Source organism: Sminthopsis crassicaudata, chromosome 4, assembly GCF_048593235.1.
Source record: "Sminthopsis crassicaudata isolate SCR6 chromosome 4, ASM4859323v1, whole genome shotgun sequence".
Lineage (NCBI taxonomy): Eukaryota > Metazoa > Chordata > Mammalia > Dasyuromorphia > Dasyuridae > Sminthopsis > Sminthopsis crassicaudata.
Window position 1 is genome coordinate 233426735 of NC_133620.1, and position 144179 is coordinate 233570913.

The following is a 144179-nucleotide window of genomic DNA, read 5'->3' on the forward strand; positions in this document are numbered from 1 at the left end:
AGAAGGAAAGAAAGAAAGAAAGAAAGAAAGAAAGAAAGAAAGAAAGAAAGAAAGAAAGAAAGAAAGAAAGAAAGAAAAGAAAAGAAAGAAAAGAAAAGAAAAGAAAGAAAGAAAGAAGGAAAGAAAGAAAGAAGGAAAGAAAGAAAGAAAGAAAGAAAGAAAAGAAAAAAAAAGAGAAAGACGAGAGAAAGATAATTTGCTAGTATTAAGAAGGCTTATCTTTCAGATACCTTGTTCTTTCAGGTTTAAGACAAGCATATTTAACTCAGAGAAAGAAAGATCAGACAATTGTTTATAACCCAAGCTCATAGCTTACATCTTTGTTCAGGACTGGTGATAGATGCATCAGAAGCCAACTAAGATAAACATATATGTCTTTTCCTTCTGTCAAACTAGTTTCCTTATTGTCCTAAAGTTATATCATGTTCATACTTATCTCAATGTCTTTTCTTGTTATTTCCTTGCCTATAAAGTTCCTTTTTTCTATCTCTCCAAAAGTTTTCTATTCTTCAAGATCCAGTTCAAGGCTTACCTTCTCTATAAATTCAAAGGTCACCTTCTTTTTTTGATCCTAAAAACATTTAAATAATATTCTTGTATTATCAACTTTTGTCTTTTCTTTCCAACTGGATCTATGTTCTTTGAAAGCAAATGGTCTCTTACATTTCTTTTTCTACTAGATGTATCTGGTACAGTATATGCTTACTAAGGCCTTCTTGGTTGACAGATTTTATATATATATATACACACATATATGTATATATATATACACACATATATACACATACATACACACATACATATATATAATTTTTTATATATCTGTATATGCTGATTCTGTCTTCTCTGTTAGAATATAAGTTCCTTAAGAATGGGGACAATTTCACTTTTGTCTATATAACTTTCTACAATAGTACCTGGCACATAGAAGTTGATCAGCGAATATTTATTGACTGATACATATACATACACACAAATAACTATAAATATATTAAAAAAAAAAACATGGTTTGGCTTTGCAAATGCAAAGATCACCTAAAATGGGACACTTATGTGGAAAATGCCAGGGACCTGCTTTTAGGAGATACCACATACCATGTAGATAGGAATACACTCCATGTTAGGTGATCTGAGCAGATTTCGTGAAGCAAACATAATCTGTATAATAAAGAGAAAGCACAGAGCAGGGTTTAAGCTGACAAGTTAGCGAGTAGTTATTTAAAGTTTCCTAGAGGAGGTAGGCCTCTGTTTAAGGCTGCCTATAATACTGAGAATCAGCAGGAAACATTTACGTACAGAAATGCACCTATACCTGAATTGCACTTAGAGAAACATGCTGTGGGGACATTATGGCATGCATTAATAATGTCCTCTGATCTATCTTGAAACTGGGCATCTCTCTTGGATTTGCCGATTCCTCTTCACTGCTCTGCTAATAATCTTCCCATTCTGCTTCTACTTTGGTCAAGTTAAGTGACAAAGGTTTTTGCACACTGTGCAGATTCCCCTGGATTTGAAGTCCTTTGAGAATGCAGAGATAAGGGTTTCCAACCCTTTATAGCTACTTTCATAGAACACTAATTTGCTTTCTACTCCCACCATTTAAATGAGCATAGGATCATGGAGCTCTTCCTATTCTTCTAAGGAGGATAGTCCACTAGAATGAAAAGAGGGGAAAGAGCAACTAGAATTTTTCTATTTCCAGTTCTGCTGATTGATTACAGTTTAATATTGAGTAAACCACTTGCTCTCCTTCGTTTGGGTCTATTGCATCTATAAAGTGCAACAAATATATTTCAGTTTGCTCCACCTGGAAAATATACCTCTGATGTAAGACAAAGTGAATTTTTATAAAACTGTTTAACATGAAAAGTATTCTAGAATATAAAGTATTTTTGTAAGATGGATGGTTCTGAGGGTGTCATGTCCTCATTCTGGAATCCTACCACTTTGCCTTTGTCCTTGAAATTGTCTTCACCTTTCTAATATAGGAAATATTCTCTTATTTTTTAATTATGTCTCTCATGATCTTGGCTATAAATTCTAATCTGAAGTAGCAAGAAGTCTTTGTAGTGTGTGATAACTCCATTAAAGGCATGGATTCAGTTGATTGGTAAAGGTATTTCTGGGAATAGTCCCTAGGAGATTTCTGTACAAAAATTTTACTTAGATATCCAGAGCTTAAATCTATACACCCCAATAGCCTCTCTTGGACTTCAGTTTTCTCATCTGTAAAATAGGAAAATTGGACTAGATAATTTCTAAAGACTCTTCTGATGTAACACTCTGGTTCTATGCAATACCATATCTCATGTTGAACAATTCTGTTTTATGTAACAATTCATACCCACTCCGATAATAGTACAACTGGAAAGTACCAAAAGAAAGTGTAGGGTTTCTTTTCACAGATGAGGAAACTAAGATTGAGAGAGATTGATTTAGGCAAATGGAAAAAAGCTATCCTTTCTCTGAAGGTTGTTCATTAGACCTTTCTTTGTGACCAGGATGTTTGTTGTAAATTTTCTCTCTTTGGACTGGAAATTTGATCTTATTAAGTGCAGAGTCCACCTGGTGATGAATGTTCTTTACCAATTCAGATAGGCATTTCTCTGCAATTTAGAATATTAAAATGATACTTGAGGGTACTGAAATATTAGGTAGACTAGCTCATGTGAAAGATTGGACTTGAACCTGGGGTTTCCTGATTCTGAGGCTACTCTAAATGGAATTAAAGTTAGGAATATGGTTTAGGTTTATGATAGTTGGCTCTACCACAGATTGGCAAAGATGAAAAAAATAGAAAATGACATTTGTACCAAGAGGCTTTGGAAGACAGGTATACTGATGCACTGTTGGTGGAGCTATGAATTGGACCACCCAGTTTAGAAAACAGTTAGGAACTATATTTAAAAAGTCACTAAATTGTCTATGTCTTTCAGTCTAGCAATACCACTTATTTCAAATATCAAATAAAGAGGGAAAGATTCTCTTTGTACAAAAGTATTTATAACAGCATTTTTATTGTTGTAAAGAACTGGAAACAATGAGAGAAACCATTAATTGGGAAATATCTGAAGAAATTGTAGTATATGAATATAGTAGAATATTGTTACCATCTAAGAACTGATGAAAGAAATGGCTTCCGAGAAACCTGAGAATACATATGAATTGATATAGAATGATTAAGCAAAAATAGAAGAATAATGTACAGAATAGAGAGAAGGGTAAGGAAGAGAATAAGCATTGATAGAGCATCTGCCATGTGCCAGACACTGTTAAAGTTCTCTACAAATATTATTTAATTTGATTAGAATGATGATGACATTGTGAAGAAAAATATCTCTAAACAACTTTAAGAACTTTGATCAATACAATAATCAGTGGTCACTGCAAAAGAATGATAATGAAACATAATTTAGCAGCAAGATAATGTACTAGAAGTGAGAACACATTTTTAGACATAATCAAATATGTATTTGTTTTGCTTATTATAAATATTTATTAAAAGAGAGGTCTATTCGGTGGGTGGGAAACTATAGGGGAATGAGAGAATAATGATAGTGGTTAAAAAAAAAAACAAATAGAAGAAGGGGGTATCAGTGAAACTTTGTAAAAATACACAGGAGAGAGAAGAAAAAGACCATATAGACAAATAAGGCAATGTGGATATTGTTGTCAGTTGTTTTCAGTTGTGTCTGACTCTTTGTGATCCCATTTAGGGTTTTCCTAGTAAAGTTACTAGAATATTTTTTTTTTGGCCATTTCCTTCTACAGCACATTTTTACAGATGAAGAAACAGTGCTAAATCACACAGATTATACGTGTTTAAGACCTCATTTGAATCCAGGAAACAGTTTCTCTAACTCTAGTCCTAGAACTCTGTCCACTGTGCCATCTAATTGCCCCTATTCAAGTACTATTGTATTAAATTTAATATGTAGTATGAACCGGCAGTCTAAAAGACTGAATGATAGACTTGGAGTTAGGAAGACTAGTACTATAATTAGTGCTCAGACATTTACCAGTTGTGTGACTCTGAGTAAGTCACTTAACTGCATTGTCTCAATTTTTCCATCTGCAAAATAGAGATAATACTAGCACCTACTTCCCAAAGTTCTTGTGAGAGCACATTGAGATAATATCTGTAAAATGTTTTGCAAATCTTAAAAGTGCTACAAAATATTAGTTATTATTATTACTGAGGGACTGGACAATGAATACCTAATCTTTGTAAGCCTGCACAATGAGGACTGACTTATACAATCTAGCATGTGGACTCTGTATAATTTCCTCTCTCCTTTCTGTGTAATGAAGAAAAGGATTGTTCATTGGCTGCTAAGATGGCATTGAGTGTACATCCAAAAGACACTAACCCACCAAAGCAAACTCTACATCTCTTTTGTATGTTTTTGATAAACAGTGACTAAGTGCCTACATATTCTTTGAAGTGTATGGTGGGAGGGAGGAATTGCCCACTGAACATCTGGATTCTGATTGGCCAGTCCCCTGTTTGTTAGACTTAAAAAAAAAACAAAAAAAAAAAAAAAACCCCAAAACCCAAAACTATAAATAATAGATTTATGCTTTCTCATACCAAGAAATAAGTAAACAAACAAATGGATGAATGAATAGATACATTGATAGGTGAATGAATAAATGAATGAATTAGAAAATAAATGAATGAAAGAATAAATATATAATTATATAAATATGTAAAAATTAGCCACTATGTGTTTAAGGATTTAAATATAATTTCTTTTCAAAAGAAATTCCTGCCTTGACCCTGTTTTTGGCAATTTGGAAAAGACTCTCATGATTATATGTGTGTGTGTGTGTGTATATATATATATATATATATATATATATATATATATATATATATATATATATATATATATATATATATATATATATATATATATATATATATGTTGTGTATAATGGAAACTCCTTGAATTAAATGACTGTCTTTCCATATCAAACTAGATATAGGACATAAACCTCTATAAAAGTCCCATTCTGTTTTATTATCATAGTATGGAGATAGCTCTGTGTTCTCTAAAGTTATTTAAGTAAATGATATATCTTAATAGAGAAAGACTTCTAGTTTGGTTCTTGATGATGGACTGTGTGTGGTACAAAAATTAAGCTATCTCATAATATTTGTATTATCTACATAATAAAATAGTTGGGAACAAAGCATTTTGTTTAACCTTAAAGAACTATATAAACATGAGGTAATTTAATTTGTTAATAGACTGTAGTATGAAATAATGGCATGTCATTATTAATTATATAATTATATATAATTATACACTTCCATAATTTAAGGATCTGTAATTTTGTTGATGTAGGTACTCCTCTCCGTTAAAGCACATCACAATCTTACACTTCCTCCACCCCTTATAATTTAGTAGATGATCTTTGATCATTTCTCTACCTAAAAATAATTCAGCACCCAGTTAAGCCTCCCTGAGTTTAGCTAGGCTAGTCTTTGGAAACTAGGCAAATCTATTTTTAAATGGGCTTATACTCTGACTTTCCAGGTGGAACCCACCTACACTGTACTTATATAGTTCTTTCAATATGAATAAACAAGATCAGCTCCACCCGAATTGAAGTCCTGGAGATAATTATATGTAATTGGGAAGGACCCATCCCCTTCCCTGTCATCTGCTCCCACTAGAAAATTCCTCAAGGATTATTTCTGGTGGTCTGCCCTTTCCAGGGATCCCTGCTCACAATAATAGCTACCATTTATATAGCTCTTTAAGGTTTGAAAAGTACTTTACAATTATCTCATTTTATCTTCATTATGGGAAATAAAGCATTATTGTAATTCCCATTTTACATTTGAGCAAACTGAGGTGAACAGAATTTAAATGATTTGCCCAGGGTCACATAGCTAAAAAAATATCTGAGATTACATTTGAACTCTGGTGTTATTGATTCAATTTTAACTTAAAAAAGACATGCACAATTAGAGACTTTTAGCCGGTCCTTATATATCTCCAAACCTCCTCCAAACCTATGAAGAACAACCCAATCAGTAAACTTTGAAAAAGTGATTCAATTCTCTTTAAATTTTTCTTTCCCCATCTGCCAGTTGTGTTGGAACTCTATGAGCTTCTGCCTTGGATTTCATGTTGGAATTTGAGGTTTTCTTTCTCTTCACACTTGTCTCCCCCATGCCGGTGATGTAACTGTATTGGATGTTTACACCTAGTACTGAACACGTGTTGGCTAGGTGAGCTTAAAAGTAGGTATCAAAGCCCCAACTGCCCCTCTTGCTTTATGTTTCTTTCCTGGAGCGCAGATCCCTCAACAGAACTCCTGAGGTGTGCTGTTCTAGCCTTGGCAGTTGCCTCACAGACTTGAAAAGTCTGGAGTAATTGACAAATCTGTGTGACTGGAAGCATGAGGTGCTTCCTTGGACTATTACAATGCTTCTCAGAGAAGAAGATAAATTACTGTCAGGACCATGCAAAGTACTCCAGTATCTTTAAAAAGAAAACCTCAAATGGGGTCAGAAATAGTTGGACATGACTAAAAACGATTGAACAGCAAAATACGACTGGGCTAAATTTTGCTAATATAAAGAATGTCAAAAGCATGATCTCCATGGCACTCACATTCTAGTGGGTAAAACAACATGAAAATAACTAATTAAATACGTGTGTCATATTTTCAGGAGACCACACTTTTCTACTTTCCAAGGACTAGGACATGCATGTGTAATCTTTTTCAATAATGCTTTAAAATTTTCTTTTGTGTAGTAGCAATAAATAGCTGTCCTATAACTTTTTTCATTAAAACTTTTTAATTTCAAAACATATGCATGGATAATTTTCAACATTCACCCTTGCAAAATCTTATGTTATGAATTTTTCCCTTTTCCTTCCACCACTTCCCCTAAGTAATCCAACGGCAAGTAATACAATATATGTTAAACATGCTGAAATTTTTCTACACATAATTCCACAATTATTGTGCTGCACAAGAAGAATCAGATCAAAAAGGAAAAATAATGAGAAAGAAAACAAAATGCAAGCAAACAACAACAACAAAAAAAGAGTGAAAATATTATGTTGTTATCCACACTCAGTTCCCACAGTGTCCTATAACTTTTTAAAAGAAATCCTGCTAAAACTTTTTGGAGAGACTGTAAACACGGCCACACCTGAACTTCAAGGAACTTTACCTGGGGAGAAGGGGGGTGTCAAGTGGCAGTGGCACAAGGGCAGGGAGGTGCTATAAAGAGCCAAATACAAGGAGTCAAAAAAAGTCATGCTTCCTCAGGACTTAATCTAGATCTTGAGTCCTTTAGTGGGAGAGGGAACCCCTTATAATTTGAGTCAATGTGTCTTGTTTACACATATGAGTTTAGTGTTTGTGCTTAGGTATCCCCTAACAGAACTTCATTCTATTTTTACTAAATCCTTAAATTGTAAACCCTCCATGACAAATTTAATTTTTTTATAAGGAAAGAAAATTCCACTTTCTGAAAAGAAAGAAATCTTCCTCAGTCCTCTTAAATCTTATTGTTTTCCCTCTGTGGGTTATCTCTAATGTAACTTGGGTATATCTTGTTGCTTCCATTAATTATTCTGTAAGCCCCTTAAGACCAAGATCTTTTTAAAAATTTTCTTTGGATTTCTAGTATTTAGTTTAGTGCCTAGCACAAAGTTGGTACTTAATGTTTTCCGACTTGAAATTTCTATTGTTATGAGCCTTTGTTGCCTCACTGAAAATTTTGTGTTGGCACTGACAATGTCCCCTTGACCAGACTTAAATGTGATTTAGCCTTTGCATATATTACTCTTTCTGCTTAGGTGGAATGCAAAGTATTGTGTTTAATTATGGGTACCAATGGTTATAAATAAGTTAACAAGCATTTATATGCCAGTCATGACCTACCACATTTTAGTAAAGACATTGATCAGCTAGAGAATGGGGGAACACCTAAAGAGAAACTCGGAAGACGTCTCTTGGATTATAAAATGTCCCTTGATGTCCTTTCCAATTCAGATTCTGTAACACTACAGTCATTGATTGATAATTTACTAAGAATTCATGTGTGCCTAAGTTTGATCTTTAAAAGGAGGCTTTTAATTACAGAGAATGGAAAGTTGGGAACATTGAGGAATTTCCCACTTTTTCAAAAAGTTAATATTGTCAATGTCCTTCACTCTTCTAAGCCAGCTCCCACCCCCAACCTGTTCCTTATTCTGCTTCTAAGTATGGATCTCTTTTATTCTCACGTGGGATCCTAAAGCTGGAAGGGACCTGAGAGATTATTATCTAGTCATTCCCTTCAGGGGATAGACAATTGTGAAGATACAGCCTGGCTCTATGGTAAAATGGAAAGAGATTTGGATTCGGAGTCAGAGGAAATGCGAATACATCTCAGTTCTTTACACTTAGTTAAGTTACTTAATTACTGCAAAGTCCCATTTTAAAGAAGGCCCTGGTGTTATTCACTATGTCGGAGAAGCACCGCACTACTTCTCAGCCATCTTTGGGCATTGCCGAATCACGACAATGAAGTTGTGTCTATTTCTCTGCCCTCCTCCCACTCCCAATTCTCTTCCTAACTGACAGTAACCAAATTAATACCACCCAATATAACCTCCCTGGCCACCCATCCTCTTGGACATGTAGCTTTCACCAATTATAATGGAAAGTTTAAGAGAGCAGAGCGTTTACTTATATTTGCATCCCCAGCGTTTAGCACAGTGCTCGGCACATAATAAACTCTTTAATTATTTTGTTTGTTTGTTTCGTTTATTTGCAAATTAAGGAGATCAGTTTCTAAACTCTCTCTCAGGCCCCCTTCCAGAGCACTTTTCCAGGAGACTTCTTCAAGGTCACAGACCTTGTCGGTAGCAGAGTGAAAATTGGAACGAAGGTTTCCATCACACATCTTGCAAAGATCTTGCAAAGTAGCAGGATCTTAATAATTGTTTCCGAATTGCCCACAGGGGATGCGGGTTGTAAAGACTTGTTGCCTGCCCCATAGATGTTTACATTCTAAAATCTGCTCCACACTCGCTCTCTACTCCTCCCCATCATGGCCACAGTCTCTTCAGGCAGTTGAAACCCAGGGAAGCTGGCATCCGCATAGTGAAACTCCACGCTCCGTACGGGGCTACAAGTTGAACCGGGCATGCTCTGTAGCCAGGGCAGGCGTTGGGTAGCAAGTAGACCGCCCCAGCCTTAGCCTAGAGAGTACAACAGCTCGGAGCTCTCCGCGGAGGTGGGCGTTCCCCGTCCTGGAATTTAGAACGCGGCAGTAGCCAATGGGAGCGAGTGGCTGGCGGGCTTGTAGCGTTATTGGAGGTGTTGCGAGTGTGAGGGTGTGCTAGTGACTGGGTGGGAGCTGCGGTCGGTCGGTCGGTGTGGGTCACCCGAGAGTCCCCGTTGCTGCTTGCCGCCGCCTGTGAGTGCCCTACTCTCGTGCAGCCTACGCCGCCGCAGCAGCAGCACTTCCAGCTCCATTGCTTTACTTTTTTGCAGCCCATATAGGGGACATTATGCCGAAGAGAAAGGTAAGCCTTGTAGCCCCGAGATGATTTCCAAAGGCTCTTTTTTAGAGCTTGGCGATGGGCTCCCGAATTCCGGCGCTGAAATAAATGGTTGTGTGTCTACACATTACTCTGTCGCCAATGCGCTTGACTACAACAGCTCGGGATTGTGGGGTCCACGTTTGTGCCTCCGCCTGTTGCAGATCTCCATCCTTCTGCTCTCTCCTCCCTCTTTCTCCTCAGTCTCTTCTCCTCCCATCTTCTCGGCGGGATCGACACTTTCTCTGCACGGTGGGGGAGGAGATGTTTTTTTTTTGTTTTTGTTTTTTTTTGTTTTTTCCTACCCAGACAACCCTAAACTATGGGGAGATCTCTTACCATCTTCTCCCCGCTTCCCAACTCTCCTCCTTTGCAAACTACCAGCTTGTGGTTGGTATGGATGGGGTGGGGGAAGGCGGAGAGAAGGCTGAGAAACAAATGCAAACAAAAAAAGCAAGACCCAGATGTGGGGGGCGGGAGGGAGGGGAGGATTAAGTCCCTCCAGATGTGCGGTCCCTTCCTCCCTGCGCCCCCAGCCGCCCGCTCTGTGTGCAAGGTTGGCTCCCAGGTTCGAGCAGGGGAAAAGCCATGTTTAAAAATCAGCTGCGCCCTCCTCTACCTTCTCCTCCTCCTCCTCCTTTTTCTCCTCCTCCTCCTTCTCCTTTTTCTCCTCCTCCTCCTCCTCCTCGTCTCTTGTGTGACAGACCCGTATGTACCCACTTTGGTGCGTGTCAGGCTGGGCCCGAGCCCTTGGGGAGAAGCTTTGCCAAGGCTCGCTGCAGAAGAGGCAGAGTTAACATGGAAGGCTGGACCGTGCTGTTCTTGCAATCCAGCATCTGAGGCTGGAGCCGAGACTTAGAGTAGGGAAAGGACGGTGCCTGCAAGCTCTCTTTCCCGCCCTCAATTTCGCGCTCTCCCTCTCACGTTGAAATCGAAGCTTTTTTTCTTTCCCTCCCCCTTCCCACTTGGTTCATCAATTCTTCTCTCCCCTGCTGAGGTACTTTGCTCTCCGGCTCCCTTTTCGCCCTCCCTTCCTCTCTCCCTTCCAGACACCACCATACTTTACTTTTCTCTGTTAAGCATTTCCCCCTGTGGGGCCCAGGCTGCTGCTGCAGTCCCATGTGAGGGCAGGGATGCTGCCTTGGGAAACGTGTGTGCAAGTGTGAGAGAGACAGCTGGATCAGAACAGTGCCACTGCTTGTCACACCACGGGCAAATTTGGATCTAAAACTGGAAACAAAGTTAACAATTAGAGCCTGCTTTTTTTTAACTGAATAATTTTTGTGTCCATATACGTGTCTATATTATAAATACACAATTATTCCTGAACTTTCTTTGTATATGCATGTGTGTATATGTGTGTGTGCACAATGAAATCTCAAGTCCATCCCTAACACATTTTTTGTCGATTCTGGGTAAGTCATTTAACCTCTTCTTGTAGGTAGCTCTTAAGAAGAATATAAGTTGTAGGAAAGATGCTGATCTGAACTGACAGAGAGTTTCATCTAGCAGTTTCCAAATAGAATTAAATCACAAATTTAATCCATATCTATCTGTCTGTCTGTCTATCTATCTATCTCATATCCATCCCTGATAGATTTTTTTGGTTGATAATGAATGTCAGTTAACCTTTTATTGTCCCAAGCAGTATAAGTTGTAGGGAAGGTGTTGTTCTGAATTGACAGAGTTTCTTCATCTGGCAGTTTCTAAATAGAATTAAATCACAAATTCAGTTCATATCTATCTATCTATCCATCCAAATCCATCCCTGATATATTTTTTGTTAATTAATGATAAGTCAGTTAAACTCTTCTTGTTCTAGGTAACTCTTAAGAACACAAGTTGTAGGGAAGGTGCTGATCTGAACTGGCAGAGGAAATTTCTTCATCTGGAAGTTTCCAAATAAAATTAAATCACAAAATCAGTCAGTCTCTGTCTGTCTGTCTGTCTCTCTCTCTCTCTCTCTCTCTCTCTCTCTCTCTCTCTCTCTCTCTCTCTCTTTCTGTCTCTGTCTCTCTCATCTATTTTGTTTATAAGTTTTAAGTCTATGAACTGAGAGGTATTGGAATTCATTATCAAATTAGGATCAAATTTTGATCAGAAAGGGACCTGTTGCCTTAGAAATGTCAGACTGGCCTATGTAATCCACAGTTGGGCTCCCAAATGAGGCTGGTATCAGATTAAAATACAATTGGTAAATATTTGACAAAACAAATAAAAATACAATAAAACATAGATAATGTTAATAAGTGGTTTTTTCTAACCCTTGCAGGAAATAATATGTACAGTTTGGTGGATCAATTTCTTTTTGAATTTGACAAAACCTTTAATAGATAAGAAAATTGAGGCCCAGGGAATTTGAACAAATTGTCCAAGCAGTCATAGGCAAAGCTGAGATTTGAACCCAGTTCATCAGATTACAGCATTTATTCCATTTCACCAGAGTCTTCTCAAATATATAATATTTTTAAATAATATAAAATTTCAAAATAAAAATAGAAAATTTCACTCATCAAAAAGTTTCAGTGGCTCTCTGCCTCTTAAAAAAAACCAAAAAAAAAACCTGCTCTGTTTTGCATTTAGAGTTCTCCTCAGTTTTGCTGCAGGCTTCCTTTCTAGGCTTGTCACACAGTTAGATTCTCTTAGATATTCCCTCCTCCAACCAACTGGCATTTTCCTCAACCATGACATTCTATCTCTGTAAAGCCACCTGGCCAACAAGGATTTATTGAGGCCTTCCAGATATGGGGTCAAGGAATGTACATTCTAATGTGGGAAACAACATTTTAACAGAGAAAAAAAATAGAGTAGATAACATATTGTGGTAGATTTCAGAGGGAAAAGCACAAGTGATTCAGTGGAATTGGTAAAGGTCTCCTGCATTAATAATTGAGGTGAATCTGGAAGGAATTTATCCAGGGAGCCTAAATGGTGGAGATAGAGCATTTTAAGTCTGAAGGACAAAAATATGAGGATTAGAGATAAATTTTGTTATATGAGGAACTTTACTGTTTATAGAATATGTACAAAGGAGTAAAGTGACTGGAAAGGTGAGAAGGAGTTTTAACTGCCAGAAAGGTGATTTTTATATTTGTTCCTGGAGTCACTGGAGTTCATTCAATCATCTCCTTTCTATAGCTTCTCCCCTCCCCACTCCCTTGCCAGCATGCACTCCCTCCTTCCTCCCCTCTACAACATAGAACTCCCAACTTACTTCAGAACTAAGCTCAAAGCACTATTTTAATCTACACTGTTTCATGATTATTCTGTTGGAGCAAGAACTTTCAGCCTCAATTCCAATAGACTGGTGATGGAGAGCCATCTGCATCCAGAAAGAGGACTGAATGGGGATCACAACATGGTATTTTCACTTTTTTTGCTTTTTTGGTGATTGCTTTTTTTTTTTCTTTCTCATTTTTTCCCCTTTTTGATCTGATTTTTTTCTTGTACAGCATGATGAATGTGGAAATATGTTTAGAAGAATTGTACATGTTTAACCTATATTGGATTAATTGCTGGCTAGGGCAAGAGGGTAGGAGGAAAGGGGGGAGAAAAATTTGGAACACAATGTTTTTTAACAATGAATGTTGAAAACTATCTTTGCATATATTTTGAAAAAAAATAAAAAAGTTATTAAAAATTAAAAATTTTAGAAAAAAGAACTTTTGGTATCACCTACTACTGAGGTATTTCCCTTAAGACTTAGAAAATCTACCTTACTGCTTTTCATTACCGTAAGCTTCTTTATTTATGTGCCCACTGTATGCTGAGCAATTTGCTAAACTCTGAGGCAGAAAAGACAAAAGTGAATATATAGTCCCTTCACAGAAGGAATTTAACATTTTAATAGAGGAGTATGAATAACAAGAGAAATTGAAAAGAGCAAAATTACTGTTGAATTTATCTGGATAGGCTGGTAGAGTTTCAATGGGAAAAAAAAAAAGGGATGCTGAGAGGCAAAGGGTAGTGTTTTCCAAGTAAAGAAGGGTAATATTTTCCAAGCATGAAGGATGACTTTTTTGAATGGATAGAGGAAGGAGGTGCAATATAGGGTTAAAAGAATGACATTAGAAAAAATTGACGGGGGTCCCAGCATTTCTGATGAGGAAATATTAAATAAAGCTAGAAAGGTAGGTGGGAAACAGATTGAGGTAGGCCTAAGATACCAAATTATGAAGTTTGTTTTCTAGGGCATAGGCCCTAGTGAACCAACTTTTGAATGAGTTAGTTATGTGCTAATTTAAGAATATTTACTTTGGCATCTTTGTGGAAGATGGAATAAGAGACACCATGTTTAACTTGCATAGCATAAGGGGAAAAGATTTGGGTTCCGTGATATAAATACTTACCAGACATGTGATCCTGGGCATATCATTTGGCTCCTCTCTCAGCTGCAGAAAGGTAGGGATGGGGTTGGGGGAGTAGTTTGGATGGGCTTTAAAGTCCCTTTCAATTGCAAATCTATGATCCTAAGTAATGGTGCTGTGTGAGTAAACAAAGTAGGATAAATGTATTGTGTAGATAGAATCAATAAAACTTGGAACTAGTTGGAAATGGAAGGGGGAAAGAGAGAGAGAGGGAAGGGGTAGGGAGAGAAGGAGAGAAAGAGGGAGGAAGGGAAAGAAGCAGAGCAGAGAGAGGGAGGGAGGAAAGGGGAGAGAGAGTGTGTGTGTGTCAAAGATGATTCTAAGATTACCAACCTGGAAGATGAGAGAGTGATGATTCCTCCAATAGAAGAGCACAGGCCTAAGGGATGTCAATTCCAAGTTTCATTTGATTATGCTTAGTTTTGAATTGACTATAACATATCCAGGAAGAAATGTCCAGCAGTGATAATACATGATTAGAGTTTGAGAATAAGGTCAGGTTTTATTACTTAGATTTGATCCCATGGGATCTAAAGATGTTCCCAGAAAATTTTTGTTTAGGAATAAGAGATAAGAGAATACAGAACAGAGTTCTGGGGAAGACCTGTCCTAAGAGTCAGAACAAGAACCGTGATAATTTACAGATGTAAAGTCAGATGGGTCAAAGGAAAAGCAGAAAGGGAATGGTGTTGAAGAAGAAGCAAGATAAAGCATCCAGAAGGAGAGGGTGGTGGGGAGGGTCAGAAGTTTCAAAAGTTGCCAAAAGAGCTCAAAGAGGACTAAAAGGATGTCTGACTTAGCAGCTAAGCTATTGTTGTTAGCTTCAGCTTGAACATTTTCAGTTGATTTGGGGAGCTGTTAAGCGAGATTGCAAGGGAGTGAGGAGTAGGGGTGATAGAGAAGAGAAAACAAATACAAGTATTGCTGTCTAAGAGAAGAGGGATATAGCATGATAATTTGAGGGGATGGTGGAATCAAAGAGTTTTTCTATGTTGTTGTTTTTTTAACAGATGGAACAGATCTGAGCATGTTTGTATTGTAGACATTTGATTAGAAGAATTCAAAGATTAGAATGCCAGCTCCCAGAGGAGATGAGCTCAAGATAGTAAGGCTGGCAATAATGAGAGAAATTCTTTTCCTTCCAGACAGTAAAGTAGCAATAGATGGGTGGTGCTAAGTAGAGGAATTATGATATATGGAGTGGGAAAAAGCTCAGACAGTGACCTCCATTTTCTCAGTAAAATAGAAGCCAAGAACAGCTACTGGGAAGAGGGAGTAAAAGAAGCAATAAGGGAAAGTTTGTCCAGGAGGAAATGAATTGATGGAAGATTAACTTTTGCCACAAATCATTTAGTGACCATTTATTTGCAATTAGATTATATGATCATAAAGAGCTGAAGTCAAACATGTAGTCCAACTTTCATTTTTTCCAGATGATGAACCTGAGACCCAGGGAGATTAGTCAAAGGTAGAAATTGAACCCAGGTTCTTAGATTTGGTTTTTTTGGTGGACCTAATTAACATGATGATAGACATCTAGAGCAATTTTTTGATAGTATGTTGAGGAAGGACAGACTGTGGATTCTTAATATTTAGGGCTACAAGATACCATAGAGATTACTTTGTTATAGGATCAGAGAGTAGTTATCTGAATCAAGTTCCTGCTGCCCTTCTTTTAATTTTAAATCAACAAAATTTTATGAAATACCAGAAGCTTGTTCTAGCTATTTGGGGAAAGTATGATGCCTACTTTGCTCCCCCCCCCCCTTTTAATTTTAAATCAACAGCATTTCATGAAATACTAGAAGCTTATGTTAGGTATTTGGGGGAGATTTGGGGGAGATGTGAAGTCTACTTAAGATGCATTAAACATCCAATCTTCGATTCTCTCATTTTATAAATAAGGAAACAGGGTCCTAGATTAAGTGACTTGCCCAAAGTAATATATGACAAAACTTACATTTGATTCCACATTCAGCTTTATTTTCTAGCTAATGAAACTGGGGCCCATATTAATCAAGTAACTTACTCAAATTTAAAAAGATAGTAAATAAGTAGCTAAACCAAGATTTTTTGACTGACTGAAGGACTCTTGGCTCTACAATTTAATCTTTCAGAAAAACAAGAAGTGGCACTAGGATACTAAATTCTACAAGCACTTATCAAATGTGATTCATGTGTCCATCCCGCAGGGCATCATGGAGAGAAAAGAAATAGAGAGGTCCCTAGTTTCAATCATTCAGGATTTAAGGCTAATAGTTAGCAGTATGGGAGTATGTATGGTTGAATTCAAATGGGTGTCATATTTTAAATATTTATGATAGAATAGGAAAAGAAGATGAGACTTAAGCCAATAGATGAAGGTTGGGTAGGATCTGAGTAAACCAAGAGAAACAAGAGCATTTTTCTTTGGTATGGCACTTAAAAAATATCTTTTCTTGAAAAAGGTGGATGGATCAAAGTATATGTGGTTTTAAATCTTGGCTCTGTTTTCTACTATCTATGTGGTTATAAAATAAGTCAGGAAATCTTCCTATGCCTTAGTTGCTTCAGACTTTTAAATGAAAAGTTTTATTTATTTTTGATAGATTTTTATTGATATGTTTGTTTTTATATTGCCTAATTTTCCTCTGTATCCTTTCTTTCTCATTTCCTAGAAAGCCGTCCTTGATAACAAAGAATATCATTTTTATTTTGTTAATATTTTAAACTTGATAAATAGCCCACAGATATGAGTGTTTCCCATATATAAAGAATAGAGAGAATTGCTTGTGAAACTATGGATATCTATTATATATAACTTATTTTTTAAAAGATTATTAATCATTTGTTAGTTTAAAAGTTGCCTTGCTTATATGTGACTCCCTCTGAACTTCTTTTATTTCATGTGCATTTTAAAAATACTTCAATGACTCTTTTCTTTTGTCATCACTGCCCCTTGTCCCCAAAATGTCCCAAATTCCTGTCCCTCAATCTCAAAAAAACAAATAAAAAAAAACAAAACAAAACTTTCCTTATAACAACCAGCATAGTCAAGCAAAAGAAGAAAATAATATCCACACATAGATATGTCTCTCAGTATATTTCCAGTTTATCTCCTTGAAGAAAAGGGATATTTGTTTGATCATTAGTCTTCTCTAATGATAGTCATTTCATTGATCATAGTTCCTTTCTTTCAAAGTTCCTTGTCTTTAAAATTTTTATGATCATTGAATAAATTGTCCTCACTCTTCACCAATTCATATAAGTCCTTAGCTTTCTCTGAATTTGTTCCTTTTATCATTTCTTACAACAAAATAATGCATTATATTCATATGTCATAATTTGTTCATCTGTTTCCCCAGTTGATGGACATTTCCTTAATTTCTAGTGGTTTGTTACAAGTACTGCTATACGTCATGGATCTTGTTTGTTTGATCTTGTTGGGATATGTGACTAGTGTTGGTATTGATAGTGAGTTTAGTGATTTTGCAGAATACAATTATAAATTACTTTTAGAATAGTTGTACCATTTCACAAAATAGTTCATTAGTGTACTTGCACTTATGACATTCCTCTCTTCAACAAATGTTCATATTTTTATCATTTATCTACTGGGGAATAGTCTTATTCTTATATATTTGAATTAATAACCTATACATCTTAGATATCAGACCTTTATAAAAGAAACTTGTTGCAAAGATTTTTTTCCATTTAACTTCCAAGTTTAATTTCATTGATTTTGTTTGTGCAGAAAGTTTTCAATTTTATGAAATCAAAATTATCCATTTTATTTCCTAGGATCTTCTCTTTGCCTTATTTTCTCAAAATTTCTTGACCAATTCATAGTTATAAAAGAGATCTCCTTCTCTGTTCCTTTTTTATGATATAACTTTATAATCTAGGTCATGTCATTTTGGAACATGTAGTATTTGGTATAAAATTTTGGCCTAATTCTAATTTGCCATTCTGCTTTTCTGTTTTCCTGATTGTTGCTGTTGAGTTGTGACCCCATTTAGGATTTTCTTGGCAAAAAATGCTAGAGTGGTTTGCCATTTTCTTCTCTAGCTCATTTTACAGATAAGAAAACTGAGGCAAATGAATTAAATGACATTTCCAGTATCTCATACAACTAGTGTCTGAGCACAAACTCAGGAAGATAAATTTTCCTTCCTCCAGGTATGGCAGGTATGCTGCCCCATTTTTTGTCAAATAGTGAGTCCTTATCCCAAGATCTATTATCTTTGGGTTTGTTGAACATTATACTATTACATTTGTTAATTTCTGCAATTCCCCTTTTTTTTTTTTTTTTTTTTTTTTGATGATTTCTGCTTTACAGTATAGTTTGATTTCTGGTGCTACTAAGCCCTCTTCCTTCCATATTTTTCCATTATTTCTCAATACTTTTGACCTGTGCCTCAATATTAATTTTGTTGATTTTTTTTAGCCTTCTAAAATAATCCTTTGGCAGCTTGATTGTCACAGCACTGAATAAATGAATTAACTTAGGTAGTTTCATCATGATTATATTGTCCTGGCTCAACCATGAGTGATTAATATATCTATGATTATTCATGTCTGCATTTGTTTCTGTAGAGAGTGTTATATATTCGGAGTTTTTGTTTGTTTCTTGCTAAGTGGACTCCTAAGTATTTGATACATTCTCTGTTTATTTTGAATAGCTTTGTGTTGGGTTTTGTTGGTAATATATAGAAGAGTCAATGATTTAACATATAGAAGTCAGTGACTTATCTAAGTTTATTTTCTATTCTGCTACTTTACTGAAGTTATTTATTTCAATTAAGTTTTAGCTAAGTTTCCAGTAGCCTATCATATCTTCTACAAAAAGAAATCATTTTATTTCTGTTTTGCCTATGCATATTCTTTTAATTTCTTTATCATTGTCATACTGCTGTAGCTGATATTTCTGTCACTACATCAAATGAAAATGTTGATAATGGACAGTCTTGTTTTACCTCTCATCTTACTGGAAAATCCTGTAATGTTTCTTCATAGAATACAATGATGACTCAGTTACAAATACAATTTACTGTATTAAAGGAAAATTTGTTATTTAAAACTTTGTTTATTTCTTTGTTTTCTATTTTTAATATAAATGGGGATTGTATTTTTAAAAATTTTGTTCAGCATCTATTGATATGATCATGTAATTTTTAGATTTGGTTATTAATATGAATGTTATATTTATAGTTGTCTGAATTTAGAGTTGTCTTAACAGTTAGCCAATCCTATCTTCCAGGCATAGGTATAATCTCATTATAATAAATAATCTTTTAAATATGTTACTGTGGCCTCTTTGCTAATATTTTGACTTTTGTAACAATATCCATCCATAAAACATTAGTTTTAATTTTCTTCTTCTGTTTTGTCTCCCCCTTGTTTAGTTATTAAAACTATATTTTTATCATTATGATTTGGTGCATTATTTTTATAGTTATTGAAAACTTGCATTTTTCCCCTTAAGAACTGCTTATTCATCCTTATCATTTATCTACTGGGGAATAACCTTATTCTTATATATTTGAATTAACCCCTTATACATCTTAGATATCAGAACTTTTTAAAAGAAACTTGGATTTTGGTAAGATCATTCCCTAATTTTCCAGTTTTTGCAAACAATTTAAATAATATTAAATTGTTTCTTTAATGTGATAGAATTCATTTGTCAGCTCATCTTGTACTCCCCCTACTTCCTTTGGGAATTTATTTGTTGTTTAGTCATTTTCCTTTTCTGAGAATGAGTTACTTAACTTCTCTATTTCTAATATTAATTTGAGTATTTTATATTTTTATAAATATACATTCACTTTAGATTTAGATTATGAATTCTGTTGTATATAGTTGGACAAAATATTTTCCATTTATTTCCTCTGTTGCTATTATATTTATTAATTCTTTCTAATTTTTTTTTAATATAGCAGTTCGATTTTGCTTTTCTTTTTTTAACCAGGTTAGCTCATAGGTTTTCTGTTTAAAAAACAGAGCTCCTAGCTCCTAGTTTTTATTTACCAATTTTTTTTTTGCTTTTGCTTTCAATTTTGTTTATCTTTATTTTCAAAATTTCAGTTTTGGTGTGTAATAGAAATTTCTTAATTTATTGCTTTTCTAACAAGTTGCATGCCAAATTCATTCTCTTTTGTTGATGAAAGTTTTTAGTGATACAGAATATGTCCTTGGAACTTATTTGGTTTCATCCCAAAAGTTTTAATATATTGACTTTGTTATTTTTGTTGATGAAATTATCTATTTTTTATGATTTGTTCTTTGACTAATTCTTTTGGATCAAATAATTTAGTTTCCATTTAAGGTTAAATTCTTTCTTCCAAAGATCTTCTATTAATGATCACTTTTATAGCATTTTAGCCAGCACAGAATATATTTAATAGTTCTTTTCTGTATTTATTTGTGAGGTTTTTATTTCCAAAATATTTGTCAGTTGTTGTAAAAGTGTCATCTACAGTATACATATTCACAGGCACTCATAGATAGATATAGGTAAATAAACATATATACTTACATACAAATGTATGCATACATATATATCCATATATATATATGTATAGGCATATATATGTGTATATATTTTTTTATTTCCATTCAATAACTGCCAGAAATATATCATATTTTTCTAAAATTTTACTTAAGTCCTGAAAGTCTTTATTTATCTAAATTAGATTTAGATAAATTGAAAAGAGGTATAATTGAAGCCCTTAATTACTATTGCAGTCCTCAATTACTATAGTTTTGATGTAATAAAATTAAATAATTAAATCAATGACATTAAAATTGATTCAGTGAATTAAATTACTTAAATTGTTAAATTAATAATTAAATTTATTTCTTTTATACAAATATATGTATTGTAATTATATTAAAGTATATTAATTCATTGTCCATATTATCTTTAAACTAATATATCTCTTTTAACCATCACTTTTTTATTTTTATTTTTTGTCTGAAATTATGACTGCAAAGTCTTGAATTTTTCAGTTCATTTGAAGCACCATAAATTCTATTTTAATTATGGATAAATCTCTTTTCAAGTGGGTTTTTTGCAATAGTATATTATTACATTCTATTTTCTAAAGCATCCTGCTATTCTTTTCCATTTTACAAGTGAGTTCATTCCATTCATGCTCTTGGTTATAGTCAGCAATCCATTATATCATTTTAAAATTGTTCCTTTCTTTGTTCTCTTCTCCTACTTTTTTACAAAGAGGTTGTCACAGAAGAGTTTGCTAAGAGCTAGTGATCTGTAATTACCTGTAATGAATAATCTGTTTTCACTCCACAACTCCTCTTCTCCTTCCTTTTCTCATATAATTTGCTTATACCTATTCCTTCTCTGATACTATTTTTCCTCTTAAATTGATCTTTCAGCATTCTTGTCTGCATCTGTTTTCCTGTTGAATTCAGTACATTTCTACATAAAACTCTGTGTGTGTGTGTATGTGTGTGTGTGTGTGTGTGTGTGTGTGTGTGTGTGTGTGTGTGTGTGTGTGTGTACTCAGCCTTCCTTTGTCTGGTTGAGATAAGAGTTGAATCAGAAAAGAATGAGATTCATGTAATATCCTTTTATTCCTCCTTTCTTCCTTAAAATATTTCTTGCCTCTTCTTTTTTTCCCTTTTTAAAAAAACACTTCCTATATTATCTCCTGGCCCTCTATGATCCTTGAAGGGACATTGATTTCTTTCTTCTTTTAGAATAGGAGCATTTAATCACCTAATTGCTCATTTTTATTTACCTTTCTAACTTTCTTGATTTTGGTGTTTTTATTTCAGAATTTCTAGTTAGGTCAGACATCAGGAATTCATTAAAAAATGTCTATTCCATTAAAATTAAATTTCCCCCCTATTAGATTATACTCAGCCTTGCAAGTTGACTTATTCTTTATTGCACAGCTAGCTTTGCCCTTTGGAATGTATTCCAAGATTTTCTCACCTTTATAGCACCTGCCAAGTCTTGTGTAACCCTGAATGTGATTCCTTGACTTTATTATTTTTTCTTTGACCTGGGAAGTTTTAGATTTTGGCTTATGTTTCTGGAAATTTTCATTTTAAGGTTTTCAGGAAGTAATCAGGGGATTCTTTGAATTTTCACTTTTCCTTCCAGTTTAAAAATAGATGTGTGCAATTTTCATTTGTAATTTCTACAAAAATGGTATCCAGTTATTCAGGCCAGTTCCAATGATCTTGTGATGAAGAGAGCCATTTACACCCAGAGAAAGAACTGTGGGAACTGAATGTGGATCACAACATAGCATTTTCACTCTTTTGGTCGTGGTTCATTTGCATTTTACTTTATTTCTCATTTTTTTTTCCTTTTTTGATCTGATTTTTCTTGTGCAGCAAGATAATTGTATAAATATATTTGCACATATTAGATTTAATATATAGTTTTACCATGTTTAACATATATTAGATTACTTGCTATCTGGAAAGGAGGTAGGGAGGAATGGGGGAAAAATTGGAAACAATGTTTTGCAAAACTGAAGGTTGAAAAATTATCCATCCATATGTTTTAAAAATAAAAAAAACTTATTAAAAAAAGAAAAGAAAATTAAATATATTAAATGTTAACTTCTTTATTAGTGATAACTACATTTCCTTATTAGACGTGACTGATCAGTAAACTCCCCACATTACCTTACACATAGAAGAAGTTCAGTAAATAATTGTTTAACTGATTTTTGTGCATAAAAATGGTATTCATGTTTAGTAAGGGTTTGGTCATAGTTTTCAGCAATTTTTTCAGACTTTTGATTTTATTAATATTGTTTGCATTATACAGTCATTGATTTCTTTTTTGAGTCACTAAAATTTTCAGAGGGTCTAAACTTAAGATTTTCCACCTTCTGTTTTGAGTTATTTATTTTTCTTCTAATCCTTTCCCCTAGTTAGACTTTTATGATTTATCTCTATCTGTAGTCCCTGTGGAGAAGCTTTTTTTTTTTTTTTTTTTTTCTCTGAGGCTCTACTTGCACTTTTGAAGTGACCTGCTTCTGTTCTGGGTTTTTCTCTTGATTGTTTCTGAGTCCATATTACTTTTTAGTAGTTTTCAGTATCTTCTATTTACTTATCTCCAACCTTAGTTACTGTTTTGGGATTTTGTGGAAAGGATCGGGCTTTGTCCCATCCTGGATTTTTAGATAGGGTGATAAGGTTCATAGGTCCCAACCTTGATTATCCTAATTTCTAGTTCCCCAGGTGGGCCTTCCCTCCTCACTAACATTCCCCCAGAAAGTCCTGTCTAGATTCAGAGCAATGCAGTATGTAGGGCACTTTGGGGCCTTTGAGGTCAAATGCTTGTAAACGTTAATCACCTCTGATAGCCTGGTCTAAATCAGTGGTCCTCAAACTTTTTAAATAGGGGGCCAGTTCACTGTCCCTCAGACTTTTGGAGGGTCCGATTATAGTAAAAACAAAACCTCACACTCTGTCTCTGCCCCCTCAGCCCATTTGCCATAACCTGGCAGGACCCCATAAAGGTCCTAAGCAGTTGCATCTGGCCCGCAGGCAATAGTTTGAGAACCCCTGGTCTAAATGCTCCCAGCCCAAGGCTTACTCAGAATATTGAGGGTCTTCAGCTTACTGGAGCTTTTTCATTGGAGCACTTTGGTCTTCCTGCCCATCTACCTCTTCTCTTTTACAGAAGTACTTTTGGTCCTTCCTTCTCTCTTATAGAAGTATTTCTGGTCCTTCCTGGTAGGCTTCAGGCAGGATTATTCCATTGCACGCAGACTTTCCCCTAATTTTTGTTTATTTTGTGAAGATTTGGACTGTATAAAAGCACTTACTGTAGTTTCTTTTATAGTTATTTCTTTTTATTCTGTCTGATGTTCCTTTTCAATATTTTATTAGATAATCTTTAGCCTGACCCTCCATTATTCAAGCTGTTATTGTTTTTTATTGTCTCTGACTCTTCAGGACCTCATTTGTTTTTTTTTTTTTTGTGTGTCAAAGATATTGAAATGATTTCCCACTTCCTTTTCCAGATCTTGTCAAAGATATTCGAGTGATTTTCCACTTCCTTTTCCAGGTTATTTTACAGATGAGAAACTGAGGCAAAAGTGTCTGGGGTCACCCAGTTAGTAAGTGTCTGAAGTCACATTTGAACTCAGGAAGAAGAATCTTTCTGCCTCCAGACCAGATTCCATTGTCTAAGCTAAAAGTCCTCATTCCATCCACATTAGCTCAGAACAACCTCACCTTGTTTTGTTTTATTTTTTCTTTAACATGCTCTTTGAAGATTTTTTTTTTCCCCCTTTTATACTGACACAGAGAGGTTCTATGATTCTGGCAAAGTCACATAATCTCTCAGTACTCCAGGCAATTCCAGAACGGTAACATCATAGATAAAGAGCTGGAAGGGTATTTGGAGGCCATTCAAGTGAACCCTCTCCAATTTAATTCCAATCAAGGCTACTACACAGGTAGTATCCAAGATAGTATTGGACTCATGACTGCAGGAGAATTATGTGTTTAGTTTGGTGTCCTGGGAGCTGTAGAACACATTGCAACTCTGTTGCAGAAAAGGTGCTGGCCTTCCTAAACAGATGAAACTTACAGGTCCCATTTCTGTCCTGAGCTGCCTTAATCTCCAGTTTTATAAGCCCATCAGGACTTTGCTGAGACCTACAGGAATTGCTACAATCCTTTTATAAATGACAGGAAATTTCGCATGTGATGACACAGCAATTATCAGCTATACAGAATTCGGGGAAATGCATCAGTTATTATTACTTTTTCATTTACAAAAAGTCATCAAAGATGCTGCTGCCCCATTGTCTATATCACCTTGTGCTTATTGACAATCTAATGTTTTGTGGTTTCAACTCTCATGTGAATCTGTCTCTTTCCCCATGAATATGCTATTATTAGTCATATTAATCGAAAGGATTATTGTTCTTGATGGAACATTTATGAAATCGTTATTTCAGCAGACAATGAGTAGTGACTAGCTTTTTATTCCCTCTGAATATCTTTTATTCTGAGTGTGTGAGGTTTAAGTATAGTTCAGCTCCAGTATTTATTTCCTAATACAGATAGGGATGTTAGGAAATGTGCATGTAGTCCTATGCTCTGATAGTGACTGAATTAGAAAGAGTCTGGGGAAATGTGTGCATTCAGATGGCAGCAGTTGAACAATGAGGAGTTGAGTTCTAGACTCTTCTAGGCAGATGTTTGTGAATGCCTGTTGTATTTTCTTCATTGTGTAGTCATGAGAGCACGTACAAAAATGTAATTGCTAGCATGGTCTAGGGACTACAGAGCTGATGGGATGAGCAACTGAAAGCTCACTTGTGTTTCTTGCTCCCCAGCCCAGCCCCACCCCACTTCATTTATAGAACAATCAGACTTTTCTAATGTAGCAGATCAGCAATGTGTGGATGAAGTCATATTCCTTTTAATATTCAATCAAAAATACTAGTAATGAAGCTTTCATGTTTGTTGTTAAATCATTCACAATCATAAAGAAAATTTTAAATTTTAATAAATGAGAAAACACTGGTAACTTTAAACCTAAAACCACAAATTGTTGTAAATCAATTCAACAAACATCTATTAAGTGTCCACTGCATACAAGATCTTGTGCTAAGTGCTGAAAATATAAAGACATAGTCCCTGACTGCAAGGAGAAGCAAAAAAGCTATGATGCTTAAATTTTGAAATTAGAATTTGACCTATATGGTTGAACTGAAATAACATGGACCCTTGAAGTTTTTGTAATAATTTCCCAGATTTAGTTATTAAACAGTCATTATCTATAAGGTACCCTGCACTGTTTAACTCTCTGTGTATATGTGTATAGTTGATGATGTTTTTACAAGAACTGAGAGTGTTTTTAGACATAAAAACCTTACAAATAAATACAGAAAAAAAGAACTATTAAACATATCCTGTGCTGGCTACAAAGCTATAAAAGTGATCACTAATAAAATATATTTGGAAGAAATAATTTAAATTTAAATGAAAACTAAATTATTTGATCCAAAAGAAATTAGTCAAAGAACCATATCATAAAAAAACAGATAATTTCATCAACAAAAATGACAGAATAACTAGACAATATATTAAAACTTTGGTGATGCAGCTAAAGCAGTTCCTGTCTTCCTGCCAGGAGCTTACAGTCTAACAGAAGCGCCCATATGTGTCCACAGTGTCATGTATTTATACGTATGTGTGTGTGTGTAAAGCAGATTAAGGTACATCACTTGTCCATTACCTGCTGGATAGTATCTTGTACTCCTGACTGGATTTCCAATCCTCCTCCATTTAGTCATATCTTATTTGTTCACCCTTGTCATTCTTTGCCCATACAAACTTTATCTGCTTCAGTCAGACCATTCCATTATTCTGAAAGATATACCTTTATTGTTCACAAGATTGTTGATAGAGGGGAAAAGGACATCAGAATCCATTGGGTCCTACCTTACTGTTTAAAACAGTGCTTCTTTTTTTTTTTTTTTTTTTTTTTTTTAGAAAAATTTTAAAAATTAATTTTATAATTATAACTTCTTTTTTGACAGTACATATGCATAGGTAATTTTTTTTACAACATTATCCCTTGTACTCCCTTCTGTTCCGAATTTTTCCCCTCTTTTCTTCCACCCCCTCTCCTAGATGTCAGGGATTCCCATACATATTAAATATGTTGTAGTATATCCTAGGTACAATATATATGTGCAGAACCGAATTTTTTTGTTGTTGCAAAGGAAGAATTGTATTCAAAAGGTAAAAATAATCTGGGAAGAAAAACAAAAATAAATGCTCACAGTTTACACTCATTTCCCAGTGTTCCTTTTCTGGGTGTAGCTGATTCTGTCCATCATTGATCAATTGGAATTGGATTAGCTCTTCTCTATAAAACAGTGCTTCTAAAACTTTTTCCATTCACGACCCTTTTTGCCCGATAAATTTTTACATCACTCTGTATATATAAATATGTAAAATAGGTATACAAATCAAACTTTTACTGATAAAAAATAATTTTGTGACTCCCACATTTAGTTATAAGATCCCCTATGGAGTTGGTCACTGATCTATTAACTGACTTGAGGTTAAATTTTAATTCAGGTATTAGGGATTTCATTGCCCAGCATTCTCTTCAATATGAAGTATAGTAAATTTATGACTTGCCTAAAATCACAGTGTCTTCCAGTGCCTTTCCATTACACCATATTACTTATCATCAATGCCTTTTATCACAAAGTTCCCCATTTCATTGATGGACTTTTCCTTCTCTGCCATTTCTGAATCCTACCAATGCATATATATCAAGGCCTAGTCCAAGCTTTACTATTTCCACAAAGCTTTTCTTGAGAAACCCAGCTTCTCTCTCCTGTGGAAAAGAGAACATCTATCTTCCATATGTGGCTTTCCAGTGCTGATTATTTGTATGCTTATATATTTTCTCTCCCCAAGAAGGGGAGGAACTACGATTTTGTGTCTTATACAGCACCCAACACAGTGTAAAATTGAACTTTCTAATACATTATTTTTACATAGAGAAGAGAAAACCAGAGAAATCCAATGATAATTTCATTATCACATACTAGATGACCTCAGAATCTTAATATAGTATTGAACTATTAAAACTGCTATGACTTTTGGGAATCCTTGTATTAGTAGTTGTTGATGATTTCGCACTTGTATCTCTCTGCTATTAACATAAAATATGTATATACTTTTGTCTTGCCTATGGTTTTATCAGTGTAGGGAATTTTAGGAAATTCTCCCCCTGATGCCGATCACCACTCATCAGTAAATTATAGTCTTGTAGCATTACTTAGGGCACTAATTAATTTGCTCATGTTCTGACAGATGGTATGTGTCTTATTAGGTTGGTGATTCCCTTCTCATTCAAGTGGTGAGAATACTCGTGTTAGTCTTTCTGACAAGCAGTCCTGATGGGATATAGGTAGTCTTGAGGTTTGAAAGGTGCAAAATGAAGGCAAGGAGGTGGTGGGTAATAAATTTTTCCTTCCCCTTGGAGTGTATGGGGGGGAGGGGCTGGAAGGAAGATACAGGAAGCAAAGAAGAGACAAAGGATTTGAAGAAGAAGAATAAGCCTTCCACTGCTGTTGGAATTCGGGGATCAGGACAAGGAAATAAGGAAGGCAAAGAGAATTCCCTAATTACAAAGTGGTATAAATACTCTTATCTCTTTCCTAAGGGTATTTATACCACTTTGTAAGTAGAGAATGAAAAGAATAATATTTTAAATACTTTAAAATATTTTTATTATTTTTATTTATTTTTTTAAAGGCAAAAAAAAGAAAAAGAAAAAGAAAAATCCCACTGGTGATAACGCAAATAAGAGCAAATTTTCAGCTTCTGTGATAAAATGAATAGGAGTCAGGCTAGTCAAATATTAGCTGATTGGCAACTTTAGTAAGAATTAACAGTACAAATAAATTTAGTTCTTTTGTCTAAAATTGTGTCTTTACAAAAATAATTATTTGGTGCTGGTTACAGTTATTTAAAATAGCAAGATATCTAAACACACATCTATTCACTGAAGTCATGCTTTAATTCTAATTTCAGGTCCAAGCTAAACTTTATAGGTGAGGCTATCTCACAGACAAGTCTTTTAGGTGCCTTAGTAACCACAGAGATTTGGATAGGAGCTAAGACAAACATTTTTTATATTGATTTTGTTATGTAGTGATATTACAATTCTTTTACATTAAAGGTTTTTTTAAAAGACTATTCATATTAAGAGCGGCTTCTGAATTTTTTGAGCCAAAGTGTATAATCAATCAATTTTAATTTGATTTGTCGATGATAATATTTGTATCTGTGCTCAATTCAGGCTGTATATCTAGACATGAACTAATTTCTGGCTTTTCCTATAAATATATAATTTTCATCTTAAAGAGTGAACATAATATCTAAGAAACATGCTTATAAGAGATCAAAAGCAGACATAAAAAGCTTTCACAAATTATCAGATTGATAGGAGTAGGTGGTGGTAGTGATGATGATGGTGGGATTGGGACTAGTATTTTTTGCTCTTGGATATCATGATGTAGATAGATCATAGTAAATAGAATCCAATCTCAGATAGTTACTAGCTTTGTGATTCTGGGAAGGCCATTTAACTTTTACTTCAATTTCTTCATCTGTAAAAAGGGGGATATTAGAACCAGTCTCCTAGGTTTATTTTGATAATGAAGAGATATAATACTTATAAAGGACTTTGCAAAGTTTGAAATGCTTTCTAAAACATTTTTAGCAACCTAATTACAAAGAAAATTTTTAAATTGCCCTCTGTCTTTGTCAACTGCTACAGCTTCTATGATGATGGTAGCAAATTGACAAGAGAAAAGGAGCAGTTTCATAAGCATCTCTTTAATTTAATTGTAGATACTTAATGTGAGATCTTTTGTCTTGTGACCTAGTGGATGTACTCCTGGAGGAGTTAAATCATACTAATTTATACATTCTTACTCTATAAAAAACTCAGAAGAAAAAAAAACAGAAGAAAAAAACTCAATAGGATGGGGTCATGGTTACCCATTGGAGTAGAAAAGAATGCAATTGGCTTTATATATATATATATATATATATATATATATATATATATATATATATACACACACACACACACAAACATATATATGTATATATGTGTGTATATATATGTATATTCACATATATACATATATGTGTGTGTGTGTATCCAAAGCCAACAAGGAACATTGTCTTAAAGAAAACAAATTATCTCATTATAGAACTGATCATAAATACTTGTAAAATGGCCACCAGGAAAATAATTGCAACTTATATACTAGCATCAGTCGCTGAGGATGAAGAGGTAAAAGCCAACACGTTGTACAACTCAATGGTAGCAATGCAAAGTTGGTAAAAGATGAAGATGGTAGGAAAGGAAAAAGAAGTTAGAGACTAAAGATGTATAAATTGCAAAGAAGCCTCATGCCTTCATATCATGAATACTTTTGTAGAGAAAAAAAATTAGGCGTTGGGTGTGGTGAACACTAAATAACACTACAAAAAAAAAAAAAAAGAAAGAAAGAAAATGGCTTATATATTGATGGGAAAATATTTGTTACTAATAACGGAGTTGTATCTGAATCAATTGCAAAATGAGACCCCTGACAACATAGCAAAGATCAAAATTAGTAAACGGCAAAAAAGGAAGAATAATGTGAAAAAAAATGTGAATAGTTAAAACAACTCAGTCCTAAACTACTTAAACAAAAAAATCAACTCCGGGGATATCAGAATTAATATTGACATGATCATGATAATTTTATATAGAAGTTTTAACTGTGCTGAGTAATATATTGCTATAATAAAGAGACCAAAATAATCCCAAAAGGACCCTTAGTTCAACAAACATTTGACTTATTTGCCAAATAAAAATGCTTGCCAAAGAGAACACTAGGTTAGAATATAGATATCAGTAAAATCTTAGGAACACTGATAGACAATTATGAGCTGTATTTCTCACAAAACAGGGAAGCAGTGGAGGATAAGCTTGTCAAGACATCCAACTAAGCAGTCGCTTCAAGGACACTGAAAGATAAAAATGGAAGTACTACAAAAAGAATAAAAATAGAAAAGTTGGGGGGTTGTTTGTTTTGTTTTTATCATCAAAGGCAGTGGGACTGCCACGCTTATACTCAACGTCACAATCAAAGATGTGCTTATAAGGGAAATTTTAAGAAAGGGACAGAAGAGAAGCCAGGAACTATAGGCATGTTGGGATGTGTGTTACATAGAGATTTGTACAGGAGGAGATTGCCTTCAGGATACCTGAAGGAAGTTAAGATACAAAGCTTGGAAAAAGTTTGAATCCTTATTAATACTCCCCAAAAAAGGAAGCTTAGAAAACAACAAAAACTATTACTTATTCTTTCACCTATATAAAATCTTTATGAGTTTTCTGTATGAATCAAGAACATATTTGATGAGACTATCAGTAAGACACAAGGAAGTTTGTCAGATTGCTTGCTATCTTGGGGAGTTAAGGGAGGAAGGGAGATAAATTTGGAACACGAAGTCTTAAAAAAATGAATGCTGAAAACTGTCTTTTCATATATTTGGAAAAATAAAGTACTTTTGAAAATTAAAAAAAAGGAACAAGGAAATTTTCTCTGGAAAAAAAAGGAGACATTTATAAAGTGCTTTGTAAATCTTATAGCACTGTTTAAATACTGGTTGTCATCAAGCAGTATTTAATAGTTTTATTTTATTACATGTAGCTGATATTTCTTTTTTAATGACTCTTAAGTAGCTCCTCCTTATGGAAGTACTAAGGCTGGCTTAGTGCTGGAGGGGATCTGCTCATTTCACTTTCTTGGCATTTATACTTCAGATACTTTGATACCAAGGGCATCAAGGTGCCAGGAGGCTCAAAACTCAAACAAATCTGTGTTCTCACAGATTATAGATATCTCCTCAGAGTCCCAGTTTTAAAAGCATCCCTGCTTGCCATTCTGTGTGATGCTTGTCCATCTTCTTCTATAATGTCATTCACATTTCCTCCAGTGTTCTAGAGACTGTCTTTAATTTTTTGAGTTCTTTAAGTTCTTGTTTCTCCAGTTCTTAGCACAGTTCCTGACATATAATGAACACTTATGAATTCTTATTTGATTGATTGATTTCAAAGAAACCAATGGTTATGTAGCCAGCCACATTATCTTTTTTTTTAATTGAAATTTTTTTGAATATATAAATACCACTCATGAAATGTTCAGTTGCATTTTTTATATACCCTTTGGATAGTTTTCTTACAGAGCTTCTAAATTCATATGAACCAGATTCATTCGTAGTGGTTCATCATGGAGAATTGATCAGTTTCTCTCTTGTGGGGTCTTTGCTACTGCCCAAAATTTTACTCCAAGAGAGCTCCTAAATAAAGCTTACAAATAGTTTATAATAGCATTCCCAATTCTTACTCTGACATTCAGTGTACAATATGAATATCAACCTTTATATCTCCCTCCCATATAAAATGGATGACAGATTCAGAAACATAAAGCACTTAAAATAACTCATTAAACTCTCCCAGGTAAGTAAAGAAACTTGGGAGTACTGATCAAATGCTTCCCATTTATTCTAATCCTGAGTGATTCAAGAAATTCAAGTAGGTTTTGTTCTCCTAAGTAAAAAACTTCACAAAATCATGGGGATTTGTCTTCTTTAAACCATACAGTCTATTAGGAAATTGTCTGTCTTTCCCACTCTCAGATTCAGTATTGGAACTCAACTCTCAAATACGGGGTTACTTAGAGACTATTGCCATAACAAATGCTTCCCAGGAAATCTCCCTCCTCCATTTGGAAGGTTAGATTCCAAAATCATTTTGCCTCAGAAATTCAAAATATTCTTCCTCACCCCCAACCCAGACTTACAGTAATTTGAGAGTCTATTTTAAAAAGTCCTTGAATTTTTCCATCAAAGCATTGTGATTTGTGATAAAGCAAGTTATTATTTATTGTCTTAGGGGAAAGGATGGGGAAATATCTCTCCTCACTGTCCCACTCCATTTTTAACTCCCACCTCTCCAAGATACATTTTCAGTATACTAGAAATGGTATAGGGAATTTTTTTTTTTTTGCTAAAGACGATTTATAATATCATTTGAGAGCCATACAAAATTATCAACTTAGAGAACTCAATCAATGGGAGGTTGTTGCACCTTGCTTTCAGCTCCAAATAATTTTGTAGACCATGTTGGCTCCAGACATTCCCCACTCCAACTCTAGAGGAAGAATGAGAGAAATTTGGACATGTTCAAAGGCAGTTGGGAAGAAACTATTCTAAACTTTCTTTTTTCTTCAAGCTTCCCAGAATTCCTTTTCTCTCTCTCTCTCTCTCTCTCTCTCTCTCTCTCTCTCTCTTTCTCTCTCTCTCTCTCTCTCTCTTTAAAGCTGAGGACTCAGCCTTTTATTTAAGAAAAAAAATCATAAGTGCCCTTTTCTTCCATTCTGTGCATATCAAAACCCCTTAATATCACCCCCTATTCTTTCCTCCTTTCTCTAGTCTCTGACATTAAGGTCAACCTTCTCCTCTTTTCCACCCTCCTACATATTTTCTTGATCTCACTCCCTCCTGTCTTTTTGAACAGGTTATAATCTCAGTCTTCTGTCTTTTTTTCCCTCCCTCCTTCCTCCTCTCCTCTTCCCCCCTCTCTTTTTTTCTCTCTTTTCTTCTCTTCCTCCTTCCCTTTCCCTTTCTCCCTCTCTTCCCCCTCTCATGTTCAGCATCCTCCTGTTTCCTTCAAATACACCTAATTCCCTATTATTTTTTTAAACCGCCATCTTTGTCGAGACATCCCTCATGCTATCATCCTAAATTTCTCCTTCCCTTTCTCAGTCAAATTCCCTGACTTTGGAAGGTGACCAAAACTACTCTCTCCCAAATTACCAAGAAAATTTTAAATTTTTATTTTTAACTTATGAAATAAAATAAGCAGTTACGTAATATAGTAGAATAATAAAAAGATAATTGCACATGAATTTGCAAATTTATTATATATGACTTGTTATTCTTTTTAAATATATAGTAAATTTCTTTTCTTTTTATTCCCCCCCCTCAATAGAGATGGCTACCATTGGATACAAATTGTGTATGTGTATGTAAAATCATTATATACACACTTCTATTTATCAATTATTTCTCTGGATAAAGAGAGTGATTTCCTTCATATATCATTTGTAGTTAATTTTGACATTTGTAATAGTCAAAGTGACTTAGTTGCTTAGAGTTATTTTTAAAACAATCTTTTGAGTGCCAAATCTGATGATCTTTTCTTTTTTATTTTTCTTTTAATTTTTAAAATTTAATTTAATTTTTATTTATTTTTAACACATTGCTTTATGAATCAGAGCAAAAAGGAGAGAAAAATCAGAGCAAAAGGGAAAAACCAGGGGAGAGTGAAAAAACAGAAAAAAAATAAGTGAGCATAGCATGTGTTGATTTAATCCACCTCCTTAATTCTGTTTCTGAATAAAGATAGCAATTCCAGGAATTGCATTTAGATCACTGAACCACTGAGAAGAACCAAGTCTTTCATAGTTGATCATCGCACAATCTTGCTATTATTATGTACAAAGTATTCCTGGTTCTGTTTGTTTCCTTCAGCCTCAGTTCACATAAATATTTCCAGGCCTTTCTAAAATCAGCTTGTTCATCATTTTTTTTAATAGAACAATAATATTCTATATCTTTATGCTCCTTTTCCAATTCTTTGCTACCACAAAAAGAGCTGCTACAACCATTTTTTGCCCATGTGGATCATTTTCCCTCCTTTATGGTTTTCTTGGGATACAGATCCAGTAATGGCACTGCTGGATCAAAAGGTATGTAGAGTTTTATAGCTCTTTGGTCATAGTTCCAAATTGCTCTCCAGAATGATTGGACCAGTTCACAACTCCACCAACAATGCATTAGTGTCCCAGTTTTCCCACATCCCCTCCAACATTTATTATTATCTTTTCCAATTATCTTATTAGATTACAAAAATCTTCCATTATCTTAACCAATTTGACAGGTGTGAGGTGGCATCTCAGAGTTGTCTTAATTAGCATTTCTCTAATCAGTAGTGATTTAGAGCATTTTTTCATATAACTATGAATTTAATTTCATCATCTGAAAATTATCTGTTCATATCCTTTGACCATTTATCAATTGGGGAATGATTTATATTCTTATAAATTTACAGTTTTTTATATATATTAGAAATGAGACCTTTATCAGAAAAACTGGCTGTAAAGATTTTTTCCCAGCTTTGTACTTCCTTTGTTAATCTTATTTCTGTTAGTTTTGTTTGTGCAAAACCTTTTTAATTTAATGTGATTGACAGTTGACCTTCCTTCTTCCTTCTTTAAAAATATCAGATAGGTAAATTATCCCTTGTTTTCCTAATTTGTTTATAGTATCATCCTTTATACCCAAATCATGTATCCATTTTGACTTTATTTTGGTAGGGGGTGTGAGATGTGAGTTTATGCTGAATTTCTAACATTTATTTTCCAGTTTTCCCAGCAATTTTTTGTCAAATAGTGAGTTCTTATTCCAGAAGCTGGAATTTAAGGGTTTATCAAATATTTGATTATTACAAGGCTTGATTATTTTGTCCTGTGTATCTGATCTATTCCACTGACCCACTGACCAAATTATTTTTTGGACTGTGGCTTTATAATAGAGTTTTATATAATGATAATGATAAAAGAGTTTTATATAATGATCTTTTCTAATTCTTCATTCTTCTCCTCCTATCTGCTCCATTTGACACTTTTGGCCATCCTCTCCTTTTGGATGCTGGGTTTTCCTGACACTACTCCTCTCTTGGTAACCTTCCTTCCCTTCTAGACTCTCCTCTACAGTGTCCTTTGCTGAATTATTATCCTTTTCATCCCTCTAATAAATATTTTTGAAGATTCTGTTCTACTAACTCTTCTTCAGCATCCAAGCAATACCTTATCATCTCTATATGATCTACATTACATAGATGATTACCTATTATCTACAAATATAGCCTCAGTCTCTCTTCTGAGCCCCAAGCCTACATTCACAAGTTTCCTATAGAATATTTCTAACTAGCTGTCTGGGACACATTTCAAACTCTACTTGTCCACAATTGCACTCCTTTTTTCTTTGTTCATCTGTAACCAGTCTTTTGCCAAATCTTATTATTTCTGAATTCATAATTTTCTCATATATGTGTACAATTCTTTCTTGCTACTCACATAGCTACATTTTAATTCACCCTCTCACTCTCTCTCACCTAGGTTTTTGCCACAACCTGCTAATTGGTCTCCTTGACTCAAATTTTCCCTCACTTCCAACCATCTTACCAAAGTAATTTCCTTTAAGCACAGATCTCATTATGTCACTCCCCTAATCAGTCAATCTCAGTGGTTCCTTATTGCCTCTAGGTGGAAATATTAACCTCCATTTAGGTTTTTAAATCCTTTATATCCTGACCCCAGCCTATCTTTCCAGTCTCATCAGACATTATTTGCCCTCCTGCACTCTGTGATCTGGCCAAACTGGACTTTTCTTTTTGTTCCTCACACACAGACACTCAGACATCTCCTATGTCTCCTTTTGTACTGGTCTGTTTCATGGATGGAATTCCTTCCCTCATCTTCTTCATTTTATAAAGTCCCTTTTACAAAATGCAGTCCAAGTTTCTGCACATAGCCTTTCCTGACTAACTTCCTACTCCACTGCTGATGCCTTTTTTTCCCTTCAATTTAACGCTTTTCTATTTCTTTGTATTTATTCTCTATATTTGTTCCATGAATTTTTATTTATTTTTATTTTTTTGTGATCTCCCCTTGACCTTAGAAGCTTCTTAACAATTGCAAGTAGGGATTATTTCATTTTTCTTTGTACTGCTAGTGTGTAACATAGTGACTGGTACATATTAGGCATTTTCATTGATTGATTGACTGATTGAAGGAATAAGAAGAAAAGGGAATCCTGAAGATCCTGAGCAAGCCAGTGAGAATTTCTACATCCATGAGAAGTACCCTTCTTGATAAAAGTCCATGATCTGTAATCTCATCGGGTTGATTGAGGATTGTTCTGAGTACTTCCCTAATCATCCTGTACCCCACTGAACAGTCAAATAAATGAGACTTGGCAGTCAAGTCCTGCTTCTGCTCCTTACAACCTGTATAGCTTTGGGCAAATCCTTTTTCTCTTATTTGGCCTCAATTTTCTTATCTCAAAAATGAGAAAGTTGTTCTGAAAGGCCTCTGATGTTCTGCTTTAATTTTAAAATCCTATGTTAAGGAGACCAGTTTTTTTTCCTGAACTAACTATTAGGTATTTAGCATCAATGGCAAGTATGAACTGGATCCAAATTTGGCAATCTTTGCAAAGTAGAGATTAAGTTATGCCTTGGGCATTCCAGGTGCATGTCAAAGTTTTTTTGGAATAATTGCTAACCTGACCTTCCTAACCAAATCTTCATTTATTTACTTCCTAGTTAGAGAGAGGGGGAGTTAGGGAAGTATTCAAAGATTTTTCTTCTTACTCCATTATTAAAATGCAAATCTTCGTTCTAAAGTTTTCTTTTGCATCTACCTCTTATCACCTTCTTTACTACTTCAGCTCATATCAGAACTCAGGGCAGACGTGGTAGGAACTTTAAATAATATTTAATATTTGCATGCATTTTTAATAACAGGAAATCTCACTGTCCATACATAACACATTGCTGACACAATTTTCAGAGACCCATTTAAAATATACAAACGCCTGCTCTCATTTTTTTTGCTTCTTTTTTATTTTTTTATAAAAGCAAATTTCCACCTTTCATTCTCTTATTACAACTGTGAATAAATAACATTTAATTGAATGATCACTTATTATGCACCAAAATGACGTGCTTTGAAGTAGGTGTTACAGGAAATACAGTAATAATAATAACTTAATAATATAAATATAATATATAATATTTAACATTGGCTAGTGAAGTAGATGTTGGAGAAAATAACTAATAATAAAACAATATAAGTATCTTATAATATATAACATATATAATAAAAATACAAATTAATTAAATTAAATATGCAATATGTGTAAATAAAGATATATAATAATATAATATATAAGTAAAATTTACAAAGTATTTTACATAGATCTCATTTAATCATCACAATAACACTGTGAATTCCGTACCATTATTGTCATTGTCTCTTCATAACCCTGTGTACCTTACTGTACATGGGGTTTTCTTGGCAAAGATACTGGAGCGGTTTGCCATTTCCTTCTCCAGTGTATTAAGGCAAAGTATTTGTATGCTTTTTATATGTGTGTTAAGTGACGTGCACATGGTCATTCTCCAGGCCCAAAACTGTATTCAGTGAGCCACCTAGCTGCCATCTCCCTGCCATTAATATCCCCATTTTACAGGTAAGAAAACTGAAGTTTGGGTGTGGGAGGGTTAGACACTAGAGGCAAAATTTGAATCCACATTTCTGACTGTAACTAGCATTGTAGCCCCTATAATCAAGTATTCAGTAGCTAAAAGCTTTTATCTTATACCAGGTACTTCCTTAAAAATTGAAGAAACAAATAGACAAGTCCCTGCCTTCAAGGAGCTTACATTCTTTTGGGAGGTTACAAATTGTTCAAGATAAAAGTTGTACACAATAAAAACAAAGTGGGGATGGTGAAACACATGTGGAGGTTACTGACACTTGAGCTGAAACTTGAAAAGAAAGTGGGCATTCCACTGGGTGGAAATGAGGGAATATCATTCTAAGAACTGAAGACATTTATACTTGTAGCTAAATAGTAGGTGGAATACTGGGCTTGTAGACAGGAATACCTGAATAAAAATCCTACCTCAGGCACTTACTAGCTGTATGATCTTAAATAATTGCTTTGTCTGTAAAATGGAGATAATAATAGCACCTTCCTCCCAGGATTGTTAGGATCAGATGAGATAATAATTGTAACACTTAGCCAAGTACGTGACACACAGTAAGTGCTATATAAATGTTTATTATTTTTTACTACACAAAGGCAGAGAGAAAGGAGGTGGAAGCAATAAGTAGTAGCTACTTTTTTTTTTTTCATTCAGTTTTATTTTCACTTCCAAATTGTTTCCCTCCCCCACTCATCTAGAAGGAAGAGATACAATTGTGATCCATTACATATCTGAAACAAATTTCTGCGTATTTTATATCATCTTCAAGGACTGATAGTTTCATTTCCTCATTCCCCATGCTTATTCCTCCAGTTTCTTTTTCTTGTGTTATTATTATAGTTATAAGTCTAGTATAATTATTGAATAATGATGGTGATAATGGACATTCTTGCTTCATCCTGATCTTATTGGAAAGGTTTCTAAATTTATCCCTATTACATACAGATACTGCTTGCTCTTGACTTTATATAGATGCTAACTTAACATTTTAAGAAAATGAAACAACTAATTTTTTAAAGTAACAAGTGAGCTTCCTAGTTGCCAAATGAAAAGGTGTGTTTTTTTTTCCTCAGACCTGATATATATATATATATTTTTTTTAAATGTCATTGATATTTCATTGACCTCCTTCCTTTTGCTTTCCTGGTTTTTCCAACCTATTTTCCAACTATTTAAGTAACTAATAATTTTCCTTCTAATGTGATGATATCTTCTTTTTAATCTCTTTTGTTAGTCCTCCTTCCTCTTCAAGGCTCTCTTTTCTCAGTATATTTGGAGAAAGAAGAAGTGGGCTCAGTGTTTTAAGAATCCAAAGCATTTTGAGTGTCAAATTGTTGAAACAGAAAATTACAAATAGATTTCTTAACTGGTAGGCCCATTTCCTGAAAATTCTTCTCTTCTTCTGGATTCAAAATGATAAGAGCTACATTCTTAAAACACTTCTGTGGAGTATACAGTTTAAAGGATGATTCTTAACATTTTTCATTCCCTCTTTGCTCCCTGCAATCTTGAATTGCTCTGCCTTAAAAATCAGCAGATAATGTAGACTGTTTTTCAAGATATATTATAACTGGAATAGTATCCAAGCAATTCTATAGGAATGGCTGTACAGAAGATCCTTCCTTATATGTTGTTTACAAGTCCCTGGGATTACAGAGAAAAGAAAGATGGGAGGAATAAGAAAATAAGTATTTATATAGCACCATTTATATATATATATATATACACACACACACGTATATGTCAGGCACAATGCTAAACATTTTTTTTTACAAATATTATGTCATTTAATCCTCACATTATACTTGGGAAGTATAAATGCTGTTATTTTCCTTATTTTAAAGTTGACAAAACAGAAGTAAACAAGTTAAGTGGCTTTCCCAGGATTACATAGCTAGTAAGTACCTGAGTTTAGATTTGTATTTAGGTTTTCCAGGCCCAGCATTTTAATCACTGCACCACTAACTAACTTCATTAAAGAACAAGAAAGGAGAAAAAATATTCTATTATGTGGTTAATTTTTTTCCCCATGCTGAAAAGCAGAAGAATAAGGAAATTTAGTTTGTTTGTTTTTTTTCTTGTAGTCCTGCTCAGGACAGTTGTCCATAGTGCAAGAAAAAAGAAGAAATCACCATGGAAATGTTTTCAGAACACTAGAGACATCTCATCACCATCCCTTAACTTCTTCTAGATCCACCCATAAGCATTAACTCTATAGAAAGATTTTTTTTTCAATTTTTGTTTAAAATAAGGATGTATGCCAATATTTAGTTAGTTACTCAAAATATTCAATTTGCTCTGTCCTGCTACCTCCTAAAAAGAAAGATAAATTGCCATGTGGTATAATATAACAACTTTTCATTTGTAGATTATTTTAAGGTTTGTAAAGCATTTTTCTCATAACAATCTTGTAAGATATGGAAAAGTCAAGGAACATCTGTTAAGCACTTACTATATGATAGACAATCTGAGGTACCAAGAAATCTCTCTCCCCTCCAAAAAAATCATATAGAATGCAAGTATTTAAGAGGGCTAAAGTAAGTGACTAAATCTCTAATCCTTAATATCCCATTTTACCCACAAGTTTGCTGAGACTTAGAAAAATTAAACTACTAGTTTGAATTAATCTTAACTGATAATTAGGGTTTGAAACTTTTTTATTGCCTCAGGATAAAATCAGCCTCCTCTGTTTAAAGCTTTTTAGAATCTGACTCCAGCCTAGGGCTCCAGACTTAATACATTTTACTCCAATTCATGCATTTTACAATCCAGGCAAAGAAGCCCGTTTGAGATTCGTCTTTCTTTGCTTTTGCACACTTTGTCTTCCAAAGCCTTTTATAATCTTTGCTTCTCTTTAATTCTTAGCTATTGTGCCATTTTACATAGGAAACCTTTTCTTGGCTGTTAATTCTATCTCTTTTCTTAAAATTATGTAGCTTATTTGTATTTGTTCATGTGCTGTAGCCTCACAGTCTTATTTAGTCTTTGTAACCCTGGTGCCTCATATAATAGATTCTAAATCATTAGATCCTGGTTTTCCTGACTCTAAATCCAATACTTTATGCACTGTATCACACAGGTTCTTGCCATTTTATTAAGGACACCAGCCAATTCACTTTGGTTTTTCTCCAGACCCCACATTATTCACCTTGTCTGCCATATTGCAACCCTGGGAAATCTCCCACCCCAGGACCACTATTTTAGGAAAGACATTACGCACACATCACTTTACTCCCAAAATATTGAATTAAAATAAGAGTTGAGGAGCTCTTCCTTCTCTTTTCTTCTTTATCATTATCACCACAGCTGTTCAAACCCTTTCTGTTTCTCTTCTTTTCCCCTGTTTAACCTTCTAAATTTTTTTTTCTTTTGATTCTTAGATTCCTCAAAAGCTTCATCTTATTTTGAAAATTAGGGTTCTTAGCATTTCTTACAGGACTATGTCACCTGTTATTGTTTCCATCTTCCCTATAAGGCCTTTAATAGTTGAAACATCAAACAATGAATTAATTGTATTTACATCCCAATCTCCTCAAAAAACTCTTCTTCTGCCTCATGAAAATTAAAATTCTGAAGACACAAAACTAAACACTTTTGAAAGCTTCTCATTTTTGTTGGGCTGACTTTGTAAAATATATTTCATGGGATCCTACCTCTCCCACTATACTAATTCTTTAAAATTTGCTCTTCAGAAAGCTAAAGTGTTATGCAATTGTATCTGGCTTTCTTTTCCTGGTATCAATTCTAATACTAATAATAAATTCTAATAATTGTAAATACTAATACATAAGCATTTATGTAGTTCTTTGAAATTGCAAAGAGTTTATTTGTTTTCTAATGCACTTTGTACTCCTTTGCAATTTAGTAGAAATCTCCATGAATTGCTTTGATTAAAAAGTTGCATCACCCAATGTTGGTCCCTCCAGATTTTTGCTTCTAGGACAACCTATGGAGGAGCCTTTTCTGAACTTTAGTTCAGCCTAATACAGCTTGGTAGCACCTGTGAGAGCTCTCATTGGCTAACATGGCCTTTAAGCACATGGGATTATGTCTATTTAATAATGAAGTACCTCAAGGAGGATTTCATTGGAAGGAGGAGTAAGATTCCCTTTTTCCATTCCATCAAGTCACATTAGAACTTTGGTTATAAGGAGACTCACAGTTTGGCACAGAATTGTAGACTTTACTTGGTATAAGTCTAGATCAAGAGTTGTAGCTTAAAAGAGATAGAAGTGCTATAATTATTAAGTTATTACAGAAAATCCAAGGACTCAAGACATCAGCACTATTATCTTGTTTCCCTTATATAAGGAGATTGTTTCATTATATTTTACTTAATGTTACTTTTCATAGCACACTATATTTTTCTACCTGCAAAGGATTAAAGTCTTCTTTGAAAAGTAAATATAATGTTTGGTCCCACATGGACTAATGTTAAACTGAGGTCCTCACCATAGCCAAGGGCTTACTCAAGTTGTAGAGGATGCTTGTCTGTTTACTGATTAATATGTTGTCACTGAGATATCTACTTCTCTTAACCTCCTTTTTAGACATCATAAAAGAAATATAATATATTCTGTTATCTCCCTTACTACTCTTTGTGGAAACGGATAGGAGGAAACATTATGGCTTAGTGGAAAGAACACTGAACTTAGAGGCAGGAGAAACCTGACTTCATAAGCCTGATTTTGAGTCATAATTTGTAATTCACTGAAATTCTCTCTTAAGACTTAATTTCCTCATCTATAATACTGGAATATTTATAATGCTTATTTCATAAATTTATTGTGAAGAGAATATTTCATAAATCCTTAAAGGACTATGTAAGTCTGTTATTTATTTTTTGTGTTATGAGTAATGTAAGAATTGGTTTTGCTTGACTATGCATATTTTTATAAGGATTTCACTTTTTTTTTTATTTGAGGTGATGGTTTGAGAAAAAGTAAGTGCTTGAGAATTGAAAAAGCAGTTATTTTTGTGTATAACATAATCATAGATTTAGAGCCTTTTTATGATCCAGCTAGTCTAACCCTCCTAATTTTATGTATGAGGAAACTGAGACCATTCAATTAGGTTAAGTGCCTTGTCCAAAGTCACAAGTGAGCATGACCTTTGGTAAAATTGAGATTCAAACCCAGGTCCTCAGACTCTCAGTTCAGTGTTCTTTTCCAGTATACCATGCTATCCTGGATTAGAGCATGGTAAAATATATTCATTGCTCAAATTATTTTGACCATAATTCATAAAGTACTTAAAGATGATACTGTGTGTCAGGGCCATTATTCCAAAAATCAATTACCATTGCACTTTGATGTATAAGTATATAATATGTATAGATGTATTGATGTATAATAATAATAATAATAATATTGATAGCTATTTAATTTTGTAGTTGCAACTCTGTGTAGCAGGACTTTTGAATTTAGTAATTAGCATTCATTTTAAAATGCTTCTTTCTTTAGGAATGTTGCTGTCACCCATTTTTTTTTCTGCCAGTAATTTGTGTTCAATTCATAGTAAATATTGTCATGCTAACCTATCACTAATCCATCATCCAGAAGGAGATTGAAAATAATGTCCTCAGCATCAGTCTTATGGGGAAAAAAAAGTCATCTGCTGCTTCTTTAAATGCATGTCAATTACTGTATACCATGGTTTGAAATCTGGGTGTACTGATGGATATGTTCAGTCCTTATGGAGTAACAAAATAGTACAGTGATGGTTGTGAACTGTCAAATCAATCTACAGTCATTCAATACATATTTATTAAGTATTTTTATATGGTATTAATGCTGTCCTAGGCACTGAAAGTAGTCCCTGCCTTCAGGGAGCTTACATAAAACATGTACACTTAAAATATATTATTCAGCATAAATATAAAATAAATACAGAGTAATTCAGGGAAAGGGGGCATATAGCTGTGGTGGGGGAAATGGGTTTCCGGAAAGGTTTCTTATAGAAGGTTATGGTGAACAGATTACACTAGGGACGAAACCAATGAATTTGGTCAGAAGAATGCTTTTGTAAACATAACAGGGAAGAGAAAGCAAGGGATGGAAAGGAATCTTCTAGGGTCAGTCTATTTTAGCCTCTCTCCCCCACTGAAGTTGACTATTGCCCGCACTTAATAGCTGGAAGACCACTGGGTTTTTAATGTTGGTGAAATGAATTTGGTAATTTTCCATTGCTAGTTTGGAGAGAGGTTTGGAAGGAGAATTAAAAGTGGGAGTCATGTAGGATTTAGGGGAGTGACGTAGCAATATGGATACAATCATTTGGGATTCCTAGATCTTTTTGTTTGTCTTTTAAGTATATATTCCTAGTATTCTGGGAAGGACAGCCTAGAACATGAGTGATATACATATCCTGTTGAGTGTCTGAGGAAATCTAAACATGCTGTTTTAGAATTTGAATCCTGATCTCACTATTGAGCAATGAGTCAGCCAGCAAGCATTTATTAAGCATTTGTTGTATGTCAGAAACCATATTAGCTTCTGGGACTACAGAGACAAAAATGATACTTCCCCTGTTGTTAAGGAGCTTCTGTTTCATTGGAGGAGAAAGTATTTACATAATTATGGGATTAAGACCAGAACTATAATTTTGTTAGTAAAAGAAACTTCTGAATGAGAAGACTCCTACAAATGCAAGTCAGCAATTTTTAAAAATAGTTTAAAGTCTTAGAGAGTTAGCTAGAGCATTGAGAGAGGGTTACTTCTCCAGGGTCACACAGTCATTATGTGTCAGAGACAAGATGGGAACCTAGATTTTCCTGGCTCTGAAACCATCTCTCTATTTGCTCTGCCACAGATGTCTCTCATATAGAAATATATACAAAATGAATATAAGGTTATATTGGGAGTGGGAGAAGAAGTACCAGGAAATGGGGAAATCATAGAAGGCCTCATGTAGAAAATGGCTTGAGCTATATTTGGAAGGAAACAAGGGGTTCGGAAAGGCAGAGGTAAGGGAGATGGGGATTTCCAGGCATGGGAAATAGTCTGTGCAGAGCCATGGAAATACTGAAGTATCATATGTGAGGAACATTAATAAGGCCAGTTTGATTGGATTCTTGAGTATAGATGTCTGGAAAGGTGGGTTGAAGCCAGATTATAAAACATTAAATTAGCGGACAGTTTGTATTTCTTTCTTTATTTTCTCTCTGAGTGACTTAATCAGTTCCCATGGATTTAGCTCTCATATTTATGTAGATAGCTCAGATCTCAGATTATCTCCCTTTACCAATTTTTCCATGAGACATTTCAAACTGGAAAAATCTCAAAACTCACTATGTCCCAAACTGAAATCATCATCTTCCCCTCTCCCCACCTTGTCCCAAATTGTCTCTTCTCCCAAACTTAACTGAATTCTGTCAAAATCATCACTGTGTGAGTTGGGTCTGGAAGACTGAGGACCTGCTCAACATCTGCAGGGATACTGAGAACTTTAGAACCTTGAGCTGCATTTCCAAGCAAGAAACGAACTCTGATGTGAAGGTGAGGAGGGAACACACACATTCTAGGCATGTGGGATACCTGGCACACAGAAAGTGAGAACAGAGCCTAATAAGACAGCCCATGAGGACACTTCTTCCTGTATAATCTCAATTGGAAACTCCTTGGAATTATGCCAGTGGTCTGCAAAGTATCCCTTTACCCAGGACAGTTGCTTTTTGAGGTGTTCCCCAACATAGGATTGTTTCAAGAAGTCTACTTCCCTGTCACTTTTTATGTCCCAATGAGAACTTTTGGGGTCACTCCTAATGAGGCAATCCCTGATGATGGGGGGGGCAGTGCAGATATATGAGGATGTGGTTGGCCCTATGCAAAAAAATATATATAGAAAACAAAAAACTCCATTGAAACTGTCTCTACATACTATAGTTGGGAGTCTGCCCAGGAGCTTTTCAGTTAGTCCCTCTTCTTTCTTGACAGTCGATGCTGCTGTTGCTTCTAAAATTGGCCTTCATCCATAAGTGAATACAATCTTCACACAAAACCATGGCCTGGGCTCATTAAGAATGAAGCCTAAGAGAGAGAGACTCCTGAATACCAGCTTCCTGCCTGAAACAGCTTGACTATTCTAAAACCCTGGCTTGCTGATGTGGACGCTCCCCTTCAAGAGACTCATATCAGCCTGGACTGACTTCTTGGGAATTCATAGTCTTATACATAGACCTTGCTTTAAAATTATGCCTTCCTTTCTTCTTACTCTTAAGTAACCTCAACTTTCTTCTACTTTATATTCTCTGTTCAGAACAAATTTCCTTCTCTCTCTCTAACTCTTAATTATAGGGGAAGGCATATTATTTCTTTCTTCCCTAAAATAATATCCTCTGACTCTTTTCAAGATAGGAATGTTGCTTTATTCATTGTATTTGTGTAATTTCTTTTTTATTTTTTGATCCAATAAATATCCTTTCCCTCAACTGGCTTATATAGATCCTTCCCATCTACCAGAAATATTCCTTTTGCTTCCCACTGTAGTTGTTCTATCACTGAGGGATCTTTTATTTGAGTTAAGTGAGACTTTGATGGCTTACTAATAAATGGCAATTATTCCAGAAGGTGAAATACATTTACTTACTATTAGGTGCAGGGATTGGCTGATAGCCACATAGAGCAAATCGCTTCTATAACCAATAACAATGAATAACAGGATAAAGAAGTAAGAGGGGTGATAAAAGGGAGAGGCCTCTAACTTTTGAAGTACAAGTCCTCCAGCCTGGTGAACAATGACCCAGGCACCAGGAACCAAGCCAAAGCTAGGGCCCAACCTTTGTTTCCCAACTCCTACCTCTCCTGGCATCTCAGAGAATGAATTAAAAAAAAATTCCTCAAAAGTACAATTTTCCTTCCAGGTCCTCAGATCCATAATTGACTACTCACTCTGCTTCACCTCTCTTATTTAACAAGTCCCCAATTCTTGTTATTTTGTACTTCTATAATATCCAACCCCTGTTCTGTATTCACACAGCCATACCTTAATTCAGGTTCTGATCAGGTTATCATCTACTTTTAAAAATGTAATATTTTATTTTTCTAATTAAATATAAAAACAATTTTAACATTCTTTTTTTTAAATTTTGAATTCCAAATTATCTCCCTCCCTCCTTTCTTGTCCTTTCCTTGGAAGAGCAAGCAATTTGATAATTTACACAAATGCAGTCCCATAAAACAGGTTTCCATATTAGTCTTGTTACCTCCCCTTTTTTATTACAAGATTTTCCTAACTAGTCTCTTTGCCTCAACTCTTTCCCAGTTCCATCTCTTTTCCACATAGCTTCCAAAATGATTTGAACATGTCACTCCTCTACTCAGTCAATTCTAGTGGCTTCCTGGAATTCCACTGCTTAAAATTTAAAACCACAAACCAGCCACAGCCTATACTTATATTGGATATTATTCTCTCCACTCTTTGCATTCTGGCCAAATTCTGTTCTCCACATATAATGATCTATCTCTTTTACATTGGTCATGAGAGGCCTCTTTTTGCTTACTTCTTTGTCTTTAGCCAAGTTTGGTTAATTGAGCTTCATCATCTGTCATTAAACTTGATATTATTCTACCATATCCTTAAAGCAACATCACATAAAAACATATAAACACTTTTCAAACTAAATCAAAACTTTTAATTTACTCTACTCTGCAACATTCTGAGCTAAAGGATCTTTTTAACTTTTTCCATTCACAACTCCTTTTCATTGGAGAAATTTTATATGACACTGCATATAGAGATATATAAAATAGGTATACAAATCAGGCATTTACTGCTAATAAATCATAATTTTGCAACCCCATGTGGGTTAAAGCTAGTTTAAAAATTTCTATTCTATATGAATCTTGATACTTGAACTGCTAATGTCCTTTCTCTCAAACTACTTTGTATTTATTTTATATTTATTTGCATATGTTCTCCTTATATAATTTCTCTTTATCCATACAGGTGCTCTTTTTAATTTCCCCCTGAGATAGTACAAGTTTCTGGGGAATGAGGATTGTTACTTTTGTACTTTTGAGGATGGATACATTTGTATCTCTAGCACATAGTAGCTGTTGGAGTTTATTGAGAAAGGGATGATGACTTTGTTCTCCAAATTCAGCTTAGAGTTGCATGTCTGACTTTGCTAACTGAGCTTACTCCCTGCTCTTTTAGAGCCATGATTTGTGAAAGTATACTGGGGCATAATGCACAGTGCCTCATTCAGCTGAGCTAAGTACAGCACATGACCTTTGAAACAAATTCTTGTACTGTGGGAGCTTGTGATTTACATGAGACTGCAGATATACATAAAACTATGAGAAATAAACATATGCATAGCAATATAAACAGGAAGTCACTGACCACAAACGTATGTTCCTATTGTACACAGGCAAAAAGCACATAATAAAATTGAATTTGTAGTTCCATAAGGCCTTAGGAAATATTGGATAGGAGAAAGATGTGGGATATTACAATTAGCCAGAAAAGGCTTCATGAAAATTTTTGAAGGAGGAAGAGAAAGCTGGTTTAGTTAAGAAAAGGGAAGGCATTCTTGGAAAGAAGTTTTTCTGATTTGTTAGTGAAATCAACAGGCTTGAAGGGCTTGAAGGGCCAGACATCAGAATGATAGAGGAAAAGGGACATTATTAGTGCATGGTTACATCAAAGCAAAGGATTAGGAACATGGATCTAATACAGACAAATAAAAAGTCTTCATTGTTATTATCAATTCATCTCCATTAAGTATCTGTAAGATTCAAGCTGTTGTATTTGGCGCTAGTCTATGTGCTGTGTTTATCCTAGTGTAATAAGGATTCTGAGAATTGACTGCCATTCTTGAATCTGTAGTTCAATACTAAAGAATGCTAGCCCCTCTAAAATATCAAACCCAGATGAGCCTGTGGCTCTCTGTGCTGTATACTGGAGCTCTGGAAAGCTACATTACGCAAGGCTGAAGTACTATTGTTTTCAGAGTTTTAGGGAAACCCTAGGACTGAATTTCTGGTGTTGCTATTGCATAGTTATGTTTTCAGTCCCCATTACGGGTTGTCTAGGAAAGGATATTTGAGTAGTTTGCCATTTCCTTTTCCAGCTCATCTTTCAAATGAGAGAGCTGAGGCAAAGTTAAGTGACTTGCCCAGAATTAACTAGTAAATGTTTATGGTCAGATCTGAACTCATGGAGATGAGTCTTCCTGACTCCAGGTCCAGAACTCTTCTACCTGCTACCCAGCTACTCTATTTTTGACGCTATTACTTGAAGCCCCCATCAGTGAACTTCTTATTGAAAATTAGGAAGTAAGTTTAATTAGTTTTTTTTTTAAGAGACATTTATAGAGATAGAATAATAAGAATAGTTAATACAAAACATTTCCCCCCAAAAGCCTGGGCACACTCTTCATGCCCACAAAAAGTAGATATGAACTTAAAATGCAATATTGGGGATACACTATGTGCCAAGAGTGTAATTTACAATTCTTGGCTGTTTATGATTCACGGTCTTTTTTGAGTCCATAATTGGCATTCTCTGGTGTAAGGGTCACATCTCTGTTTTGAGATGTGTATGTTGTTGCCCACTGATCAGCCTTTTTGATCTCAGCTGAATATACTTTGTGCTTATGATAAAGTCTCTCTAATGCCATGAACAATGGTGGGGAGAGTGAGAATCTCTCCTCTTCTCAAGAGTGATTCCCTCCAGGCATTTGGCTGTAACTCAGCTCCTGAACTTAAAGCTCTCCACAAGCTAAAAGGAATAATTGTTGGAATTCTTCCAGCTATTCAAGGCCTTCAGAGCTATGGTTAGCTTATTGGTTAGCCAATTAACTGTTACCTTCTTGACCCAATCAAAAGGATCACAGGCATAAATTATTTTAATTTCACATATAAAACTTTATCCTATTCGATTGAATTGATTGATTCAATCTGTTGATTGATTACATTAATTGATGAAATGGGTATAGGATAATCATAAACCTCTCCTTTTCTCTCTTGTATTTTCCCTTCATGTATTTTTAACCTTTTTGTTTCCTTTTCCTTCTAATTCAGAACCATAAATATTTAAGCTAGCAGAGATTTCTCTAGGTGGAATATACTTAGTCCTTGCCATGAGTAGAGCAGCTAAAGTCACAAATGATTATTTTCATTGTTTGAAGGTAAAAATAAAAGAGAATATAATTTTCTTTTCCTCTAAATTTCTCTTGTTTCTCTAAATCTTTTTTCACATAGTATGTGTCTGTATATGTGTGTGTATATTTATATAAGCAAATAGATATTTATGTAGAAATGTCTTTATTATATATTATTATGTGTGTATGTATATATATATGCTGTATATACATACACACATATGTATTTATATATAAAAGATTATATATTTTGTGGCCATAATAACTGCTTAGGCCTTCTTTCTTTGGACAATAGTTTAATGTTTCAACTTGGGGGAAAAAAGGGAGATCCTAAGTGTAAGCATTTTCAATCACTTCCTTTGCTAAATATATTCCTGTTTGGTCATTCTTTTAGTCTCTCCCTTAAAACATTGATGAATTAATGAAGAAAAGAAGAAATGTTACTATGTCTACATTCTTTATTATCTTTATTGTATAAATGGAAGTGTGAGGATCTTAGAAATGAACAAACTTGCTTAGGCTTGATATGGACTACCTCTTTTGCCAAGTAATTTTCCAGTTATGTCCACTTTGTGACTCCATTTAGGGTTTTCTTAGCAAAGATACTGGAGTGGTTTGCTGTTTCCTTCCAGATCTTTTTTTCAGATGAGGAAACTGAGGCAAGTAAGGTTAAGTGACTTGCCCAGCATCACACAACTAATAAGTATCTGATGCCACATTTAAACTCTGGAAGATGTATTTTCCTGATTTCATTCCCAGTGCTCTTTCCATTATTGTGCTAAGTGACTTTGATATAGATTACAATCCAATTAATTACATACTTCCTTCTTCCCTTGTTTAGGTTATGTATGTCTGTGTTTAGACCTGTGATTTCATTAAAATAGAAAACTCCCAGGGAGAAAAATTCCCTTACCAATGACATTTGGCAATTGTTGAGTAATTTATAGTCTTTGAGAATTTCCTGGGACACTGAAAGGTTAAGTGGCTTATTCCATCAATATAGGTATGTCAGGATATTAGGAGACACCCCATTTTCTACAGTCAAGGCCCAGTAAGCAAATTGTGCTCTGAACCTGGCAAACAGCAGTCCCCTTTGTGCACACCTTCTGGAACTGATGTCAGGCAAGCAGAAGGTCCAGACACGATGCCCTGCTATGAACAGACTTTTTGCCACTAAACCTTGCCTCACTGCTGCTGTTGTTGTGTCTTACTACTGATGCTAGAATATTCCTACTCTTTGTGTAGTCACAAGGATAAATCAAGGTTCAGCCATTCTAAAGTGGGTCCCTTCCCACTAGGGCCAGGGTTCCAGCTCAAGTATATTTGCTTGTAAATTGTTTCCCCTCACTTTGAAATTAAAATTCTATTGATTCTTCTATCCCTAGCTTGCTCTGTTTGGCTCCTGCCAGCTACAGATTAAGGATTAATTTGGTACAGTTGACAGGTAAAAAATAACGTAGCTCTATTATCAGTATGTATCAGAAGGCAGGACCTGAACACAGCTCTTTTCACTTTTGAGAGCCCCCCCCCACTTCTATTCTTAGGAGTCAGGACAAAAATTAAAAAAGGAAAAGTGAGAGATAATAAGTAAAATCAAGAATGTATGTGTGTGTGTGTATTTACCAACTTATTTTTTTCAGAATTATTATTGATTCAGTCTTACATAGGATATTCTAGTAGCTTGTGTTATATCTACTGAAATCATTTGTTTCCCTATTTTAAAAAATTAACTTACATTAAATAATTTTCTTTTCAGTCTCCAGAGGGTGCTGAGGGCAAAGATGCAGCTAAAGTAACTAAACAAGAGGTGAGTATCTCTTTCATATTCCATGTCTAATTATTTTCATTGGGGATCCAAAAATTTCAAAGATGGTCTTCAATACTATAATTTTTTTTCTTTGTTAGTTTTTTGCTGAGGCAGTTGTGACTTGCCCAGGGTCACAGCCAGGAAGTATTAAGTGTCTGAGATCAGATTTGAACTCAGGTCCTCCTGACTTCAAGGGCAGATGCTCTATCCACTGCACCACATAGCTGCTCCTCCTGCACTAGCATAAAGTTAACATGATAGTTTATACAATATAAAATAGAGATAAAAGGGCACAAGTGTGTTGGTAAATGTTTTAAAATATACACACAACACACTATTATATATAGTATATTTTCTCTATATATATACTAAATATAGTATAGTAAATAAATATTTATTTTATTTATACATACAAATTATATGTATAAATATAAATATATGGATAATGTGAATATATTTATATTTATATAAATAAATATAGCATGTTCCCTGTAAGAGGCTCCCTGTGTTGGAGATTTATTTTCTTTTTGTGACCTAATATCTAGACAGTATTATGTTAGTGGGGTTATCAAAAATAATAATAATAATCATTGTAAGCATTTATATAATACCTACAGTGTAGCAGGTATTTGCAGATATTTCATTTGATCCTCACAACCTCCTTGGGAGGTAAGTGCTGTTGTTATCCTCATTTTACAGTTGAGGAAAATGAGATAAACCCAGATTAAGTGACTTTGCCAGGATCACACATCTAGTAAGTGTCAGAGGCCAGATTTAAAATCATGTATTCTTAATTTTTTACCAAATAATCTATCCATTGTGCCTTCCAGCTGCCTATGTCCCAAGTATATATGATTTTTCTGCGTGTTTTTAATATGTCTACTTATCCCTCCTTGTGACTGTTGAAATAAAGAAGATATTAGGATTTTCTTCCATGCAAGAAGGAAAATAATGGAAAAATTCTTTAGGAAGGAGAAGAAGGCTTCTCTGCTGTGAAAAAATGGAAAAGTGTGAAATTACTTTTTAAAATCTTTCATATTTTATATTTGCCCAAGGGCGATCTGAACTGAAAAACCATATAAAGACACAAAATTATGGAAATACTTGATTTATAAATGGGAGAGATTCAGTGTTTAAGACAGCTGACCAAGAAATATCTCCCAAAAGCTCACCATCAAGATAAAAGTCTGACTAAGGGGGAAATTTTATACAGAGTCCAAATCAGTTTTCAGTCAAATAATGTTTGAATTTTAACTAGGGGGGCATTTTAAAATTTTCTATAAAGTCAGTAGATTAGACAAAAAACAGTGAATCAAATTGCAGTCATGGAAAATGTTATTACCTATTGCTAAATACTATAAGAGTTTTACCAAATGTGCAAAAAAACAATTTCCTGCCCTTGAACCTAAACAAATTCAAGACAAACAGCACCAATTAGCTAAAGATATATACATGTCTTTCATAGACTTAATAGGCTCACAAAAACTTGAACCAAGTTAGCAACTTGGCTGAGCAAGTGAATATGATAGGATACTCTTGTACTATAAGAAATGATACTTCTCACTTTTTGATAGAGGTGCCGTGCCTCCCATTTCTTTAAAGACAGATAAACTCAGAGTGCAAGTTACATGTATTTTTTTTTACATGGCTATTGTAGTGAATTAATTTTGTTTGATGATACATTTTGGTAATAGAGCTTTTAAATTTTGGGTTTTTTTTTGTTGCTGTTGGGTTTTTTTGTTTTATTTTTGTTTTTGTTTTTTTTTGGCTTTCTTACTGGAAAGTTAGGGAAAGTAGGATAAAGAGAACATGAAAATAAAATTTAATTTTAAAAATAAAAATGTTGAACTCAGGTCCTCCTGACTTCAAGGGCAGATGCTCTATCCACTGCACCACATAGCTGCTCCTCCTGCACTAGCATAAAGTTAACATGATAGTTTATACAATATAAAATAGAGATAAAAGGGCACAAGTGTGTTGGTAAATGTTTTAAAATATACACACAACACACTATTATATATAGAAGAGAATGGTTTAGAAAAACATGGAAGGACTAATTTAAACTGACATACTAATCAGAACCAGGAGAACTCTATAATAACAACAATATTTTAAAAAGCAATCAACTTTGAAGGATTTAGGAACTCTGAGCATCACAATTCCAAAGTATGCTACCACCTCCTGATAGAAATGTGATAGGAATCAGAGTATAGTTTGAGCCATAATTTGAGTGGGGGTGTACATAGCTGATTCAGGAGTTTGATTTGCTTAACAATAAATTTTTGTAACAAGGGTTTTGTTTTTCATACTTTCTAAATGTGTAAAGAGAAAGGTGTTTGTTTGTTTGAAAAGTAAATTATGCAGTGGATAGAGCAGATACTTGAAACTTATTTCCTGCACTGTGAGAGCTGAGTGTGGACCACAGCATACCATTCTCACTCTTTCTGTTGTTTGCTTGAATTTTGTTTTCTTTCCCAGTTTTTTTCCTACTTGATCTGATTTTTCTTGTGTATCAAGATAACTGTATAAATATGTATACATATATTGGATTTAACATATATTTTAACATATTTAACATGTATTGGACTACCTGCCATCTAAGGAATGGGATGGGGGGAAGAAGGGGATAATTTGGAATGAAAGGCTTTACAAGGGTCAATGTTGAAAAATTACCCATGCATATGTTTTGTAAATAGAAAGTTTTAATTAAAAAAAAAAAAAAAAAGAAAGGCAAACTTACTTTTTGTGTGATCCTGGGCAAGTCACTTAACCCTATTTGCCCCAGTTTCCTCATTTGTAAAAAATGAGAAGGAAATGGGAAACCACTCTATTATCTCTGCCAAGAAAATCCCAAATGAGGTTACAAAGAGTCAAACATGACTGATCTACTGAACAGCAATACATAGGACAAAAAAGATCAAATAGTTACAGGTATTTATACGAATAGCTGCAAATAATACTTCTCTGAACAATGGTAGTAAAGTCTGACAGTACGTAATATCTTATTAAATTTGTCAAATTGAACTGAAAATCATTTGCTTCCAGATGGAGCTGATGAAATTCCTAAGATCCAAGAGTAGAAACAAAAGGCTTTCCATGGGTGACATCTACATGAACTCTACCAATAATGTACTGACAAGAAGCATTAAATATATAGTATAGTTAGAGATTTTATATAGGAATAAAGGTTTATGGTAGCAATTTGGGGTTAGGTCGCTGCTACAGGAAATTATGGAAGCATTATCCTGTTGTCCTTGAAGGATCCTGGACTTAATGGATCTATGTATATAATCCAAGGAAAAAGTAGAAACTGTATAATACATCATTGCAGGCTGATGGCTGAAGAATATTAAAGAAGTGGACTTTTCATGGTCTGACAGATGATAAATTCCACATTCCAATATAATTTCAAAATATCCTTGACACAACTAATAAAGCAACCACTAGAGCCAGAACATTATTCTACAAAATAGTGTATATTTAAAATTTTAAAATAAAACTTTATTACTATATTTTTTACATTACCTTCATTTCTTAGTGAGTTCCTTACCCTCCACCCCTTTTAGAGAGGGATTATAATAAAAAAATGTTAAAAAGAGAGCAAAAGCAAATTCAATAAAACTAACTAGTACAAGAAGTCTGAGCTTATGTGATATGTTCCATATTCATAAGCCTCCTTCCTTGCAAAGAAATTTGGGAGGTACCTTCTCATGTGTCTTTGGGATGAAAGCTTTTCATAGTTATTTCACATTCCTCATCCAATTTTTACGGGTTTTATTGTTCTTTTCATTGTCATAGCATGTTTATTAAGAACTTTTCTGGGCACTGTGTTAAACACTGGGGATACAAGTAGAAACAAGAAATGACATCCTCCAAAATCAGGAAATTTATGTTCAACTTAGGAAAGGTAACATATACAAGAGACCTAAAAAATAGGGGAACCTTTCAGAAATAGTGGTCAGATTAGGTGTCAATCAGGAGATCACTTACTAGGATATTAAGGCAGCTAGCTAGTGAGAAAAAAGCTATCATTTATATGTGTTATTAGACTGGTTTTGATCACTTTGCATCAATTAATATGTCTTTATGTATTTCTTTGATGTATCATGTTCACCATGTACAATAATATACTCCATGACATTTATGAACTGTTTAGTTGCCTCAGTGGGCACCTATTTTTTACCTTGCTCTTTACTACTACAAAAAAATTGCTGTTATTAATATGTTGGTGTGTATAAGGACTTTCTTTTTATCCTTGATTCCTTATGGTACATGCCTTGTAGTAGGAAATCTGAGTGAAAGAGTATAATAATTTTGTTCACTTTCTTAGAAAAATTTCTAGTTGTTTTCCAAAATAAACTAGAGAATTATCACCAAATAGATAAGCTGTTGTCCACAATCACCAAAATAAACTATTGATATATAAATTTCTAAGATTGTTTTATATAGATTTCATCATACCAAAGACTCAATCTACAAATTATGTAAAAAGGAGAGGATAAAGATTAAGAATATGATTTCTTTGATATAGGAAACTGCAAAAAGAGAAATTTCTTCTATCAGTGCATGTTTTCTGAAACTTATATTCTTAGGGAATTGTAAAGATCACTGATATACTAATTACCCAGAGATAGACCAGACAATGTATGTGAGAGTTGGAACTTGAATCCAGGTCTTTGTGGCTCTGAAATTAGTTTTCTATCTACTAAATCACTTTGCCCCTCATGAGAAAGAAACTTTTCAAAGTATATAGACCCAGCAGAAGAAATGAGAAAAAAGTAGGCTGAAGTAATACACTAATCCTCAACATTCTGCATCAGTTATACCAAGCATGCTTTTAGTGAACTCCAAGAGTTTGCATTCTAATACTTTTATTCAATTACAAAAAGTAATTATTTTTCCCAGTTGCACAATAGTTTGCAGAACATTAGCTATAAAAGAAAAATAGCAGCAGACTTGTCCCTGGCCTCCTTTTGTATTCTGCATTGAAGGGAGAAATGATGGAGTAATAACAAAAATAACAAGAATAACAAGCATTTGTACTAAGTGACTTGCCTAAAGAGAGACTAGATTCAAAGCCAGTTCTTCTGACTCCCAACCCAGCACTCTATGACATTCCTGATGAGTGTTCATCCATCTAGTGTTTGAAAACCCATAATTAGGGATAATGCAAGAGGTAGCCCATTCCACAAGCTCCCATTGTCAGAAAGTTTTTCTGACATCGTCTAAATTTACATTTCCATGTCCTCTCATTGTTCCTGGTTGTACCTATGAAGTTCAAACAGAACAAGAGTAATACATGTTTAATATGAAAGTGTTTCAAATTCAATTTGCCAGTGTTCAGTGACAAGACTGTAAGGACTAATTTGAACCAGTATTGGTTCTCTTATCATGGCTTTAAGAAAAAGAAAAATTTTGGGGAAAAGAGGACAGTTCCCTTTTTTTTAATGTTTTAAAATAATTTCAATATTATATATTAATATTTAATAATAATATCAATAGAATATGTAATGGTTCTTATCAATTTAATTTTTTTATTAATTTTTATTTCTATTTTTAGAATCTATTAAATTACATAAATTTAAAATAATCATATCCAAAAATTTTGTGAAAGAATGGGTAATGTTTTAATTTCTTTGGAAAAAAAGCTCAAAAAAAAATTGTCACCAGGCAGATCTCCAAAAGCAACATAAGATGACAGCATGAGCATTCCAAAAGGGGCAGCTGAGACTGAGACTGTGTCTGCCTGTTATGAACAAGACTGTTTTGAAAAGTAGAAAATTCACTCAGAAAGCCATTTTTCATCTACATAATGTCGAACAACTGGTTTCACTGTTTTGTTTTAGTTTTTTGTTCTATTCATGTGTGGTGTATTTTAATTCCTTGAATTGACCAATTGTTATGGCATTGAATACGGCCTTTGGCTATAAATTGGGAGATCTTCCACCATGAATTCCTTGAGATTTGAATAGTGGCATTACTAGAATAAGTATATTCCTAGTGACTTTTATAATAATCATAAACAGAGATGATCTTGATTTGGTTCCAAATGTAGCTCTGTGAATTAAAAGCTTTTGGGGGGTCCATATAGTCCAATCGTAATAACCTCTTCATCTGCTACAATCAGTCAGCTAGCTAATACTTACTAAATGCATACTATCTGCCCTGCAATGTGCCAAACACTAGAAAAACCAAGAAAGGCAAAAAATATAAAACAAAATCAAAACAAAACAACAAAAAATTCCTGCTCTGAAGGAGCTCACAGTTTAATGGAGACAGAAGGTATTGTCAAGGCTATCTTATTTCTGCTGACCTTGTGAAATATTTATCCTAGCCAAATCTTCTTAATGTTCTTTGTACCCAGAAATGACTGGCACCTCAGCAGTGCAGCCTGGCCCACAGGCCCCTCCAGAGAGCATTCACAGGATAAGGAAAATAGACAGATGTGTAAGGAAAGGCACATAGGAATAACCAAGTCCCAAAGCTGCACTACTTTATTGTGATGAAGTCCCTTGTCTCCCCTCTCTCTAATTACCATCAAGTTTTGCACTCATAATATAATGAAGGCTAGTTTTGTTTGTTTGGTGTTTTTACATTTTTCCTTTTTTTCCATTGGACAAAAATATATTATCTCCTTTTTCTTCCTACCTCTCTTTTTTAAAAAGGAAATAAAAAGGAAAGGAAAATGAGTCTCATAACAAATAGATTCAGCTATTGTCCATTTAGGAAAAAATCTGTCTCAATTTGCACCAATTCCATTCTTTCTCTTTGAGGAGATGGAATGCTTCATCATCAGCCCCATGAAATTGTGGTTTGTCATTGTATTAATTAGAATTATTAAAATCCTTTTAATTTGAATTTTTGAAATTCTAGCCGTGGAAACCCTGCTTCTTCTCCCTGTGTTTTTGTATTAGCTGAAAAAAACTTTAGCTTAGGAAGAAATGTTGCTTCCACTCCTTAAGCCTTGACCTCTGCCTCAATTCCCACCTCCAAAAGCTCAGCTTCAAATTTTACTTAGAGGCAATGGAAAATCAACCCATACCCAGAACCTGAAATTAGAATCACCTTCCAAACTGTGGATGAATTCCATATAGTCTATATAAATCAAATCCAGTTACAGTAAAGGCTATAAAAATGGAAATAAATGAAATATCTAAATGTTCAAATTCTATTGAACATTTGATGTATTTTAGCTGAGACAAAATTACAATACTTTGAAAGATTATGGACACCCTGGAATATTTATCACAATGAAATTTTATTTGTGTCTTCCACTTATAGCTAACAAACTGAAAATATGGACCTAGATTAGGCAGCTTTGAGGTATCTTCTATAGAATAACGTAATCCTTACATAATTATGTAATCAACAGCTAGTTCCTGAGAGTGGTTTCTTATCTAGTGCCTTACTGTGTGTTTATAAAAGTTACAGGTAAGTGACTTCATACTATCTAGAAGAACCAAAATTTTAGACTACTTCAAAGGTCCATTAAATTTTGGTATCCATCGATACAGTTGGTCTATCCAGTGTTTTAACCTATCCTCAGGACTTTCCCAATATAATAAAATCTTGGTAAGAGGTAAAAACTATATTCAATGACTTGGCTTTTTTGGACATCTCTCCCTCAACTCCTTCACTTTTTCATAATATTAGAAATATTTGATTAAAAGTAGGAAGAAATTTTTCCTAAGTTAATTTACCTATTGAGTTCCGTGCTAATCAAATTATCAAAAATAAATGTTTAGAATGTAAAAGTTGTAATAGAATTCATCGGGAAAAACAAAAGGGCAAGAATATCAAAGGAATCTGAAAAAAAAGTTAAGGAAGGTAGCCTAGCAATTCCAGATTTTAAACTATAGAAAGTGGTAATCATTAAATAAGTGGCTAAGAAATAAAGTGGAGGATGAGTGTAATAAATTAGGTATACAATACATGATAGTAAATGAAAATAGTAATCTAATGTTTGATAAATTCAAAGATCCAAGTTTTGGGATAAGAACTCAGCATTTGACAAAAACTTGCTGGGAATATTAGAAAACAGTTTGATAGAAAACATCTCCCACAAGATATCAAAATAATGTCAAAATTGATTTAGACATAAAAGGTGATACCATAAGTAAATAAGTAGAGCATAGAAATGTATTTGTTGGATCTATGATTGAGAAAAAACTTTATGACCAAACAAAAGATAGTGAAAGTAAAATAGATCATTTGATTACATTAAATTAAAAAGATTTTATATAAGCAAAATTAATGCAGCCAGAATTAGAACAGGAAAATGGAAAAAATGTTTGCAACAAGTTTTTTTTTTTTTTTGATAAAGGCCTTATTTCTCAAATAGGAAACTGAGCCAAATAAAATCTATTTCCCAGTTGATCAGTGGTCAAAGCATATAAACAAGCAGAAGAAGAAATTAAAGGTTGCAATAAGCACATGAAAAAATGCTTAACCTTTAACAACTCTAAGATACACTTAATACCTGTCAGATTGATTAACCTGCAGAAAAGAAAAATGACAAATGAAGGAGGGGATGTGGTAAAATTGGTACACTAATGCACACTGTTGGTAGATTTGTGAACTAGTCCAGCCACCAATTGAGAGCAGTTTGGAACTATGTCCAAAGATCTATAAAACTGTGTATATCCTCTGACCCAGCAATACTATTACTCCTTTTATCCTAGAAATAAAAGAAAAGGGGAAAGGACCTATTGGTATAAAAATATTTATAGCAGATTTTTTTGTGTGGTAGCAAAGAATTAGAAATTAAGCAGAATATCAGGAAATCACTAAGCAAATTATAGTGTATGATTTGCTGGTATAGTAGTATTGTGAAATAAGAAATAATGAACAGAACGATCTCATAAAAACCTGAAGTTACATGAATTGTTATGAATTGAAGCAAGCAGAACTGGGAGAACATTATACACAGTAACAGCAATATTGTAAAAATAACCAACAAGAAAAATTTAAATACTCTGATCAATTCAATTATCCAAGACTATTCCAAAGGACTTATGATGAAAAATGCTATCCATCTCTAGAGAGAACTGATAAACTTGAGTACAGATTGAAGAATAATTTTTTAACTTTATTCTTCTTGCTATTTTTAATAACATGGCTAGAATAGAGATTTGTTTTACGTGATTTCACATGTATAATTAATATCATAATTGCCTTCTGAATAAATGGGAAAATTTTGAACTCAATTTTTAAAAATGAATGTTAAAAATAAAACAAATTTATTTATTTTTTTATTTAAATCTTTTTAAAAATCTAATGTTAAAATTTTTAAATTAAAAAAGGAAAAATACCTGGTTATTATATTTCATAAGTGTAAGATGATCCAGTTATTATTTACAGAATAATAGACTTAGACCTGAAATGTACTTTACAAATCATCAGCTCCAACCCCTAACTTTGACACATAATCCCAAAGAAATAAGATGACTGGTCCAATATCATATCCACACAGGCAGTAGAAAAATCAAGATTTAAACTTAAATTCTCAGATTGCAAATCCTGATTCCACTGAACCATGCAGTCTTGTAAAGTTGACTTGGCTTACAAATACAGAAGCTTTTCAGGGGACTGATTTTTAGAAGGTATTCATTCACCAATCTGTACATATAGGCATGTACCTGCTGGCTATAAACCAAAGGTTTATCACAGTTTCCAGTGTATATATAATAAAGGAAGATCCCCTCTGATGATTATGAGAAGAAAAATGATAAGACATTGTTTTCTAAAGAAGAATGGTAGATTTCAGAAAGTTGATAAATTTTGAGGAAAGGCAAATAAGATTTTTTTTTCAGTAGTAGAATAAATAACAGATTAAGGTAGATAAAATCAAGATAAAATGCTTTCTCATTTTCATGTCCCAGGCCTTTTTTATATTTTGAAATTCTTCCGATCCCTTTGAATTATAAGAAGCTAGTAAGCTCATTGGACTAGTAGAAGTTAAGCTCTGTTGCAAAATGCTTCAATGTGAACATTTCTCAACTAGAGCCCTTTTAATATTCTCTTCCATTATCTTTCTATACAACTTGTTTGTTGTGTCCCTTAGAGAGGTGACAAGGACAGCAGAATTATTACTATTTTTTACTTAATGGATCTTAAATCTAGGTAAGACCAGATAGTTAACATAAGAAACAATGACTATGAGGAATTAAATTAAATTCAATAGATAATTATTATTAACTACCTTCTGTATCAGACAGTATACTACAAAGATAAAATGAAACCATATACCTAATGGAATTATGAGAGGAACAATGTGTGTATAGATTACTAAATGCAAAATAATTGGGGTGTAAAAGGTACTAACTTTTAGGAGTATAAGGAATTCAACAAAATCTTGTATGCATTGATGTAGTGAAGAAAGCAGAAGCAACAGAATAATATGCACAATGCTTACAATAATATAAATGATAACACCAGTAAAATCAGTTGAAATATGATGGAGAGATGCTAAGGAAACATACCTTCCTTCTCAGGAGAAATGTGAAGACTATGGCTATGGAATGTAGCATAGCTATCAGATGTGTTGACTATTAAAAGTAAAAGTAAATAAAATCTCAATTATTTTTGATTGAAATTTTCTGGAATTGTTGATACAAGCAAGATTTTATTGGAGGAGTGGATAGTTTATTAGGGGAATGAATGTAGTTTAAAAATGAAAGACATCACTGAAACTTTTTAAAGGACTGGATGGCTTCCGGAAAGCATTAAGTGCCATGCGCTGAACTAATTTATTTGCAAATATTATCTCATTTGATCCACCTAGGAAGAAAAAACATATAGATCAATGATCATATGCTATGACCTTTGTCAACTTTTAAAACTTGCCCATCAATGAGTTTCCATATATAAATGATTATATGTGTATACACAAACAATTATTGCAAATAGACAAGACAGTAAGTTGTAATTGAACATAAAGAGCAGAATGTATTGCTTTTGAAAAATTCCAAAGTTCTTTTAATGACTCCAAACTTCTCCTTGAAACAAAGGGCTATTTTATTCAGATCATAGAATGTACTATCTTCTTTTATTATCAAATAAAACTTCCTTTTGATGGTTAAAGCTCTTCACAACCTGCCTCCATCTATCTTTCCTGTCTTCTAATGTTGATATCACATTCCTCATACTACTTTCCCCCAGCGACTTCTATCTTCCCCTCTAAATTAATTATAGAATTTATTCTATGTGTATCTTTTAAATTCTTATACAAGTACTTTTGTTGTCTTTGTCATTGTTGTTTTCTCCTATTCTTTCTTCAAAAGCTGAGACAATTTACTTTTCCTCCTTCTTTTCTTCAGAAAAACTGGGACAATTTACTTTTGTCCTGCAAAATTTTCATTTTTTTATTTCTTGAAATATAACTCCAAAAAGCAGGCTTTAAAAAAAGTCTGTTATGTTTAAGTGGAACTACTTGTGTAGACCTTTAAACACAAATCATGCTGACTTTCATTGAATGGCCAAACCTCTATGGCACATTGTTGAGGCTTAAAAGTAGTGTAAATAACAATTATTTTCTATTGTGTACAGAAACTCTTAAGAGTCATCCAGATTCCTGGTTAATATCTTTGGGATGATAAATTGGGCCACCTTGTGTCTCAGTTTTTAATCTAGCTATTACTGATTGAATGGACATGGCCTTAGACAAATTCAGACCTCAGAATGAAGCATTCCTTCCTTCTCTTGGCAAGTGTAGAATTTCTGACTTAAAAATTCTTTTCTACTTTTTCTGTCTTTTTTACACTTTACTTTCCTTCATACTCTGCAAATTATCTATGTTAACCTACTTGGCAGTTTCTTGAGCACTATACTCAATCTTCCACTTCCATACCTTTGGTTTTTTGTCCCCCATAGTTGGAATGCTCTCCCCCTTTACCACCCTCCATCTCTCCAGTTCCCTGCTTCTTCCCTGCTTAAATTGTACTTTATGCAGGAAGCCTTTCCTGGTCTTTTCCAGTCCCCCTCAGTTGCTGATACCTTCTTCCCCTTTCAAGTTAGTTTCATATACTTTAATACAGAGATATTTATATTATCTCCTTCATTAGAATGCATGTCTAATTTACTCTTGTTATATTTTGTAGAATGTCTCTCTCCTAATTGAGGTATTTTCTTTCCTTCCTAAAACTGGATTCTTCCTCTTTAGGAAGACAGATGTCTTTGGGTGACATTTTCCTTTGCAGGATTTTAATGGTAGCCAGGAAGAGTCTTTTTTCCCCTTTCTTTTGTATCCCCAGAATTTAGCCCAGTGCCTGGTACATAGTAAGTATTTAATACATGTTTATTGACTGGCTATATGTATGGAATATTACATGTATTGTTAAGACATGGCCAATGTCTTTCTTTTTTCTTAGTTGTATTAAACACCTACTATGTACCAGGAGTTGTGCTTAGTGCTGGGAATACAAAAAAAAAAGGTAAAAGACAGTCTCTGCTTTGTCATTTAAAATGCTAGTCTAAGCTAACAGGTTTTGCCTGTTTTAGAGTCCTTCCTTGGACATCTCTTCAGCGTATTGAATGGAGCTGTGGACCTGGAGTTAGAGAGGTCTGAGTTTAAATTTGAACCTGAGTTAATAGCTTATTGTAGCTATTGTATCCCTGGGTAAGATACTTCATTTCTGTCTGTTGTCAGTTTCCTCAGTTGTAAAATGGGAATAATAATAACCTCTTACCTCCAAGGGTAGTGATGAAGGTCAAATGAGATATTATTTGTAAACTGTTATACATAATGGGGGCTTAATAAATTAAGTGCCTTAATAAATAAGTATTAATAAATGTTTCCTTTCCCTTTATGATTTCTGTTCTTCAGTTTATCAAATATTGAACTATTATATTCAGTAATTTCAGTATATTATGTAGTCCTGATTTTTTTAACATTTTGTTTAAAACATTATCAAATCATTTTGATAACTTTTACTTTATAATGTAATTTAAATTTTGTAATGCTTGGGATTCTTTCCTGTTATTTTTCCTGGGATTCTTGACCTTTAATTCCTTCAAATGAATTTTAGCATTATTTTATCTAATTCTATACAGTACCATCTTGACAGTTTGATTGATACAGCACTCTAGGTTAATTTACATAGTGTCACCATTTTTATTATATCCTTATGGCCCAACCATGAATAATGACTGTCTTGCCAATGATTTATTTGTTATTTAGCAAAGAGTATTTTGTAATTCTGTTTGTAGAATTACTTGACTGATCTGTAAGTAGCATGTCTGTTGTTTACATGGGCTTTTGAAGATGCTTAATGGCATATTAGAATATTTTCTTAAATGACTTAAATATTCTTCCTGCCAGCCTCTTTATTGTATTAATTTGTACTATCCATAAAGAAGGAACTTGATATATGAAGATAAGCCTCCTTCTCTAAATGAGCATAAAATCAAAATTAGCAGACTATGAATTTTAGGCTGGACTTCTGATTTCATGAATATTGTATGGTCCTGGTGAGCACAATCCCTCTACCAAAGCAGATAAGCCACTGTCATGTAACTTGTAATCTTAGAGGGTTGCTTAAGGGATCAAAACCTTAAGTTCTTTGTTCTGGGACATTCAGTGTCACACATGAGACTTTAACCCATGTGTTCCTAATCATGAAGCCTACTTTCTATCTGCTTTACTGGGTTGCCTCTCATTCTAACCTCCTTGTCCAAATGAGCAGAAATTCCATATTAGAATAGTGTGACTAAATGAGATTAATTAATGAAGTTTTACAATATTTAAAATCTGGAAGTTTAAGGATATATATTTTAAAATCAATTCAACAGACATATATAGAGCGTCTTATAAAGGTAGTTATTAAGTGTACAGAGACAAAAAAATGAAAGAATCCTAAGAAGTTTATAATTTAGAGAGAAAACACAATCTTTACATAGAAAATAAATGCAGTACAAATTAATTTCAAGATGAAGAGAGTACTAATGGGGGAATCAATCTCGATATTAATGAAGTACCTAATGTGTGCTACATACTATGCTGGGTACTGGAATTATAAAAGGAATGAAATCTCCGTAGCTTTAAGTATGTATATACAAAATAGATGGTTGGTGCTTTGGGAGGATCAGAAAATGCATATTTATGTAGAAGGTAGTAGTTGAACTGAGCCTTGAAGGAAAATAGAAATTCTAAGAGACAGGAATGGAAAGGTGGTACATTCCAAGCCTGAGAGACACAGCCAGTACAAAGCTGCAGGGACATAATTGTTTTTAAGCATGAGGAACAGGAAGAAGACCTGTTTGGCTAGAACAAAGAATGTGTTTTGAGGGGAGTGATGTGTAATAAAGCCTAAAAGGTAGTTTGGAGCCAGATTGTGAAGTGCTTCATATGCCAAACAGGAGTTTTTAATTGATCTTAGAGGTAAATAAGGAGTCACTGGAATTTATTGAATAGAGAAGTGATGTGATTAGATGTGGACTTTTGGAAAATCACTGGCAGATGTGTCTAGAATGAATTGGAATAAAGAGAGCCAGTGAGGTGACCTAGAAAAACAACCAAGGGAATTGACCCCAAAATCCTGAGATTTGCCTCCTTCAGTAGGACATAGAGAGCTGAACCTTAAAAGGAAGCTAGGTATTTTAGCAGTTCTTAAAGGCTAGCATGAAAAAGGAATGCATTCTAGAAATGGGGGCCAGTTGATAAAAAGACATGGAGAAGAGTACACTTCCTTTTTGGGTTATCTCTGCACCTTGCCTTATATTCCTTTGACAAACATTCCCTTTAGAATTGTATTACCATGGTTCTCCCTCTATGGGGGGCTCATCTTCTCCCCTCCCATTCTCCACAATAGTACAGGTTCTTTCAAGATTGAACAGTATCAACTCCTTGCAGAACTATACCAAAACATGGGATTGTCTGTACTTTTGTCACCATCCTCCCCACACACCCAGTTGAATTTGCCTCAGGCAAAAAATCTCATTATATATGGCTCTGCATTAAAGGAAGTAATATGAAGTTTCTGGAAATTTGAGTGGCAGCCAGATTTGGAAGGCTTAAAATGAGAGGCTGGGGTTCTTTTATTTCATCCTATGGCCAATAGAAAACCACTGAAGTTATTTGAATTGGTGAATAATCTGTCAGTCTAACCTGCAACTGATTAACTACTTAAAGACAAACTGCAACTTAGGAAAAGTTGCTTAATATTCTTTTCTGTATTAGTATAGAAATAAAAAGGGGAATTTCAGCCTCATCTAGTCCTCTTTAAATATTTGCATTTGTTTTTAAATGAAACAAGTTTGTTCATGTATCAACTGAAGTTAGTTCCTTTTAAAGAAATAGAATGACAATAGAGAGCAGTTTCATATTCAATTCATTTTCATTGATATCTTATTTTTATATCATCTTTATTTCTAAATATATCCCCTCTAATGCAGTAATTTTATCCCTTGTAATGAAGATTTTTAAAAGAAAAGTTTAAAAAAGTCATTAGCCAAATAAATCAATACATCAATCATATGTGACAATATATCCCAATATTCTACACCAACTGTCCCCCACTTCTCCAAAGAAGAGAGGAAGATAAGAGCTAGTTTTTGTAAAAGTATCTGTTAATGGCAAATCATTACATTCCTTTTATTCTTTTTCTTTCTCTCATCTTATTTTAAATTGAGAGAACCAAACCTGATTTTCCAGCAATACACTGTATGCCATTTTTCATACTTGCTTTTAAATTATCTTTGATATATGAAGAATTTGAAGTTTTTAAAATTCTAAAAAGAGATACTACCAGCATCAGTAGTTCTGCTAGGTATGGACTCCATAGAAAATAAGGCTGTGCATTGCTCCTACCCCTCTCCTTATATCCCTTCTCTCCCTCTAGCTTCCTTTTGTGAATTCCCATTGTAGAATAAGTTTCTTGAAGGGTTGTATTATCTTTTCTTTACTTGTATCTTCTGTACTAAGTACAGTGTCTAGCATGTAGTAGGTACTTAATAAATGTTTACTGAATTATTGAAATATTTAGTGACATTGTGTCACAAGCATTGGTGCTTGAGTGAGGAGTCCTTGTTTACTTGCTCAACTTTGAGCTTCAGTTTTCTCATCAATAAAATGGGGGAAATAATAGTTGCCCATGGATGCCCATCAATTAGAGAGTGGATGGACAAATTATGATATATCAGTGTTATGGAATATTATTGTTCTGTAAGAATGATCAGCAGGAGATTTCATAAAGTCCTGGGAGACTTACATGAACTGATGCTAAGTGAAATGAGCAGAACCAGGAGATATTTTTACACAGCAACAAGATTATATATGATGATCAATTCTGATGAAGGTGGCTCTCTTCAACAATGAGATGATTCAAACCAATTCCAGTTGTTCAGTGATGAAGAGAACCATCTACACCCAGAGAGAGAACCATAGGAACTGTGTGGAGCACAGCATAGCATTTTCATTTTATTTTTGTTGTTGCTTGCTTGCATTTTATTTTGCTTTTTTTTTTTAAACTGGTTTGATTTGATTTTTCTTTTGCAACACAATAATTGTATAAATATGTGTGCATACGTTAGATTTAACATATATTTTTACTATACTTAACACATATTGGACTACTTGCCATCTAGAGGAGGACATGGGGGAAGAGAGGGAAAATTGGAACACAAAGTTTTGCAAGGGTTAATGTTGAAGAATTGTCCATGCATATGTTTTGAAAAATGAAAAAAAAAACTTTAAAAAAAAAGAAAATAATACCCAAAAGCTACTGAATTATTGAATTATTTAGTGACATTGTGTGATAGCACTGGTGCTAGAGTGAGGGGTAATTATTTACTTACTAGTTGTGTGTGACTTTGCCCAACTTTGAGCTTCAAGTTTCTCATCAACAAAATGGGAAAAATAATTCTTGGCCAAATCTACTTCACAGAATTGATGTTATAGAAACAGAGCCCTACAAAAAGGTAGATTTTTATTATTATGAATAATAATCAAAAAAAATTTAAAAGAATATCTGAAAGTGAAAATTAATGGAATTTTTTTGTTATTTTTTTATTTTGGTTTGTTATAATCTAACTCAAACATTTCTCTTTTCTTTCTAGCCCACAAGACGATCTGCAAGATTGTCAGCTGTAAGTATTTTATAAAGCCCCTTGGGGTAATCCCTGTGGGCACATGGTCCCCCATTCCAGAGCAAGTCTGTGACGTTGCTGTTGAAAGGAATGGTAAGGTGATGTTTCCCTTGCTCCCTTTTCTCTGTTTTAAAATAACTGGTATCACAACTCTTCAGTCACGTTTCACCGGTGCTGCCAATTAATCAATCAGAAGACATTTATTAAGCACATGTGTGCCAGACACTGCACTGAGGATACAAAAAGAGGCAAAATCCCTGCCCTCAAGGGGCTTAAAATTTAATGGAGCAATCTAAAGCATCTTCATTGTACCAGAGGCACCAATGAAATGTGACAGCATGGAGTTATACAAAATAATTAAATCACCAAGGCAAAAAAAAAATATTAGGTACTTTCTTGGCATCTGGGTCCTATTTAATGATGCACTATTGACAGGAAATCTGGCTCTCTGGCTCTCCCTGATTAAGACATGGAAAGATTGCTAATTGTCAGTGTGGGGAGGAATTCTAGGAGTGGTCCAGCTCACACAGCTGGAAAGACCAGTGGTGTTGGGGCTTGGTAACAAGCCTCCCACAACCCCACCTAGGAGTACTTCCTAACTTGCACTAGACAGGAGAGGAGGACTTGTCTTAATTGGGGAGGGAAGCTGGTGGGAGGATGCTGCTGCTTTTAACTGGCTAGCAGTCTGATCTTGCTAGCTCCTTCTCTCCTACCTTCACTGCAGTTTCAGTATCATTCCTACCACTAGACCCCATTAATGACCTCAGGTGGAGGTTGGGGGGGTAGATAGAGTGGTAGAAATAATAGGGCTTGGACTCTAGCACTGCTCTATCTTACTAGCTGTGTGATCTTGGGCAGGCCTCTAACTCTGTGGACTTCAGAGCCCCTCTGGGCAGCACATCTTTTATCTTCATAGTGACAGTGGTAGGAGATCAGGGGTTCTTAACCTGGGTGGATAAGGAAGGGTCTGTGAACTTAAAAATAATATTTTGAAAACTGTTATTTCAAGTATTTATTTTAAGCATTTAATAGCATTATGAGAAGAGGTCTGTATGTTTTACCAGATTGGTAAATGGATCTCTAACACAAAAATGTTAAGAATCCCGGATCAGATAATTTTTAAGGCTCTTTTATACTATACTGAGTATAGTCTGGGAGGACCCTTGAAATAGTGTAGAGCAGGGTTTCTTAAACATTTTCTACTCACAACCCTTTTTCACCCAAGAAATTTGTTTTTATGTGACTATAGGTATATAATATATATATAGGTGTATATGTGTGTATTCATATATATAAACTTATTTTAGGCATATAATATTTCATTATTTTACATATATATATATTGAAATATATAATATTTCATTTACAGAAAATAAAAGAATAGATGAGTTGACTGTGAAGTTTACAGTATCTTCAGATTTAAACAATACGTATATAAAAGTATATATATATAAGTATATAAAAGATACCTATTTTAGGTATATAATATTTATTAGGTATATATATATATATATATTATATATATGTGTGTGTGTGTGTGTGTGTGTGTGTGTGTGTGTGTGTGAAGTAGGTATATAAATGAAAATGTCATAATTTCACAATCCCCACATTGTTTTGAGACCTTATCTGGGGTTGTGAGCCACAATTTAAGAAGTTGAGGTAAAGTATACAAATAAGCAGGAGGGCCTGTAAACAACAAAAGAGTAAATGGAGAACTATCCAGTGCTGGGTTCTATGCTAAATGTGATTCTATCAGGCTTTCACACTGAGGGGCACATGCCTACTTCTGCTGTAGCACTAGCCAAGCTTGTAATAAGAGGTGGACCCCAAATCAGAAAACTGAAAATGCAATTTGAATGTGAATTAGAGAATCTTCTGTATGTCTCATATTAATCAGCTACTCTTGAAAGGAGTAAGAAATAACAAGATATAATACATAGAGTTCTGGCCTTAGATGTTAGAAACTGTCCAATTTGAGTCCTGTCTGTGATACATTCTAGTTGTGTCATCTTAATCTCTTTTCAGCACAGATTTTAAGTTGCTTATCTGTAACATAGGGAACAGTTTTCACATCAGAAGAAAAAAAAAATCACAAACCTGAAATCATACCACTACCATCCCCCAAAAAGGGAAGAAAATGAGTGTTAAAAGAACCACTAGAGAGAGTACAATGAAGGATAGGGAAAAGGGAGGGGGTTAAAAGTGAAATAAGGAGAAGGGCAGGTTTTCTATAACAGTTACACTGCATTGCATTATTCCTGACCTCATGGTGGGTGAGGGAGGAGGCCCAGTGCATAATTTCCCCCTTTTCTCACACCTTTAAGAAAGACCCAAAAAGTGAAATTTGTGCTATCTTCAGATTTAAACAATAGATAATATAGCAAACTATTTTATTCAGTGACTCCATTGCAAGTTTTATCTGTAGATTTTTATGTCTTATTTTAAGCAAATAACTAATGATGCTTTCAGGTGACTAAGAAGCAGAAGCACACACAAACACACACACACATACACACACACCACACGCACACGTGCTTGAGTTTAGAGAAACATGCCCCTTGCTTTCTCTGAGATATAATAATCCATGCCATACTTGGGCAGAACTTTATCTTTGGGGTCACTAGGATCACCTATGGAGACAGAGGACACCCTTGCTCATTCCCATAAATTGACTCTTGAAAGCTGAGTCTCGGCCTGATTTCATTTACAGAAAATAAAAGGAGAACAGATGAGTTGATTGTATCTGGAGTCCACAGTTCAAAAAGTACAAAACGTCTAGCCTTGGGAACCCCATCCCATTCTTACTTAGTGTACTGCCTTTGGGTCCAGGCAAATAGCATCTGAAATTTAGAACTATGAAGGGACCTTAGAAATCTTGAGCCCAGATCTTCCTGGCTTCCTTTTTTGCAACACTCATTCTTCCCTGCAGGCTTGAGCTTGAATGTTTACTGGTTCTTCAAAATCTATTCTTTGGCTGGTAGAACATTTTAGAAGTCTGAGCTCTTCTAAACTTCAGTTGTGTATAGTTTCACAGTATACTTTGGACAATGAAGCCAGGTGGGTACGTGAAAGCCATGTTGCCTGGAAATGCTGGGAAACCGGTTTAATTTTTTATATATATATACATACACACATACATATATACATATATATAACACAGATATAATATTATATACTTGTATAATTACATGTTACATATTTTTATTATACAGATGAAGAAACTGATGACCCAGAGGGGCTCTGAGGTCCATAGATAACCTGCCTGAGATTACACCTAGTAAGGCAGAACAATACTAGAATCCAGGACCCTTTCAGCTACCCTGCCTAACCCTATTTGAGGTTTGGCCCTTTCCACCTCTGCCTGAGGCCGGTTCTGGGGTATGGTGGCAGGACTGATTTTTCATACGATGTTCTTTCAAAGTTAACCTTCTATGCTTTCATTATTGCAGAGAATTAGGGGTTGCTAATCTAACATTTCCTTCCATAATGTCCTCAGTATGCTGGTTTTGTCTCTAAGCCACAAGGGCATCTGGGGAAGCTGGGATCCGGCCTGCCAATGGCAGTGTCTCCTTGGAAGAAGGCAGGGCAGCAAAACTAGCAGGTGTTTATTCCTGGAGACCTTTAAAGTTCTAGAAGAGAAAGGAAAACAAAGAAAACTTGTTATTGTTTCTCCTCTTCAGTGAGCTTTTTCTTGACTATCTTAATTTTGGAGTAGGAAATTAATTAATGAGAGATGACATTCATATATATATATATAGTGTCATGTTAGTACATTGTTGTGGTACAATGCTAGCTGGCTCCTCTTCTGTACCTTATAGCCATAAGTTTTCTGGGACACTGAGAGAAGGTAAGTGACTTATATAAGGTATCTGAGGCAAGACTTGAACCCCTAAGTGTCCTGGATCCAAGGCTAGCTGCTAACAATAATTAAAAACATTTATTTAACATTTTAAGGTTTGCTGAGTGCTTTACATATTATTTCTTTTGATTTTTCACAGCAACCGTAGGAGGTAGATCCTACTAATATTCCTATTTTACATGTGAGGAAACTGAGGTAGACAAAGGTTAAATAATTTGCCCAGCATAACATAACCAGTAAGTGTCTGAGCCTTGATCTCACTGATTCCAAGTCCAGTGCTCTGTCATAATGCCCACCCGCATATGCTATGCCTAGCTGCCTCTCATGTTAGTACGATAATATAATATAATATGATACAATATAATGCAATAATATACTACAAAGACCTATACTATCATCAGGTGGAGCTTCTTGTCTGCCTGTGATAGTGACAAGAGTTAGAGATATGAGTTTCCACCTAACTTGAAGTGATATTTCAGGTGAGCTCAATTGCAGTGATTGTAGATCGACTTCATGTATGACACTATTTAGAAATAATTCTCATCAGCAGCCTTCTTTCTTCCAGCTTAGGATTGCATTATGATTTCAGGGGTCATGGATAAGTTTAAGCTGAACATTGTCAGACAACAAGCCCTTAATTGGGCATTTCATAGCATTTTAAGTATCTGTGACATCCCATTCACTGATGTGCTATAATAAAAAGAAATAGAAACCCTAAAATAGAGCTAAAAAAATTAGATATATACCCAAAGAACTGTTCTGAATGTTAATAAAGTGGCTTTTTCATCTCACTTGAAATGCATTTAATTGGAGTAGAGTCCAAAATAACAGTAGTTCTCAAGGTCTTTCTAATACTCCCTCTGCTTAGAATAGGACACACCACTTTAAAGATGAATCAGATTTCTGCTGAGCCTGGTTTAGGCCACTCTGGTTAGAGGAGGCCTGTTTCATGTGAAACAGGTGTTTGGAGTACTAAGACTTAAGAGCTATCACATTACAGACCTTAATAGGGTCAAAGAATATGTCATTTACTTTCTGCATTCTTTTGTGCATGAGAGTGGCAAAGGCATTCAGTGTTGGATTTTTTTTTAAGCATTTGCATGATTAAAAATGTCTTTGCAGAAACCTGCGCCACCAAAACCTGAACCAAAACCAAGAAAAACCACTAAGGTAAGAGATGCTTATTTTTTTTCCTCTTCTTGGGTGGTAGTCATGGTGGTGGGGTATTTTAAAATAAATGCATAAATAATAATCCTCTCACTAACTCCACTTCCTGGGAAAGGTCAGGCTGAATAGTTGCTAAATGAACTAGCTAGAACACTGTCATTGCTGATTAGAGACATCCTCAAAAAATTAATACATGTAGTTTGTGGTCTACAAAAAAGACATTTTTCTCTTAAGTAAAGTGGAAACAGGAGGGCTCACTATGCTCTTGGGCATCCAGCTTTGCCAAGGCAGGTGCTCTGAGAGCCATTCTGGCAGAGGACCTAGTTTAAATATGCTTCATTTCAAACCTAGAGGAGTTGAATGGTCTCTGAGGATGCTATTGGCAACAAGCTGGATGACCCAAAGGTCACATTGCCTTGCATGTAACTGATAGGAGATGGGTCCATCCAGGTGCATGAGCCCCCACAAGCCTTTTTTGCTCTATTCCAATCCCAGCCTTCATTGTTGGCTCAGAGTTTGGCATTTTGCTCAGTGGTTGTTTGATTTTTTTCCCAGGCACGATATAGTGGGGAAAGCACTGGTGTTTAAAGTCAAAACATCTCCTATCTGCATCCTGGCTTTGCTATTTATTGCCTGTATGACCTTGAGCCAATCTCTGAGTCTGAGTTCTCTGAAAAATGAGGGGGTTGGTACCAGATGATCTCTGAGGTCCCTCCCTGCCCTGAATCCTGTGATCTTGTGAATTGTCTCTATCCCGTAGTTCCAGGTGAATTTTTGAAGCAGCAAAAATTCATTCCTGGTGTTTGATCTTAAAAATAGCATCTTTTCACCTGAGTTCTTAAATTCAGTCCCTGGATGCCTGCCTCGCATTTCACCCTGTGCACTGCTTAATTGAAATTAATGGCTGTACCAACTGTGGTGACCCTTCTTTCTAACTTCTCTCCAAGCCACCTTTCCAGATTTTGTTTTCTATCAAATCCCTGGGCCCACAGCAAGACAATTGGCACAGTTCTATGTCTTGACCCCTTTGTCAGACATCTGACATTCTTCTTGCTAAGTAGCATTCACTCCTAACATCAGTGGGATACATTTTATATCAAGAAGTGAAATCATTGTCTTTCAGGGGAAAAAAGAAAAGTATTCCTGATAAGCCAAGCTCTAGTGGATTTTCTTAAGTGGTGATTCCAGGACTACGGATAAAATGCTGGCCCTGGTCTTAACTAAAATCTGCCTTCAATCCTTATTTGGATAGATTACTTGGGCCTCAGGTATCCCTAGGAGTTATCAACTAAATTATATTTAGCAATCACTTTCTATGAACCTACTAACACAATGAATACAAAACAAACCATTTTCTGTCTTCCCAAGAATTTACATTTTTTTGGCGGGGAAGGGAAAGGGGTGTTTTTTTGTTTTGTTTTGTTTTTTTTACCTATGGGTAAAAAAAAATAGGGAAAAAAAGTAAATACAAACTTATGAGTAGAAAAAAATATATTGTTTTAAAAAAAGGAAAAAAGTAAATACAAAACAGACCATGTTCTGTCCTCCAAGAATTTTACATTTTCTTAAGGGAAAGGGGAAGAAAAAAAGGTATATTTTTTTTAACCTATGGGTATAAAAAAAAATAGGGAAAAAAGTAAATACAAAACAGACCATTTTCTATCCTCCATAATTTACATTTTCTTGGGGGAAAGAGGAAGGAAAAAAATTTTGTTTAAGTAAATACAAAGCAAAATAAAGTGAGGAAGCACTAACCACTAGGAGAATGAGGAAAAACTTTAGGAAGGAGTCTTTCTTAGCTTGAAAGGGAACTTAGAGGCCAGAATAAGGGCATTCCAGGTATGAGGAACAAACCAAATTAAATATGGATAAGTATGTATGCTGGTGGAGAGAGTTTCCCACACCAGGAGAGAAAATTATAGCTCCTTTTTTTGTACATTGTCCTTATGGAGCCAGGCAAACTTGTTTTTGTTTGTTTGTTTTTTGTTTTTTTGTTTTTAATTTGACTGAAAGGCTTTCATTGGCTATCAATAAGCAATAATCATGGCAGCCACATTGTGAAAGCCTTCGCAGTCAGGGCTCTTTTTGAGAAGACTAATCATTTCTCATGATTCTCTATCTCCCTGTGTTCTACTCCTGTTAGAAGGAACCTGGAACAAAGGCTAACAAAGGCGCTAAAGGGAAGAAGGATGAGAAGCAGGAATCTGGAAAGGAAGGTACTACACCGTCTGAAAATGGTGAAACTAAAGTCGAAGAGGTACTTTTTGTCAACGCCTCCCGCTGATTGACTCAGTGCATTTTCAAATTGATTCGGGAATCCGAGCCATTGATAGCATGTTCATAATGTTTCTCTTTATTGCCCATGATGTTATTGCAGATTCGCATCTATCGCTCAACTGTTAGTGTTTCAACATCCCGAGGTGCCCCACCCAGCACACTGTCAGTAAAGGGGCAGATTGAAACAGTGAAAGTTAAGGGTACGGTAGAGAATGTCTGCCTGTGTGCAGTGGCTAGAATCAGATAGTAGTGTGCTGCTTTTCATTATGAACAATGGAAGCTTGCAGGTAAGGAAGGCTTCTGTGGCTTTCTGAAAAGCAGAGACCGATAAACAAACAGAAGTGTGTTTGCGGGTATGTATGCCTGTCTTGTCTGTGGAGCACCTACAATGGACATAGGCTTTGCAGTGGAGCTGCTTCAGGAGGGATGCTTTAAAAAAAAAAAAAAAAAAAAAAGCCAGTGTTGTGTCAGTGGGGTGGCTATCTGTCCGGGGTCTGAGTCTGGTTAGTAACGTCCTTCTTCTCTTTTTGTTTTTTGTTTTTTTTCCTTTCCACAGGCACGGAAAACTGAATCTGTAGGTGACAAGGGAGAATGAATTATCACGAAAATTGGGGGTGGATTTTATGTACCTCTCGGGACAACTTTTAAAAGATATTTTTATCAAGTATTTTGTAAATGCTAATTTTTTAGGACTACAATAGGCAGCATATTAAAAAAAATGTATATCAATGAATATTTTCCCTTCTCATAACAATGCTTTTTGGAAGCCCCCCCATCACTTCCCCTGACCCCCAAAGTAATATGAACATCAGTTGAATATTGGAAGCTGTGTGTAAAATTGGATCAGCATTCCACGCACTTGCTTTGAAAATTAGTCCTGTGCAGACGGTGGTGTTTTTACTGTGCATATTTGAATTTTTCATGCAGTTTTTCTAGAGCAATAATCAGTGGTGCTTTTGTACTTAGGTTTTATGTGATTTTAATGAAACATGGATACTTGTGGCCACCTGCTGACTATTTTTGGTTCTTTTAATGGTTTAAAATAAAAGGTTTTCTTGCCTGCAAAATTTCAGCTTTTTAGTGTGCTGTCTCTAAATTTAGAGAGTGTCTTGTTTCTATTTTAATTATTGCAGAAGATATTCGATGTTCTAGGAACTTCTGTGATTTCTGCACTGACATTGCCTTTAAATAAGCAAAATAGTTTCATTTATAAATGTGTTGGGTTTCTAAAAATTACAGCTTTTGTGCTGAAAATCACTTCCAGGTATAAATACAAAAGAATAACAATTAAAACGTATACATTAGAAAAGGTATTAAGAGGTAGCTAAGTGGGGCAGTGGATAGACTGCCAGCTCTGAAGTCAGAAGAACCTGAGTTCAAATTTGACTTTAGACACTGAATATTTTCCAGGTGTGTGACCTTGGGCAAGTCACTTAACCCAAATTGCCACAGCAAAAAAAAAAAAAAAAAAAAAGTAATAGCCAATGTAGATACAAATCATTAAAGCATTTCTGTGTTGTGACCCAGAATAAATTAGGGGGGTGTCTTAGGCCAGATGAGCAAGGGATCATCCATGAAGCTCCCTTGGAAAATTGTTACAGATTTATATGACCGTAGAAACTGGAGATTGTGAGTCTGACCAGCAGCTTGAAGCATCATTACTGGGAACCTGTATAAAGAATAGACAGATTTCATATTTGTTTTTAAGATAGCTAGGACTTAAGCCAAAACATATAATTTTATCTTGCTATTTTATAAATTAATAATAGAAGACAAAATCATTTTAGTTTTCTGTCAAATTATACCACACCAAGCTAAGAAAAAAAATCCCATTCTTACTTTCAGACATCTTTTTTGTGACTACTCGTAATTATTCATAATAATAACTTCACATTAATGATAAATATGAGGTGCATGCTACATGTATTATGATTAATTTTAGATAAGAAAACTGAGCTTGGTAGCAGTTAATGATTTTGTTCAAAGTTACATTATTAGTAAGACAGATCCCCTAACTCCAGAGTCAACCTAGCATGTAAGCCCTGAATGAGAAGGGATAATGTTTTTTAGCTCAGGACTTATTATACTTCTTCTACTCATGATCCCTTTTTACCCAAGAAATTTTAAGTTACCCATGGTATTTAAATAGGTATACAAATGAAACATTTACTGTAATCATAATTTCACAACTTCCACATTCATTTCTGTGACCCTACATGGGGTTCAACCTAGTTTAAGAAGATTTGTATTAAGAGATTTGTTTTTTGTTTTGTTTGTTTGTTTGTTTGTTTTTATTGATCTGAAAGGATAAAGAGCCCCTTCCAAAGTTTGGAGGTTTGGAACAGGAGGTAGGGGGAGTTTAGGACCTAAACATTTTCCTCTGGCCTAAGGCCACTTGGCGGCCAGGTCTCAGATAATGAATTATTTAAAGGATCTCATTTCATCCACAGCACAATTCATTGGCTCTCCAAGACATTGTAGACATTCTTGGTGAGTTACTGTGTCCAAAAAATGTATTGCTACAAGGATGAACTGGACTGGCTCTTGGACAATAAAGGATACACAGTTTTCTCACTGAAGTCTAGGATAAGAATTTGAAATGCTACACACACACACACACACACACACACACACACACCCTTGTCCCCTTTGCCTCTCAAATAATGAATATCATCAATTCAGCAATGTTAGATCTAGCCATACCTGCCTTTCCAGTGTGGCTCTTGTGCAGGGTCTTCCATAGGAGGTCCACTCGACACGCTGAATGTCCTTTATTTTGTTCCAACATCATGAATGTACCAGTAAAGTATTTTGGTTGTCCATTGCTCATTAAGTTCAAGGACTCCTCATCTCAAAGAAAAGTTCCTCACATGGATGGCATAAACTCCTGTGTCCATCCACACAGATCTCAGCATCTTTTTAAACATTATTATTAATTATGATCATTGATAATATTGTTTTATTTAGCTTATCAAGCATATAACTTTCAAAAGTGCTGTGTGTAATATCACAGACATTTTTATCCTTACAAACTTACATGAATTGAGAGCTTTAAGACTGGTGAAATACTAATATATTATCTCATTTGATCCTCACAACTTTGTCAAGTAGATTCTATCATTTGCATTTTACAGGTGAGAAAATAGAGCTCAGAGAAGCAATACACTAAGTGTTGCTTGAAATTTGACTTGAACCCAGGCTTTCTCCACCACTCACTCCATTTTACCATGCTTATTCCTCACAAAGACTTTTAAAAACAACAGAAAATCCCCCAAATCTCTTTAAAAAAAAAAAAAAAAACAGCTAGGGATAAAAGTACATGAACTACTGGACCTGGAAGACAGGAAGATTTGAGTTCAAATCCAGCCTCATACTCTTACTAGGTGTATGGCATTGGGCAAGTCACTTCATCTCTATTTTACCTCAATTTCCTCGACAGTAAAATAGAGGTAATAATGAATGGCACCTACATCACAGATTGTTTTGAGGCTCAATGAGGTAATTTTTTGAAAAGCACATTGCAAACTTTAAAGCTTAAAAACTACATATATACTAGCTATTTTAATATGCCATACAGAATTTTCTACCCAAAATAGCTGGTTATTCCCCAAGTGAGGTTCTTACAAATTTGAAAGGTATCAAAGCTATATTAGGAGTAGCTATTCTCAGTCTCAGGAAAACAGAATTCCCAGCATAAAGGGCCAACTAAAGCTGAAAGAAGGTAAGTGGAAAGGGTTTTTTTTTTTTTTTTTTGAGGGGGGTTTGTTTTTTGGTTATGTCTCAATTTGTTTATCTGCTGATTACCAAGCAGTTCAATATTAAAAAGTCCCCAGGCTGGGAAACTGTCTCCTTTCTCCCCAGCCATTAGGGGGTGCTGTGTTAGTGTTCATTAGTGCCTAATTAGGTCAGGGTGCTGCAATGTTGTATTATCTTTAAGGTCACTGAAGCTTTCACAAACTGAAATATTTTCTAATGTTTTAATAATAACAATAATAACTCTCTAGACGTTTAAGGGTTGCAAAGAGCTATGTAGACATTCTCTGATCTGATCCCTACAACAACCAATAATTATTCTTCAATAATTTTTATAATAATTTTTATAAATTTTTAATAATATAAATGATCCTCTGTTTATTTTCTTTGAATATTAAGAAGCAAATGGCTTTAGTGAAAATACATAAGCGTATCTTCATTTTCCTTTTCTTGTGCAGTCTCTGATTTTTGAAAAGAATGTTTATAGATAAAAGCTGATTTTATGTCACAGAACTCAAATCTAAGGGATAACAAAAAGAAAAAAAAGTGTTATAAAAAACACACAACCTGAACCATACATTTTATTTGTGTTAGACAATTGTATACATTTGGCTGGGTTAGAAAACCATTAGAGATTAATTGTCATCAATATCAATCACATGAGATAAAAGTTGACTTCTTATGGGTCTAGAATCCATCATTAAAAGTAATTATATGTATATATAAATATTATGTGTATTATTTATGGACATCACCTATAATGGATTCTAGACCCATAAGAAGTCAATATACATGTACACATACATATATAGATATATACATATGTACATATAGATGTAATGTATACATATGTAGATATAACAAAATACAAATATATAAAAAGAAAGGAAGGGAGATCAATTTTAAAAGAAAATTTTCTAGTTAACCCCTATCTCCTAATGGTTGAATCAGGTTGGGAATCAATTCATAAAGGCTCATCCTTGAAAATCTCCCACACACAGCATTCTGGATTATTGTTTTGTATCAGAAGAGAGTACTACAAATAATCTCTTTTTGTGATCTTTTGTGTTTATGACTATAAAAATTAACCACTGTCTCAATTTTTTTCTCTGTTAAATGAGAATCATAGCACCAACTTCCCAGAGTTTTTCCCAGGCACAACTTGGCATAGAGCCTAGAATGGGAAGACCTGTGCTTAGCATAATGGCTGCCACATAGTAGGTATTTAAATGCTTGTAGACTGATTTCAAATCTTTCTTCAGACACTATATGAACAAATCATTTAACTTTTACATGCCCTGAACTATTTCCTTGAATTTCAGTCCTAAAGAATAGAAAGCTTGATATCTGCTTTGATAGTTCGAGATCCATATTCTGAAGAAACCATAAATCTTGTAAATATTTTTAATACTAACTGCCTTTGTAGTAATTAGGTAAAACTAAGGAATTTGAAGATGCAAGCAAATGTATCAGTAAACAAGATTTTAATGTTTCAACAAGAAACACATTAATGTGGGGTAGTTAAAAAAAAAAGTTCTGAGTTCCTTGAGATCAGGGACCATCAACTTTTTTTTTTGTTTCCCCAACACTTATCATAATGCATGGCATACAGTAGGCACCTAATAAATGCTTATCAACTGAACGAATTTGTGGTCAGAGCAATTGAGTTTGAATTTTAGTCCCACTAGAACACTCCCTATATATTTGCTAACAACCTCTTAATGACAATTCCCTCTCTTTTAAATAGAGGGTTGATCTCCAAAATCCTTTCTAGTTATAAATCTTTGAATCAATTATGTAAACTCTGAATAAAGGAGGAATATAATTATGGCCCTGATTATCTCCAATTTGAGGTTTATTTCTAAGTATCCTGAATCCTCATGTTTGCTATCCAGTTGCATAAGCATTTATTAAATGCTGACTGTATAAAACTGCTGCAAATGATATCAATTATAATGATCATTGTCCTTAGAGACTCCTTACAAAGAAAGTTATAATATAGATTAAATATGTTAGGAAGGTCCAGAATAATGAAAGGAGAAAGGTTCTTAACCATAGGGAATCCATCATGGGGAGGGAGCATATGAGTTGGGTCTTAAAAAGGATTGATAAGAAAATTTTAAGGATAAAAAAGCAGAAGAAAAAGTTTGGAGGCAGAAAAATGCAGGACCGATTTGGGGACTCACTCTTAGAGCAGAGAATTCATGAAAAGTAATATGAGATCCAGCTGACAGTGAAAAGTGTTGCCAAATTGTGGAAGAGCTTGAATTGGTAAGCCAAAATTTAATTTTATTCAGACATCAAAAAGCAGAGAGATTTTTGAACAAAAGAATAACATCTAGTCAGTTAAACATTTATTAAGCACTATATGCTAGCAGTGGTCCTCAAACTTTTTAAATAGGGGGCCAGTTCACTGTCCCTCAGACTGTTGGAGGCCGGACCATAGTAAAACAAAAATTCACACTCTGTCTCAGGCATTTACCATAACCCCGGCGGGCTGCATATGGCCCGAGGGCCATAGTTTGAGAACCTTTGTGCTAGACAAACATTTACTGCCTTCAAAGAGCTTCTATGTTACCGGAGAAAACAATTTGCAGATAATTGCATACATACTCCTAGAAGAAAGGCTTTGGCTGTAGTGTGAGGAACCCTAGGAAAGGTCTCTTGAAAAAATTTAGATTGTTTTGGATATTGGGAAGCCGAGATGAGGAGGGAGAGCATTACTGGAAGGGAAGGACAACTATTAGTTAATTAGTAGGCGTGATCTGGGTGAAGATCCAGCAGAGAATACTGATGAGTATCAGACTGGTAAAATAACCAGAAGAGAATAGTATCCTAAAAACCCAGAAAGGAAATCATATAGAGAAGAGGGTGATCAGGTTGTAGTGAAGTCATGAAGGTCAAGAGATAACTGGTAACATTGAGATAATAGTCTTAGCAGAATGATGAGTTCAGAAGAGAAAGTAGAAGCACAGGTATTTTTTCAAGTTTAGTCATGAAAAAAAAAAAATTTGCAGAACATCCAGATTTATGAATGAGAAATTAGTAAGATGAGTAAAGAGTTGAATATTATACTATATTTTTGTGATTGAATTCCACTGAAAAGATCAAAGTTTTAGTTTGCCAGTAGATGGGAACTGAGCCCAGAATTTAATTAGACTCAATAAATACAGACTTAACACTTTGACTAATAAGGTGAATACTGCTTTCAAACTGGGTGGGGATACAGGTAGAAATCGAAGAGGGAGAGTTTTTACCTTTCTGGGTCTCCGTTTTTCCATCTGTAAAAATGAGAATGTTGAATTAATTGATTGCTAACTTCCCATTCAGCCCTAATCTATGATTATATATTACAGGGTATGGAGGTTGTGGGGAAGGATACTTGCTAACAGCTTACATATGGTACCTGAGGGAGAAATAAAAGTCAAAATTATGTAAATCAGAACAGATGAATGGAGTTTTGTGGTTGAAATAGGAGTAGTTTTAGGCAAAAAGTTAAGTTTGAGATATGTTGAATTTGAGGTGCTGGTGGGACATCCACGTAGAAATGTCTTCCAGGAAGTGGGAGATGAAGTTCTGCAGCTCAGAGAAGAGATTGGGACTAGAAATAAAAATGTGGGAGTCATCTCCATAGATATTTGATTAGACAGGGTGGGACTGATGAAATTTCCAAGAAAAACAGGGAGAGAAGATCAAGGACCGACCTTTGGGGAACATCCACTAAGGGTTTAGGTTGGTGTTGGTGAAGGAAGCAAGGCATGATAGTAGTGAGACCCTGTTGTACATCTATTAAGTAAAAAGGGAGGAAATAATCAAATTAAGAGAACTGGGAACATTGCAAGAAGGTCAAGGAGAATGGGGGGATCAAAGGATTTGGACATTGGGTGGGATATGAGGGAAAGGAGCAAGAGACTGAGAAGATATAGATAATTTTTGTATGAGTTTATCAGTGAGATGGAAGACAGATGACTCAGTAGCTGAATGAGGCAGAAGGATCAAGAAAAGGTTTTTTTGTGGGGTAGTACATTGCTAACCAAGTGTATATACTCTTCTGTAACAAAGACCAAGTGCAGTCCTCCTGGGGGTTATGAATTCTACCTCCAGCAAAGGGTGATCCAGGGTAATACTAAACTTTGTATGGCTTTCAGGGCTAGCTATCCTTAGTCCATATACCCGTGGGCCTCTCTAAGCCCAGGTAACCCCCAAAAGGACGTTAAGAATTGAGACACTTTGGGCACTCAGATTCAAACGTCCTTTAAGGAGGGCACTAGCCTTCCCCTGATTATTTGTAGCTTTTATTCATTTCACTTATGACAAAGCCATTCGTCACCCCAAGTCTTGCTGCAAAAAAACACTGTACTATTGCTGCTGTCCTTGGGGTAAAGCTTTACTATCTGAGTCTCACAGTCTCTGTGCCAATAATAATTTTGTATCTTCCTCTCTCCCTCTTCTTGAAAAGTTCATGCTGTACCAGATCTTTCCTTCCTTTCCCATGTATCCACCTCCCTTCACCAAAGCCGTTCGCATGTGTCTCTGCCCTGAAGCTTACTTAATAAGCCCAGTATCAGGCTCATTCCACAGGGCTCTTTGTCTTCAATTATTACAGCTGTTCCTGCTGGGTAGGGTAGATCCAGGAGGCAGGCGGGAAAGAGTTTTTCAATCAAAGTTGAGCAGAACTGAGCATTTATGTAGGCAAATTTATGGAGACATGTATGTAGGGGAGAAGTTTAAAGATAGATCAGAGGGAGATTTACTGCAAGCTGCAAGATAAGGAATCATTAAGAGTAGTTACCATTTTAAAAGATAGTTACATGATTTCAGTTAAAAAGAAAAAAAAGTGCACTTGTACGAACTTGCAAAAGTCAAAGAAAATGATGGGAATTGCAGATTCCTTAAATAATAGAAAGGGGAATACAAAAATTATAAAGCAAGGTATATTGTTGCTCTCAGTTACAAAAAAACTGCTGGGGGGGGGAATTATATTCCTCTTCCTAAGCAACTAATTCATAATTTGTTAAATTTGGAATGAAATTGATCTAAAAATACAAGTTTAACATTTTTAAAAATTCAGCTTTTTGAAGGATACCATTAGTGGTAGAACCTTTAAAAAATTTAATAACTTTTTTCCTGAAAGAGTTCCATCAATCTTTTGTTTATTGCATCTCTGTAAAAAGTGTGAGAACCAGTATGATTGACTAAAAAAAAACATTCCCAGGAATGCATAAGCCTTTGGATTCTCACTGAGTTTATACATCTGTCTCACCCACCATTTTGCCATTACACAGAAAGCATAGTGGGATACCATCCTCTAAGGAGTAGAATTAACCTGTCTTCGATTAATCAGTCATTGAGCACTTATTAAGCAATTACTGTGTTGTATGTAGAAATTGTGCTGAATACAGTCAGAAATATTTATTGAGAACAGTTCAGTGATCCTGCTAGTAGATTTATGGCTGTCCCTAGACTACAGTTAGGAAACATGTGTTTCTTAATGCACAGGAAAGAACAAAGTCAACTGAATGCATGCCTTACCCCAAAAATCCATGAACCAGAATACTAATACTCATAATTAACAGAAAAGAATAGAGAATCGTTATTCTAACTAATAGAGATTTTAGCATGAGACACTTGCATAGTAGTGTCTATATTTTTAAGAAAATTACTCTCAAACATAATAGCAAGTATATAGTACTTTAATATTTGTAAAACACTTTGCAAATATTATCTCATTTTATTCTCACAAAAATTCTGGGAGGAATTATTTTCATTTTGTAGTTGAGGAAATTGAGAAAGACAAAAGTTAAAAGTGGTTCAAGTCAGGTTATACATCTAGCAAGTGTTTGAGACTAGATTTGAACTTCGTCTTCCTGATTCTAAGCCCATTGCTTTATCCACTCTGATTCTCTGCAGTGGATTGTCTTCAGGCTGGCTCCTTTCTTCCTCAACTGTAGCAGAGCTACCATCCCAGCTAAGCACTACCCTGAACTGACTATTCCCTTTTGTCCACTGTCTTTCGTTTTTATCAGTTGTCACAAACACGAATAATAAAAAGCTAACTTTTAGTGGTAGTTGTTGATGATGGGGATGGAGATTCCAGCAAGACCAAGGTTGTTAAATATCTAGTCTCTACAAGTATAGAGGGACCTGAGCATGTTGTATAAATAGCAAATAAGTGCTCATATATAACAGTAATTACCTCTTCATAAGGCTATATGTAAAATAAAGAAAATAGTATGGTGGAAAGTCAGCTGGATTTTCAATCTAGAGATCTAAATTCAAATTCTGGCTTTGTTATTAATAATATACTACTTGTGTGATGTTGTACAAGTTCTACAATCTATAAACCAGTTTCTGTACCTTTAAAATTAAGTTCAGTTAGAGGATAGATACACTACATGAGGCAGTCTTGCATGCTTCTCACTTTTAGGCTGTGTAGACATGACCAAGTCTCTTAACATCTCTTAAACTATATCATCTGTAAAACAGGGATGATAATCCTTCTAATGCTAGCTTCACAGGAGTTGTAATGAAGTTCAAATGAGAAAACATGTGACATTCTTTTCAAAACTTAAAATGTTATATAAATGTCAAATATGTCCAAATTTTTCCAGAGAAGTTTCTGAAAGAAAATAAAACAATCAAAAAATGAATTACAGGAAAACAAATTATCAGGGATTTAGCTTAAATAGCAAACAACTTCCTTGGTAAACTTTTAAGAGGAGGTTGGATTCAGCTCAATCAACTACACTGTTTACATAAATAGTAGTGACTGATCTTAATTTAAGAATAATAAACTCAATGCCCTTTATAGAACCTGAATCATCAAAGAAAGATGAAATCATGCTCAGTGCTTGGCTATTTGTAGGTGGAAAGTGAATTAATAATATCTTACAAATATTTTTACTAAGGTTTATTTATATGGAAAATTTCCTCATTAACCCTTAATTAAATAGAACTTTAAACAAATCATGTATGTTCTGGTCATTCTGGTTATTAGAAATTTTAATATAATTTTTCAGTAGAAGAGAGGTGGTAGGATGGTATAGGGACCAGAATGGAAGGGAAGAAGACTTGGGTTCTTCTGATAGATGCTAACTGAGTGATCACACCTTTGTGTCCCAGATAACTCTTTAAGACTATATGATAAAGGGAAACTGACTCCAAATTTAATATTCTCCCATCCAAATCCAAAGGTTAAATGCTAACTAAAACCCTCAATTAACCTGAAAGGCAAAAGTAAAGAATAAAGTCATGATCTGAATAACAATAGAATAGGATGGATTAAAAATTATTTTAAAAACCCATAAAATTTGGATTTGAGAAATCATTGGTAACCTTAGAGAGAAAAGGTTCAGTTGAATGATTGGGTCAAAAGCCAGATTGCAAAGTGTTGAGAAATTGAGAAAGAATAGAGACAAATATGGAACACTTTACACTGAGAAAGACAGAGAGAGAGAAACAGGATGATGATTAATTTGAAGAATAACAAATGCATTGTCCTGATCAATGTGGGGATGTTTTGCTTGATTTTGCTTGCTTATATGGTAGAGAAGTTTTATATTCTTTCTTTCCTTCATCTCCTTCTCTCCACCCTTACTTCCTCTACCCCAATGAGGGATAGGGAATAGAGAAAAAAAAAATGATTGCTTGGTAAGTGGAAAAAAATGTGTTTTTTTAAAGACTGCCTTATTGCAGTGAAGGCCCAGTTGAAATTAATAACATGAATTGTAATGTACCCTGCCATTATGGGTGTGAGATTTTCTCAAGTATCTCCTGAATAGGAGTGGAAGAGGTGGGCATTAATCATAATTCAAAGTTGAGGTTTGGCGGGAGATGAACAGGACAAAGAGGTAAGAGATTGAAGAACAGAGCACGGTGTACAGTTGAAATGGCTAAGTATTGTATTTATATGCCAATAAAATAGACAAGTTAGATGAAGTGGATGAATATTTATAAAACTATAAAATATCCAGATAAACAAAATAAGAAATATATTATTGAAATCATCCACCATCTGGGAAAGAGTAAATAAAACTTAAATGAATGTTAAATTAAACAAAATTCCATCTTACTAGTATGAGTTTTCTCCCTCTTAAATGGCTATGAAACTTGGAACACTAAAGTGTATTAAGAATTAAAATTGAAGATCATCTGGAAGAAGAATATACATATGGTGAAAATGGGCAGTACATCACAAATACATACATTATAAGTACATAGCAGACAAGAAATTCTAGAAAATTGGGTAAATATATTTTAAATGTATAATCTGAAATACTACTGTGCTATAAGAAATGAATTGATTGATTTCAGAAAATTTGGGAAGACTTGTATGAGATAATGAAAAATGAAATGAGAAGAACCAAGAGAAAGTTATATACAGTAACAATAATATCGTTCCAAGAATAATCATGAATGACAAAGATAAAATTTAATTAAATCCTCAAATCAACTACAAATGTACTAGTCACATAATGAGAATAAGGAATAGATAATAAATGGATAGACTATATTCTTCATTGGCATTCCTGCAATCACAGTGTTAGGAGACTTAGAAAACCCCCAGCATATTAAGTAAATCCTATGAGATATACTTATAGGATGGACAGGCATGAATGGCTAGTCAGCTAAGACTTTGGTGGAAATACCCATTGAGGATATCTTTGATCCCCTAGAATATGGAATCCATTAAATAACTTTGTAATCCTCAAGAAAATCCAATCTGTTTGGAGATAATTATATAATATACTAATTTTGACTCTTTCTAATTATTCTGTATCATTGTAAAACAACTGGTCTTAAATGATTGAGTTTCATAATGCCACAAAACATGATGTGAGGAACGGAAAAATCAGCATATGAAAGTAGAAAACAAAGTTTCTGATTGACATAAACATTTAGATGCAGCAGATTGTGGTGTGTTGAACATAAAAATAATATATCATAATTAAGATCACTTGTTATTCTTACAGATGGATATGAGGTAACTTTGGAGGGAGAGAGGAGAAGGAAGGCAATAAATATTTAGATAGCAATTACTATGTGTCAGGCAGCATACTAAGCACTTTATAAATAATATATTTAATTCTCACAACAGTCCTGTAAGGTAGGTGCTGCTATTGCCCCCTCCATCCTGGAAGCAGAACCCTACTTTAGCAAAGAGTTAAAAGCCAAGAAATAGGCTGGAAAAAAAATGAGCAAACAAAAAAAAAATTCTGACTACAGAAAATTACTATGGTGACGAGGAAGAACAAAACATAATCTCAAAAGACAACAGCAAAGTAAAAACTCGTTTCTACATCCAAAAAATTGGTCTCAGACAATTGAAAGAGTTCAAAAAGGATTTTAGGGGGCAGCTAGATGGCACAGCGGATAGAGCATTGGCCTTGAAGTCTGGAGGATATGACTTCAAATCTGATTTCAGACACTTATCAGTGGTGTGACTTGGGACAAGTCACTTAACCAGTTGCCTTGAAAAAAAAAAAAGCAAGCAAATCAAAAAGGATTTTAAAAATCAAGTAAGAAAGGTAGAGGAAAAATTGGGAAGATAAATGAGAATGATGCAAGAAAATCATGAAGCATGAATTAAGAACTTGGTAAATGAGGCATACACAAAAAAATGCAGAAAATAACACTTTAAAAAACAAAATAGATTGGATTGTAAAAGAAGTACAAAAATACATAGAAGAAAAGAACTCCTTAAAAAGTAGAATTTTCCAAATAGAAAAGGAAGTACAAAAGCTCACTGAAAAAAAAATAATTCCTTAACAAAATTAGAATTGAACAAGTGGAAACTAATAACTTTGAAATAGCAACAATCAAACCAAATCAGAACAATGAAATAATAGAAAATAATATGAAATATCTCATGGGAAAAACAACTGCCCTGGGAAAGGGATGCAGGAGAGATCATTTAAAACTTACTGGACTTCCTTGTAGCCATGATCAAAAAAGGGCCTAGATATTATCTTTCAAAAAATTACCAGGGAAGGGCAACTAGGTGGTGCAGTGGATAGAGAGCCAGCCCTGAAGTCAGGAGAACCTGAGTTCAAATGTGGTCTCCAAGTCATTTAACCCCAATTGGCTTCTGGAGAAAAAAAAATTACCAGGGCAATGTACTCTGATATTCTAGAACCAGAAGGTAAAATAGGAATTGGAAGAATATATTGATCACCTCCTGAAAGTGATCCCAAAATATAAACTCCCAATCAAGTTCCATAGCTCCCACATCCAGGAGAAAATATTGCAAGCAGACAGAAGGAAACAATTCACTTATAGAACCAGTCAGGATAACATAAAATTTAGCAACTTCTACATTAAAGGATAAGGGGATTTGGAAAACGATATTCTGGAGAGCACAGGAATTGGGATTATAACCAAGAATCAGCAACACAGCAAAACTTCAGGGGGGGAAATAGACATTCAATGAAACAGTACTTTCAACCATCCCTGATGAAAAGGCCAGAGTTAAAAGAAAATTTGACTTCTTAATGCAATACTCTAGAGAAACATAAAAAATATAAACAGGAAAAGAAATCATAAAGGATTTAATAAAGTTGAACAATTGCATGATGATATAACTCATAAGAACTTTCTAAGAGTAATTAAAAGGAATATATATATATATATATGTATATATATATATAATATACAAACAGAAGGCACATATGTGAATTGAATATGATTGGATGATATCTAAGAAAACAAAATTACAGAGAGGAAGAGGAATGCACTGGGATGGGGTAAATTATTTTATAGAAAAGAGGCAAGGAAAAACCAGTATAGTGGAGAAGATGGAGGCAGTGGTGGTAAGTGTTGAAGCCTTACTCTTATTGGAATTAACTCAAAGAAGGAAAACCAAACACACCAGTTGGGTATTGCTTACCCTATAGGAAAATAGGAGGGAACATATATAAGAGCAAGGAGTAATGCTCATAGAAGGAAGAGTGGGTTGGGAAGGTAGAAGTCAGAAAAGGAGGGATAGAGTGTAAAGAGAGAATAGAATAAGTGGGAAATAGGATGGAGAGAAATAGCAATAATAAATGTGAAAAAAACTTGAAGCAAGTTTCTTTGATAAAGGTCTCATCTCTCCAATATATAAAGAAATGAGTCAAATTTATAAAATTAAAAATTATTCCTCAATTGACAAATGACCAAAAAATATGAATGGTTTTCAGATAAAGTAATAGCCATATAAAAAATGCCCTAAGTCACTTTCGATTGGAGAAATGCAAATTAAAACAATACTGAGATACTACCTTGCCCCTGTTAGATTAGCTAAAAGGACAAAAAAAAAAAAAAAGACATGTTGGAAGGAATGTGGGAAAATTGAGACGCTAATGTACTGTTGGTGAAGTTGTGAAATGATTCAACCATTATATGGATCAATTTGGAATTATGCCCATATAGTAGCTCCTTTCTCTGGTGGCAATAAATTGGAAATTGGGGGATGCCCATCAATTGGAGAATGGCTGAACAATTTGTATTACATAATTGGGATACTATTGTGATATAAGAAATAATGGCCTAAATGTACTCAGAAAAACCCGGAAAGACTTACATTTACTGATGCAAAGTGAAATGAGTAAATTCAGAAACAGCAATATTGTAAGGTGATCAAATGTGAATGACTGAGCTATTCTCAGCAGTACAATGATCCCAAGGCAACTCTGAAGGACTTATGAAAAATTCTGTCCATTCCCAGAGAAAGAACTGATGGATTCTGAATACAGATTACAGCATGCTTTTTTTTAAAAAAACTTTTCGGGTCTTTGGGAGGTTTTTTTTGGAATATTTTGGTGTTTTTTTTAATCATATGATTAATATGAAAATGTTTTACATTACTATGCATAACACTTTACCTCTGTAAAATTACCTGTCTTCTTAATGAGAGGGCTAGGAAGAGAAAGAATTTGGAACTCAATTTAAAAAATGAATGTTGAAAATTGTTTTTACATGTAATTGGTGAAAAATAAAATACTATATTAAAAAAAAACAGAGAAAATGTGTTTTGGTCAGCTCATAAACTGATCATGTTATTCCTTGGAGTATTTTCATTACATAATTCCTCGATTCTTTCTAACTTTGAAGTTTGTCTCAAGGGAATAAGTTGAATTGGGACTCTTTGTGACCAATCTTGGGCCAGAAAGGTTGGCATCCCAGGCTATTTCTCCTGCCAAGGTTTTGAGAGTCTGTCCCCAGTCCAAAAGCTGACAGGCTCTTCCTTGCATGCTGTTCTGAAAGAAATGAATGAAACTACACTTCAACAGATTTTTGCCTTTGTAGACCCTTAACTGGCCTAATTAGTATTGTGGATTCCCAACATGAAAGCCAAAATGGGCAGCATTGCAAAAGAGCACTGCAGGTGGAAACCAATGTGGCACCAGAGATCAAGAAGTGAAAGTGTTTATTTAGCTGATACAGTAAACTCCAGGAAAAAGGACATTTTGAAAGTGAAAGTTTGAAAATTGCAGAAAAACTGCTGGGTAGTTTTTCTATATGCTTGGTTTCATTAAAAAAAAAAAGTCAATTTATGAACCTTTGAGCAGTCAAGATTTTTATTTGCACTGAGAAAAAGTAATACAAGTCTAAGAGAAGCATAGTATTATATTCATTTATGCTTTGGAATTTCAAATAGAAATAGAAAAGTATATTAGGAGAGGACCAGGTCATCCTTTTCCCCCCATCTTCATTGGAGATGAACAAGGAAAAAATGATCTTTTTTCTCAGTGACAGAAAGGAAATGGACTGTGTAAATGAACTGCGATACACCAGAATAAAGATTTGAAAGGCTTTGGAAATAGTCAGATTTCAAGGGGATAATTTGGGTAGTTATTGCACTGTTTAAATGTTTGATTTTTATAACAGTGGCTACACCATCCTAATAATTAGGGGAAAGAAATCAATTGAATCCTGGATTTCCTACTTCCTACCTGTGTAACCTGAGGCAAGTTGTTTAGATAGCTCTGGGCCTCCATTTCCACATCTGTAAAAGGAGGGAGTGGGCTTTGAAGTTGTTTCCAACTCTAAATCCAAGCTCTTATTGTCTTCTGGGTTGCATAGTTTTTTGCAATGAGACAGGAATTTGGGGATGAAGTATAAGAAAAAGGATGGTTGTGGGGTGGGAATAATAGTGGGAATGTTCAGTCTTATTTCAGTCATGCCCAGCTCTTCGGGGTTTTCTTGGCAAAGATCTTGGAGTAGTTTGCCATTTCCTTCTCCAGCACATTTTACAGATGAGGAAAGTGAGCAAACAGGGTTAAGTGACTTGCCCAGGGTGACATACCCTGTAAGAGTCTGAAGCCAGATTGGAATAGGGAAGATGAGTCTTCCTAGTTTCCAGGTCCAACACTGCCCACTCTGCCCTGAGGGCGGGGGTAGAAATCTACAAAGAAACCTGGAAAAGAATTTTTCAGTTGTTTCCATAGATGGACTCCTGAGGCCTGATCACCTGCTCTAAAATCTTAGGAAATGTGTATAATGGAATAGTTAGTGACGAGGCTGTGTTCAGTTCAGTTCAGCTACAGACACATTTCTTGCCAAGTCTTGGTGATCTAAACCTGACAGGTGTGTCATGACAGCAGATTGTGGCCATCTTCAGAAGGAAAGGACTTTTTAGGGAAGGAGAAAAAAAAAGTGAATTATTAGCTGCAATGAGATACTTTTTTTTTTTCTTAGTACACAAATCTCTTAGGAAACAGTACAGAAATATGCTGCTATGAGATGCATATGCTGGCTAAAAAGGCAATTTTTGTGGGTGAACAAGCATCCTGGTAGAAAGATAGTAATGTCTGTTTTCCAGGCTTCAGTGCTACAATTAATTTAGGCTAGAGTAGAATCCTTTCAAATAAAAAATAAAGATTTAAATTGACAAGTTGTATTTTTGTTACTATTTTAGCCTTACTTTTGCATCTGGAATATTATTTTAAGGTCTTCCCTGTGGGTGTCCAGGTGCAATCTTGCTTCTAACTGACTTAGTAACTGCTGAAACAAGCAAGTACCTGGCCATACCACACTAATTTTGGGTTACTATTCAAGTACCCTAAAGCATTCTGGCTGCACATTTCATCATTGTTTAAAGTGTTCTGTAAAAACAAATTTGTCCAGATGCTGACATGATTAAATCTCTTAACCATTAGTCTTTTCCATGGCTGTTCCCTTGATGGACCACCCCTTCCTTTCCCTTTACCAAATCTCTTCTTTGGAATTCAGAAAAATTCAAGGAATGATTTCTAATGCACATTAACTCTTTTATGAACTCCCTCCTTTCCTTTTCCCAGATCTCTTTAGAATTCAGACAAACTCAAGGAATGATTTTTAATTATTAACTCTTTCATGAAGGACAGTGCAGGAATTAGAATACTTAAACTCTGCAAAGCAATGGAAAAATTGAGGGGAATTATTTGGAAGAAGGAATAAGATAAGAGAGGTGTAGTTATTATATAGATATTAGCAAGTGTAGTTAAAGGGAAAAGAAAAAAGATTTAGGATAAATAAGGAGTCAGTCCACTTATTTGAAAGGTTAGTTTCCATTATTGATATTTACTTGGAATGTGTGTGTGTGTGTGTGTGTGTGTGTGTGTGTGTGTGTGTGTGTGTAATTCAGTTTCCAACTAAGTACTGTTGGATTTATGACATGACTTTTTTTCTATCCTGTTTTATTTTTTATTAAATCTTTTTATTTTCAAAATATGCATGGAGAACTTTTCAATATTGACCTTTGCAAAACCTTGTATTCCAAATTTCCCCCCTCTTACCTACACTCCTTCCCCTAGATGGCAAGTAATCCAATATATGTTAAAAATATATGTTAAATCCAATATATGCAAACATATTTATACAATTATCTTCCTGCACAAGAAAAATCAGATCAAAAAAGGAAAAAAATGAGAAAGAAAACAAAATGCAAGCAAACCACAACAAAAAGTGAAAATGCTATGCTGTGGTCCCCACTCAGTTCCCACAGACCCCTTTCTGGGTGCAGATGGCTCTCTTCATTATTTTATATATACATGTAAAAACAAATTTTAGTATTTTTAAAAATAATTTTTGAAGTTCAAGTTCTTTTCCTCCCTCCTTTCTCCTTGAGAAGGCAAACACCTTGACATAGATTATACATGTGCAGTCAAGCAAAACATATTTCCATATTTGCCATATTGCAAAAGAGAACACAGACCAAAAAAAAAATCAAACAAAAAAAAAGTTTTAAAAATATGCTACAATTTGCATTCAGATCCATCCTAGGGAAGTGGATAGTATTTTTCATCATAAGCCCTATGGAATTGTCTTATATCATTGTATTGGTAAGAATAATCAAATCATTTACAATTAATCATTATACAATTATTGTATTCTATGATCTTCTGGCTCTGTTCAATTATGACTTTTAATTGGAGAAGGGAAAGTTCCATTTCTGCAGAAAGAACAGAAGGGGGTTCTTCGAAGAGAGACTTGTGTGTTGCTAGAACTTCCAGGAAAAAGAGAGAAAGCTTTTAGAATCTGTAGACATGTAGGGGAAGCCAGTCAGCTTTTCAACATTTCCCTGAATTTTACCTAGTTTTGATTCCCTAGAGATTTGAAGAAAGAATTTCCTCTTGATTGAAATGGGAGTCTCCCTCTGGGTTTAAGCTAGATCTTATCTGTCTTCCAGGAGAACAATTTATTCACTCTTGTATACTTTCTTACATATTCTAATCACCAGTTTCTGTTTGCTGTTTTTTTTTTTTTTTTTTTTTTTTAGACAAATCAGTTTATTTACCATTTTCTATATATTACGGCTTTTGTGTAAACATCAGCTTGTGGTAAGGATCTAAACTGGCAAGAATAAGCTAAGGACTGCCTACCTTCTGAAAAGTTACCAACAAAGATGGAGAGAGCCAGGATGACAGGAGTAGGAAGAAGTAAAACTGAGCTCTTCCTCAATGCCTCACAAAGATATATAAAACTTACCAAACCAAGTCCTGACTAGGAAATATAAAGACAAGGTACAAGCAGTCATTTCTCCTGCCTGTTGGCATTAGAAAATTATTTTTAATTAAAAATAAATTAAATTAAACTTTTAAAAAAATTATTAGAAGTTGGCATTGAAGACATTTAGAATAAAGTCTAGGCTGGAAGAGCTACATGGATTTATCTGGCAGGGAAAGGCAATAAAAGGACCCAAATCCAGCACAAAAGAGCCTAAAGTTGTGTAAAGTGCAGGAATAAGGGCCAGTAGATATTTCTGTGGCTCAGTACTCATTCAGCTGTAGGTCACAAAAAGAGGGAAAACTGAGGAGGGACCTGTACCCCTATTTAGTTTCCTGTGTAAGGCTTCATTGTAGTGTCTAAGCTGCCTACTGAGCAAGAAACATGTTCAGAAGCAAATAGCAGCTCTATAGCTTTGACCTAGGAGTAAAGTCAGATCTCAGTTCCAGTCTCCACCCCCGTAGTAAGAAGCCAGTAGTGAAATAATCAGGGCAGAAAATCCAACCCAAGCCTAAAGTTTTGTTCCCCTGAATCAGTCTAGCTGGCTGATATTGGTTAAGTCCAGCAGTATTTTATTAGAATTCCAACCAGAGGCAAGCTCGCAGGTATGTTGCTCAGATGCAAACCCAGATCAGCAATTTGCAGAGTTTATACCAGGAAGGTAATGGCCAGATTTTTCCCTGTCTCAGACCACATTTGGAATATTGAAAGCTTGCAGAATCCCAAGAGAAGCTATTCCCATTTAAAATAATAGAACTGTGAAAGAATTGGAAAAGGAACTAGCAGCTTGGTATGAGAAGTGCCAAAAAGTACCCTAACCTAAACAACAAATTCTATGAAAATTAGTATGAACCAGACAGAAGTTGTTTACCTCAAGAAGCAATAAGTAGTATAAAGCAAAATCAGAAAACTTTAAAAAGAGAGAGAGAGAGAGAGAGAGAGAGAGAGAGAGAGAGAGAGAGAGAGAGAGAGAGAGAGAGAGAGAAATTGTATTATATCTTACAGAAAAAAAAAGCCTGGAGAACAAATTAAGTAGAGTTTATTTTCACTGGACTATCTAAAAGCTATGACAACACTCCCCTCCCCAAAACGAGCCTTGGTATTGTTTCAAGAAATTATTGAAGAAAACTTCCATGTCTCTTGGAACCAGAAGACAAATTGAAAATAAAAAATTTTTAAATCCACCAATCCCTTCCTAAAAGAAACACCAGAATGATCAATCCCAGGGACATTATAGCCAAAATTCAGAGATTCCAGATCAAATAAAAAATGCTACAGGAGGCTAGAAAGAGAATTCAAGTACCAAGAAGCCACATGATATATAGCACCCATCACTATAACAGGGAATACAGTATTCTAAAATATAAAAGACACAGGCTTACAATCAAAAATGACTTAATTAACAAAATGGAGTATGATCCTAAGAGGGGGAAATGCTCCTCTAATGAAATAGAGCATTCCTGATAAAAAAGACCAGAGCGAAATAAAAACTTTGAAATATAAACATATAAATAATAAACATGAGTGAGTCATCATAAAAGACTGTTTACATTCTAACATGGGGCAGATGTTCCCTTAGGACACTATTATTATCAAAATTATATAGAGTTTCCAATTAAACAAGTATAGAAAGGGAAGAAAAAAATAATATATCGGCAGGAGTAGGGGAAAGCAGAGAAAGAGTGGGAAAAATTTAGATCATGTAGCTAGATTGATTATACAAATAAAATAAAAATTATACAAACAAGAAGGAAGGAATGGAAGAACACTTGAAATTCACTTGGAAATTAGTCCTAAGCAAAACAAGTTCTAATTTTAAAAGTTAGATTCATGAAGAGGGTTTGGGGTTTGTTTGGGTTTTTTTTTTTCTAAAAAGAAAGAAAAGATACAAACTTGTGACTGGGTTTTAAGTGAAAAAAAAAAGAGAGAGAGAAAAGGAATAGTTTAGAGAAGCAGAGTATACCAAATAAAGCATTGTTACCACATACCTTTCTTTCTTACCACCTTCTTTTTTCATCAGAATGGGAGTAAAACAAAGAGAATGAAAATATTAGAGAACAGGATAGAGGAAAATCCACAATTAATGATCATAGCTATAAATGTGAGGGGAATGAGCTCACTCACAAAACAGAAAAGGATAGCAGAATTAAATAGAAATGAGAATCCTACAATATGTTGTAACAAGAAAAACATTAGAAACATAAAGAATTTTAAAATATAATTTTGTTTTATTAAATATTTCCCAATTATATGCAAAAAATATTTAACATTTTTAAATGTTGAGTTTCAACTTTTCTTCCTCTCCCACTCCTCTCCTTCCCCTGAAGAAGGTAAGTAATATGATAGTGATTATACATGTGAACTAATGCAAAGCATATTTTCATATTAACCATGTTGCAAAAAAATCATATACACACACTCACAGGAAAAATAAAGTGAAAAAATATGCCTCTGTCTGTATTCAGAGTTGATCAGTTCTCTCTCTCTGGAGATGGCTAACATTTTTTATGAGTCCTTTGCAATTATCTTGGAATGTTGTCTTGATCAGAGAAGTTAAGTTGATCATAATTACAATATTGCTGTTACTGGGTACAACATTCTCCTGGTTCTTCACTTCATAAATAAGACTTTCCAGGGCTTTGTTCTGAAGTTATCTTGCTCATCATTTTTTTAGCACAGTAGTGGTCTATCACAATCATATACCACAACTTGTTTTAATCCTTCCTCAATTGATGAACATCCCCTCAATTTCCAATTCCTTGCCACCACAAAAAAATAACAACTGTCATATATATTTTTGTTTTTACATCTCCTTTTCCCTTTTTGAGATCTTTTTGAGATACAGACCTAGTAGTGGTACTACAGGATAAAATGATATGCACAGTTTTAAGCCGTTTGGACATAGTTCCACATAATGTTCTCCAGAATGGTTACACTAATTTATGGTCCACCAGTAGCACTTTAGTATCCTTATTTTCTCACATCTCCTCGAACATTTGTCATTCTCCTTTTGCATCATGTTAGCCAATCTTGTAGATATAAGGTAATGTATCAGAGTTGCTTTAATTTGCATTTTTCTAATCAATAATATTTTAGAGAAGGTAACCATTGGGTTTTTTCTGAAAATTGTTCATATCCTTTATCAATTGGAAAATGTTTTTTAATAAATTTAGCTCAAATTTGGAATTATGCTTAAAGAGCTATCAAACTGTGCATACCCTTTGATCCAGCAGTGTTTCTACTGGGCTTTATCCCAAAGAGATCTTAAGGGAGGGAAAGGGACCTGATATACAAGAATGTTTGTGGCAGCCTTCTTTGTGGTGGCCAGAAACTGGAAACGGAGTGGATGCCCATCAGTTGAGAAATGACTGAGTAAATTATGATATATGAATGTCATGGAATATTATTGTTCTATAAGAAGTGATCAGGAGGATGATGTTAGAGAAGCCTGGAGACAATTACATGAACTGATGCTAACTTAAATGAGCAGAACCAGGAAATCACTGTACATGGCAACAAGAAGATTATTCCATGATCAATTCTGATGGATGTGGCTCTTTTCAAAAATGAGATGATTGAGGCCAATTGCACTCAGAGTGGGAACTGAGTGTGGATCACAACATAGCATTTTCACTCTTTTTGTTGTTGCTTGCTTGCATTTTGTTTTCTTTCTCATTTTTTTCCTTTTTGATCTGATTTTTCTTGTGCAGCAAGATAATTGTACAAATATGTATACATATATTAGATTTAACAATATTTTAACATATTTAACATAGATTATTTGCCTTCTAGGAGATGGGGTGGAGGGAAGGGGGAAATTTGGAACTCAAGGTTTTGCAAGAGTTAATGTTAAAAAATTATGCATGTGTATGTTTTGATAATAAAAACCTTTAATAAAAAATATATAAATTTAGCTCAGTTCTTTATTTGAGGTCTTTATCAGAGAAACTTGCTATAAAAATTTCCTCCTGTTTTGTTTTTCTTCTAAATTTGGCTGCATTAATTTTGTTTATTTAAGCTTTTTTAATTTCATGTCATCAAAATTATCCATTTTACTTTCCATAATCCTTTGTATCACTTATTTGATCAAATTAATCCTTTATCTAATAGATTTTCCTAAGTAAGCTCCTCTAATTTTCTTATGCTATGACTCTAAGTCATTTATCCATTTTAACTTTATCTTTGCTTACAATATGAGATATTTGTTTATTCTTAGTTTCTGCTAAACTGCTTTCCTGTTTTCCCAGCAAGTTTTCTTAAATGTTGAGTTCTTACCCCTAAAGCTTGGATCTTTGGCTTTATCAAACACTATATTTTTATTACTGTCATTCAGTTGTTTTCAATCATGTCTGACTCTTTGTATCCGTATTTGTGGTTTTCTTGGCAAAGATACTGGAATAGTTTACAGGCAAACAGGGTTAAGTGTCTTTCTCAGGGTCATAAAGTCAGATCTTTCTGACTCCAAACCATGTGCTCTATCCACTGTACCACCTATGTGCTCCATTACTATTGTGTTTGTGAATTTATTCCATTCTAATGATTCACAGCTTCTTAACCAATACCAGATTGTTTTTGATGATTACTGCTTTATAATATAGTTTGAGTTCTGGTATTGGTAAGCCATCTTCAATTTAAAAAAAAAATACTCTTGACTTTCCGTTCTTCCAGATGAATGTTGTTATTATTTTTTCTAGTCCTATAAAATAATTTTTGGTAATTATATTGGTATACATAAGATAATAAAAAAATAATTAAAAGGAAAAAAGGCACTGGAATTAAGAGGGTTGGGAAAGTCTTCCTATAAAAGATGGGATTTTAGTTGGGAGTTGAAGGAAGTCAGGGAAGCCAGGAGACAAAAGATAAAGAGAAAGACACTTCTAGCTGTGTGACCCTGGGCAAGTCACTTAACCTCAATTGCCTCAGCAAAAAAAAAAACAAAAACAAAAAAAAAAAAAAAGGAAGGAGAAAGGATTGGGGAGAGCCAGAGAAAATGTTTAGAATTCAGAGAGATGGAGTATCTTGGTCATGCAACAGCAAGGAGGCCAGTGCCGTTAAATGAAAGACTATGTGGCAGAGGGTAAGATGTGAGAAGTCTAGAAAGTAAGGGGAGGGAAGGATGCTGAGTTATGAAAGACTTTGAACATCAAATAGATTTTGTATTTGATCCTGAAGGTGATAGAGATCCGCTGGAGTTCAGTGTGTGTGTGTAAAATGAGGCAAAGGGAAGGGTGACATGGTTGAACTTGCCTTTGTAGCCTGCCTTTTTACAATATTAAGCATATACTATGATTACACTCGAAACTTTGAGCATATCTATTAAAAAGAGTAAAATTATGGATACTTTTAAATTTCTTTAGCTTCACTTTAAAAGACACAAAAATTCTAATATTGTTAGGGACAGAAATAATTTATGAAAGAAATCAAGGGGATGTGAGGCATTGTTTCACTTAAAAAGTAGTTTTATTTTCAAGTATTGACTTTAAGATTTTTTTAAAAGCATTCCAACAGTCCAGAAAGAAATGAATTAATAAGACACTTCAAATCTTTTTATAACTACTGCAAATATCTTGATGAATGAAGCTTTGCCCTGCAACATACACTCAGTGGAAAATTGATTCAAAATGAAGAATGACATAGCCAGAGGAAAAGGGGGCAACCACAATCCCACAAGAAACAAGACATTGCCATTCTGAAATATGTTGACGAGCAAAACTATCGGTTGTTGTTTTTTAATTAATGTGATCATGTTTTGCATTTAAATTTATAAATTAAAAAGGGCACTTACATTTGTAAAAAATTAATAGCTTTAGAGAAGGCAATTTCAATTAAATAATGAATCAGGAAGTCAGATTGCAGAGGGTCTAGAAAAGAATTTGAAGAAGAATGTAAAGGATTTTTAACCTAAGAGCAGGAGGAGAGATGTAGGACAACAGTTAGCAAGGATGATTGAATCAAGTAAGTTTCTTTAACATTGGAGGAGACAGCTGGGCATGGGGGCATAGGCATGTTGGGGAGCATGAAGCTGGTGGTTCCCCTGAGTTTTGAAGTTTTAAGCTGTAATAAGTCTGAAGCTCATTGGGTGTTCACCCTGTTTGGGACCGACATGATGAGCTCCTAGACAGGGCAAAGGAGCACCAAGCTACCTAAAAAGGGCAAACTGGTTCATATTGGATATGGAGGGAGCCAAAGCTTTTTGTTGTACTGCTTCTTTTCTAATCTAAATGAGAGGAAAAAAGCATCTTCCTGCCTTCTTCAAACCCCATCAACAAAACAAAAAAATGGCTAAGCAGGTAGAGCCCTTGGAACCTTTCAGTGAATCCTGCCTGAGTAGGCAACATGCCAGCCCACCTCACCTAGTCCTACCTAGTCTATCTTCCTAGATATCGTCCTAGTCTAACTTCTTGCAAATGATTTATACACCAATTACAAGTCAATTGTATCTGCCCATTAAAATCTCCAAGGAGTCCTAATTACTAACACTTCATTAAACCAGTCCTAGGAAATGTATTTGAAAAAATAAAGTCACATTGTCTGTGTTGACTTACTTGTTATTAACTCTAACAACTGTCTCCCCTCAATTTGTTGTGTTTGTTGTTTTAAAAGAAGAAAAAGGAGAAAGGAGAAAGAGGAAGAGGAGAAGGAAGAAGCCCTTACCCTAAAGTAAACTATTTAAAAAGGAAAATGTTTGCATGAATTTGCATATTCTCAAATATATTTAATAATATTGGACTAAGGTCAGAATATATCTTGGAACTACACCTTCAAATGTACCCCTTTGGCTAGCTTTTCTGGAATCTCTTAGGGATTGTAAAAAATAGAGCAAATTTCTAGTTCTCAACAAATATGAATAAAAAAAGGTCCCTACCTCCTATGTCTATCAGGTATAAGACAGATTTATTTTACCTGATAGAAATAGTAATAAAAAACAAAATAAAAATAAAACAAAAAACCCAATAGACTTATAAACAACAATTTATTATAATTATTTATTATATTTATTTATTTATATTTATATTTATTATAATTCTTCTCTCTAGTGAGTTCCAGCTTCTATATAGGCCTCTATTCTTAATAGTATTATTTTAATATCACCTTGGGGCTCATTCATGCAACTCACTGATACTGGTAGGTTTGGTTCCCATAGAGTAAGCTGCTACTATTTTTAAGGTCCTCCTAAATACTAGCTCAGAAGCCCCCACCAGTATGTTTTCTATTAACAATCAGCCAGTGGACTCTGTTCTTTAGGAAAGGTATTTACTCAGTCAGCATAATAAGAACAGCAGTAATTAAAAATGTCCTCCAACACCAGGAGCACACTTCCTTTTAAATATATCCAGAGTCCACAGAGAGAGAAGAGTGGACATGAACTTAAAGTACATTAGTGGCTAGACCTTATGGTAATGAATACACAAGACCCAGGCAATTTATAATTGTAAAACTACATGACTGCAATATCCTTTCTCCAAAGGATCTTCATAATGTACGGCCTTGGTTAAGATGGATGAATTCCTCTGCTGTTCATCTGGGTTGACTTTTCACAGAGAATTATAACTTCTAACTTCTGGCAACTAGCTCTCTGGCCCTTTTGAAGGTCAAAAAGTTGCAATCTGCTCCAATACCCATTCATCCAAGAGCAAAACAGAACAAAGAGACAAAGAACAGAAGCCATGACTTAGCCAGTGTGGAGAGAGCCTGAGGCCTTTCTTCACCCAGAGGTTTAAATAAAATGCAAAGCAAAGGACACATGTATTTCAGAAGCAGCAGCCATCCCAGTTGCCCTCCATACTTCCCAAGGTTTTGTCATTCTCATTGACTTCTATCCCCCAGCGTAGGAGGAAAAAAAAAAAAAAAAAAAACTCAGTACCCTGCTTGACACAAATCTCAGAAATAATTTTTTAAATGATCAAAATCCAAGCATCTTTTCTTAAAGAGATAATCAAAGAATGGTGATTTTCCAACTTGTAGGTATTTTCTATAATCCAGATAATTTTCTACTTAGAATTTGTAAGGTTCAAGAGACAAGGACAAAATTCCACAGTCGAAATTCAACAAGGTCACAAAGTTTATGTTAGAATTTTTGATTCACTGAACAGAGCACTAGTAACAAGTTTAGTAAACCCTAGAGAATCATTTTCCTAAATCTATTCAATCTGGTAAAGGGTAGAGAAAGGGGAACTTCACTTAATTAAATTAAATGAAGGGACTCCTGACCTTGCCAGTCAGCATTCTACTTCTATCTTCAGGTGAATCAGAATTCCTCCATGAACTTTGACTTAGTTTCCCATTAGCAGTTTGGTTAGGCCTTTTCACATAATTGTTACTAAACTATTTCAAGCTAGAACATAGACTCCTTGAAAAGTTGATGATGTACTGAAAAAGTTTATTTCACTCAGATTAGTTCAAAAGGAGGTCAGACTAAGATAATAATATTTCTTAATGTTTTCCTAAAAAGGGGGAGGGGAAACTGGTATACAGAAACTAGGAGAGCACTTACTATGTTTTCATATTCCCTCTATTATTGCAGCAAGTATAAATTAATCCCAAGCATTAACTTCATTAATTGTAAGATTTCTTCATCTGTTCCTCTTGCTCTTCAATATGCAAATATTCAATTATCAAAATACATTATTCTAGTTCACTATAAAAATGGAATTTTCTGTGTATCACTTTCATACAGAGAATGCAATAGTAAGTTGATGAGGACTACTCCAGTTAATATAGTAGTACACTAAGTAGCAGGGTAGAGTTGAGTCGCTCCCTTAAATATGATGCAGATTGTGTCAAATGAGGTACACATGACCAAGTCATTTTGACTAATATAAATACCCAAATTAATTACAAAGAAGATGCTATCTATATTCATAGAAGGAATTGATAAATAAAAGAATGTATAGAATAGTTTTACATATAAGTATGCATATTTGTGTCTAATGGTAGCCAATTCTAGGGTAAGGGAGGGAAGAAAAAAGGGGGGAAGTTGCATGACAATATTACATATTTAAAATAAATTTGCAATATCACGTGCAATCATATTTATCCTATGTTATGGAAATGCTTATTTTATTTCTTAAGTTCAGAATAAAATAAATAATTTTTAAAAGAAACTATTCTATAGGCATGAATAAAGGCATGCCATTTCAAATCATGTATATTCTGCCAAACATAAATTTGAGTTTCAGATTCCTTAATCTGGATATCAGCTAAATATTAAGATTAGCAAATCAGTTTCAGATCAGGTTGGTCCAATTAAAGAACATTTAGAAATTTAAAATGGCATTGTTCTGCCAACCTGGAGATGGTATGATTTTCTTTGACTGTATTTATTATATATAGGTTGTCCTGAGTATTAATACAAATTTCTTCAATACAGCAATCATTGACCTTAAATAATTTTTGTAAATTATCATTGGAACTGGAGTGGCTGCAAAGGCCAGAGAGTTCATTAATACTCAATTCAATGCTAACTATCTAGTTTTATTTGAGGACAATTTACTATAAACCTCTCAGTTATTGAGCTACTAAATGTCATGATGAAATATCCAGTCTTACATACATCCTCCTTCGGATTCTGTCGAGGCTTTTAGAAATTGGGATCCATTCTTCTTCAGAGGTACAATAGACTTAGAAGGTACATTATGAGTAGCTATATTCCCAAGTAGAGACTTTAACTTAAGTAAGAAGTTTAGATTCTGGGATGAGGTAACAAAATGATCCTATTTCATTCAGTTCACAAATACTAGGGACTACAGCCAATCTGTTCCTCTATAAAAGATAGTAACATGAGCATAAAGAATGGTATGGTCAAGAAACTATACATCAATCATCACAGGCCCATTTATAGATTAAGAATACATGTCTTAACAAACCCTTTTCCAAGGAATATTTTAGCACAATATTCAATGAGGATAGGTAGAGAGGTAGGATGTCTGATTCTTTCTTCTTCTGAGCTTTATATAATCTCCTTTTTAGAAGAAGAGATAACTGTTAAAGAGCACTAATAGAGAGGCTACTATTAATATTCTAAGTCTTTTTGATATGACTCACTATTCCAGTAAATGTAGCATTTGGAGAATATAGTTCAATATAGTTTGCTGCTACTGGCAAACATCACAACCAATGATGGTCCCCAACTTCCCAGTTAATATCTCTACAAATGCCTTTTTGACACCACATTATAAATCTATTCCTCCACCAGGACCAGCTCTGCAAGATTTTAATTGTGACATAAGCAGTTACTCTGACTTCTAACTTGATGAGGGTTAGAGGTGAGGTATTAAAAAGGGAAGAAATTGTTGGGTAAGCAGAGTTATAAAGGGTATACTATTGGTGATGAAAGTAATACTGCGGACAGAGTGGTGAAGAAGGTAGAGCACTGGGCCAGGAATTACTTCAGGAATACCTGAAGTATTTTTAATTTTTATTTTAATAATATTTAATATTTAACAAATATTAAATTATATTTAAAATTTGGCCTCAGATCAATACTAGCTGTGTGACTCTGGGTAAGCCACTTAACCCTCACTTTTGACTCAATTTCCTTATCTGTAATCTTTCTTTGCCAAGAAAATCCCAAATGGGGTCAGAGTCCAGACACAACTCACCAATAGCAATTAGCAGTAGTAAAAGGGAAAATATGAACTCATAAACTAGAGATGGGGATTGAGGTGGTGGGAAGAGACCATAGTCTTATCTGAGTCATTTACACAAGTAACTTTATATTGAATAGTCTAGTTATAGCGCATACTTAAAAACTAGTTTCACTAGGCAATTGTAAAATATTTAGAAGCCTAGCTGCATAAGATTCCTTTTAAATCTGGGTTCCTGAATGAGATAACCTTTCTGTTTCCACAGCTGAACATATTCATGCACTAACCAATCAATCAAGAGCCTCAAATACTTATTAGCTCTCAGACTGTTTCCCCATCAGTAAAATGGCCTAATAACAATACCTGTCTCACAGAATTGTCATGAGTATTAAGTGAGATAACCAACCTTAGAGCCCCATGTAATTGCTAGCTGCTGCTACTGCTGCTGTTGCTGTTAATAATCAGTGTGAAAACTGTACCAATTCCACCTATCCCTCCATCTCACTGCCCCCATCCTAATATCCAAGAAACAAAGAAAAAGCAAAAACAGCTTCTCCCCCTAAGCAGGATACATTATAATCTAGAATATTACATATATATATGAAAATCAGAACATACACGATAAATATAAAATAGAAGGAAGGTAAATTTAGAGGCAATTAGCAACTAGGAGGATCAGAAAAGACCTTCTGGAGAAGGTGGTGTTAAATTTAGTCTTAAAGGAAGCCAGGGATTCAAAATGTTAAGTATAAAGAGAATCAGTATATATTAATAGAAGATTTAGCAGAGGTCAAATTAAAAACATTAAATAAGTGTTAAATAAGGACACAGTATTCAGCAATAGAACAGAAAAAATATTTGGGTTTACTTTTTAGTGGCTCATATTATAGATATACTGTATAGATATATATCAGTATAGATATACTGGCAGTTCATGGGACCCAAGAACAGTGCTTTAACAGAACAAGCTCTGGCTCTTTCTCAGGATCATTTTTAAGATTAATGGTGAGTTTGGTTAAGTCACCAGCAATGGAAACAACTATGAGGGCTATCTTGGCTTGTGCATGAATTGGATTTAACTGGAGTTGAGTTGCACAAAGTTGCCTACCTCACTCTTTCCTCCAGAATTCTCCAAGTTTAGTCGCAAAAACAAAAGGCAAGACTACCAGTAATGGACTGGAATGTAGCAGATGACCTTGGGTCTAAATGTCTGACCAAGCTCTAAACTTGCCTACTGACTGACATTTACAGGATGTGGAAGGTATGGCTAGACAGTGATTGTTTTTACTGAAAAAAACATCTGAAGTTTTAATATAATAAAACTTAATCTGAACCAATTGACCACTGTCAGCCAAAAATAAATTTGATCCTAGGCTGCATTATGAAAGTCAGTATCTGGGATTAGTGAGATGATAATTCGGCTGTACAGTGCCCTGATCTGGTTATTCTAGAGAATTGTGTTCAGTTCCTAGCACCAGATAATAGGAGAGAGATTGATAAATTTGATAAACTTATTTGTGATGGTAAAGGACCTACAGATTGTGCCTTGGAGCAAATGTTCTCAAACTGTGGCCAGGGACCCTAAGGTATCCCCAAGACTTTTTCAGAGGATGTATAGGATCAAAATTATTTCCGTGTTTGTATTCATAATAATAATTGATAGATATAATCCATATAAACAAGAGAGGGGATCAAAAGGACCTCAATAATTTTAAATGGGTCCTGACATGAAAAAAAATTTGAGAACTGCTACGCTAAAAAATTGGTTATAGGAATTGAGAACATCTATCTTGGAAAAGAAAATTATTGGTGGGGAGAAAGACATTACGGCTGTCTTAAAGCATTTAAAAGATCTTCAGTAGAATAAAGAATAGATTTGTTTTGCATGGCCTTGCAGGACAGAAATAGGATTAATGCATGAACATTGCAAAGAGGCAGATTTCAGCCAAAAGTAATGAAAAATTCTTACCAATTAAAGTTATGCAAAAGTGGAATGAGCTGTCTGGGGAGATACTTGTTTCCTCCTCAGTGAAGGTTTTCAAAACAAAAACTGTGTGACCAACCATGTTGGGTTTGATTCTACAGAAAGCATATTTTTATTCATCATTATTCCTGTGATATAATTGTCAAATGAGAGGTTTGTACTGAATGGTCTATAAGGGGACCTTTAATTGACCTATATATTGTCTTCAAAGATATTTAAGTTTGTCTTTTTTGTACTTTGGCTCCAAATGGAGCCTTTTGACTTTAATCCCATGAATGATGTCACCCATAGTCTATTCTTTCTTTATTTTGAATTTTAAAACAGTTATAGATGTGAACTTTCCCTCTGTTTTTAAAAGAAAAATACACCAATTTTTAATGGTAGTGGTTGTTTATCCTGTGAGTTTATTCTGTCTGTATGCAGCTGGGTCGCCTCCTGAATAGATAGAACCTTGGGTCAGGAGTCAGGAAAACCTGAATCGAATATAGGATGAGACATTCATTAGCTGTGTGACACTGCTAAATCACTTAACTTCTGTTTGCCTCAGTTTCTTCGATTGTAAAATTGTGCTCATGATAGCGCCCAAGGTTCTTGCATGGATCAAATAAGAATATGGTTGTGAAATACTTATAGTGCCTATTGCTTAATTAATGCTTCTCTTTTTGTATCTTTTATAAAACTTGGGGTTCTCAGTATATCTGTCCTCTTTTACTTTTTTTTGTATAAATTTTTAAGTTTTAAACCTAAATACATAAATCAATATAAATGCAAGAAAAAAAATGATCACTTTCACAGCAGAACGTAAGAAAGAATTCAATATAAAACAATAAATTTCCATTTAGAGAAAAGCTGTAAAATAAATGTCATATATTGTTTTCAAAGCTGTTCAGCTTTTCTTTACTTCCTTATAGGTTCCCTTTTGTTCTCTGCTGTGCATTTTTAACTTTAATTTTTCCCTTATCTTCCCCTTACCCTTTCCCACCCCTCCAGAAACCTGTAATTAATCATAGATATAAATAGATAGATATACACACATATACATAGATATCTAAAACATATACATATATGTAAGATTGCACTATGCTTATTTCTACTTGTCATATTACTCTGAAAGTAGATAGCATCTTCCTTCTCAAGTCCAAGTTTTAGCAGTATTCCAAAACAATCATATCCTACCTAAGAAATTGTCTATGAAAGTTTTCCCAAAAATGTCTGCATTACTTCTATTCTTGGCTACATCGGTTTTATTTATACAAGAAAATTTCAATTTAAAATTAATAATCAAAATTATCCATTTAACACTTCAACAGTGTTCTTATAATACAATTTAATGCCTGATACTACTGAATCTGCTTCCTTTACATTTTTCCCCCGGTTTCTTTGACCTTTTGTTCTTCCACATGAACTTTGTTATTATCATTTTTTGACTCAGTAAGATAACTTTTTAGTACTTTAATTAAGCATTGAATAAATAGATTAGGTAAAGTTGTCATTTTTTTTATTAGCTTTACCTGCCCAGGATTATGTCCTCTATTTAGATCTTATTTTATTTGTACAAGTGTTTTATGTTTATGTTCATATAGTTCCTATGTCTATTTTAACAGGTATAGTCCTCAGATATTTTATACTGTTTAGTTACTTTTGATGGTCCAAAACAATATTGGATAATACTGCTAACATCTGTATTTTCATATTTGTTTCTTTTGATTAAATCTATCTTAGTTTTAATTTTGAGATCATGATTACTACTCCTTTTTTTACATAATAAATTCTACTACCAACCTTTAACTTTGTGTGTATTCTCTCATTTTTATGGCATTAATATATTGTTGATTTCAAAATTTTAATATGCTGTTTTCTGTTTTATGAGTAAATTCATTCCCTTCACATTCTAAGCTATAATAACTTAAGAAAATTTTCCTTCTTCCTATTTTTCCTCACAATTGGACTCAGCCTTTTCTTATCCCTCTTCACTTCTCTGCTTTACTTCTACCCACTACTTTGCTCTCCTATTCCTTAATTTACCCACTTTACTCTATCTCCTTGCCTTCTTATTTCTTTCTGAATTTATAGGACTTTTATACCTTCTAGTTATATATGTTGTTCCCTCTTTAACCCATTCCTGATGAGAGGTCTAGACCTCCCCTGCACTAGTTTCTTCTTTATAAATTTTTCCTGTTATGCCTCATTTGTATGAGATAATTGTTCCTTTTTATCTCTCCCTATAGTTTTACTTTTTTTTTTAGAATCACCCCATCATACTCTGCTCAGCCCAAACTTTTTTTCTTCAAACTATCCAAATAATGATGACATTCATAAAAGTACTGACAATATTTTCACATATAAGTAAACAATTTGACCTTATTGAATCCCTTATAATTGGTCTATAATGTGTACCTTCTATTTCTCTTGGTTGTTATATGTCATGTTTTCCCTTAAGTTCTACTATTTTTGTCACAGATCTCTGAAAGTCAGTTTATTAAATGTCCATTTTTTAAAATTCAGAATCATATTTATCATTAGTCGATAAATTATCCTTTATCATAACTGTACTTATTTTGCTTTATGAAATATATTATTCCAAGAATCATGGTCCTTCAGCATGATAAATACTATGTTTTCTTTAATCCTTATTGTAACTTCATGATATTTAAATTATTTCTTTCTTATTTCTTCCAATATCTTCTCCTTAACCTGGGAGCTTTGAAACTTGGTTATGATATTCCTATAAATTTTCCTCCTAGGATCTCTTTCAGGTTGTGATCAGTGGATTTTTTCCCATCTCTGCTTTGCATAGAGCTACACACATATATATCTGCATATACTCAGATGTTAGGTTCTTACTAAGTGCTAATGAGATAATGAGATATTAGGTTCTTACTAAGTGCTAAGTCGGTACTTGACAATTCTCTAGTTCGGGCCTTTCCTGGGGAAGAACTTGCATGCTTAAGAGGAACAAGCTCATTGGTTGAAGTACTTCTTCCCAGAAGTCCTTGCCCATTCTTTGGGAAGATAAAGAGGGCAGCTCTAGAAGAAAAAGTTAGATTCTGCTCTAGACAGACTTGAAGCAGCTCTCTGCAGGAAGGGAAGTCGGCTCTCTACAGGAAGAAGAATCTGTCCAAGAGATTTGAGTTGACACAGCAGATCTCCTCCCAGAGAGCTATTGGCAGCTTCTGGAGACAACAGCATGTTACAATTGGCGCCCAACTTGGGGCAAGGACTTTTCCTTATCCTGACAAGGACTTATTCTGAGTTCTTCAGAGGAGCTAGCCCAGACCTTCGCACTCAGACACATATTTACCCATATATTTAGACATTTGCATTTACCATATGTAAGCATGCATCTAAATCAATATTACTATGGCTGACATATAATGTAGATTTCTCTTTTGACTGAATCTTTAAATCTGATTTTTGTCTAATATCAATGATTGCTACACTATGCTAACTATACTTTTTTTCCTAATAAATTCTACTCCTGATCCTTGTTGTAATGTTTCTGTATATTTCCTTTCCTTTCACGGCTATCCCTTCTACTTTAATTATGCTCCTTAACTTGCCTTGCTATTACTTAACCTCCCCCAACCAAAGGATTCCCTCCCATGTCTTCTTCCCCCAACCTTTGCTTCCTCCTCTATTTCCCAACATGAGTAGGTTTTCAGAATTATGAGCCTTTCTCTTCCCTCTAAATCCTCTGTGTCTATTCTTCCTCTGTACTTCCTTTGTATAATATAGTTACTATTTTTACCTTTTCCTAGACAGTTTTGCTTTTTAGAGTCAGATGATACTTAACTCTGCCCCAGTCTTTCTTTTGAGTTTTTCAATTACTGATTTCAATCTTAAACATTTCCACATAAAGAATATAAATCAATTTGACCAGGTTATGTTCCTTGAAATTAATCTTTGATATTAAATCTTATATATTAAGTTTTCTATTGAGTCTAGGTTTGATTGAAAGTCCTGGAAATCTCCAAGTTTGTTGAGTCCTTTTTTTAAAATTCAGCATTATGAATAATTTTGCTGGATGTCATACTTATGGCTTTAGGCCCAGTTCTTTTGATTGTTTTTAGTAGTTGTAATCAAGAATCAAGTTCTATGGAAAATGATGTCTTTTTTACTTTTACATAAATGTAAATATTTATGTATAGGCCCTTTTGGATTCCAGGATTTTTTATTGTGGCTGCTGATAAGCCCTGTACAATTTTAATTGTATCTCTGGTACATTTGAATTGTTTTATTCTTGTTTCTTACAGAATTTTCTCTTTGATCTGAGCAATAATTTGGCAATAATATTCCTACATTCTTTTCACAAAGGATCTCTTTGAGGTGATGATCAGTAGATTTATTTTTCTATTTCTACTTTTCCCTCATGTTCTATCATTCCAGGACAATTTTCTTAATTATTTCTTGCATTATTGTGTCAAGGTTCTTTTTTTGATCACAACTTTCAGGTAGTTCAATTACTCTTAAATTTTCTCTTCTTGATCTATTCTCCAGATCTGTTGCTTCTCTTATGTTTCACATTCTGTTCTATTTTTTCATTCTTTATATTCTGTTTTATTATTTCTTGGTCTCTCATAGCTTCACTGGCTTTCCTTTGGTCAATTCTAATTTTCAAAGAGTTATTTTCTTCTTTAAGAGACTGTATCTCCTTTTCTAATTGGTTAACTTTTGTTTTTCATAATCTTGTTTTTCTTAGGTTTTTTTTTTTAGTTTTTCCTTAGTGTCTCTCATTTGATTTTGAACTTTTTTGAGTTCTATAAATTCTTATTTATAAGAATTACTCTGAGGATGAACCCCAATCTTCCCTATTTCCATAGTAAATTTCTATGATGGAGTTATTTCTTCTTTGCCAATTCATTTTTTTTAATTGAGAAGTATTAGTGTAAGCACCTCTAATCATGGGGTGGGGAATGTGCTTCCCAGTTTTCCCCTCTCCCCAAACTAAGAGCTTCATCCTCCTGCAAGTGATCACAGCCAGCAGCATCCCTGCCCCACTGCCTCTGCACTCACAGATGCTGGTTCCTTCTCATTCAGGACTGAGTCTCAGCAGCACACCTGAGCCTGGCTTTCCTCATGAGTAGAGGTTCTCTTAGTATTCCAGAACTCAGACTTCCAACTCCTCATGCTGTCCAGGATGTGAAAGTTTCTGTGGTTCTGACTGAGGCTCCAGTCACACCCAGCTAGCTCCAATTGGTATTTTTATGGAACTAGCCTGGAGGTGTTTGCACTTCATACAAGTTAATCCCCAGCCCCCCAGTCTTTTTTTTCAGATCTTCACTGGTTGTACCAGGAAAACTCCTGTTCTGCCCCAAATTGTCCTGATTTTTCACCAGTCTATCTTCACCCTCAGATGCAAATTTGTTCTGTTTGTGGGGAAAATTTGGAGAGGTTGAAATTTATTGACCTACTCCACTATCTTCCCAGAATCCTCCTCCCCAATTCTAGTTTTCAAGGAATTATTTCCTTTCTTAAGTTTTTGATTCTCTATTTCAAAATGGTTATTTTTCATGATTTTCTTGTATTGCTCTTATTTTCCTAATTGTTCCTTGGTCTCTCTTATTTGATTTTTAAGGTCCTTTTTAAGTGCTTCTGAAAACACTTTTTGTTTGGAACTATTTGATGTTTGTCATTGAAAAAGAAATGGCTTTTCTAGCTCCATGGTCTTCCTCTAAATATGAACCTAGAACTTCTCTATCCTTACAGAAGCTCTCTATGATCTTTTTCCTTTGCTTATTCATTTTTATTTTATTTTTGTTGTGGTAGTTGTTTTTAGTAGTTGCAATCAAGTTCTAATCCCAAGAATCAAGTTCTATGGAAAAGGATGTCTTTTACTTTTATATAAATGTAGAAATGTAAGTATAGGTCCTTAATCTTTAAATACCAGCACAAGCAACAGGAATAGTTTTTCTTTACTTTGAGTAGAAAAAACAAAATAGATTTATTTATAATTTGAATTGAGTAGGGGTTTAAAAAATACAGTTTAGGGTTCACAGTGGGTTAGCCAACTAAACCTTTTGTGAAGGGAAAGAAAAAATAAGAATTCTAGTTGAGTCTTCATTCACTAATAAAACCAACCAAAATAGAAAGCCAGGCCCTAGAATCAGGTATTTTTAATTGCTTTGTGATTTTCCCCCTTTAAATTCTATCTAATAATAATGTGTTTTGGTTCTCTATCATCATAAATGAAATTAAATTTAAAGACTTTTAGGGAAAAAAAAAGACTTTTGGAAGTTAAGAATGACGTTGTCTCTCAAAGATAAATGGTTGGTGGTCTCTCCTATCAGGAAGTTGATCTGTAATGAGAGAGAGTGTACAATCTTCACAATCTAAACAAGTAACACATTGTCATAGTCAAGAGGACTTTATGTTTCTACCACAGCTCACTCTTCAGAATAAGGACTTTCTTGAAACTTGAGTATATTCCCAATGTTAACTAATGAAAGATGAGAAATGTCTATGTTAACAGCTGATTGATTTTTTTTAAAGAAAGAAGCACTCAGAAAACAATATAGAATTCTTTTGATCAATCTAGCAAAGATAAACAGGTTTTTAGAGGCTGAAATGCAGAGAATACCTGTTGGAGATCCAGAAATATCATGGATTTTTAGATAAACAGGGCTGTAAGGTTTTATAGCAATTCTATAGGGGTATAATTAAAAATAATTGGGAAGTTTAAAAAAAACTTAGCTTATGTCAAATAACTTCTAAGAAAAGATATAGAAATTAATTTAATGCTTTTGGGAACTGGTTAAGGGTACAACCCTGGAGATTGAAACCTCTAATGATGTAAACTTACTTCCTTTTATCTACCCTCTCTTCTTTCACACCCCTCAGTCTTACAAAGGAGAGTTCTCTTGGGAGAAGTTGAGTTCCTTGTGACTCAGCTTTTGGTATTTATCAATGAACATTTATGTCAGTTAAAAGTTTCAAAATTGTGGACAAGGTAGTAAGAAGTCAAGAACCTTTTTTTCTTGCTATTTTTTTAATCCTTTCAATGAAATGTGAAGGTCAAAGGAAGAGAGTGGAATGGTGATGTTGGAGACAAGCCCACAACATTTCAAGGATTTACAGATGCATGTTGCAACCTTTCAATGACTGTCTCTAATTTTTTTGATCATGAATCTTTATCAAAAATTTTTTGAAAACTAATGCTCTATATGTTTGCAAATGAAGTATATTTAGTATTATACTTATAGTTATGTACATTAATGCAACTCTACATAAAATAGAAATTTTTTTCAAGGATGAGATAAAAATAGAATAATTTCATTATCAAGGTAGTAGGGAGCCACTGGAGTTTATATATTGAATAGGGTGTGGGGGCAGGTTAACATGGTAAAATCTCTACTTATGCACTTAAAGAAAATATTTTTACAGCTAAGTGAAGATTGTATTGGAGTGGAGAGAAGCTTAACACAGGGAGAACAATTTGAAAGCTGTTATACTATAGTATTGATGTGAAGTGATGAGGGCCTAAAATATGTACTGAGAAGAGAACAGTGGATGTTGTGGAGGGAGAAATTACAAGATTTGACAATTTACTAGATGTGTAGAGTGAAGGAGAATAAAAAGGCCAGGATGACTCCAAGATTGAAAACCTGGGTGATTAAAACGGTGATTTTTGTTGTTGATAAGTCATGTCCAACTTTTCATGATCCCATTTGGGGTTTTCTTGGCAAAGATACTTGGAATGGTTTGCCATTTCCTTATCCAGTTCATTTGACAGATGAAGAAACTGAGGCAAATAGGATTCAACAACTTGTCCAGGGTCACACAGCTAGTATCTGATGCTAGATTTGAACTCAGGAAAATGAGTCCTCCTGTCTTAAGGCCCATCATTCTATGCACTATGCTACCTAGTTGCCAAACTAAAGTGATACCAACAGGGAAATTCAAAAGAAGGGTGGGTTTGACAGGGAAAGGTAATGTAAAGAGCTCACATCTCATTCATTCTTGGTTTGGATGCTATGAAATTTGTCTCACCCAAAAGGAAAAGTTAGGTGGGGAAGGATGGAAAGGGTCTTATCAGTCATTGTCTGGGAATATAGAGCCCACCTTACCAAGAGTGCCTGTCTATCCAGGAGGTGAAAATGGGGTAGGCTAAGGATATAGAATTTTTCTAGTGACATTATAAAATGCTTCTATGAGTGCCCTTACGATATAGCTCTTGGGAGCCTATTCCCTTAGAAGGAGAAGATCCATGACTGAGGGAGGGAGTGGAATGGGGTAGTATTAGAGACAAGACCCCCATGACTGGCTATTATGGGGGAGAGTGAGATGTGACCCTTTTTCCCACCCTCACATTGGTTCATCACATAACCCATGAAGTCATTACATAGCTCCTTTGCAGTTATTCCACTTGTTCCCATTTTAGAAATCATTGCTCTACAGAGATTGTTACAGCAAGTTATCCCCAGGATAATACCCCATGACCAAGTAGGATTTATATCAGGAATTCACGATTGGTTCAATATTAGCATAACTGACTATATCAATAACCAAACTTTCAAAAATCATATGATTATCTCAATAGATGCAGAAAAAGCATTTGACAAAATTCAACATCCATTCCTATTAAAAACACTAGAGAGTATAGGATTAAGTTGAGTTTTCCTTAAAATGATTAGTAACATCTATTTAAAGCCATCAGCAAGCATCAGATATAATGAGGATAAACTAGAACTATTCCCAATAAAATCAGGGCTGAAACAAGGTTGCCCTCATCACCATTACTATTAAATATTGTATTAGAAATGTTAACTTTGGCAGTGAAAGAAGAAAAAAGAGATTAAAGGAATTAAAATAGGTAATGAGAAAACCAAAGTATCACTCTTTGCAGATGATACAATGGTATACTTAGAAAATCCTAGAGAACAACTAAAAATCTACTAAAAACAATTCACAACTTTAGCAAAATTGCAGAATACAAAATAAATCCACACAAATCAACAGCATTTTTATATATTACCAACAAAGTCCAGCAGCAAGAGATACAAAGAGAAATTCCATTTAAAATAACTGTAGTTAATATAAAATATTTGTCAGTCTAGAAATCATTGCTCTAGAGATGTTTTTTTGTTTTGTTTTGCAAAAATGTTCATTCTCCTTTAGCCAAATCAGTGATAAGCCTTTTTTCAATTTTCTAAGAGTGGTTCTCAGATGGCAGACACAGTCCACACAGTGTTTATATTCAAAGGTCTTCTAGCCTGGTACAACACCAGAGCTTGAGTTCTATTAATCCTTAGTAACTTTTAAGAATTCAGAATTCCCCAGCTTACAATTAACTATCAGAATATGACTTACTTGAGAGGAGAGAATCAACTATTCAGAAAAGTTTTAAGTATAATGAAAATAAAAATCTAAAAGTAACATTCATTATAATGATGTAACTTAATTTTCCTTTTATATTTCTTGGATAAGAAGCGTCATGGCATTAAGATGAACAGAAAAGGTGTTGTGTGTTTGATCCTTAATTTTCATCCCTTTCCATGGATCTGTGGATATCCCTCCATGGTAAAAAATTCAATTTCCCATGTGGTTGAAATAGAAAGAACACCACTTTTCAGGGGGCTTTAAACTTTTAGCATCAATTTCCTCAGGTACAAAATAAGATGAGTTAACCTGAGTGACCTTCAAGGTCTTCAAATATATGATCCTATAACTTTTTCTCATGCTATTCCATAAATCCCCTCAGGGGGTCAGCCAATGTGCTGGAAATCTTTGAGCTCTCTAAATACTGCCAACTGGGACTGTGATGGGGCTAAATTAGGGAACTCCCACCAAGGAAAATCCCTCTACCAATGCAGATCCTCAGATACTTTGCCTCTCCTAGTCTTAGAAATTTGCCTGGGGACACTGAGAGTTTAAGTGACTTTACCAGAAGTGGCCATAACCAGTGGTCAGAGAACTAGAACCCAGCTCTTCCTATGTCCAAGACTGACCTTCAGTCAAAGGTGTATTGGGGCCAGTTCTAACTCACTTGAAAGAACTGATCGATTTTTGGTGTGAAGCATTTACATTTAAGACATTGTTAATCACTCTAAATCTGAGCTTGATTCATTGTTTTATTAATTTCTGGATTTTTAAAAGTGTTAATGATACAAATTAAACTTAAAAGTGTATGCATACAGGTTTAACCTCTATTTGGATCAATTGCTGTCTAGGGGAAGGGGTATGAAGCAGGGGGGAAGGGGTATGAAGCAGGAGGGAAGGAGAAAAATTTGGAACAAAAGGTTTTTTAGGATGAATGTTAAAAACTATCTTTGTGTGTATTTTAGAAATAAAAAACTATTATTAAAAAAAATTTAAAGAGATTTCAAAAAAAGTATATACATATATTCCTCTCTTTATACCCCATATAAAACATAAAACACATAACATAGTTTGAATTCAGCAGGAATGAGGTAGAAGGCTTAAGGAATAAAGTCATCACCAGAGAGGGGGTCTGATAAGATGATGACAATATTTAAGATTTTGTTTTTTAATTTAAGATTTGTAAGATGCTTTACATTTATTAGCTCTATATTTATAACATCCCTTCCCTCAATCCATTATGCCAATGATGCTTCTTATCCAAGAGATCTAGAGAGAAAATATTTATGTTAGTACATGGAGTGTTAAAAAAAAAAAAAAACTTGTAAGGGTATTAAGAAATTGGAAATTTCTAGTATAATTATTCTTCCTAGAAATTTAGCTACAAAGGGAAAGTGAGAGAGAAGATGTTAGATTAAAAAAGTACTAGAGGTTTGGGGGGGTTGTTTTGTTTTGTTATTTTTTTTTAGGATGGAAAGACCCAAGCTTGTTTGTAGAAAGAAGAGGAATCAGTAGAGCAAATAGGGAAGAAGAGAGCAAATTGAAAGAAGGAAGATGATGTCATTTTATTGAGCATTAGAGTTTAGAGATTATCCTCCAGCCTACAGAAACACAGCCACTCCCTATCAGGAGCAAGGTTTCAAAAGAGATAGGCAAGCACGATGATCTCACCTAAGTCATCTCATCTAAGAATAAGTGACATCCATTCTTATAAATATCATGCTTTCCTATTTTCCACTTGTAACACAGGACACATTTTATGGCAAATGGTATCATTTTATGTTAAAATTTCACTGACATGCAGAACTACCTTTGGCAAGGAGGAAGGTGACCTCATCTTCTGAGAAAAACAGAAAAGAACAGGTAATGATACAAAGAAGTTTTGAGGCATGAAGGAGGAAAAAGTTAATGAATTTCAATTTTTTCAGTAAATGAGGAAATGAAATCATTTAAAGGGTTGTGTAGAGTTAAGGGACTTGAGGAGAAAAGAGGCTTTTTAAAATCCTACTATAAAGAATATGATAAAGAATAAATAAAAAATTAAAGTATTACCTAATGACATAAAGTTAATTACAATAACTTGTTTTCAGGATGTCTTCTGTCCTCTAGCAACTATCTGCTGCTAGATAGTATAAGTAGAAAAGTCAGATGGTGAGGAGTTTTCATCACTGGGGATATGTTGAACAAAAACCAAGCAATCCAAAAGGGAGAGGAATTTAAGGGTAGAACCTGTATCATTGAAATGGTTGATCATACCATGAAGATTAAAGGGAAAGAAGAAGAATTAAAAATAATAATAATCAGAATGAAACCAAAAAAAAAATTCAGATTTGAAAGTATAAAAGGACAAGAATTGGAGGCCAGAGAAAAGAATTGCATTGTTGAAGAAAAGGAAGATGCAATAGTTTTAGGCAATGATAAGATTAAAGAAGGAGAAAAAAGAAGGACTAAACAGGAGACTACTGCAACAGTCAAAGTCAGGAGTCAGTAAACTTGTATGACCAAAGGAAAGAAAATTTTGGTACTTTCAAATACAATTATTTTAAAACATCTTAATAAATAATATTTTAAACTACTATTATTTGAAAATATAAAAACCTAACATTTTAGCTTAGAATGTACAGAAGTAACCTGCAGGCTAGATTTGGGCTGAGGGCTACGGTGAGGCAGTTTAGTGATGTAGTGGGTACAGCACTGGACTTAGAGTCCAAAATCTGAATTCAAATACTATCTCAAATACTTTTTAGCTTTGTGTCACTTACCCCCTACCTAACTCACTTTCCTCAATTGTGAATAACAATAACAATTCATTATATCATTGTGAGGGTCAAATAAAATAACAAAGTGTTGAGGGATGGCTGGGTGATACAGTGGATAGAGTACAGTAACAAGTGCCTGGTGAGCACTATATGAATTCTTATTCTCCCAATGAGGTCCATAAGAGGTGGTAGCCATGGGAACCAAGAAAAGACTATGGGAGATCTGGTATTCCTCCTAGAAATGCTTTGAAGTAGGTATTTCCAGGATTTCATAACATAAAAGTGAGTTTCAGGTCAAGTGACTTATTCTTAGTTACACAGCTAGGAATAACTCTGGCTCAGGTCTTCTGATTGGGATGCTCTTACTACTGTTCACATTGCCCTTCTTATTTTTAATAGGATTGATTTTTCTGGGTAAGCTAAAGAAACCCTGGAATCATATCTTTCTTTGTCCTATGTGTATGTATTTCTTTTATTCATTGGGCAAAGTGCTGTGCAAAACAGGTGTCTCTAATTCCAGAAGGGATCCTCAAGAGGAAAACCAGGAGTGGAGCACTTAATTAAAAACAAAGGCAGAAAGAGTTCCTTTGGGAGAGACTCCATAAAGGTAGAACATATCACAAAAAAAGGGATGGGTTGCATCCAAAACCATATTTAAGCTTGTTGAAGTAGAAATGGTCATTGACTAGTCTTAGGAAATACCCATATGAACAGTGGAGATATATTTTCTCTGTCCTCAGAATGGATTGGGATAATCCATTATGTTAGACCTAATTTACATTAGGCTTTAGAATTTTATGTAAAAATTATAAATATCATCACTCTGGTTTTGCAGCTAAGAATATAGAAACCCAAAGACAAAGTCAGTCAGCTTACACAGGTTTCATCACTAGGTGCAAGTGCCAAGACTATAAACCAGTCCTTCTGAATTCAGATGTATGTCTTTTTAATCAAACCACAGCTTCTCCAGAGGAAAAGGAATGAAAGGGGCAATTAGTGGATTAAATCAATTTGGGACATTAGAAGTTATTTCTGGGAAAAACATGTTACAACTAAATACTTAGACCAGTTCAAGGAGATTTGGTTAAAGTGACAGGAATATAGTTATTTTTTTTCCAGGATCTAAGTTTTCATCAGTGAAGTCTGATCAAATCAATAAGCATTAATTAAGCACTAACTGTGTGCCAAATACTGTGCTAAGAATTTGGGGTACAAAGAAAGTAAAAGAAAACTGCCAATGAAGAATTTTCTATCAATACAAATGGAATTTGCAAATTCTCTGCAATTCATAATCTTGGAGAATTGTCCAGAGTGCTTAAAGAATAGGTAATATATTCTGGGTCATACCAACCACACAGCCAAATAGACCATAATTGTCATAAGCCAAATTGAATTAAAGTCTTCTTGACTTCCAAAACAGCTCTATCCAAAATTTAGATGTATTTGTAGTCAATGGATACATTTCTCATCAAATATTGAAGCATTTAATGATGCTAGAAAAAGGGCTTGATGTTTTTGAATGGATTATTCTCTAGTGGTTAGTGGATGTTAAAAAAAAAAAGTTGTGATTCAGTTAGATTTAAGAAACATTTACTAAACATCTACCATGTGTCAGGAACCATATTAGAGACTGGAAATTCAAAGACAAAAATGAAATAAACTGTTCCCAATGAGCATACATTTAGATGTGGGTACAGATGAGCACATAAAAACAAGATAATTTGAGGAGGGAAAGAACACTAACTCAGGGGATTAGCTAGTGCCATCTGAATTGAGCCTTGGAGGAAACTAAAGGTTTAAGGGGTAGAGGTGAGTAGGAAGTGACTAAGCTGGCTATAAATTAAAGCTTTACCATATAACAGGTCTTCTTAACCTTTTACCACTAGTGACCTCGCCCAAGAAATTTTTTACCTGACCCTAGGGATGTAAAAAAACATTTACTTGTAATAAATCATTCTGTGACCCCCACATTTAATTACAAGATACTATATGGAATTACAAACTAAAGTTTAAGAAGCTATACTAAATTCCAGTAGATTTGTGATGGAAAGAGCCATCTGTATCCAGAGAGAGGACTGTGGGGACTAAATATGGAACACAATATAGTTTTTTAACTCCTTTGTTGTTGTTTACTTGCTTTTTATTTTCTTTTTCAATTTTTTCCTTTTTGATTTGATTTTTTCTTGTGTAGCACAATAAATATTAAAATAAGTATAGAAGAATTGCTCCTGTTTAACATGTATTTGATTACTTGGTATCCAGGGGAGAAGGGGGAAAGGGAAGGAAAAATTTGGAACATGAGGTTTGGCAAGGATGAATGATGAAAACTGTCTATGCATATATTTTGAAAATAAAAAACTATAAAAATAGAAGAAGCTGGGCCACATATAAACATTTGAAGCCGCAGTTGATTGATCCAATGAGTAATGGATATCTGAGAAAGAAAAAATTAAATACTTTCCCCCAAACTAGCTAGAGTTATGCTTTCCACATAAAGTAGAAGTTAGGTCATTTTGCTAATTAGACACTAGGTAAAGCTATGATCTTTTTGGCTCTCCTTACTAAATTCAGAGTATATCCTCCCATACTAATAAATATTTATTGAATGCCAACTATGTACTAGGCATCGTGCCAAGTAGTAGGAAGATAAAGAAAAATAAAAGACGATTTCTACTCTCAAAAAACTAATGGAGGAGACATAGGGAGAGACGACAAAAAGGAAGCAGTTAGGTATACATAGGATATGTACAGGATAAGCTGGAAATAGTCAGCAAAGGAAAGGCACTACAATTAAAGGGGATTGGGAAAGGCTTCCTGTACAAAGTAGGATTTTTCCTAGAGTGTTGAAGGAAGCCAGGGAAGCCAGGAGCTAGAGATGAGATGGGAGAACATTTCAGAAAAGGGGGACAGTTGAAGAAAATGCCTGAGGTCCAACAATTGAGTGTCTTATTCAAAAAACAACCAAGAGGCCAGTGTCACTGAATTATAGAATGAAGGGGACAGAAAAAGGGTGAGGAAAGGTAAAGTACAAGAAGCCTGGAAAGGTGGGGATGAGCAGGTTATAAAGGGCTTTGAACTTCACCTACTTAACCAACTCTAAATTATTAATTTCTTTAAAAGACATTTTCTTTCTACAAATAGCCATTTATAGCCATACAGATTATATACAAATGCAAGGACTACTAAAATGCAGGGTAGGTTTTTGCCACATTTTTCAAGCTTACCCATGATACTTTAATTTATTTCTTTTCATCAACTTAGGCTATATTTATATGACATCAAAACATCCGGACTATTTGAACAACAAACATCTCTGGCTTCACTGTTTAGCCTAGAATTGAGCATTGGTGACTTCTACCAAGTAATTTTCAGTGCCTCAATTTTCTCATTTTAAATAGTGAGTAAAGTAAGACTGTGTCAATCCCAGGCTACCAAATCAAAGAAAGGTTTTCTCTTCATTTGAAAAACAATTCAAATGACAGGATTCTTATTGGGTATATGATACGGTATTTAGTGAAATACCAGTTGAACTTATTTTTTCTCTCTTAAAATAGACAGGCTTTAATAATCCCATTCACATTTAGAGAGCAAATATGGAGTTCAGTTCTTCAGGAGAAGGTCTTGATCAAATTCCTTAGATATTTTCAGTACCTTGACACTTCCCTTTGACTATTTTCCCAGAGTCCTTAGAAGTGTTATCAAAAATCAAAATTAAATAAATGACAACTTCACCCTCCAAAACATCAAATTATGTAGTATGGCACATCTTTAAGAACTCTGGTTATCATGACCACCTGCTTTGTCCCTTCCCCCCCAAACTCCATCCATTTGGGCACAGTTTTTGGATAATTTAGATGATGGACTAACCCTCAAACTAAAAACAAAGCAAAAAACTAATACTGATTTACTGCAGGATAAGTCATAAAATCTTTCAAGCTCTCAGATTCTAGGATAAAACACTTATCAAAATGGTCAAATAACCATAAATTGACAACCCTAGCTCTGAGGCCTTCCTGCCTTCTCAGGTTCACAATGAAACCATCATCCTAAACTCCCTCTATCTCTGAAACAAAAACTCAATGTTTACTTGAAGGAAAGCATCAGTGATTTGTAGAACAGAGGAATAAAGATAAAGGGAAGTCTTTATAACCATATGGTATAATTACCCCTGGTCTTTAGTGTAATATGCAGGGCCAGGTGTGCTGGTATCCTCATTGACTCATTTACCTCATTTCAGCCACTCCTAAACCAACACAACCCCTATCCCCTTGAGACTGACAATTTTTCTAGTCCTGGTTGTTGGTCCAATTCTGAGAGATTCATTTATGCCTCAGACAAGATTCCCATTCAGTTATTTTTCACCTTCTATTGCAGAACACCTGCTTCCTAGGAAGATTAGAAGGCAGGAAGGAATCACATTGTCTTTCCCTCCCAAGCAGTTACTATTTACTATTTTAGCTTGTGATATGAATTCCAGGAGGACTGAAGTTATTTCTTATTTATCCTTATATTTTTCTCTCCGAGATGTAGCTCAGTACCCTGTACACAACTGGCATTTAATAAATATTTATTTGATTTTAATTTGGCTAATTGAATTCAGCCCATGCAAAGGAAATTATTTTGACTAAATTTATTGAAACCTAATTGACCTCTAATTCCATTGGAAGAATGAGAGAACCTCAGTTCAGATTTTGCTTCTGAATTTACTGTCAATATGATTTCTGGCAAGTCACAATCTCTTCAGACCTCAGTTTCCTCATTTGTAAAATGAAGGCCTGGACTTGATAGACTCTGTATTTCCTTCCAATTCTAAATCTATGCTCCTCTGATTCTAAGGTTATTAGAGCTAAAGAGTTTTGGATTAGATATAAATAAAAATAACAGAAAGGTGGTATATGACTCACTGACCAGGTCAGCTAAATCAGTGAGTGAAGTTTACAGACATTATAGCCAGATCATTCATATTCAATCAGTTGGTCTGTTAGGATTACAAGCAGAGAACTCAGGTTGTCTAAACAATTCTCTGGCTCAGAATTCACACCTTTGGTTCAGGTCTTTGAAGGGAGTTTGCACCTTTGGACTTCTGAAGTAGAGTTTACATGTTTAAAAGAAGTGTGCACCTTTAAGAGGAGCAAGTTCATTGGTTGAAGTATTTCCCCAGATCCCTTTGAATTCTCACTAGCCCATTCTCTGGGAGGATAAAAGAGGCAACATTGAGCCTGGAGAGGAGTCTGGCTGGGAGATTGAGTTGAGACGGCCGTCTGGAAGGATAACTTAGAGACGAATGGACCTTTACATATTGGCGCCCGAACATTGGTCCACAAGCATTTATTAAGCACTTACTGTGTGCCAGGAACTGTGCTAAGTATGGGGGATATAAAGAAAGGCTAAAATAGGGGTAGCTCTCAGGAAATTCACATTCTAATAGAAGAGATAGCATGCAAAAAAAATAACAAAAAATAACAACCCATGTATATAAAAAAATTAAGTCAAATTGGAGGTAATCTCAGAATTAAGGCAATAGCCCTGAGGAAGAGCAGGAAAGGCCTCTTATGGAAGTCACCAAATAATTTCATTTCTCTTGGTCTTAGTTTCTTCACGTATAGATGGACAAAGGAAAAGGATTGAATGACCTCTTCCAGCTTTAGAGCCTTTCAATTGGTAAGTCAGATTTACCGGTTATATAATTGTGAGATTCATGGCCCTTTGCCTTTGCCTGAGACCAGGACTCTTTCTTTCCTGCTGACTGAAGAATTAGAGCTTCCTTAAAGCCAGCCCAATAGCCAGCATTTGATGCAAATAATACAGTTGACAGTAGACAGATAGCTGCCTTGTCCAAGGGATCATTGCCTAACCCTGTACTGGTACTGAGTTCTGTTTTTATCACAGCATCTCCATACTTTCCAGGGAATAGTGACTAAGTAAAGCATTTAAAATCTGTTTACTAGCTAGAATGCAGCTAAAGTTCCTGTCTGCCATTCGTATTCATGCCTTAACCAAATCCCAGAGGGTTGAAAAAAAACTCCAAGTCAAGTCAAGTATGCTTCTTCCTTTTTGGTGTTATTTGTGAAAGGTGAGTTTGGGGAGCAATTGGTATGAAAATGTTCTGATGCTTTTTGGAGTATCTTTTCTAAATCCAGATGCTGGAGATGTCTCATTAGCTTCTTTTTCAACCTGAATGACATTTTCCCTTCTAGTCCAATGAGCCATATTCATACAGCTGCCTATAAAGCAGGGAGAAGAAGGATCCCCTTCCTCCCAAGAGGCTGAAAAAGTGTTCTAAGTAGGGCAAGTTCAAATTGATGAGTGAATGTGTTAATCAGAAATTTCTTGGGTTGAAGGCTAATTCAGGGATAATGTTTTTTAATGTTTAATAAAAAAAATCTACTTCCTTTCTCACTTTCCCTGTCTCCCTTTGAAAAAGAAAAAAGGAAAAAAGAAAAATTTGTTCAAACACACATACTGGCCACATTTACCATGTTCCAAAAAAAAAAAAAAAAAAAAGCAGTCTCATTCCATACCTTTGTCAGGGATAATCTTAGAAAGACAGGGAGTGGGAGATGTTTTCTGACCTCAGAATGGAAATAGTAACAAGGAACAGATTATAATTTTGTTTGCATAGGGAACTTCTAGAGGAGGAACTCACTCTTGCAGGACAATTTAGTACCTTCTCTGCAATTTTCAGTCTAATAGAGTTTCCTAGGAGATGGATAAGTTAAAATTCAGCCAGTCAGTATGACACAGAAGCAGCACTTGAGCCCAAATCTTCTCAGCTCCAATGCAGGCTCTTTGTCCATTGTATCAGGATGCTTCTTATCATGTTTGTATTAAATCCATTAGTGAAAGGAGATACAGAATCATCATTTATCAGAGGACACACCCTCTAGTGGGTAGAGTCAGTCATTCATTCAGTGAATAAATATGCATTAAGTATTTATTTACTCTGTGCCAGGCACTGTGCTAAGAACCAAGGATACAAAGATAGGCAAATATGTAATTCCTATTCTTAAGAAGTTCACATTTTTCATAGAAGAGATATCATGAAAAAAAAGTACAAACAAAATAGAAACAGTGTAAATGAAATGTATTCTCAAAGTGAAGATATTAGTAATGGGGAGATTAGAAAAAGAAGCTGGCCTTAAGACCAGTTAGATCTCACTTTAAGTCCTGCCTATAAGCTATACTGTTATGTGTCCTTTGGGCAAGTCACTTATTTAAGAGGCAAATATCTATGATCATAAGAAGCAGAGAAAATGCTAACTTATACTGATAGAAAGGAATTTCCTCACCTGGGATTCTTTAAACCAGTGAAATCATAGATCCAGGCCCTATACCTTTTTTTTTTTTAATAGAGATACAGAATTTTAAAAAATAAAATAAAATAAATGTTTCTGCTATATACAATTATAATCACTTGTTTCTTCAAGCTCAATGGGGTATAAACTACTGTACTAGTTGCTATGTGAGGTAAAGGAAACAGAAGGTAAAGTCCCCCCACTTGAAGAAAAATATACAATAAGGTGGTGGTGGGAAGTCCAAAGATCTTGCTAGAGGCAAGAGTCATGGGGAGATTCATGGTGGGAGCTAAAGTAGACTATAGCATAATTACAATAATGACCTCTGCTCAAGAAATGAAGGAGGAAAGAAACATATGACTGAAACAGGCAATGAGGTATACATTTAATGAGAATATGTACAAAAGTGAGTCAGGATGAGAAGTTACAGGATAAGAAGTGAGATGAGTAGCCATATTGAAAAGATAATAGATCCATTGAAAAAGGAAGGAACACAAATTGGGTTCCTTGATTTTTATTTTAATTGCCCTGACAGATCAATTTAGTATTATTATTAGGATGTATAGACTTTTAAACTGGAGTAAATATTTTGTAATAATTCAATTAACTTGATTAACAATTTTACTAAATTATATCATCCATGCAATTTTTTTGGAGGTTGGATTATATAGTTTCATTTTAATCAACTAGAAATAGCTATTACTTGATATTCATCCTCATCACAATAAGAACCAACATTTTTATGGCACTTTAAAGTTTGCATAAATTATATAGTTTGCATTTATAATTACATGTTATAATTATATATATATTATAAACTAATTATATCATTGTAATTATAAAGTTTACATAAATTATATTTCTCATTGATCACTATATCTTCCACTCAATTTTCAAAGTGATTTTCTTAAAGGGATAGCCATATTGACCATGCTGCCATCCTCTACTCAATAAACTTCAATAGCTCCTTATTACTTCTCCTGAATAAATATAAAATTATTTATTGACCTTTATAGCCTGCCTCTAATGCCTTTCCAATATTCTAATATCTTATTTCTCTATTATATACTATATCAGGTGACTCTGCAATTTAAGACTAAGAATTAGTGTGGTCAGCTGGCCCTTTTGCTGGTCTTTTAACAAAATATTCCCTTATCCCTATTGTAGGCATTTTCTTTGGCTATTTCCCATGCTTAGCATGCTCTTTCTCCTTATTCCGTTTGTTGGCTTCCCTGGTTTTTTTCAAGTCCCAAATAAAATCTCACCTTCTACAAGAAGCCTTTCCTATTTTCTCTTAAAGCTAACACCTTCCCTCTGTTAATTGTTTCCTATTTATCCTGCATATGGCTAATTTGTACATAGTTATTTATTTCTCCCTTCAGATAGTGAGCTCCTTGAGAACAGGGACTGTCTTTTACTTTTCTTTGTATCTCCCACTACCTCATAGATGCTTAATAAATGTTTATTGACTGACAGTGTGTAAGGAATTTTGTTTGGTATTGTGAGATAAAGAAATTATAAAACACAATCACTGTCCTCTAGGAAATTATGATTTTATTGGGTAAATATTATGTACTCATGCACAAAACATTAGCAACATAAGGCAATATGTAGTTAATGCCAAATGAATGATGCCAATAGAGCTACAGAGGAGGGTGAGAGTATATATATATATATATATATATACTGAGATAAGACCTATAGACCTATAGAACTATTGAAACTGAAGTAGGACTGTGATCTGTTCACAAAACATGTAAATTTAAATGATCTGAATAATTGAGAATTTTTAATTATTCAAGAGGAGATAAAATAAAGCACAGTGAAGATAATATTTCTAAAAATGCTTAGCAGAGTGCCTAAAATATAATAGTAGGCACTATATAAATGCTCATTCCCTTCTCCCTTCTCAGAGTGAAAAGAATCCTGGATTTGAAATAAAGGCCTCTGTTCCTGTACTATTTCTGACTCTTAGTATGGCGACCTTCAGTAAACCACAGTATCTTAATTGTTGGGTATTGATTCTTTCTGTGCCTGATTTTTTAAGCTAAAAAAATACTACTTACCTCACAGAGTTATGAGGAAACCTCTTTATAACCCTTAAAGTGCCACAGAAATGGGAGCTGTTGTTCAGAACTTAATTTTTTTTATAGCCTGTACAATTTTTGTGTAAGATATAGGACTACTCAAATATTTATATAAAATTTGGTATTTAAATTCTTCAGTATTTTTTTCAGGTCTTTTGACTTCCAGTCAAAAAAACATTAAAAAGAAAGGGAAAAAAACCCAGCCAAACAGCCATGTATCTCCAGATATCTTATGTGTTCAACTTCATAGACTGAAAGTAACTGACATTTTTCTGCAAAACAAACAAACAAACAAAAAAACTGGCCTTTATAGTGATATGGATTATATATAGTGATATATATTATATCAGATGATTCTGCAATTTAAGGCTGAGAATTAGTGTGGTCAACTGGGTCTTTATCTCCTTGTATCTTAGTATTTGGCATTTTCTTTCCCTATGTTTTAAAAATCAAATTGAAATAGATTCAGTTGTATAATTACCTCTATGCCATAAATTATTAAATGTCTGTCCTCTTAGAAAGGCCCAAATTGAAAATAACCATATCTTTTATTTTTTCTTCCATAGACGGCCATTTGCCTGAGTTTCCTCATCTGTAAAATGGGCTGGAGTAGGAAATGACAAAACACTCCAGTGTCTTTGCCAAGAAAACACTAAATGAGGTCACCAAGAGTCAGACACAGTTGAAAACAACTGACCAACGACAACATCACCATTCCTGTGGCCAATGACTACCCTGGGTGGAAGTTACTCAGGATGATTTCAAAGGATCCTACAAGTAGCCAAAATGTTACATAGAGGAGTTGCCCACTATCATAGCTCAGGAGCTTTTCAGTATAGGAGACCCCAACTAACTTTCTCATTTCCTCCTCATCAGGAGGTCTTCCTCAAAACTGTCAGAAAGAATGATAGTTTCCTTACCAATAGATTTTGTAATTCACTGCCTAGTTTTGTTATTTTCTTTTTATATCCATCATGTGTTTTTGTTATAACAGGCACATTCCCAAAGTACACCCTCCAGATCCTTGCCTCGGGCTAGTGATTATGTATCAATATTCTCTATCCACAGAGGAGATTGGATTGTTCCTAGTATATGGTAAACTGACAGCAAGATCTTAAAAGCAAAAATTGTTTCATTATTTGTATTTCTATCCCTAGATCCTAATGCACACAGTATTTGGTATATAGTGGGAGCTTAATAAATGCTTATTGATTTATTGAATGATTAGCTGACAGGAGAAAATATGGGACCAGGGCACAGTACCTCAGAATTGATCAACAGCCTTCCGTTAATGCTTTTCTAGCAAGTCATAGAAGTTTGAATGTGGTCGAATTAATAGGGCAGAGACGATTCAGCTCAAAGTAATACTAACATATGTCTCTGCACAGCAAGGATGAGGAATTCAGGATACCACAATAAAAAACCAGAGCTCTTGGGAGGAAGGTTGAGTCATTCATTAGCATTCATCAAGTCCATTAATCAACATCCCTAATATTGTTCTCAATGACATCTTGAAATCTCTGCTATAGCAACTGACTCTCTACTGCATAGGCAGCTAGGTATTACAATGGGTAGCACTTGAGTCCTGGAGTCAGGAGGAACTGAGTTTGAATTCAACTGCAGACACTTACTATTTGTGTACTGGTAAATACCTATAAGGGGCAATGTCCCTGTAGATAGGCATCCAGACTCTATTTGAAATACTTTTAGTGAGTTTTTCTATTTGTAAGTTTCTTCAGGTCAAGAATCATATCTTTGTCCTGATAAGACTTAGTAAGACAAGAATCATATCTTAGTATTGGTAAGTAAACCCTGTTAGCTTCAGTTCCTCATCTGTACTGAACTGGAGAAGGAAATAATATGTTACTTTAGTATCTCTGCCCCCCAAAAATCAAAAAACAACTCAATCCCTCCCCAAAAAAACTATGGGTTTATGGAGAATCGAATATGACTAAAATGATTCAATAGCAGCAAAATCTTATTTCATCTGAACCCATGGCACATTGGCATAAACATGCATTTGCTGTCAGAAAACCTGGGTTTAGATCCTAACTCTGCTACTTACTATTTTTGTGTTGTCCAGTAAGTTTCTTAACCACTCTAGACTTCAGTTTTTTTTTTTCCATAAATTGAGGAAGTGATGCAGAATTAAACAACATTTTTGAATATGGCCATTATGGGATTTTCTTTTGACTATGAATTTTTTTTCTTTTCTTTTTCCAATGTCATGAACATGAGGGTCGGGGAAAGGAAATAAATGCTTGTTATTTGAAGATTAAATGACATACTTGAAAAATTCTTTTTTGAAAAAGTCTGTGAAGTATGTGGTGATCCAACAATTTCTTGGATTTAAGAACTCTAGAGAAATTTAGGTTGTAAATCTAGTCTGTTTTTTGATTTATACTGGAATGGATCCAGGCTTTGATCCCAGAACTGCCCTAATCATAGTAGACATCTCATGCTAGAGATGTCACATTTTAAGGGAATTAAATTTTTTTTGAATCTTCTAACATCCTGGTATTTCATCATTCTCAGATATATAGCGCTATCAAGAGAATATCAATATTACAGACATGGGCTTGTACACAAGTCTCATTTAGATCATTAAAAATTATAAATATAGTCTTCAAAGGAGATACAGATTGACTTCCTCCTGTTCAATTCTAGGCTTCTCTGTCTACCCAAGGTATTTTTATTGATAGAGCAATTCACTGTGCTGCTAATTCATGTCACAGTCTGGGCAATAAACGTGTGTGTTTATCCATTTTGTTTTTCTAGGGAAACTCATCTGATCATCTTTCACATTGCTATGATTTTTAACTGAGAAGTCTTTTTTATTGTGTCAAGATTTTATGCAATTAATACAGCTAATTTTTTCTTGGTGTTGAAATCACAGACTCAAAGAAATGATAGAAATTTTAGAGATCAAGTTTTACCTATGCAGGAATCTTTTTCACAATGTCCCTGCAGATAGGCATCCAGCCTCTATTTGAATACTAAGTTCCTTCAAGTCAAGAATTATATCTTAGGGTTTTTTGATATCCTCCCTATTGCCCTCAATATAGTTCTTTTTCAACTAAATGACATATGGACAGACCAATGGATCTAAAAGCAGGAAGATGAGTTCAAATGCATCCTGTCACTTAGTAACATATGTGACTATGGACATTGATCAGTCTGCCTGCCTCAGTTTTCTCATGGTAAAATTGGACTATAATAATAGTACCTACCTCTCAGAGTTATTGTGATAATAAAATGAGAATATTTGTAAAATAGTTTGTGAGCTTCAAAGCACTATGTTTCAGTTATTTTTTAATTGTGCTCAACTCTTTGTGATACCATTTGGGATTTCTTGGCAAGGTTTGCCACTTCCTTCTCCAGCTCATTTTATAGATGAGGAGACTGACACAAACTGGGCTTTGACCTCAGCATCTGAGCTCATATTTGAATTCAGGAAAATGAGTTTTCCTGACTTTGGCACTCTAATCACAGTGGCACATAACTGCCTCAAAATCCCATATAAATACTAGCTATTATGGCCTGTGCTTATCAATGCATAAATATGTTTTGAATGATAAATAGATTTTGCTAAGGATATTCAAATATGTTTTTATCTTTCAAAGATTTACTTTGTTAACCAAGAGTCCTAAATTATTTTTTTTTCCTCAGATTTGCTAATGCAGATACACTTACCTAACTTTTGTTTAATTTAACCCTTGGGAACTGTTACCTTTAGTTAAAATAGAATGTCTAAAGGGAATAAATTGATTTACTTTGGTCTGCCCTCAAACATCATACTACACTTAACCCATATTCATGAAAGTTCAAAAGGTTTCCATTCTTTGCTGAATAGCCACAAAACAGAAGTGGACAGGGTCAGCTTAATGTATTGTAATAACCCTCTTGAGTATTCCGTTGTTATGGATGGATTATGCTATCAAGAAGACATCTAATAATGTGTGTGTGTGTGTGTGTGTGTGTGTGTGTGTGTGTGTGTGTGTTCATTAGAACAGTTTCATCTAGGTGTAAAGCACCATTACCCTTAGCCTATCATACTTTGGCTTACATTGAGAAACTAGTTCGATTTAGGAAAAGATATACTTTTATGTAAAAATGTGTTCAAAAAATAAAACTGAGATGCAAGTTAATTATAGTTTAATGAACTTGTTCTCCAGTCATTCTTTCTGGTTTTCTTTTAGACGCTTCTGTTCATTTTGCCAAAGACAGCTGGGGATATCCTATTCACTCCTTTCCTCCCCCATATAATTCATGTCATTTAACCCCCTCCTTTCTATCCCTGAGTAATTTAATCTAAATCTCCCTATTTCTATCTCTCTTTCCTAAATCATATCTCATTTCTCAATATTACATCTCTGTTAGGCTCTCTTAGACAGGAAAGATAAAGCTTCTCATTTTTCTCTCTTAATCCTCTGCCTTCCACAACTTCCTCTCAGGGTGTAGATGACAGTGTTCCAACTCCCCTGGAAGGAACAGCACTAAAAATAATATCCCATGTATAACAGAACAAGAACAGAAGTCCTGGTATATGGGAATCAACGTGTGAACAGCTTTGGGGAGTGGTGCTGATCGTATTCTGGTCACAAGTGTATGTATACCCCCCTCTTCCTTTCTCTTCAAGAGTCTCTTACTTGAATGGAACTTTCCTACAAATCAGATTGTGAGGCATCTAGGTCTCTTTTTTCTGGGACAGAGTGTTTTTCAGTTTTGTACCTTGGAATTAAAAGCTCTGTGAAAATGTAAATGTATAAAACCTCTAATGTTTTTATTCACTTCTGTCACTTCATTGAGTGAAGCATCTACTAAATTCATGGCACCAAGATGAAAAATACATTAGCCCCTGCCCTCAAAGGGCTTATAAGTGAATGCAATGGGAATCCACAGAAGCATAAAGAAAAACAGAATGTAAGCTACTTGAGAATAGGAATTTTCTCCTTCTTTATATTTGTATTTTTATTGCATAGTGCTTGGTAAGTATTTAATAAGCAATGTTTTATGAGTTTAAATACTGGGCTTAATGAAGGTTTGTTGATTGAGGTAGGGAGGGGAAAAAGCACTGTCTCTAGAGTCAGAGGATCTGTATTCAAATTTTACCTCTGACAATATTTGTTGTGTTCTTGGGCAAGTTATTCTATTTCCTCAAGACTCAATTTCCTTATCTGTAAAAATGAATTTTGTGGCCTTTTGAATTTTCTTTCAGTGCCTGAAGGGCAAAGGAGGGAATATAAAGTTTGAAGTGGGATCAGACTCTTTTAGCTGAAGAGAATGATGGAGAAAAGTCACCTGAGCTGAATCTTCAGTGATGAGAAGTATTTCAAAAGGCAGATATGAAGAAAAAGCACCATGTAGGCAGAGAACATGACTTGCCCCAGTGCATGAAGGCAGGAGCCACAGAAAAAGACCAAAAAATAACTAGGAAGTTGGGCCCTATTCAAAAGTGAATGTTATTTTTCAACTCTTCAGTGCAGCCATAGATTCAGAGCATGTGATGATCACATTATTATTGTACAGAGAATACAACAGAAAAATAGATCATATACTTCTGTATGTAGATAGTTGTCACCAATCACAATTTAGCCTTCCCTGTCCCCGCTGACCATTTTCTTCTCAGATTTGGATTAGGATGGAATCTCAACTATATACATCAAAGGAATACTTGGAAAGGAATGGGAAGAAATGTTGTAGACTACTAGTCTCAAACTCATAGACTTAAAAAGGAGATAATTGTGAAAGACTTCTACTTTCTGCCTCAAGATCATGAGTTAATTAGGAAGTGCAACTTGGCAGCCATAAACTTCTGTTTTCTAGATTATGAACTCTGAATTTCACTGACTTTCCTTTGGTCACCTTGCTTCTAATGGTGTTGATAGATACATGATAGTTATAGAAAGTTTGGATTTAAGTTATTTCTGGCAGGCTATGAGTATGGCATCTACACTCTTCCATGGAATCCCTCACTATCCCTATGTATTTCTTTTCTCAGAAGTCTGAATTGTAAAAGCAGAGGAAGACAAGAGGTGAAAAGAGGATGCTACTATATACATATAACTTGAACATGACAATTATACTCTCCCCTCTCTCTTTCTCTGGAATGATTCGTGTATTTAAATCTCCCCTCATGCTGGTGGATCTGGAAAAGGATTCCCAGACCTGGGAGAGAGGAGGCTTACCATACAACAGAGTATTAGGAGTAACTCATATATGGAGAATACACTCCTAGTATTCACCATTACAAATCCTAAGTTCCCATTGGTGATCTTCTCATTTAATTTAATAGCTACAATAACAATAGCTAGTATTTATATTTACTAAACAAGGAAGCAAAAGCAAAAGCAAAAATATTATAAACATAATATTCAATAGAAGGTAAATCTGAGTCAATTTTTTTTTTCCATGCAGGAGGGTGGATACATATTTAACAGAAACTTAGCGGTGAGGCACATAAAAAAGAAATCCATTGAGGAAATCAGGACTTTGTCCTATAGGTCTTGATTACCTTGATCTTTTAAAGGAACAGTTTGTACATTTTACCTGTTAGGAGAAAAAAATTTTTTGGGGGGGGTGTGTGTTTACAAGTAGCTCCCATTTTAGTCTTGTGACCTCTCCACTACTCTGAAACCATTGAAGCAATGTAAGCTCTTTAAGCACATAGCCATCCTTGGCAGGGTGCTGAAAAAATTTTATGCTCTTTCAGCTATTGCAAATTATATTCAGCTTAGGAACTTTTTTTTAGGTTATGATCCTAAGACAAAGTGGAAGCCCCTTACAATTTTCTATAGCAAAGAAACTTAAGTCTGACACAGGAGATGCACAAAACTTCCACTCATTTCTTTTCACAAAATACATCAACATAACTCCTCCAAAATAGTTAAAAACCATTATTTCCTTTGTTCTCCCCCTGCTTTCTTTAACTATCTAGGACAGGAAAGGGCAGACACCCCTGAGAGGTTTCTGCTTGTTCAAGTTATAGATGGTACTAAGTAGCAATTAAGATAGTGTTTTATGATATAAAGGATTCTGCTTTCTTCCACTAAACAGCTAGGGCAGTATCTCACAGCATCCGCCTTCAATTGCAAAGCAATTGTCAGCAATAATCTGTTGACATACAGTTTCTTTTATATTCTGTTTTCTATATTTTATATTCTATAAGGGATTTCTTTCATCACCTTCTGTCCCTACCTTCTTCTGCTTCTCTTCCAATTTCCTATTTTAATATATTCATCTTAGGCTTCTTATAATTCAAACCAGGGTTTGTTTTTTAAAAATAATGATTCATTTCTAACTCAGGTTGAGAAAACCTACCATATTTCTATCAGATGCAGCACAAATAAGCAATATGCAAATTTCTCCATTGTATACAAACAATTCTGTATTTATTTTGTAGAATTGTAGTTTCTCATATACTTTAACACCTAAAAATAGCAATATATAAATTAATTGATGAGTACATTGACTTGTAGCAATCCCCACTAGGACCTTTATCTCTGAGAGACAATGTTCTCACTCCAGTCCTCTCAGAGCAGTCTGTGTCTCTCCTCAAGAATTATCTGATGAACTGTTTCTTCTCAAACTGATTTTATCTGTGTTCCACACATTGATGTTCTTTTCTTCCTTTCAGAATTCAAAATGTACACATAACAAAGGGGCACTAGGTTACATACCAATAGAATATCTTTAATCTATCTTATTACTTCTCCTATGAGATCACTAATACCTGAGGTGGGGATTGGGAAGAAGAGGTAATCATTCTCCCTTGCCAGAATCATCAGAAAATTGCTCTGCTTGTCTTTCTCTATGAATCATCTTCTTAAGCCCAGAGGGAAACAATTGAAATAGAGGCATTGGAATGCATTTTTTTAGAGATTGGAAATGAGTGGAACTGGTTAGACTTTAAGGAGGTCATTCCTGACTCCTATTCAGTGATGAGAATGGTTGAGTGGGAAAAGGCCTCACAATTATTTGACTTTTTAAAATAATTTTTTATTTTTTTGTTAACCTGAACTTGATAAAAATCAACAAGCATGAACATTTCAGAAAAATAATACTGTATATGAAATCCAAATGTCAATTCCATGAAGTTTGCCTTTTTAAATAAAATATAATCAATACAGCATATAACTTTCAAAACTATCCTGTTTGTCTAAGTTTTTTCTGAACATCCTTCTGTTCTGAGCATTTTTAAAAAGCTTCAGTTTTCTCTGTTTCTTGTTTCCTTGTGTTCCAGTATGTGACATGTATGTATATGTATATATACTTCTGTCTATATGTATGTGTATGTATGTGTAGATAGATACATAGATCCCTTGAGATTCTTGATTTTTTGTTCCTCTAGATCAGGTTCTCAAAGTGCTTAAGAGCCATTCAAAGGGTCTTCCAGGTTAAAACTATTATTATTATCTTATTAAGGTCTTTAAAACCTGTCTCTAGCCCTGACAGCCAGTTTTCACCAAAAATCTTGCAGCATTCCCAAGATCTAGGCCAGGTCTCTGAACAATGAATGATTTCCCTTTTAGAATCTTCAATAGGGACTTTTAGAAACTTATTAGCATTGACACATGTCTATTGTCCTAGCTACTGAGGAAGCTGGGGATGGTTGATGATTTATGTTTAGGAGTTCAAGCTCAGTTGTAGTAGGGTAAAACAGAAGTAGAATTACACCATAGTATAAGTATCTCCACCAAGTTCAACATCAATATGGTGAATCCCTGGAGCAGGGAGCCACTAGGCTCCCCAAGGAAGGAAGGCAGGGAAAGAGACTAGTAGAAAGAAAGGAGAAAAGAAAGGAAAGATAAAAGAGGAAAAGAGGGCAAGAGGGAAAGAAAACTTGCTAGTTGTGTGATTCTGGGCAAGTTATTTAATTTCATTTCCTCATCTGTAGAAAGGGTTGAACTTGATCGTCTTAAGGATCTCTTCCAGGTTTAAATGTATGATGCTGTAGTTTAAATAATGGGAGAATTCCAAGTTCAAATCAAGAACCATCATATTTAAGAGAATAAGAAATTTTATGGGAGAAAATAGGTTAACTGGAAAGACCCACAGATCTCATTTCCATGCAACACAGATTCCTTGATATTAACAAAGTCCTGGTAGTGATGTGGACTTCGAAGCTCTAGGTTACTTATCTCACTGTGACAAAATTTAAATTTAATCTTACCTATGAGCCAATGGAATAACCTCAAGATTCTTTCAAATAGCCATATGCTAAGAATAAAGATGAGTCTAAGTTCATCAGGGAGAACCAGAGCAATGAAGCTATCATTCCTGTTAAATACATCTGAGAAAGTTTCAGGAGGAAAAGTGTATTAAATCTTTCTGCAGTTATGGGGGAAACAGAACGACTGGAATGATACAAGCCTGTAGAATTAGAAATCGAATTTATGTCTGAATCATCTATTTTTTAATAAGAAGCCTGGTGAGAAGTAAAAACAAAAACATAAACAACTAAAGCTCAGACCATGTAAATAAATTCAGTGAAAATGGTTTAGGAAAAAAAATACTTCCCTAAAAAGGAATTCTTTTGTGCTGTTTCAGGAAGATTTCATAATGGAAGGGTTTGTCCTTAGAACCAAGAAGATAAAAGGAAAGGTCATTTGCAACTCACAAAAAGATGAAAACAAAATGTTAACTTGATATCCATTCCAATACTTCCTAAGTATTTTTTAATATCTGTAATCACTTTTTGGATGGGATTTATATGCAGCCATAACTCACCTTTTTTGTTTGTTATTGATGCCTTTTGTTTTTACATCACATTTTTTTCAAATATGCTCCTTTCCTCTCCTCAGTTAGCCTTCTCTTATAACAAATATGTGTATGTAAATGTGCATATGTATATGTATGTATATATATATATGCATTTAAGTATATATTTTAAAGTTCATTCAAACCTTTTCTAAGAGCATGTATGACTGTCCATTTCCAGTCTTCTACTGCTCTAAAGAAAGTAGGGAAATTATTTTTCTTCTCAGGGACAAGTCTAATCATTAAAACATTCTTTTATCATTCTTTCTATTTACACCATCATTGTGTATTTTGTTTTCCTAGCTCCCTCAGAAACACTTAAAAAACACTCAACAAAATATTGAAAACTTTAAATACAAAGAAAATGGACAAGATAATAAGCATTAGTTAAATGAAAAAAAATAATCCTATAGAATTGAATGGGTGGGAATCATGAGCAAAAAGACTATCAGTACTTCAGGAGCCAGGGAGTAGTAGCAGGGAGACCATTTAGAATCTTCTGAGGTTTGATACTCATCAGTTTATTTTCTTTGTGTAAAAAAGGTAAACTACAAGATTGTTTATTAAGCACCATAAGCAACCAAAGTCCTAAGAGGTAAAGAATGACCAATATGTATTATTCATATAGCATTGTAAATGATCATGGCACTGCATGAAACATAGTCCCAGCTGAATCTCTGCCTCCAGGAGTTTAAAATAGACTTCCAGTATTTATGACACAATATGTGGCAATAAAGTGTTAGTGTATCCTGGCATGATTGGTGATAAAGCTTAAAATATCACTAATACAGAAATGGGCAGTTATAAAGAATAAACTACTCTCACTCTGAAATGTTAGAAATTTCTAAATTCACCTAGCTACAAAAATTCTGTAATAGAATTGTTTAATTGATGATAATTGGGGAAGAGGATTGAAGGAAGGAGCAGGGACCTCTGATTTCATGTGTGACTTCCTGCTATCAAAATTCATCCCATTAAGGAAGAGCAGCAACTTGCTACTAATTTAGAGACTCAGAGAGTTGTCTTGGAATCACAGAGTTTAAATGAGTTAGTCAAGATCATACAACTAGTATTTACTTGAACCCTAGTTTTCTCCCCTCCAGGGCTGACTACTTGTATGATTTTGGGGAAAAAATTCCTTCACTTTATTGGAGCTCAATTTCATCACCTAATAAATAATGTGAAGGATTTTGGTTGGATGACTTCAGTTTGAGTTGTACTAGATGGTTTCTGGGATGGACTTCAAATCTAATTCAATAATGCTATAATTTCATTTCATTTGAGCTCTAAATCCATGATCCTGTATCCTCTAACTATAATACAAAATGTTTTTAAGAAGGACCTTTTAAAGTTTACAAAAGAGATTGACACAATTGTCCATCAATAACCTTAAAATTTTCTAATGATAAAACTTTCTATGTATATAAAGTGAATAAGGATAAACTATCAAGACATTGTTGAAACACTAAGTTAGGATATAGCTATATTGCCCATTCACTTAATGGGCCATGTATTTGGGTTGCATTGCAACAATCAAGAAAGTTTGCTATGTGAAAGAAAAAAAGTAATATCCTTCATGAAGCTCACAAAAATACAATGGATACTGGTCACATAAAACAAAGTTTTATTAATTCATTTGTTAAATGTTCAAAGATGATAAACACATGTATTAGATGAGATTCAAGAGACATTCCGAAGCCAGGAAACCTACATTCCCTGTACTCATGAGGTATATAATCTTATTAACACATATTGCATTTGGCTAGTATAGATAGTCTTTGTTGGAAAATCCCCAAATACTGGGATTTTTCCATATTTCATTTTCTAGCTATGCCCCCTCCTACTTTTGTTCCTAGAAATTATCTTTTTTTTAAAGAAATAGAACAAGCTTTTACACTTCAAAAACTAGAAATAGAACCATCTAAATAATATTTAAAATTTTATAGAAGCCACACTTTTCTCATATGTTACTTCTTATTACCACCCTATGAAAAATTCCATGTATTCTTGCTGACCAGGAACCAGGCATCCAAAAATTTGTCACTTATTCTGGTCTTTATTCTGTCTCACTGATTAATTTTCTTATTACTAAGGGGAAATATTTGCCTGTTCTTTGCTGTCCTTTTATATAATGCCTTAAAAAGAATTTCAACACAGTAAAAGAAAGCATGTTAAAAAAAACAAAACAAAAACCACCTCCATGGTAAGAGTCTGTAGTTTCCTGTCACTCTATAAGAAGGAAATTCCAAGCTGGTTACCAGAGAAAACTTGGGTCCAGTGTTCTTCCACATGTTTTACTAGTTACTATAAGTGATAATTTTATGGGACTTTTGCCTCATCAGATGAGTCTATCTTAAGCATAAACAAAGATATCACTTCTCTGATTAAAAGACTTCTTTAGCTTCCCACTGTCTACTAAAGCATATATAATCTTCTGCTCCTGGAATTCAAGAATCTCTCTAGTCTAATTCTAACCTGTCTTTCTAATCTCAATTCATCTCACACTCTTCTTCAAGTACTTCAGATTCCAGTCAAATTAGATCATCCTACATCCTATTGTCCTACTCTCTCTCTTCTCTTCATTGATATGGCATCCCATGGCTGAAAAGGAGCACTTCCAAAAATCAGCTCCCTCTTTCATTTATTTTGGAGGAGGGAAAGTCTCCTTCTTTCAAGATATAACTCAGTTGCTATCTCCGAGTCTAAATTCTTGACCCTTCCATCTTAAATATGCTTTTAATCTTAAAATTTCCTACAAATTTTCCTTTTCTGTTAAGAATTAAATATAATGCTGATACCTAAACTAGGAAGACTAAAAGTAGAGAAAGAGATAAATTTCATTAATGAATGAAGATGCAAAAGTTGTAAATAAAATACTAGCTAAAAATTACAACATATTACAAACATTAGACATAAAATACATATAAAATTGCTATAATATTTTTCTGGCTATATTCTTTGCATTTATTACATCTTTTCTTATAAGTTATACTCATTCCTCTATTGTGAATCTTTTATATGAAATCTTCAGTCTATTATGTACAGCTTGTTTTTTAAGAGTATAAACATTTAACTCAGTAATAATCAAGTAGGTGTGCTCATCCATTTCTCCTCAGCTTCCTTCTACTCTCTTCTATTTCTGATGTTTCATTGATACTTTCCCCCTTTTTCTCTTTTTTGACAATAATATTACCTCTTTCCCTCTAATATTCCCCTTATAAAAAGTGAAAGCCCTCTTTTATAACAGGTGAAAATATACCTAGCAATTAAAAGTGCTTTGAGGTTTTAAAACCTTTTTTTAAAAGTTCATATATTACCTAATATGATTCTTGCAACAACTCTGTGAGGTAAATCTATTTTAATACCCATTTTATAGATAAGGAAACTGGGGGAGGAAGAGGTTAGGTGACATGTCCAAAATCACACAGTAAGTGTCTGAGGAGGGCATTGAGATCAATTTGTTATTACTCCAAACTCTAGAACACTTATCTAATGTCACTAAGCAAAATAAATTCGTACTGGGTCATTTGTGAAGATGTAAAACTAATTCTGCATCTAGAGTCCATCAGCAATCTGACAAGACGTATTCCCTCATTTGATTTTAAAGTCTTTGACATTCAATCTGTATTGAATCTATTTTTGTATCTTCAGCCATAGAACAAAGCCATTGCAAACAGATGATTAATAAATGTTTTGGAATAGAAAAAAAACTGAATTGAATGATATGAAGATATAAAATCCATATGTTCCTTACACATGCACATGATAACTTTCCTTAAATATATGAGATTAGCCAGTAAGCATTTGCTAGTTCTGGAGGGTGAGAGGGGTACAGATGTGTAGTGTGTGAGAATGATGGACACACAAAAATCCCACCCCACCTCCTACTCTCACCCTCCATCCCTTTGATAAAAAGAGATGCAGTGAATAGCAATCAAATTTTAGACAATGGAATTATCCCTTCAAGGAATATTTAATCTTCAGATTAATGGTGACTATAGGCTTGTGATTTTAGCATTATAAGAAGAGTATGGGTTGAGGTGAGTTCTACATTTAATTAGGTGAATGACTTTAGTTGGTCATCTTAATTTGCTCCTCTGCAAAATGGGGATAGCAGTTTCTATTCTCCTTATCTCTTGGGGAGAGATTTCTCATATAATTATCAATTACTTCTCATATGTCTATACTGTTATCTCATTTTAAAGTGAACTTTATTGTGATTTTAACAAGCATCAATAAATAGAAAAATGTTGATATATAAAGAATAAGAAAATTGCATAAGACACTGAATTTCTGTTACATGAAGTTTATTTTTAAAAGAAATATATATATATATATATATATATGAAAAGTGTGTGGAGATGGATTCAAGGTACCCCTGAGTTTTATAGGCAACTTTCAGGAACTCTGACTAGGACCCTCGTTCTCCACTGTATAATGGCTGGAGCAAAAGCGGCTGAATCAGAAAAGATTGATCATTAAGTCAGACAGAGGGTCCATTTCATGGATCGCACTTTACTCTCTCAG

The 144179-nt window shown here is 34.5% G+C and overlaps 1 protein-coding gene across 3 annotated transcripts; it reads left to right on the top strand.

Annotated features, from left to right (window-relative positions):
* The first annotated feature begins 9291 nt into the window (after positions 1 to 9291).
* HMGN3 (high mobility group nucleosomal binding domain 3) lies at positions 9292 to 77215 on the top strand. 3 transcript variants are annotated; one of them, XM_074310457.1, is made up of 7 exons: positions 9292 to 9548; positions 51713 to 51763; positions 68816 to 68845; positions 73827 to 73874; positions 76015 to 76128; positions 76249 to 76348; positions 76705 to 77215. In XM_074310457.1, exons 1-7 carry the CDS (start codon positions 9534 to 9536, stop codon positions 76716 to 76718), a joined length of 372 nt encoding a protein of 123 aa, XP_074166558.1. In that variant the 5' UTR covers positions 9292 to 9533; the 3' UTR covers positions 76719 to 77215. The 3 variants fall into 3 exon arrangements, with proteins under 3 accessions (XP_074166558.1, XP_074166559.1, XP_074166560.1); XM_074310458.1 differs by lacking the exon at positions 76249 to 76348; XM_074310459.1 differs by lacking the exon at positions 9292 to 9548 and having other exon boundaries at positions 51746 to 51763; positions 68816 to 68938.
* Positions 77216 to 144179: the final 66964 nt, after the last annotated feature.

Excerpts from the sequence above, each read along its gene's own strand:
- HMGN3 (XM_074310457.1), top strand. Across the intron at positions 68,846-73,826 it reads GATCTGCAAGATTGTCAGCT|AAACCTGCGCCACCAAAACC; the intron begins GTAAGTATTTTA and ends ATGTCTTTGCAG. Across the intron at positions 76,129-76,248 it reads GTGAAACTAAAGTCGAAGAG|ATTCGCATCTATCGCTCAAC; the intron begins GTACTTTTTGTC and ends ATGTTATTGCAG.